Source organism: Euleptes europaea, chromosome 13 (genome assembly GCF_029931775.1).
Source record: "Euleptes europaea isolate rEulEur1 chromosome 13, rEulEur1.hap1, whole genome shotgun sequence".
In the NCBI taxonomy this organism is placed as follows: domain Eukaryota; kingdom Metazoa; phylum Chordata; class Lepidosauria; order Squamata; family Sphaerodactylidae; genus Euleptes; species Euleptes europaea.
The window spans coordinates 38971509-39114704 of NC_079324.1; the positions used below are offsets into that span (position 1 = coordinate 38971509).

Below are 143196 nucleotides of genomic sequence, written 5' to 3' on the forward strand. Positions count from 1 at the left end.
TTTATATGGATATGAATATTGTGACTAGGGAAGATGTGACAGATTGTGAGGAAAGGCTTTTGAATATGAAACAAAAACATGTGTGTGCCATGGACTTTTCAATAGCTGTTTAATAGCCTGGGGGTACTACAGAGTGTTGGAAGGGAAAGAATCCTCTCCCCTTTTCTGTTGAGGCCACATTCTTGTACAGGGTCACCGTCCATGCAGTGGATTCCACTGCACAATGGCTTGTGGTTTGCTAGCTTCGTGAGAACATTCCGGGTTCTGTTTCAGCACTTGCAATGAGAGGCACATTCCGCTGTTTGCAGAGGCTTCCTCCAGCCAACGACAGCCACTTCTGCCAGCATGTCTGCATTACTGGTTAGGGTCCTAAGATTGCCCTCCCTTCCTAAGGGTCTGTGCTTAGCATGAAAGCTTATTGCAAAGGTGCACATAGGAGGAAAAGGGTGGCAGGCTCAGGATTCTGAATCCCAAAATCACACTCAGTCATTGGCAGGAAATGCAAGCTGAGATAGGCAAAAGCCTACCCATGACCACCTGGGTCTGCAAGTTTTGAGCCTCACCTCCACCTGTGACATTCAGGCCTTGGTACATTATCAGAAACTGCACACGGAGAATGGTTCTCAATGTACAGTGAAGGGGAAGGGAGGGAAAGGGAAAGGGAAAGGGAAAGGGAAGGGAAAGGGAAAGGGAAAGGGAGGGCTAGGAGGAGAAAGGCCTTTCTCAGTGAAATGAAGTTCCATAGTCCTGAGCTGTGGGGCAGAGAACTGACCTGATATTTCAACCCAATCTGTTCTTCAAAGAAGAATCAAATAAGGAATGCAAGCAAGCCCAGTGAATACCTGCCACAGCACCTTTTCCCTTTCAGAAGCAGCACAGTGTGCTCAGAAGTGAATGTGCATGTGCACGCACACACACACACACACAAATGCATGCATTCCAAGCAGAAGGCTTGGTGTTTTCATGCAGTTTGGTTCTCTCCCCCCACCCCCAGGCAAGAGGAGACAATCCCAGCTGAGCCAACAGGCTGATCCAAAAAGTGAAAGGACTTTGCATTGGAAAGAGGAACCGGTTTAGCGGCCTTTGGGCCCCTCTTCTTCTGTGACAGCAGGTAATGCGGCTGCCTGGTTTCCTTAGCAACGGCTTATGGGGGATTAGAGGGCTCCTTCATTGGCGTGTGCTATTGTGTATGTGTGTGTTTCAGTTACTAGAGAGACTGGGCACTTCATCCTCTTGCTGTCGGTAATAGCAATGAATGGTTTTGTTGGGACTTTAGGGAAGGCCCGTGGCTCAGTGGCAGAGCACCTGCTTGGCATGCCAAAGGTCCAGGTTTCCCCTGGCATCTCCAGTGAAAGGCTTTTGGGAGGCAGGTGCTGGATGCTAACCATTCTACCTATGGTCTGCGGAGTTGGCAGGAGAACGTGATCTTTCCAGACACCTAACCAAAGTTCCAGATGTGTTGGATCTCAAGTGCCACTGATGGATACCTGTTCAGATTCTTCTTCAAAAGGAGCTCCTTACCCCTTTCTGCCTCTAGTGGTAGCCAGCTAAGAGAAAGTTCTTAGTTAACATTTTGTAATTGGTTACCAAAGATTGTTCAGACCAGGCTGAGGGTGGCAGAAGAGCTATTTCACTTGTTTGCAGAAGAGCCTCTATGAGCAACCATATCTTTAGCGGTGCCAGCGAAACCGTGTATAGTTCAAGAGGGGTGGAGTGGGGGGGACTGTTAAGATAAAAGAGTCCAGGAACAGGTCAGGCCAAGTGGTCCCTGCATTGGTACAGGTCAGTGCTTCTGGGGCCACTCCACTGAAAAAAACTGGCCAGTGGCACCAACAATGGGAAACGGCTCATCAGTGGCCTCTTCCAGCATGGCTGCCAACCGGCAACACCCATCACTAGCACTGAGCTCAATGGCCCCTGTAGCCCTGACAGAGCTGCTCTGGCTTGGCTTGCCTTTGTTCTTAGCTGCCAGGGCAAGTGACCCACTGGGAAATTACCCTGCAAGTTAAATGGCCAGTCAGGACCTGGAGGAACATCCTCACGATTTCTTGCCATATGGCAGAAGATAATGGGTCACACGTAAGTAGGTTGCCAATCTCCAGGTGGTGGCTGGAGATCTCCTGGGATTTCAACTGCTCTCCAGGTGACAGAGATCAGTTCCTCTGGAGAAAATGGCTGCTTTGGAAGGTGGACTCTATGGCATTACACCCAGCTGAAGTCTCTCCCATCCCCAAAACCCACCATCCCCAGAGTCCACCACCAAATTGTCCAGGAATTTCCCAACCTGGTGCCAGCAACTCTACAAGAGTTGCTTCCCAGGTTCCTGTGTACAAGAATTTTCCTGCTGGGACAGACCAAGGAGGGTACACCTTGTCCTACATTTTGTTTTCAACAGAGGCAAGTGGGATGCCACCAGGAAACCCACAAGCCACACTGATCTCAGAGACAGCGTCATGCAGCTGCTTGGAGTACTGAAATGTGTTGGTCTAGGCCTCCTAGCCATTATGGACTCTGTTCCAGCTCCTCTTGAACTTAAGAACATAAGAAAAGTCATGCTGGATCAGACCAAGGTCCATCAAGTCCAGCAGTCTGTTCACACAGTGGCCAACCAGGTGCCTCTAGGAAGCCCCCAAACAAGACGACTGCAGCAGCATCCTGCCTGTGTTTCTTAGCACCTAGGCATGCTCCTCTGATCCTGGAGAGAATAGGTATGCATCATGACTACTATCCATTTTGACTAGTAGCCATGAATAGCCCTCTCCTCCATGAACATGTCCACTCCCCTCTTAAAGCCTTCCAAGTTGGCAGCCATCACCCCATCCTGGGGCAGGGAGTTCCACAATTTAACTATGCATTAAATTTAACTTGCTCTCCCAACCATAACTATCTGTACTATAAACAATATACTCTCTGTATCCACTGCTTCTGGAATTGTATGCCCCAGATTCCCTATGTCTCAGTCATCTCTGGATTGTGCACTGCTGCACCCCAAGCTCCAGTCTGCTTGTTCAGTCCACACCAGTGTTCTGAATCCCAGAAGAACTCCCCTTCCATTCTACGGCCCCGGCAGAGGCCACTTCCCTTCCCCACCCCCTCCTTTAAAGGAGAACAGCAGGCAGGCAGCCAAAGCACCAATATGCTGTTTATTGTCTATTACTTAAACATTAATCTTGTTAAAGCACCTGGGAAGGGAGGCTACAGCGCAGGGCTGCTGCCCCATGGCTGGTGTTGTTCCATATAAAGGCTGCTTTCTCCTCTCCCCCCACTTTCCAGAGACCTTTATTGCCCCAATTAAAAAGCCCCAGTGGATAATCGTTAACTTTAGCTGCCTGGTCCCTGCTGGAGCCTCAGGAGATGGCGCCAGCTGGGAAGCCCCAGGAATCAGAGATGGGCAAACGGCACATAGAGGCTCCCATTAAAGACAGAATGGGTTTTGCAGTACAGCCAATGCTGCCCAAAGTCAACATCTGAGGCTCCTTCACCTGTCAAACTTAGCCCTGGTTGGCCAGAACAAACCTCTACTCCCCACAACAGAAGAAGAGAACTGCCCTCCTCATTTGGAGGACAGGCTGCTCTGGTGCTCTGCAACTAGGATTGCCTTCCTCCAGGTATTAGCTGGAGATCTCCTGCTATTACAGCTGATCTCCAGCCAACAGAGAGCAGTTCGCCTGGAGAAAATGGCCACTTTGGCAATTGGACTCTATGGCATTGAAGTCTCTCCCCTCCCCAAACCCTGCTCTCCTCAGGCTTTGCCCAAAACCTTCTGCCGATGACGAAGAGGGACCTGGCAATTCTATCTGCAACATACCCACAGTGGCCATCTCCATACCAGGAGGCCAGGAATAGCCATGCTTGTTTACTTCACAAGGGCTCTTTCCCAGCAAGAGAAGCAAGTGCTGCATCAAGAAGGAGGCAACATTTTTACCTTTACAGACTTCAGAGGTGCATGGGGGTGAGGGGGAGACATCAGAGGTATGCCTGCTGTTCTGGCTCCTGACCTCTGCATGTTCATCTGAAGTCCTATGGAAGCAGGACAAAGGGGAAACAGCCACAACTGCAGAGGCATCATCCCCCTTCAAGGTCATGGAGGATACACACAACCAATGGGGAAAGTCAAGGCAGTGCCCTTTCTGCCCCTCTGCCCAACAACCTCTCTCCAGGTCACCCAGAGGCAATCTACGCTGGGCCAGGTAAATTGGGCAAGTCACTTAGGCCACAGTGACCAGGCAAGCATACGGTTTGGGGAAAAGCTCTGCCAACATTATTGCTGCTCACACTGGGCTCCATCTGGAGGCAGATGCGGACCTTCAAGATACAGGACAGTGGCCAATGAGAACGCAGGAGAAGGCACTCCAGGGAACAAGAAGATCCGTGGGCTCCTGTGGGTGACCAGCACACTGAAGCTTGGCAGGGCCTTTGGTTTGTTGACCTGGCTGTCACGGCATGAGTCTCTTCCCCCTCCTATCCCCCATCTTGGTCTCCTGCCCCTTTCTTGAAGCTTCAACAGATATATGGATAGAACTCCAGGAAGTTGCACAAGTTTTTTAAATGTTCATTTTTAGTTTCTGTTCTTTTTAGAAAACTTGTTTTGGTTTCATTAAATTTGTTAGTAAAGAGAATAGATTGGAACTCCATCCTTCCCACTTCCAACTGCCTTTGAAGAAGGAAGGAGGGGAGGAACTGGTACCCCTTCACCGTTTCTGGAACCAAATCCAGCTGAGAATCCTCTTCCCAAGGGACATTTTGTATATCGTTTTAATGGTCATTTGTCTTCAGTTCTGCTCCACACCAGCTGCTTGGGGAGCCAATTTTTGATTGACACTATTTATTGATTGTAAGTATTAATTTTAGTTATGTGTTTCATTTTCATTGGTTTCAGTGAGAAACACGTGTCCAGCAATCCCTTTCCCCGCCATCCAATAAGAAGAAAGTTCTCAGAGATTGTACTTTTCAACCAAGTGATCATGCTAAATTTCAGACGGATAGAAAAGAGTGTACGCCCCATTTCATGGACAGTTATGATTCTCTCTTGCAGACCAGGCACAGAGAAGCATTTGACAACCCAAGAAGGCAGGCTGTGGACACAAACAACACATGAAGCAATAAATGATAAACTGCTACCAGACACCAAGGTTAGCAGGAACCTAGGGCCAGCTCCCTACTAGGAGAGTAGGGGTCAGATAAGGGTGGGACGTAACTGAGAGAGCGAGCACCATGCCTTTCTGCCCACTCTGATTTTCAGGTGTGAATTTTGACTTGAGAGGGGGGGATCCTTATCCACCCTTACCTTGCTCCACCCATTCATGAGCAAAGTGGTGGTGGCCTATTTTTAAACAAAAATAAAGTGTTGGTTACATATCTGTTGAGTCTGTTTCCCTCTCTTTCTGACCTCTATGAATTGCATCTTAGCCAGACAGCCAGGTAGCAGAATAACTGGACAGGTAACTTTCCCAGACATTACTAACTGAGTCCCCCTCTGTCAAAGGATGAAAGGGCCATCTTGGCCATCTTCTGGTCACTGGGGGTGTGGGGGGGAGGTAGTTGTGAATTTCCTGCATTGTGCAGGGGGTTGGACTTGATGACCCTGGTGGTCCCTTCCAACTCTATGATTCTATGATTCTATGAAATTTGGATTAGGTAAAGGTCCCCTGTGCAAGCACCGGGTCATTCTTGACCCATGGGGTTACGTCACATCCCGATGTTCACTAGCCAGAGTTTGTTTGCGGGGTGGTTTGCCAGTGCCTTCCCCAGTCATCTTCCTTTTACCCCCAGCAATCTGGGTACTCATTTTACCGACCTCGGAAGGATGGAAGGCTGAGTCAACCTTGAGCCGACTACCTGAAACCAACTTCCGTCGGGATTGAACTCAGGTCGTGAGCAGAGATTGGACTGCAGTACTGCAGTTTACCACTCTGCGCCACGGTATTAGGTATAGTAACTCTTTTCAGTTTGGATTTTGATTCATTAATGTATGGATCCTAGGAATGCCAGGCCACTGGCTGGCAAACCCCAAAACTTTAGGGGTGGGGTGATGGGCAGAGATGACGTCTAGCATTGTGTGACATCACATCTGCTTGAGAACCCAGGTGTGATGTAAATGTGTTGCAGAGGGCCAGAGCATCACCCAACGTGCTTAAGTCACAACCAGGTTTGGTGGCAGATGTAATGTCACGCATCACCAGACATCATCTCTGTCTATCGCTCTCACCCTAAAGCTCCCGGGGCTGGTGGCCTGGCACCCCCAATGAGGCCTCCAGCTGGGGACAAACATTAGCTCAGTGGCCAAACATCTGTTTGGTACAAAGTTTCTGTTGTGTATGTATATAATTGGGGAGTTATCAAGGGAGGCGGAGGAGCTTGAGTTCTGTCGAAGGATCCTAAACCCTGCTCACCCTATTGGTCAAGCAAACGGATCCTATTGGCCCTAAGCCAGCATGTCCCATTGGTCACCGAGAGGGTATTTCCCCCCTATCACAGATCAGGGGGGGAATGGCCGGAGGCGGCCAGGGGGGCATATAAGCAGGGCACGTTCAGTGTGTAGTTAGTTAGTTCTGTGCTGAAATCAAATAAAACTGTGTTGTTGAACTCCGTCTCTGATCTCGTGAATCCTTCCCACGCGGACTTAACAGTTTCAATCCCTGGCATTAGTAGTGGACGTATCCCAGGCCGCAGGTGTTGAGAGTAAGCTTTGTGTACCTGAGACCCTGGTGAGCTAATGCTACTCAGAATAGACTGTGCTGGTCTGCATGGACAAACGTGACTTGATAATAAAGCAATTTCGTATGTTCATCGTATGAATCCTCCTTTTTCTTCCTCCTGGCCTCCTGTTCAGGTACAGCCCAAACGCCTATGTCAGCCTGAACTTTAGAGTTGCAACTTGATCTGTAGCAGACAGACAGACAGTCTCTGGAAAAATAACCCCATCAGTAATAATGAAGGCCTGCCCTATAAATGATAAGGGACCCAAGGTTGAGAAGGGAAGATTGGCTCCTTGACAAAGAGGGGAGCATGAAATCCTGTATGTCTGCTCTAGGCAAATGTGCCTCGGTGCCTTGGAAGAGAGCCATGCTTTCCTCTAGCTCGGAGCTGAATCTCTCCGGTTCTTTGTTTTGCAAAAGGGTGTGGGCTTGATATTTATGGCCTGATAAATGAGATTTGACTGAGGAAAGAGAAAAAAAGGTGGAGAGGTATGATATGCTGGTCTATGATTATGGGTGGCACGCAGGTTGTCCCTGTCTGCTAATATTTCCTGAAGTATTTGCAAAGGGGGACCCATTTATAGGAATTTGCCTTGGCCCAGGATAATCCACCAGTAGATCTCATCAGTGTGGCTAGCAATGAAGCCACCCAGCTATCTGAGGTGGCAGACAGAATGAACTTGCTCAGAAATCTCTTGCTATCCAGCACATTTGGAAATACCCTAAGCTTCCGCCACAGAGCTCGAGTGGCGCAAATGGTTCTCCTCTCCTCCATCTTCCTCACAACATCCTACCTCACAAGTGGTTTAAGCCTGAGAGGCAGCAACTGATCCAAGATCATTCAGTGTACATCACAGTTTACATGGGAATTTGAACCTTTGTCTTCCCAATCTTAGTCCAGTACTCTTAATAAGGTTGCCAACCTCCAGGTAATAGTAGAAGATCTCCTGCTATTACAACTGATCTCCAGCCGACAGAGGTCAGTTCACCTGGAGAAAATGGCCGCTTTGGACATTGGACTCTATGGCATTGAAGTCACTCCCCTCCCAAACCCTGCCCTCCTCAGGCTCCGCCCCCAAATCTCCCATCAATGGTGAAGAGGGACCTGGCAACCCTAACTCTTAACCACGACACTGTCCTGGCTTTCCTGTATGATGGAGCTAGTGTACCATAGCTGATAAGCAGCTGAGCTGTGAACCAGGATTTCCATCTTTAAATGGGGGCTGGAACGGGGAGTTCTGGGTAGCAAGGAGAAGCCCCACAGTGAGAGGGGTCAGGGGAGAGCAAGGCTCTTTGGAGTTGCTACGTGCTTCAGTCCCACAAGTCTCGTCATGTCCCAGACACCACCCAAACCTGTTCTTTCTGCTTTCACACAGCATTTTGGTTTCTGGAACAAAAACAGAACAGTTTAAAAAAAGAGACCCAAAACTCAGGCATTGAATTGCCCATTAATCATCCCGGGCTGACATGAGAGATGGCCTGGGGGCCGTCAGAAAAGCCACTGCTCGGGCGAGAGGGTGCTGGAACTAAACCTGCCAGGAAGTTGTTCAGAAGAAGGAGGTGAAGCGAGGGAAGGAGACAGGAGGGGCCCCAGAGAGTGGTGAAAAAAGAAAGACCCCCCCCCCTCAGAAGCCAAATGGTCTGGGACTGTGATGTGAGCAAGAACTGGAAGAAACTGTGGGCCTCCAATTAGCATGCAGTTTTGTTCTTTGGTTTTCATATGTATTTATTTATTGAAGCATTTATATCCTGCCTTTCCTTGTGGTTCAAGGCAGCTCACAACAACCGTTAAAACAGAAAATAAAATAGCAATTGTTGCCTTGTTTGGGGGCTCTTTGTGGAGAGAAGGACAAGGTGAGAGAATGAGCCACTCAGTTCCCCTCATGTCATCCTGGTTTTCTGTACCATCTCTAGAGCACTGGAAGTGAGGTACACAATGAAATTGCCCTGAGGAGAACACAGGAGATACCTCTTACCGAAGGTTAGGGTCAGACTGACTTCTGTATTTAAGATATGGCAAACAGGAACTTCAGGACGTATGTGTATGGACAGAGTCGTTCAGTTTCTTTCTGGGCTTTCTTCTGAAGTTTGCATGTTGACTTGTATGGCTCCTCTGCTTGGCTGTCTTAACTGCCTAGGTTGGTCAGATGAGGGCTGTCTTCCTGGTTCACAACTAGAGGGCTGGATTAGATGCCCTCTAGACCCTTCTAACCAAAATCTTGCAATTTCCAGCTAAAAACAAAACATCTGGCAGCATGTGAGACCTGCAACTGAGAATTCCCCAGAAGATTAAAACTTTTAGTGTATTTGAAATGTGCTCTGCAGACACAGGTGGGTTGCTAACCCCTGCTTGGGAAATTCCTGGAGATTTGGGGGAGGAACATAAGAACATAAAAAAAAGCCATGCTGGAACAGACCAAGGCCAATCAAGTCCAGCAGTCTGTACGCACAGTGGCCAACCAGGGAAGCATGATGGGGAAAGAATCTGCAGAGTTACACAACAAATGAGACACCTAGGTATGATGTCTCTAACTCACACTGGGTGACTCATGCCTTTTTCACTCTGGGTTCACTGGGCATGCAACCTTTGCTAACCCTGGCACGGCTTTAACATGCTTCCTCTGACTGGTAGCTAGGGTTGGCAACTGCCAGGTACTAGCTGGAGATCTCCTGCTATTACAATTGATCTCCAGCTGATATAGTTCACCTGGAGAAAATGGCCACTTTGGCAATCGGACTCTACGGCATTGAAGTCCCTCCCCTCCCCAAACCCTGCCCTCCTCAGGCTCCGCCCCAAAAATCTCCCTCTGGTGGCAACCCTACTGGTAGCTGTTCAAGAGAAGGGGAGTTCTTTCTTCCTTGGTTGCAGCTGGGCTTTGCCAAGCTACTTTTCACAAATTGGCCCCGGTGGTAGTTTCGATTTTTAGGCACAATCCAAGGAGCTCCCTGAATTCTACAATTAACAAACCAGCAGGGACTCCACCCCATAAGACTAAACCAACACACATAAATATTGGGGGGAGGGGGAGGGAGAGACTGTTCCATTGTATGGCATACAATAAATACACCATGGCAGCCTTCTTCTATTCTTCCTCTTGTTCCATAGCATGCATGACTCATAAACACCTTGTAAGTTCTTCTGTCCAGGCCAGAAGTTCAGCCCTCTGTTAAGGTGGGAAATCTGAAGGCCAGGCAAGTACTGAGCAGGGAAGCAGGAACGGCTAGCCTGAGAACAGCTTGGTCCCTTCACTCAAGCTAATGACTGCTCAACTTAGGATCGCCAGGTCCCTTCCCTCCTCCAGCAGGAGGCTCTTCTTGTAAAGTGTGTGTTCGCGCGTGCACCAACGCGCATGCATCACTTCCGGTTTAGAACCGGAAGTGCCGCATCGCAAAAGGCCTTTAGCTCTTAGTTTGAGTGGTAAAGCAGCCCTTTTCCACTCAAACTAGGAGGTAAAAGGCCCCTCATGAGGTGGAACGTCCGGTTTGAAACCGGAAGTGACACACGCAGTATGCACGAGCGCGTGCATGTCTGCCCACCGACCCTAAGGTGGTCGGCGGGCAGAGGGGATAATTGCCGGGGGTTTGCCCGCCACCAGCGGGCACCTGTCAACCCTAGCTCAACTGGAGGAGTCAACCCAGAGGCTGAAGGTCAAAGACGGCAAGACTGAAGTCACATTTGCCTTAACACTCTCAATAATAGCTATAGGAGGAGGGGAGAGGGGCTTAACCCTTCCACCTCAAACGTTAATCAAAAAGTATGCTATGCTAGCCCTTGAAAGGAGAAAGGGCATACTTAAATGCTTTTAGTATGACTTCAAGGCTTTATAGGGCCAGGTGGAAACCTATTGGTTCCTCTGAGTCACCTGACAACCTCTGACCTAGAAGTTGCAGTACCACCCTCTGACCAGCTGCATTGGTGGCACCAAAGCATACCAGAGCCAGCAAGCACCTCCTTCCTCTGGTGAGCTGCCCCAGTGGCACAGAGTGGGCAATGTCTGGGTCTGGTTTCCAGAGTCCCTGCTCTTCGAGCCCTGGCACCCCACGCTCTGGCTCAGTGAACCTCTCTTACCTTGAGGAGAGATCAAACTGGTTGTTGAGTCAGCACAGCCAGGGGCTTGGAGAATGGGTGTGGCTTTCTTGGGGCAAGTGTCTTCCTGCAGAAAGTTCTTGCCCTTGTGTACCCTGGCGAAACGTTCAGTCACCCTGAGTGATGAAACAAGTTGCCCCCACGCTCAGTGGCCTCTGTGAGTTCACCAGCAACAGGAGAAGAGAGAAAGAAGCAGCAGCAGCACTACGGCAGAGAGGGATCTTCTCCATGCATTTTAAGGAAATAATTGTGAGCATTGCTCATGTGTCGGATTCATAGGGTTGCCAACCTCCAGGTACTAGCTGGAGATCTCCTTCTATTACAACTGATCTCCAGCCGATAGAGATCCATTCACCTGGAGAAAATGGCCGCTTTGGAAATTGGACTCTATGGCATTGAAGTCCCTCCCCTCCCCAAACCCCGCCCTCCTCCAGCCCACAAAACCTCCTGCCAGTGCCAAAGAGGGACTTGGCAACCCTAAGGATTCAGTACTTTAACACTGTGTTTTTCTAAACATCGTCAATTTAACTACATTCACCGTTATCAGTAATCTCTTTCTCCAGATATTAGCAAGTGCCTTCAGCTGAGGTGACTTTATTTTACAATTGTTTCAGTTTCTGATGACGTTACAGTATTTGGACACTAAAGCAGACCATAAGATAAGAACAGGCCTGGATGTATGGGGGGGGGAGATTGGGGGGGGAGATTGGGGGGGGAGAAACCTTCTGAAAAACGAATTACTCATCTCAGTGGATTGAGTCACCTTACTGTGTGGGATTTCAAAACCGCATCTGTTAAGAAAATTCCTTAGAACCAACATCCCTCTGGATGAGCCTTTTCATGAAAAACAGCAGGCTACTCTCTTGAGTAACATGGCATGTTCTCTGGAAGCTCACGGATATTAGTTACGGAAACACCTGAGATCAGGAAGCATCACTATTAGGCAAAATGACACCGCAGCGGAGACAGGTCAGCCACTGGCTGACGCCTTAATGTTGTGTGGGCTGGATAAAGTAGGCTGTCCTTTAGCCTGGAAACAGCAGGGTGTTGAGCCATGGACAGGATTTCAAGTATATAGGGTTGCCAGCTCCGGACTGGGAAATACCTGGATATTTTGGAGATGGAGCCTGAGGAGGGGGGGGTTGGGGAGGGGAGGGACTTCAATGGGGTATAAAACCATACAGTCCACCTTCCAAAGTGGCCATTTTCTCCAGGTGGACTGATTTCTGTTGTCCGGGAATCAGTTGTAATAGCAGGAGCTCTCCAGCCACCACCTGGAGGTTGGCAACCCTAATCTGAGGGTATCCTAAGAGAGGATTAAGGCTGGAATCTTCTCTGCAGAGTGAGCAGAAAGCCATCAGGAAAAGCCGAGACAGCAGTACACAAAGCCCCATGCCGTGTGCGATTCAGAACAGGCCACAACAGTACCCCGCCTTTGGACAACATTTGCAAGAAATGCAAAAACAAAACAAAAAAGGTCGACTCTTTTGCAAGAGATTGGAAGGAAGAACATCGAGTTCCCCAAGAGGAACAAAGGGTGTGGGTTGCATATCAACAGAGAGGAGACACAAACTGCAGGACGTCATCCTCAGCTAGCACAGGAATCTGCACCGGGGGCAGTTTAAGCTCAGCTAATCCTCAAGGAGGGCATCAGTGAAGAAGCTTCTGCAGGTTGGCAGGAAATCATTGGGCACATGGCTGCAATTCAGAAAGCCACCTGAGAAGACTTGGGGTTACACAACAAACAGGAAATCTCCCTTCCCTGACAATTTAGCGTCGGTCTCGGGATTCATTTTAACCTTAGCTGCGACCCCCTTATTCTGAATTTTAATTCTGAAATCCACACATCATTGGCTGATGTGCTTTTGCTGCTATAGAAATCATTTGCAAGTGGACTTTCTTGTGTGAATCAGAGAATCCAATAGTGAACTGTTGCTACAGCAAAACAATAGCACAATATCCAACAAGATGTGGATGTAGAATTGCTGTCTGCTGCAATTTAGGGCTCCTCTGCTCCATTTCCAGGTTCTTTCATTCTGAGGTTGGCAGATGCTTTGTGCTCGCCAGTCATGAAAGCTGGCCAGAGAACAGCTGGTCTAGCCTTGATCTTTTACAACCATCTCCCTTACAATTGTGTAGCATGTAGCTTTGGGTCAGGCAGTGCAGAATCTGGTGCTAGGGCATCTATGTGCGCTGCACAGACAATTGGACGACAGGGCACTGCATTCCTTATAACTTGCCCACACTAGCTTGGAAAAGTCCTGGAGATTTGGAGGTGGAGCTTGAAGAAGTTAGAGCTCAACACAGATGTGATGTCACTCCTGTTTCTCCTCTAAGGTATATCACGAAGTCAGCTCTCCACAGTTGCCATTTCCTTCAGGGGAACTGTACTCTGTAGTTTGGAGATCAGTTGTAAGTCCAGGAGAACTCTAGGCTTTACTTTAAGGTTGAAAACTCTACCTATGTCTGTCTCCCCCACCCCATGCCCAATTGCTGGTCCCTCCTGCAAATCCTTCCCACTGTTGGCAGTCCACCTGAGAGGTGCTGCAGCAGCTGCCACCTGTTCAGACTTCTCCAGATTTTGAGCACCTGCTGGGCACAGTCTGAACCCTACAATTACACCCCTTTTGCATACTACAAATGAATTCTAAAGGAGGGATTAAAGAGCACTTGCTTTTAGATAAAAATCTTTACCCACTGCCAGGATGCAAAGTGCAAGAGGCACTGCCACTCTGATTGCTTGGGCCCGATTGGCCAATGCCCTTTCTCAGTCACAGGGCTTGTTCTTGCAGGCTGTGCCTTCAAACCACCCTTCTCCCCTATACACACAGAAAACCCTGCATGCTGGGTCCTGATCAGCACTGCATCAGGGTTGCCAACCTCCAGGTACTAGCTGGAGATCTGCTATTACAGCTGATATCCAAGTGATAGAGATCAGTTCACCAGGAGAAAATGGCCGCTTTGGCAATTGACTATGGGACTGAAGTCCCTCCCCATCCCAAATCCCGCCCTCCCTAGGCTCTGCCCCAAAAACCTCCCGCCGGTGGCAGAGAGGGACCTGGCAACCCTACACTGCATTGGTTGTAGGTATCCTGGTAGAGACACTCAGCACCCTAAAGGATCCTTTAGACCCGAGGCTAAGGCGATTTTGTTGATACTTTTTATTTCAGAGGAAGAGAATGTAGATTATACATTAATGTAGGTCATTCAGTCATGAAGAGGATCCTTCCAAGACTCTGACCCTTTGCTTGTCCCTCAGGACAATACACTTCCAGGCATTTGACTTGCATTCCTATCCCCAGTGCTTTTGGTCTGCTGCCCAGCTGTTCTAAGTGCAGATTTGTGTAGGGGAGGGGTAGCACGGAATTCTCCTTGCCCTTCACGTAACTGAGGCCAAATAAGATAATGCAGAGTTTGCACTCAGCACTCCCCTGCCTGCTGCCAAGGGGGGTGGGGGGAATAGCAAGTGTTCTCCCAAGAAGCTTGTCTCCGACAAAACCTGCGCCACTTGCCGCCTCTCTGTTGTCTGTCTATTTTTAACATGTCTCGTTCCAGGAGCTCCGTGCCCTTTTCCTCAGGGCCTTGGATGGAAGCCTTGAATCTGCAACAAGCTTCACGGTGCCCTCTGGTAATGGGTTGGTCTCGGTTGACATACCTCTCCTGGCAGCAGACACTAAACTCTTGGCAAACCCATTCAGGGAGGCAGCTGCAGGCGAACATTTGAAAACATGGAGTAGGAAGCATGAATGAAAGGGACGAGGGTGGAACGCAGAGGCCAGAAAGCAGTCTCCCTTCAAGCAGCCTGGGAAGACTGCGCTGCCCAGGGATCACAGCCATGCAAACATTTTCCGTTTGGTTGGCCAACCCCTGCTAGACTTTTCTCCATGTGCTCCTGTAAGCTTGTCTGAGGCATTTAGCAGGATCACGTGCCGCATTGTTTGGATAGGACAGGGCAATCCTACAGCTCTGCTACATCAGCAGCCCACTAACACTGACATAACCCTAATGCTATGCTAGTGTAACCTCTTGATAGCAGTAGTGTGTCTTTGGGATCTGCCAGTGCAAAGGGAGCATGCTCTGGCTAACTAGAGTATCACATCACATTGCTAGTGCAACCCGTTGCCTTCCTTGGCTTGAGATTGCCAGGGCCACTCTAGACGCTTCACCACCCCTCCTTGTGTGCTTCTTTAATCTTCCCTCTTCTTTCTTCCTGCCGTTCCTTCTGGCTTTTTAACTTTTCTGTTTCCTCTCTCCTCTTTCCTGTTTTCTCCTCTGTTGTTTATTGCACAGTCTCACCTCTTCAAAAGAAACTGGTGGTAGAGTGTGCTAGTAAGAACACTGATGGCTTACTGTTTCATTTCTAAAATTAACTTAGTCTCGCAATAGATCTGGTTGCAGTTCCTGTACAAAAGAACACAACTCAACCAAGTTCACTGTTTGGGAGACTGTTATGGTGTGGCAGTGGATGGGAAATAGGCATTTGGTGTCTGTCCATGTGCATTAACCTCCAAACACCCTAAAATACAGCCCCTGCCTCATTTGGAGGGTTTAAGTTCCAGTAATTTCAAGGGAGGGGAACCTGAAGAACTGCGATGTGAATGTTTCCGTGTTAGCACGTTTGGATTAGCAGAGTCAAAAAAACAGAAAATGGGATACGAATGGAGAGGGGAAGGGAATGAAAACTTTATGTTTCACAGAAGGTTCTGAAATTTCCCCATTAATGTGATTTTGATTGTGCAACAATCCTTGAGAACAGCTGTCAGTCAGAGGGTGGCAACAGAATGAAAATATTTACCATAGTAATGGATGAAGAAATTCAGCCAACGTGTTTCTGCAGGCTGTGAGGATACCAGTTCCAACCTCTCCTTACATTGCCTTTACTGGTATCATGGACCACATTGTCAATTTAAAACTAACTGTTGTGTGTGCCCTCTCCTCTCTCTCTCTCTCTCTCTCTCTCTCTCTCACACACACACACACACACACAAACATGCAGTATACATCTTTAAATAAAAGTAGACATATTTGCTCTGCAGAATTATCTGTTTCCCTAAGTATGTCTGATTGTTTCACCTACATCTACCAGGATTTCATTCTGTTTAGCCTGATACCTCCAACTGATTTCTTTTGTTCACAATTGACTTCAACAGCTGCGTATCTCCCCCACCCCTGTTACTTCTTTGCCCTGCCTGTGGCAACAGACCAAGGTGGGAATCATTAGCGAGGCCCCCTCATTTCCAAATTGCTGTCACCCTTCCCCCAATCCTCAAGTTCTTTGGGTCTCAATAAACATGAGTATTCAGTCATAGAATCCAGGAGCATGCTTTGAAGAGACACAAAATCACAAAAATCACAAAATCACAAAATCACATAAGGTTGGAAGAGACCACAAGGGCCATCGTATCCAACCCCCTGCCATGCAGGATCCCACAATCAAAGTGCTCCCAACAGATGGCCATCCAACCTCTCCTTAAAGACCTCCAAAGACGGGGACTCCACCACCCTCCGAGGCAGCACATTCCACCATCGAACAGCCCTCACTGCCAGAAGGTTCTTCCTAATGTTTAGGTGGAATCACTTTTCTCTTAGTTTGAATCCATTACTCCATGTCCTAGTCTCTGAAGCAACAGAGAACAAGCTTGTTCCCTCATTAACATGGCATCCCTTCAACTATTTAAACATAGCTATCATGTCACCCCTCAACTTTCTCTTCTCCAGACTAAACAAACCCAGCTCTTTAAGTCTCTCCTCATAGGGCATGGATTCCAGACCTTTGACCATTCTGGTTGCCCTCCTCATGCAACATTTTGGCTTCTTCTCTGGAGGCTTCCTGTGCTCTCTAAAGTGCCATGCACATGGATGACATTAAACAAATAAAACAGTGACCATGAGCTATGTAGAGATGTTACCCTTCCCATTTTACATACTCTGCTTTTGTGCACCTTAAGAGGCAGATGTGAAAACTGCTGTTAGAATTTCATGCATCAGTAAGATAACGATGCAATTCATTCATGTGGGAAATGGCACCACTGGCATGTGTGTGCTTTGTGAGATGCAACCTCAGTGCATACCCCATCCAACAGTGAAACTTAGAGGTGCTCAAACCTTCCTACAAGGGTAGTAAAAAGCCAACTGAAGAACATTCTTCATGAGGTCTAGCAGTGTACCTTGCCAAGAAATTTTGAAACACTAACTTTTTAAAGTTGAAACAAGAGTTTGCACACATTAAAAATTTGACAAAAATCTTCAGAACTCCCTGAATTCTGAACATGTTTTAAAAAGAAGAATCTGTCCTTTTTTTTTTAATGAATTATAAGAACATTTTGTGGGGTTTTTTCAGAAGTAAACTCATTTTGTGGATTCCTTTTTGAGGAAACAATGTTGGTATTAACTTGCCAAATTTGATACTGCTACAGCTTGGAGCTCTTCCTCCCACCTTCCATATCCCCAGGTCCATTTTTTTCCATATCTGCAAATGTTGGGGGGGGGGGGTCAAATCTAGATTTGAAAATTTACAAGCAAGTTAGGAGAATTTCATTGAAAAAATATTTTCAACATTTGTATAAAACCTTTCAGCAACATTTTCAAGGCAGTTTGCATAACAAAAGAGGAATTCAACATGCATCAAAACTCTTTTTAAAAGCACCAAACCATAATAATGGAAAACATCCCAGCAGCAAAGAAAATTGCAGCTCCTAGATCTCGGCAGAATACAAATGCTTTCAAAAGGAGACAAAACCAGAGTTCTTGGGGGACAGCAATTCACCTTTCTGAGGTTACTATCAAAAAGCCAGTTCTTGACCAAGCCATTTTGAATGGATAATAAACCTCTTACAGTACCATTCTCATCCTGCTAAGTCTTAGAAGGCTGTAACTTGCTTAGGCTAAACATTGTGAAAACTGGAAGGTAGCAACTGCATCAGAATCAGAAACCCAGAAGTTCAGGATCTAAACCTTTGCCACAGTGATGCTAAAATTAACAATGGCCGTTTATGCACATAAGGTTTTGCCTTGGATTTGCCGCTCTCTAGATGCACATTTCCCCCATCCAAATTCTCAAAACTCTGCATGGGGCTTATTTTTGAGTTTTAAGAATTTGGATGGGGGGAATGTGCATCTATTGAGCGGCAAATCCAAGGCAAAACCTCCCGTACATAAATGGCTAATGTAGTTTTTAAAAGCTCAGCAATAAAATGAGATTTTGGACACCTAAGGTACTTAATGGGAACTCTTGAGAGCATGAGAGGAACCTGTCTGAATCAGACTAAGAAAGGTGCCTTTAATTCAGCCTCCTGTTTCCAACAGTGGCCAGCCAAATGCCTTCTCGCATCCACAAGTGGGGCTGGAAGGCAACAGTTCTTGTTTGGCATGTAGGGATATGCTGCATCTGAATATGGGGTTTCCATTTAATTATCTTGACTAAGATCAGGAATTGGCTGAGCTCCGCTTTACAGCCACCAGAGGCAGGGCCTTCTCTGGTGCCAAGACTTTGGAATGTTCTCCCCACAAAAATTCACCGGATATCAAATCTGTACTCTTTCAAAAACCAGAAGATTTTTTTCCTTTACCTAACTTTGTAATTATTTGCCCTTCCATGCTGTTCTTTTCTCTCATTTCTGCAATGGTTTTAAGCTGGCAACTGGGGAGAGGGGTGTTTTCTGGTCAGTACCGCCTTTCATAGCTTTTGTGCTGATCTTTTTTGGGCTGATGGCTTTGGGAAGTTTTTCTTACTTTTAATTGAAGGTTATAAGCCTCCTTATTAATGATTTTCAAGAGAGCAGGGGATAAATATCACAAATCAATTAAGTTAATATGGAAGAGCATCTGTTAAAAGGATCAAGTACATGTGGAAGACCTCAACCTGAGACCCTGGGGAACAGCTACCAGTCAGAGTAGACAATATTGACCTTGATAGACCAAAGGTCTGACTAGGGTTGCCAACCTCCAGGTACTAGATGGAGCTCTCCTGCTATTACAACTAATCTCCAACCAACAGAGATCAGTTTGCCTGAGGAAATTGGCGCTTTGGTAATTGGACTCTATGGCATTGAAGTCCCTCCCCTCCCCAAACCCTGCCTTCCTCAGGCTCTGCCCTCAAAACCTCCTGCCGGTGGCGAAGAGGGACCTGGCAACCCTAGGTCTGACTCAGTAAAAGGGAGCTCCCTATATTCAGTCAATCCATGCACAGGCACAACACGAATCAATATGCATTACATTATATTGACATTTCATTTTTTATTTTGAAAATACATAATCAAAACGTACACATGCTCTCCTCATTCTGCACATGCTAAAATGTACAGATTTTTTTTTTAAATTCAGGACATACTAGAAAATGGTTTGAGATCCAGTTCCCAGATCAGAGAAATGAGGATATTATCACACCAGTTAGCAAGTAATCACTACATTAGTCTGTACGGGAAACCGGTGCATGGAGTAATTGGTGCTCTGCCAGGTTTAAAGGCACCGTTGGAGGGCATGAGAACCTGCCATCAATGGCTCTCCATTCTATGCTATTCGTTTTTTTCCACTGATGTCAGCATTCCAGCAGTACAGACAAGATTGCATGGAGGGGGAGGGGGAGGAGGGAGTTAATCCAGGTAGCAATTAGACTCGTGGTTATGGGCGATGCTACCTGCCAGCAACTGCAGATTCTTCCAAAGAAAAACAGACTTATTTCAGCACTCTTATTCTGGGGGCCCAGCTTGCCACAGATCCTTTCTGCTCTGTTGAAAACCCACACACCCTTTGACATCAGCAAAGCGACAGTCGGTTATGGCTATCCAGAGGTGAGAGAATAGCTCTCTGCATATGCTCAGCAGTGCCCTGATCTTAATATCACTTTATGTCCCCCAGTGGTTGCTGAGCTCTGGTGCTCAATATGGTTGCTGGGGCATAGCCCTAGTGCAGACGAAGTCCTGCACCGGTGTGGGGAGGGACCACAGCTCAGTGAGAGGCACCTAGTTTGCATTAAGCTGATCCCAGGTTTCACCCCTAGCATGCCCAGCTAAAGGAACATGAGTAGCTGACACACAGGAAGAGAGAGAGACCTTTCATTTGCTGCGACCCTGGAGAGCTGGGTGAGAAAGGTGAACTTTCTCACCATCCGGCAGTTTCATGTATTGGGGTACTGGATAAATATTCTAGCTGCTAAGGCAGCCAACATTTTTCTCCTGCTTGATCCTATGACTTTAATAGCAATTTGATATGTAGAAGTTAAGCTACATTACCTGTGTTCCAGAGAACCGTCTGACTGTTTTATTTCTTTGCATCAAGACTGCTGATGAAGTAACAGGAAACTGGGCAAGGGAAAAAAGAGAGAACAATACTACTAATTACTGTGATAACTGAGCCCTGTCTTGCCTACCTGGCTGCCAAATTATGTTTAAAGCTGATTTCACCAAGGTAACCACTCAAAATAAAAGGTTTCCATGAATCATGGCAGGAATGTTGGTGAATATTCCTTGACAATGCAACTACAGAGCTTGCATGGAGACCAGAGATAGCCCGTTTTTATCCTTTTATATATTTTGGAGTAGAAGATGAGTGGACAATGCATAAAAACAGCTATTCTGCACATTCATCTGTGGAAAATGTGCAGCAACATCAATGGTGTGTATTTGTAATCCTGACAAAATGGAGGTGCTACTGGTGGAGGGAAGGTTTGACACAGGAATTGGGATATCTCCTGTTCTGGATGGGGCAAGTTCATAGCTTGAGTGTGCTGCTGGACCCGCCTCTCCATATCATTTCTTTTTTGCACAATGCCAAAACAAAAGCAAACAAACAAACAAAAAACACACCCAAAACTGTGGGCAAGACAGTGCATGTTATAGCGGAGACCATCCCAGCAGACAAAAGAGGAGAGAACCAGCTTCGCGCAAGGGAAGATCAGTTATTATGACAACTGGGTGAATTAATTCTCCAACAGGTTTGGAGCAGAGGAAGACAGTGGGAGGGGGCAGCTGAAAGGCCAGAGGGCAAGCAGCCACCACTCGCACCTCCAGACTTCCCTGCCAGATATCAGCAGAACTACAAAACCCACCTAATCTGGTGGGAAATTCAGCAACATCTCATGACCAAAGATATTAACAAAAAAAGGCCCATACTTTAATCATCATAGCAAATTGTTATTAGTTAAGTCATACTTTTTATTATTTGAGAGAGTTAATGTATTAAGTATGACGCATACAAGACATGACTCACTTCTGTGATCAATGGTGTGACTAAATCCCTGCTTTAGCCTCCCTTTCCAACAAAGGGACAAACCACGTTACATATAGATATGTATAATGCAGTGCATATATATATATTTTTTTAAGTAAACCGTGTTAAGAGGTTGTGTTCTTGGTGGGGGTTAACCCTTTCTCTACTAGTTGTTTTTTCCACCCAAAATTCCCACAACCAAGATTTTGGGACCTGTATTTTTTTCTTAGGGGGGGATAGAAGGGGGATTTTGATTAGGAAAGTGGCCAGCCAGTGACTGATTAAGCACCCTCTCCAAATAAAGAACATAAGAATTGCCTGGCTGGATCAGACAACCCCATGCAGTAGCAACACAACTCCTCAGAGCAGATACATACTCTCTGTTGAGTGGGGTTGTCATCTGCGGGTCTGAAACCTATATGGAAGTAACACTAACAGCCCATTCCTGAAACCCACAGTGGCCGGTGATGGCTACCACGGAGGGTAAAAGTGTTTTACATTTAGAAAAAAAAACCAAAATGGAGGGGGACCCAAAAATGGGGGGAAAGGGCCCCATTGCAAACATTGATTCTGTGCCACCAAAAATGGTCGCGCAACAACACTGTTGCATTAGGGAGCGTTCCCAGCGCTAAAGGGGTTAGGAGGCTGCCTAACGGCAGCTCCGCCCCCAGGACACCAACCGGGATGCCGGCACAGGGACTTACACTGGGAGAACACTGGCATGAGACTGCACCAGCGTCTGAGGGCCACACTGCCACCACGGTCCAGGGGGCCTGGCATAATGCTGGCGTCCTTGCCAGTCTGCATGGTGCAAGTGGCACGCGGATGCCGGCGTAGGGGTCACATCAGCTCCTAAGAGCATTCAGGGCCCCCCCCTTCAGGAATGCACTGCTATTGACCTATAAGCCCCACCCTTTTTCCAGATGGAAGGGAGGCTATGGGTACTGAGTGTGGGGAAGGCACTCTGCACATGACCAGATGCACTGTCTTCTTTCTTCCAGACGCTCAGAACACAAGCACGGGTGCAATGTCTGAAGACCCATTGGATTATATCGCAAAATGAACTAAACGGTATTCTGGAACGAAAGTATTATCCATATTCTGGCAGGAGGGCACAGACCGCCCACAAAAACCAACACAGTATGCCTACACTCTCACTGCTGGTGAGAGGCACAGCCACTTCCTGCTACTCCGAGTGGGCCTTGCCCCTGATTCACTGACTTGGCACCAGGACCGCTCTGTATACATGGAGGTTCCTGCCGATATCTAAAAGGAACAGGAGGGCAGATTGTAACTGTGGAAAAGGTGACTCTGACTGTTGCAAAGGAAGCCAGAGGCCAAGCCTGCGTGGGAGGTGAGCTCTCCTTTCGGGCAGCTTTGGCACGATGGAGTTGGCACCCTTCTTGTTAGTGCAGAGGGCATTTGTGTTGGGTTTCCTGCTCCTTCCATCAGTTGGTCCTCTTTTAGTCAGAGGGAAGCATGGTGGTTCCCCACTTCGGCTTTCTTGCCCCTCATTGCTACCCAACACTACAGACTGTACCTGTCCCTCCCCTACCTGAACAGCTCCCTTCAGGGTCTTCACAGACATGACCCAGATGTTTTGATCTGGTGTCAGCAATCACATTTCTTTGTGATAATATGCAGGTGGCAAAGTTCCTGCATGGAAGGATTGGTTTACTGAGGGGAAAACCTCACAGAGGGACTGCAGTCGAGGAAGTTAAGGGCCACCAGGCAAGGCAACTGAAGGCCAGGGAGTATGAAGAGGATGGGGAATTCTTACAGGATTTACAGAGTTCCCAGCTCTGGGTTGGGAAATACCTGGAGATTTTGGGGTGGGGTCTGAGGAGGGGGGGTTTGAGGAGAGGAGGAACTTCGATGGAGAGAATGCCACAGAGTCCACCTTCCAAAGCAGCCCTTTTCTCCAGGTGAACTGATCTTTGTTGCATGGAGATCAATTATAATCTGAGACCTCCAGTTACCACCTGGAGGTTGATAGCCCTATGACACGAAGCATATTGGGGGGTGATCCAGCTGTTTGCTATGGGGGGGGGCTCTGGAGGCAGAATTGCCGAGTGCCAAAGGCAAAGGAAGGATCTCATAGCTCTCCTACGAACAGCAGAGGGGCTGTGTGCAGAGAGTGGGTGGACGTGGGCAGCATTGAATTTCACATCAGTTCCAAAATTGCCAGCCAAAAGTTTCAGGGCAGTCAAGTTCCTTCCCTCTTCCCTTCCCTCCACATGCCAGTTGTTGTCAAGACATACTGCCAAGGCAAATGTTATTACCCATGTTTTGCAGCTTCATTGCTTTTAAAGAATCGTTTCCATGAGAAACCAGCTCAGCAAACATATCTTGCAGAGGAGGCCAGAGGTGAAAGGAATAATAGGCACATTCCAACAACATGACACATACACACACACAAGCACAAAAGACGTTAACTGTTCGCATGCTGCTGCGGCAGCTGTTGAGCAATACAATTATCAGTTTGGGATGCTGCCACCTCCCTCGGTCTTTCGCCTGCCTTTGCTTGTACGTCTCAATCCTGCCTTGACTTGCCTGGGCTGGTCTTCGTAGGGCTTCTCCTCTCACTATTGAAGCCCCAGTCTGCCTCACAAAGCAGCCCTTCAATTTGATTCTTAAGAAGTGGCACCACTTCCCACCACATGAAAATAGGCAGAAGGACACATCGATGAGATTGGGAAGATTGTTCCCACAGGAGCCTCTGAAAATGGAGGGAAAGTAGAACCGCCAATTTGGTGGTCTCACTTGAAGTACTATCCATTAGATAATTCTATCTCTATTTCTATAGTTTTCTTACTTGCTCAACAGTTTTGAAGAAAAGCATGCAATTAAAAAAAAACCTCGCCAGAACCACAGTTTCTGTACCTGGAAAAATGTTATTTGTTTTATTCATATATTTATGTTTTAGACTGGTGTACTTAAAGTCTCTTCAAAGTTCAGGAGTTAAGCATGGTCATCCCTGGTGAGTACTTGGATGGGAGACCCCCAAGGAAGTCCAAGGTCGCTTCACAGAGGTAAGCAATAGCAATTCACTTCTGAATGTCTCTTGACTTGAAAACCCTACAGAGTTTGCCATAAATTCGATGTGACTCGATGGCATGTTCCACCACTACTTAAAATTTCAGGGAAACACACACACATTTTACCTTTGTATCATTAATGTTTTCTTTAAATAGCTTAATACTCCCCCCTCACACACACAAAGCATTAAATACTTCAAAGTTCTCCCTTCACATCCATCTCTGGGGCAAGATGTCTTCTCAGAGCAGCTCTGCAAATTCACATCAGTAGGGCTGTTCTATTCCCTACCCCACCCACCCCCACAGGCAAAACATTTTGCATCAGATTCAAATCCATTTATGCAACTGCCGAAGCACACCTTATTTGCATCCTCTTCAGGTGTCTCTCCAGCCCCACTGCTTCTCTCACTCACTAGCCAGTTTTCATTCAGTGGGGGTGCAGCATCAGGCCTGCCAGACAATATGGGAACACTGTGGCAGCAGGCATAATGTAAAGTAAGCCTCTTGAGAGCTAGCCTGGTGACAGGGCTGGATAGAAATCAGTGTTTAGCACCAGACCCATGTGTGTATTCCTCAACAGGGCAAATAGCAGCTGGCGGTGTGTGTGTGTGTGTGTGTGTGTGTGTGTGTGTGATTTGCACCAGGAAAATGTCATGATTAGGAGTGGGCAAAAAATTCTGTATTTTTTGGCTTTGACTCTGTTGGACCCAAAACATTTTAGTATTCCTGGTATGGTATTCGGATTCAGTGTTTTTTCGGGTTTGTGAATTTTTTGGGTCCATTATTCCCTATGGGGAAACTTTCCAGGTGTGCGGGGGGGGGGGGGTGTTTTTAAAGGCACAGGCACCAAAATTGCAGTGGAGTTGCTGGTGCCTGTCCTTTAAGTAACCCTTAAATTTCAAGTAGATTGGACCAAGGAGTCTAATTCTTTGGGTCCCTGAACAGGGTGCTTCCAGCCATCCTCTATTATTTCCTATTGTGGGGGGACGACGACTCCAAGCTGCTTCAAAGGCAAAAGCCATGCCTGCAAGCAGCAATTACTGGTCAATTATCTCCCATGGAAGAACCAACAACAAGACCTACAGAACTGTTGCAGAACCCAGTAATCCCAGCAGAACCACAAGTCAATGTGCCAAACCAAACAGAACCAAAATCAAACCAGATAATCTGTTCAGTAAAAACTCATGGTGGGGGGTGGGGGGACACTTTTGCATGCCCAGAGAACCAATTGCAATGTGCCCAGCAGAACCCAGGACAATTGTGGCAGCGAAAGCTCAATAGTTCTAATGTCAAACTGGAAGAAGAAGAAGAAGAAGAAGAAGAAGAAGAAGAAGAAGAAGAAGAAGAAGAAGAAGAAGAAGAAGAAGAGGAGGAGGAGGAGGAGGAGGAGGAGGAGGAGGAGGAGGAGGTGGTGGTTTTTATATGCTGATTTTCTCTGCCACAAGGGAGAATCAAATCCTTCCCTTTCCCTCCCCACAATAGACACACTGTGAGGTAGGTGGGGCTGAGAGAGCTCGAAGAGAGCTGTGGCTAGCCCAAGGTCACCTAGTTGGCTTCATGTGTAGAAGTGGGGAAACCAACCCGGTTCACCAGATTAGCCTCCGCTGCTCATGTGGAGGAGTGGGGAACTGAACACTGTTCTCCAGATCAGAGTCCACCGTTCCAGACCACCACTCTTAACCACTACACCATGCTGGCTGGAGACTCGCAGCAGAACAAATTCAAGCAAGGGAGGATTTTGCAAGCCCAGCAGAACAAATGGTGATGTACATAATGCCCTACAGAACCCAATGCCTCTGTGGCAGTGTATGCTCAACAGAACCAAGGAGAAACCACTGCAGAATAAAGCCAACCAGGGGATTTTGCAAGCACTGTACAACTCTGTAAAAACCATCAAGGGGACCCAAAGCAGCTCCTGCAAAGTAGGGGGAAGGAAACCTCTTGAAACTGACAAACACACTTGAAATTGACACAAGCAGCCTGGCAAGCCCAAACTCTGGCTCCCGATCTTCCCAGTAAACCCCAGGAACATTTTTTCGATATATATATAAAGAAAAAATCCTGGATATATTTGGGATGCTGAATATACCTAGAAAATACAGATAAGGTATTTTGGGGGTATATTTTCAGCCCGAGTGTATCCAAATGCACACCCCTAGTCATGCCTTGGTCTGAATTTGACCCTTTCCCCCCAATACTGAAAGAATGCCATTTTGTTTTATTTTACTTCTTTTATACCCTGCCTTTCTTCAATGGGGACTGAAAACTGCGTGCATCGTTCTCTTTTCCTCCTTTTATGGATCTGCTGCCCTCATGGCAAACTTGGCCCTCAGCCCTGGAACAACGAAAGTCCCTCAGAGCAGAGGTGTCATTTAGATGGGCACAGGGAGAGGAGCAACCTTCAGCGTCCCCCGTAATGACTTTTCCTATATGCCTCTCTTTCTTTGAACTACAGAATGGTTTCTTGCTGCAGATTCCCAATGGAAAGGGGCAGTGCCACAAGACCCTTTTTGGGTTTTATATCAGAGGCTGAATGCTGCTTCCTCCATCACCCACCCACCCCCAAATTGAAATAACACAACCAGCCCTCACACTGCATGGTGTGGTGGGCTTCTTCCTTAAGGGACTAGGCTGTAGGCAGGCCAGAGTCACATCTGTTCCACCCAGTTCAGTGGGACAAAGTCCTGCCAGCCAGCCAAATTGTCTCTCAGGGCTGTTAGGAGGATGAATCAAGCACTGGTGGGAGAACACGAAGCAGCTGAAGAGAGACAGGCAGGACAGACCACACCACAGGTTCCGCTCTTGTTTTAGAAACAGGCTGGTCGAGCTTGGAAGCTGAGTTGTCGTGGCCCGCATGGCTCATCCTAGACTTGTGGGGTGGGTCTGGCTCACATCCACCACCACCCCAGTTGCAGATTGCTTTCACCCATCAATTCTGGCTCAGGGCACAGGGCAGCTCAAATGGACCCATTCCATTGTTGTCCTCTTTTCTATTGAGAGTAGATTTTCAGGGTGAACAGACTGGTTGGCCGAGTGTGTGTGCGTAGAATGAAGAGGAAGGAACTGCAAAAAAGAGGAAGAGCAAAAATAAATATCCCTTACTTTCTGTTTAGCCAAAGGTCTGGCAGGATATCTTTCAGAGACCTGGGCAGCTCTGATGTTATGACTGGTGTGGGGCAGTCCTATGCTTGCAAACTCCCTGTGCACATGAGATGCACCACATGCTCTGCCTCCCCTTCCACAGCCTCCTTTTCTTTATGTAAGCAAGAAGGACGATTGATCCTCCAGTGCTCTGTGCTCCCCAAAAATATCCGAGGCTTTAAATGGTTGCATCTCTAAATGATGCTCATTAAGTGGTCATTTGTGCAGTCATACGAGGCCTGCACATGCACAGTGATGCTGTGATGATGGAACAGTCCATTACAATCTCTCTGTGGAAAAACACAGCAAGAGCCACAGAAAAGCTGCCATTCTATGTATATACCATAGTATAAACTGAAGGCATTCTCAACGGAGTATCTACTGCATGAGAAAATAACCCCAATATTTTGGGTAAATAGCAGCTCCCCAAGGCTGTTTCTTGCCAGGAAAATTATGCAGAGAGAAAATCTTAAACCTCCCCCTTTTTGTGAACCGCAGTTCCAGTAGGGTCCCTGCACACCTGCAAAATGAGGTTTTTTTAAAATGGCTTGGAGCTCTGAAGATAGAACTGCCCGTGCACATCTGGTTTGGCTGCTGGGATTACCATGAGGCTGGGTGGGGGGGGAATAAAATCAAGCTGAAGTGGCAATTTGACCAAAGCAGATTCACATGTGCATCACAAAGCACGGGAAAATGAAAATGGGTCTAAACTCTTAAAGGTAAAGCTCCCCTGTGCAAGCACCAGGTCACTCCTGACCCTTGGGGTGACGTCACATCCCGAAGTTTATTAGGCAGACTATGTTTACAGGGTGGTTTGCCATTGCCTTCACCAGTCATCTACACTTTACCCCCAGCAAGCTGGGTACTCATTTTACTGACCTCGAAAGGATGGAAGGCTGAGTCAACCTTGAGCTGGCTACTTGAAACCTTCCGTTGGGATCAAACTCAGGTCGTGAGCAGAGCTTGGACTGCAGTACTGCAGCTTACCACTCTGCGCCACAGGGCTCCTAAACTCCTCTTGCATAGCCAATAAATCAGTTCAGAAACAGGGCACAAACCCCTTCACAACTACTGTCTCTTTTCTTGTATATGCATGATAAGCAGCAGCAGAAGGGCTGAAAAGCACAAAGTGGCGCATGCACATCTTTACTTTGTCTCTCATGCTTTTAGCCAAGACAGCCAGGGCCAGGCACCATGATAGGGGACAAGTGGGTCAGGGTCAGCAGTAAACAGGAGTACCATCTCTTCCTGGGGGAGGGGGTGGCAAGCATTTAGCCTCCCTGGTGCCAGAACCCTCTTCCCTTGAACTCTCAATCCCTCTTGTACTGCCTAGGATTAGGTGGGAAATCAAGAGTTCATTTGAAAACAAAATGATATATCCGTCGAATTCTTCAGTACAACAAATGATCATTCAGATTGTTCAGAAATATAAAACCTCAATCATTCGAGGGGATTTTCACCAGTGTGGAAAAGTCTGAAAGTCCTAGAATGGAGGAATGGCAGACACGTCTTTCTTTCACAGGGGGCTAAACTCGGATTGCCATTGTGCAGGGTGGGGTGGAATCTTATGATTTTGCAAAGGTTGGAGAGCTCTGTGTTGGGTCAAGGATGCCTCATTCAGTCTGCTGAAGCCTTACAAGGGCAGCAGTAGAAGCAGCCCCTTGCAGAATAGGGCACAGCTGGCATTCTCTGAGGCTGGAGTAGAATAACTGACGGTTGGTTGAGTGGCATAATGGGCTTTTCAGTGTTTGCCTTTTCCAGATCTCTGTGGGAATTTCCAGCCTGCTATCAGTCTTGGCACTTGGCCCCTGTCGCCAGCACTCCAGATCCAGCTCTGCATTGCCTCTGTAAATGATTTCCCAGCTAAAAGGATCTTCTGATTTCAGCAATAAAAACAACATGCACACTTCTTATCTGCCCATAGATTTGCTCGCAAAGGTTCAGCCTTGACCTGCATCTCGAATTATCCTAGAGAGGCAATTATCCCTTCTGCAGCACCTAGTGCAGCTGCTGTTGGCATAACAGGAGGGCAACCTTTGGAGTATCACAGAGCTCTCCAACACAGAGAATGTGTAAGCAGCTCTTTGAGAGCTGGAGAGCAAATCAAAATTTGAACATGTCTCTGGAAGATCGATGTCCCTCACTGCTTCATGCTTTGTTTCACCTCATGGATGGACCTGCAAAATGCCCTTCCGAGGTGTTAGACTGGGGTCTGGGAAACCTGGGTTCAAATCCCCACACTGCCAACAAACTTGCTGGGTGATCTTGGGCCTCTCTTTGTGTCACTCTAACCTACCTCACAAGGTTGTTATGAGGATAAAATGAGGAAGGAAGAACCATGTATGCCGCTTGGAACTCCTTGGAGGAACTATGGGATAAAAATGCACTAGACAGATAAGATACATTTTTGAAATCTTTGAGAGGAAGCCTCTGCAGAGCCTTCTCATGAGTGGCTCCAGAGCCTTCTCAGGAGTGGCTCCAGAGTCTCTCCAAAGAAGCACATCTCACACCTTCATTTTACACCTTTAGCATCAAATTACAGCTTTTGAAAAACAAGGTTCTCGTTTTACCTTTGTCATTTGAAGGTTATTTTCCCTTCTGAAAATTCTGAAGTCTGAAGGCATGAAGAGGCCCATAGGACCAGCACATGCTCTGTCCATGGTCAGCTGTTAGATTTCTTGGTGGGCTACTTTGTGAATGGAGTCAGGGATCAAGGGCCAAGTCCCTGACTCCCACCCCTAGCATGGCCTGCTGGTAAGGCCAGTGCCTTCACATCAGTCAACCAACTTCTTTGCTTTGGATGTGGAAATTTTGGTCCATGAGGAATCACTCCGGGGGACTCTCTCCCCATCATGGCTACTCATTGCTGATCCAAGATGGCTTCAACAAGATGGACATGGCATGGATTATTCATGTAAACATGGGATATTATAGCACTGGGGGAGACAGTTTGATGTGAAATAGCAGAAAGTGAAAACGCAGCAGGTACAAATGACACATTTAATGATACTGATATGGTGGTGAGTTCCAGCACTTTCTGAGTGGTTATCTTATCATTTGGGGACACGGTAGAAATGATTTGCACGTGGAATAATTATTTTTGATATCTTACTACATTCATCTACAATCTTTCATAATTATAAGATTTTATTTATAATGAGTTGTTTGGCCCCCTAATAAATGTATGCCCTGACCTTGATGGCCCTGGCTGGCCCAATCTCGTCAGGTCTTGGAAGGTAAGCAGGGTCAGCTCTAGTTGGTACTTGGATGGAAGACCACCGAGGAAATCCAGGATTGCTATGCAGAGAAGAAGAAGAGTTGGTTTTTATATGCCGACTTTCTCTACCACTTAAAGAAGACTCAAACCGGCTTACAATCCCCTTCCCTTCCCCTCCCCACAACAGACACCCTGTGAGGTAGGTGGGGCTAAGAGAGCTCTAACTCTAAGAGAGGCGTGACTAGCCCAAGGTCACCCAGCTGGCTTCATGTGTAGGAGTGGGGAAACAAACCCAGTTCACCAGATTAGCCTCCGCCGCTCATGTGGAGGAGTGGGGAATCAAACCCGGTTCTCCAGATCAGACTCCATTGCAGGCAATGGCAAACCACCTCTGTTTATCTTTTGCATTGGAAACCTTATGGGGTTGCTGTAAGTAAACTGAGACATAATGCACTTTCCACCACTATTAAATGTTTCCCTGGGGCCTGCTCCGCTGCCATCTTCTCCTGTTTTGGTATGCTGCCCCATTGATGTGTCAGGTCGGATGCAATACCACAAGTACAACCGTATTCTCTCCATTCATTCTCTGAAAGGACAGGAGATCATTGGTCAGGGCACTGAGGTCCAAAGTCCTGGATCTAGCATGTGTTCTTTGTTTGGCATGTTTGGGTTGTGTTGTGCAGAAGCCTGGGGCACTTGGAGTGCTGCACAATGTCACAGAATTTGCCAGAGGGCTTTGTCTACACTATAACACTCTTGTGGGTCAGAGTTGAAGGCACTCTGGCCTGCAGGGGACCTGGAGGGTCTGTACCTTTGGGAACTGGAGCAGGGCGGAGAGCCAATGACGTTTCACAACTTTTCAAAATTCTACCAAATGAGAGTTAAAACCAGCCATTTGAATTTCAAAATCCAAACATTTCTTGATCCGATTAGTTAAATTAATAAAGTGAACATAACACTGATTGCACACCTAATGCAAAATACTTCTCAGGTAGTGTCAAATACAGACTGCTGCAGCTTGCCAAACATCAGATGCTGACAAACGTTGAGCATCGCTTGGAACTCTGCTGGTGCTGAGAATATTCGCCATCAAACTTCACAGAGGAGAATTTTCGGGACAGTTTTCCATTTCGGCTCTAGTCAACACTGCTACTGTGTTGGGTGTGTGGATCAAGAAGCCTCACTTGGACAAAAAGGAACAGAGTCATGTTTAGATCGTGCTGCCTGTCTTCGCTCACGCTCTGCTTTGGCTCACCACTTCTGCTACTTTTTGGCCATTCTCGGTTGCTCAAAATAGAATCATGCATCAGGCCAAGACAGTTCCGATCTGCAGGGACCTTGTCTTTTGTTTTGTGGTGCCTCCTCACGCAGAGACAGCCCTGCCCTGTCGTTGTGCCCAAGCTTTGGAAAAAATGTGCTTTCAATCTTTACAGCCCTAAATGGTCCCGGGCCGGAGTGCCTGAAGAGCAGCTCTTTCCATAGAAGCCAACCCACACACTTGGGTCATCAGGAGAGACCTGTTACAGGAGACAGCCAGCATGGCGTAGTGGTTAAGAGCGGTGGTTTGGAGCAGTGGACTCTGATCTGGAGAACCGGGTTTGATTCCCCACTCCTCCACATGAGCGGCAGAGGCTAATCTAGTGAACTGTATTTATTTTCCCAGTTCTACACATGAAGCCAGCTGGATGACTTTGGGCTAGTCACACTCTCTCAGCCCCACCTACCTCACAGGGTGTCTGTTGTGGGGAGGGGAAGGGAAGGTGATTTTAAGCCAGTTTGATTCTTCCTTAAGTGGTAGAGAAAGTCTGCATATAAATGCCAACTCTTCTTCTTCTACATGCCCACCAGACAAAGACTCTGTCAAAAACACAGCGCAACATTCTCAAGTGACAACCCCAGGAGGATGGAATTTGCTTTCCAGGAAGACCCAACAGGTTTCATTTCTTCCCACTTTCAGACAACTGCAGCAGAACAGAAGACATTTGAGGGAAACTTCCCCCTTGGGCTCAAACTGCATTTGTTAGCTGCTGCTACTTGATTAATTGATTAGGTTTTGTACTACTAGTTTGGCTCTATCGTGCATTTTAAAAACATCTGATGTTTTATTTTACTGCATTTTGCCTAGTGGGCCTTGAGAGTTTATATGGCAGGATAAAAAATATATAAGACAGGATTTTTTTTAAAAAAAACCTTTGGATAAAGAAACCAATAGTGCAGATTTGCTTCCTGAATCGATGAGCAGTAGAAAAGAGCAAGATACAATATGAATCAATGAGGTTCTGCTGCCTTGAGAAAATATGTGCTTAAGCATTTCTCCACAAAACTGACATTTTTAAAGAGGGGGAAGAGGATATTTTTGAAACAAGCTCTGTCTGAACCCTCCAGGTCAGTTTACCCAACGAATCCCTGAAGTATGTAGAATGTGTGTGTGTGTGAAGTGCTGTCAAGTCGCAGCCGACTTATGGCAACCCCTTTTTGGGGTTTTCATGGCAAGAGACTAACAGAGGTGGTTTGCCAGTGCCTTCCTCTGCATAGCAACCCTGGTATTCCTTGGTGGTCTCCCATCCAAATACTAACCAGGGCTGAAAGTACGGTATGTAGAATAGCATAAGGCAAATGTGGAGCAGTCCGGATGCAAATGTCCAAGGTCAATTCACTGTAATCAACGAGGGCCAGGAATGAATGAAATAAGGAATCCTGCAGCTGCTGCAGCAGATCCAGCTGCTGTTGGACCAGTGACCTCACCCTCTTCCAGGTGGCTGCCTGCTTCTGTGACCGCAGCCTGAAAGGGGCCTCACTCTCTTCTTGAACAGCAAACTCATCATTTTAGACACTGCAGAAATGACAGGGAAGATAATGAAGATCCTTTGACAGTCGGCCCTGAGCTGGCTCTTGGGCTTCTTAAGGAGTGGCAACATTATGAACTCATGAACACATGAAGCTGCCTTATACTGAATCAGACCCTTGGTCCATCAAAGTCAGTATTGTCTACTCAGACCGGCAGCAGCTCTCCAGAGTCTCAGTCAGGGGTCTTTCACATCACCTACTTGCCTAGTCCCTTTAACAGGAGATGCCAGGGATTGAACCTGGGACCTTCTGAATGCCAAGCAGATGCTTTACCACTGAGCCTCCCTTTGATAGTTTGGTGAAACATAGAATCTGGCATACTGCTGCATGGACCTGTCGTACCCTATTTCCTGCTCTCATTTAATTCTTACTCGTCACTTTAGATGCTGTTTTAGAAAGTAATGGAATTTAAAGAGACAGGGAGAAATTGTCTAGGAGCAACATGGCAATTGTGCTCTACTGAATGCCTTCTGTCTGCCAGATAAACATCTCCCACTGGAAAGCCAGTGAGGCCCAGATAAGGCAGGGTTAGTAGGCTGTGTTCAAGCGTTGCTGCTGTCCAGTCTTAATTATTATTTTGTATTCACCAAGGGAAAAAAATGAAGGTTCCTTTGGCCTAACTCACAGAAGGCAAAGACCAAAAATGATTCACTGTATTGCTGATTGGCAGTAGTGAAACTATGGGGGTTACCGCACTTTGTATTCCCAGCGATGTATTAAGAGTTTGAAAATGTTATAAAAAAACATCACTTTAAAAGGGTTTTTGGATACCACGGCTTATAAATGGTTGAAAGACTTCTTCACAGCTAAAGGGGCCAAACAAAGTGCGAACAGTATTTTTTATAACGTTTTCAAACTCTTAATACATCGGTGGGAATACACAGAAAGTGCGAACAGTATTTTTTATAACATTTTCAAACTCTTAATACATCGCTGGGAATACAAGTGCGGTAACAGCCTATGGCACATGTGCTGGGAGAGAAGAGGAAAGGCAAGTCTGGGCTCTCGAAGCTGCAAGATAGTCCAGATAACCCCGGGCCCCACGAACAATCCAACAGAGTTGTAGCTGAGCATTTATCCTGGAAGCACCCATAAAAAAAAAAAAATCGCCCAGTTTCTTTTCCTTCCCTACCTGTAACATGTCTAATGGATGCAGCCCCAGCAGCCAGACTCTATACACTGCTCATTCTATCTTGTGTTGCCTGAAGGAAGAAGCATTTGACTCCTTCATTGGCCAGAGCAGTGCTCACTTCCTCCCTGATTGGCTCAGCCGGTCTGTCACAGACATTTACCAGGTTAGAGTGCCTCCCACATCAGGACAGGTGAAGTTTCTGCAACAGATTGGGATTCTTAAGGCTACAGAGCACCTGGATTCCTAAAGATTAGCAACAGGCAGGCGTGCTTCGGAGTGCCTGAGCCTCTTGCTGCCTTGTCCCAAAGCTTGTTTTTTTTCACTTTCCTGATCTGTGTTTCACAAATTGACTGAGTGAGAGTGGAGGAAGGCAGGCGGGATGAGTAGCGGGGGGCTTGTATTAAGCACCCCAAATTCAGACGAAAGCGCAGCATTTACGCCACTCAAGCCAGTCGCAATGTCCAGGGAGTCTACAGAAGACACGGATGTCTTTGACGACATCAAACCCCCAATACGGATCCTGGACAATCAACACGATTTGGCACAGGTAAGCGACACTGGGAGTGTCCGAGGCGCCCCGGGATCCGGGACTTGCAACAGGAAGCGAGGCTGTGGGTTAGATGGCCAAAGACTTGTTCTTGGTTGAGATTTTTTTGCCAGATAGGGTGGTGTAATAAGTTACAGTCAAGGTTTGAAACGTAGGGAACCCTTTTCCTCCATAGGCGTAGTGGGAGCAATCACATTTGATTTCAGGCGGTTGAAAAGTTACTCAGATTGCATGTGATTCACGCTAAGTAAGGATTTGATCCGATGTAAAAAGTAAAAGAAAAAAGGCAACTACTCTGTGCCCATGAGTGAGTGCTTGTCCTGACTTCTTCTGGGCAGAAACAAGTCCTTTATACAGGCACCGGATAAACCGGGGAGCTTAAGTTTGGGCAGTATTTGGCTCCAGCCTTGTAAAAGTCACTTTCCAATCTGAAGTTCCTAGAAGTGGCAACATGTTCGGAGTAAAACCTGACAGAATAATGTGGGATCGAAAGGGTGCTTTCGAAAGTAGCTGCGTTGAGCATTGCTTCGGTTGTTTTGTTCACTGCTTGCTGAGAAAAGTTTGGGAAGGGCTGCTTTCTTTTCGGAGAGGAAGGTGCTTTGGCCAAGTGCCTGGAGGGTGTTTCAGAGCTGGAGGAGAGCAATTGCTCCAAAGGGCCGGGGATTACGTGCCATTCTGGCCGTCTGATCTCTTGTTTTTCAAATCACTAGAATGGAATTCTCCTTGAAATTCTCCACTCTACGGCTTGGCTTTCCCCGTGAGCAGCAGCAAGAGAGATAAAGGCTTGGATAAGGAGGCTAAAGGGAGCCAAGTGCCACATTGCCACACACATATGCACACACACACACTTTGTTTCAGCAAACAGACGCCTTTTCCACTTCCATTTCAGATGTGGAAATTGCAGCAAAGAAAACTGATAGGCAGCCTCTCTCTTTATAAGGCAAGATTGAACTCGGTGCGAGGATTGCAACATCTCGAGGCAAGGGCTGCAACTTCGGGCATGCCGTTGAGCACATGCATTCTCCTGCTAGACTCAGTGTTGTGTCATTTGGGGGGTGGAATAGGGAGACTCCCTAGTTGGTCTTGTCTTTTCCCATTGAATTACCCACTCATGTACCCTGACTTACAAAGTGGGGTGTTCTGCTGTGTGGGCGAGGAAGGGATAAAGGTCATCTCCATCTGTCCAGAAATTAAACTAAGTGCTAGTGCTTGGGTGCATCTCCATGGCTGATCATGCTTTTCCTAATCTCCTGTGACCAACAGTGGCAGCAGCTCATGCTGTAGAAGTCACAGCAAGCCATTCCTCTTGAAAGCCCCTGCCCTCATTTGTCCATATTTCTAAGCTTCTGGGTCACTGAGCACATTACAGCACCCACTATGTGATAGATGCTTGCCGTCTCTCTACCTGGTAGCTGTTGCCACATGGCTAGTTATGAATGTGCTCATCATCCTGATCAGGTAATTTTCTCAATGCCAACAACATTTTTTTTAAAATGCTGTGGTGCGAAGAAAATGGCCTGACTTATGTGGTGACCCCAGTGTACATGAATGGATCGCCATGTAGTGGCAGATGTCATGACCCTTTCCACATGGGGATACTTTCGTGTGGTTTCCTCGTTACTGCAGCTGCCAATGCAGCATGACAACAACGGGGGCTTCCACATGGCAGATTTTCCTGCACTTTTCCTGCCTCAGTCCCCGCAGCAGTCATTTCCCCCTCTATGCCACTGGGGTGGGAGTCTGAAAATTGTTTCTAAACTGATTTCCGTCTAGACATTAGGAAGAATTTTCTAACAGTTCGAGCGGTTCCTCAGTGGAACAGGCTTCCTCGGGAGGTGGTGAGCTCTCCTTCCCTGGAGGTTTTTAAGCAGAGGCTAGATGGCCATCTGTCAGCAATGCTGATTCTATGACCTTAGGCAGATCACGAGAGAAAGGGCATCTTGGGCATCTTCTGGGCATGGAGTATGGGTCACTGGGTGTGTGTGGGGGAGGTAGTTGTGAATTTCCTGCATTGTGCAGCGGGTTGGACTAGATGACCCTGGTGGTCCCTTCCAACTCTATGATTCTATGATAATTAACATACTGATACAGTGACTGTACGTGAAGAGGTTACCACATAGTGGCAGATAACACAATAAGTGATTTCAGGTGCTGTCCATATTTTGAACAAAGTATGCGCACTGTACTTTTCCCACAAGGCTTATTCATCGTGGGCTATTCCCAGAGCTGCGATCCCCTATGCCATTCCACCACACCCCGACTGGCCTTGCCAACCATCCTTGTGGGAACTATGACCACACTCAAATTGCTGAGAAGGACCACTTGCACATCCTGAGCTGCCGCTTTATGTAACTAACAGGCTGGCAGGCAGGTTACTTGGAGATAAGCCTCAAGCGTCTATAAGAGCCATGCTTGGGAGCCTGTCTGTTGCCCTCAGCATTTTTCTGGGCATTCCAGGAAAGATTCTCAAGGGAGTAATTAAAGCCAGATGAAAGAAATCTGCTTCAGGTGCCATTTCGCCAGTGATAAGATTACATTTGGGATGCAGTTTTTTATTGTACGAATGAGGGATTGGGAATTGCCTAGGATAATTTTGGCCTCAGAAGAATTAGATTCTGGCTCCAAGTTTCCACAGCTTGTTCTTTGAGATGCGTAATTCCCGTTTTGAGGCGAATTCTCTCTTTTGTTGCTCAACGTTTCAAAGTCTTTCTCCATTTTCTCTTGCTAAGGCAATGCAGCATTTAGCTAATGATTAACCCCCAAGTAGAAGCCTTCCCAGCGCCATCTTGTTGTCGGAATTTAGAAAAGACTGTAGGTCTACTTAGCATGGAGTGCTTTGGAGAAGAAAAGGCAGAGATCTATTGTGGAAGTCAACGAGCACCCACCTACTGTTGACATTTTGCATTCGATAGCCGATAACATTTTATTCCCCAGCGGAACAAATATTTGTGGATGCTCCTTACCACTTTGTGAGAATGTGTCCATCGGTATGGATAAGAAGCTGTCACTTTGGCTGTCTATGATCAGGATCAGAACCACCATTCTTTCAACCCACCAGTCTGTCGGGTGGAGACTCTTGTGGTAAACCACCTCTTGAAGTAACATGCAGTAAAATACTGTCGAGAATGGCTGTTCTTATGTAGTGCAAGAAGCTCAAAACAGAACCATGAAGGAGACACACTGATCCTTGCTGTGGGCTGGAAGATACAAGATATGTGGTTAGGTTTCCATAATCATTCCCTAGAAATAGCGGCCCCAATTACCATCTGCCCCCATTTGTTTCTTATCCCTGGGATTCCCTGGAATGTACAATCAGCAGCATCTTCCAAAGCCAAGATCTTGGCCCCTGATTAGTTTGTTCCTTTGATCTCTGAAGTGAGGAGTTTGCTTTACCTGCCAAGCAAGGCAACTTGGGAGACTGGTGGCTAGATTTGCCACTAAAAATGCATTCAGGTGTGTCTCTGGAAGAGCATGGAAACAAATTTCCTAGATCCATCTCAGTGTATATGCCTTCCAGCTTTTGAAATTCAAAAGGTTATTCTTTGTGCTTCAACAGAGTGACACCCTTCTAAGCCCATTCGCTTCAGTAGATTTAGAAGGGTGTAACTCTGCTCAGGATTGCACTGCTAGAGTTCTTCTCTGATCTTGATGTCCGCATACCTTTCCCCATCCTATGCACAAGGCCTACTTGCAAAATCTTAGCAGTCCCCAGTCAAGACATCTGGCAAAGAAACTGAGCTGTGCTTCAGACTAGCTTTGCTCCAACTGAGCAGGCTCAGCTCAGCTCTTGGACAGCTTTGCATAACCGCCACCTTTCTAGTCAGTTTTCTCTTCTTCTGTGGCTTCCTACTCAAATGCTAAAGCAAAGAGATGCCTAGTGGCATCTTCTCAACTTCCACTGGTTCCTCAAGCACCCCCCATGAGGCACATCCTTAGTTTTACTTGTGTGTGGAGCCAAGGCTGGATTAAAGTTTGTGTGTGTGTTAAGTGCCATCAAGTCGCTTCTGACTCATGGCGACCCTATGAATGAAAGTCCTCCAAAATGTCCTATCTTTGACAGAAGTTTGGGTTAAGTAAAATTGAACTGCTGCAGAAGCATGCCGTGAGTCATGTAGTCACCCCTCACTTTTCTCCCTGCCTGAGATTTTTAGAATATATTCCTTGTGAGGTTTGAACGTAAACAGCTGCTCCTTCATCACAAGCCACATTTCCATTTGCAAGAAACTAAGGAGGTGTGAACCAGTAGCAAAGTAAACAGGAGGTGCCAAAAACTGGCTGTACTTTGGAAGATTATGGGGATAGGACTGGATAGTGAACACTCTGGGGGAAAGTATGGTTCCATTGAATATTAACTGTTATGGCTTCCCCCAGAGACCTTTAGGAATCTGCAGGAGATTGCTAGATCTCTCTTTCCCTCTCTACTGTTGCCTAGGTCTGCTTTGCCCATCCCCTTTCTCCCTGCAACATGTTCACATCCTACTTGATTCCTCAAGAAATGTTGCTGGTAGATATCTTATAACTCACTGAGGACAGTGTATGAGGAGGGGAGATTTGCATACCCTAAAGTGCCAGGAAAATTGGTCTACGTGCCTAACGTTAAGTAAACAAGGGATCTGTAGCACAGTAGTGAACAAGACTCTTCCATGGAGCTTGTTGGCCTGCCAAAAGATTTTTGAAATATTAACTTTTGAATGTACATATCTCTAGCCAAAAAGCACATTTTCTTGTCTAGCTGTCAAAATGTACATTCCTGCTGTTCTACAATACAAAGTATGAATGCTTTAGAACTTCAGACCTTGTTACTGGTGAGGTCTGGCCAAGACCAATGGCCATTCGTGCCTCAGTATTAAGTTGAAATTTATTCTACAACAGTGGCAGAGTGGGAAGATGAGGTCAGCGGAAATGTACCACTGGAGGGCATGGATTTAAGTTCAGGCCCTGATCCTGCTCAGCTGCGTGTCTCCAGGTCTCAGCCAAGCCCAATTGTCTTGGGTGCTGAAAGGTCAAAGTTCTTAGTCTCTTCATAAACTGGGCAAGAGCAGGTGGTGCTGATATGATTCACACATAGCTTTACAACCTCCGTAACTCGACCCTCCCTGTCCCAGGACCTTGTAGCCTACAATATCCTGGTTGCCCTGATGAGATAGCAGAGGGAACGTCATCCAGATTCCCTGGAAGAAACTCTGTGGCCACCGTGCACACGCAGCTTCTATGGATGGCTCAACATTTTGTTAGTCACCCATCATGATGACAAAGCATAGCCTTTGCGTGGGACAAATCCCCTTCCCACTCTGGTTTCCGGCGGCCTTTGTCCCATCAGATTTCTGCGTCACTTCCCTGCTAGAATACATATAAACGTCTCCGATGGAACTGGCCTTTTCTGGGTCGGTGCCAACAAGGATGAGATAATGTACAGAGTGCTCAGGTTCCAAGAACCTTCAGGAGGAAACGAACACGTAGCAGTAGCAGGCAAGAGTGGAGGTTAACACCTTCCGTGCCATAAAAGGGAAGGCATTCCTGCTTCTCCCATTGCCTGAATACCCTAAAAGGCAAGGAGATGGATGCATCAGCCATAATGCTCATGGCAACCAGGTTGGACTTGCCAGTATGGCTTTAAAGCCCATTTTCTCTTGGCGTGTGATTAATCAATACATACATAAATTGTCCTTCGGGAAGCCATGGAGCTGATCATGAAAGATTCTAGCGTTGTTTCCCTCCATAAACTCCTTTGAAGAACTAGGGAAACTGTAGGCAGATGGAAGAGATTTGAGACTGCAGTACAGATAACCCTGAAATGATATGGGTGATCCACATCCTCTCCATTGAGATCAGAAAAGAGATTTTCCTCCTAGAAAGCTACGGGTTCTTTCCTTTAGCCATTCCCCTTCTTGGGCCTCATCCACATGGTTGTTTGTTTTCAAAATGCATGGGGCATGGGATGATCCAAACATGTTACTGAAAAGTAACACATTTGTTAACTCGCCTGGGTCGGAGGGAGGCCGTGGCTCAGGGGTAATATGCACCTGTTTTGCATGCAGAAGGTCCCAGTATAAGTCTCTGGCATCTCGAATCAGAAAGAACTCAGACAACAGGGCTGGAAAAGACCCCTTCTGCTTGCAGCAGTAGTAGACAATACTGTATAATGTGAGCAATCAAGGATCAGCAGATTCTATATTAACCCTGGTGGATTCCAGCTAAGGTTACCAACCTCCAGGTGAGGCCTGGAATCCTCCTGGAATGACAACTGATCTTCAGACTACAAAGAACAGTTTTGCTGGAGCAGATGGCTGCTTTGGAAGGTGGTGCAGATGACTTTGCCATTTAGAAAAAATAATAATCCTGGTGGTGGGCAACTAGGGCTGCCATCAGGAGGCCTCCTGCCCTAGTGGGGAACATTGTAAATTATTGAACTTGTCTGTGCAACCATGTACTGGAGAATGAATATCCTTGTTTGGAAATCATATGATATGAAATATTAATTCTACATGGTATGCTTCTTTTCTTCATCCCTATGGGAGATTATTACCACTGGCTTTGAAAGCTTGTGTTGAAACAAGTGTACTTGTTAAGACTCAAACTAAACGGGACTGAGGAAGACTTGAAATGATCGTATCCCTGTTTACCTTCTCTTCTTTTGAAGACGTCCAAGCTGGATTGACTGTGACTGTTACTCTTTTCTAGACACTCACCTTTGGATTGATTGTTACTCTCTTGTAGACACTTACCTTGGATTGATAGTTACTGTATAATATGTGATGTTTGCTTATGCTTATTACACTTTTTGAGTATTTGGCTATAGTGATTTGTTCTGTACTTATTTTCTAACCTTAGGTACTAGTACAGAGGTGTTAATCTTTGATTACTAGTGGGAAGCCTGGCAGCCCCGTCACAGGGAAAACAACACTGTGTTTGGATTACTGTTGCCAGCTCTGGCTCTGGAAATTCCTGAAGATTTCGGGGTTGTGCTTGGGAAAGGGGGAGTTTGGGGATGGAAGGGAACTCAGTAGGGATGTGATGCCATCGAGTCTTCCCTCCAAAGTTGCCATTTCCTCCAGGGAAGGTGACTTCACCTCTGTATTCTGGGGTTCAACTGTAATTCCAGGAGAATGCCTGGGCCCACCTAGAGGTTGGCCACCCTAATTTGGATCACTTTGGTTTCAGTCTGCTCTGCTGTCAGAATCCCTGGTGGTACGTCACCAGGCCTCACAGTCCTGTGTTTTCTCTGGCCGTTTATGCATGGGAAGTTTGCATTGGGTTTGCCACTATGCAGACACACAGTTTTCTGATCTGAATTCTCAGAACTCTATGCATGGGGGCTTTTTGCCCCAAATAAATTCCTGGAGTGCCTTGTGATCAATTATGCACCCCCACTGAAATATGGAGCCTCTGAATCCCTCCCCCATGACAATGCTGCCTTTGTAATTGGCTGTAGTGTATTTTAAAAAATACGTCACCACCCCCCGCCAGCCTTGCAGCGAGATTCTTTCATTTGTAATTAATTGAGTGGCCATTTTACAGCCAAAGCAGAGAAGAGTCCGGAAAAACACCCCCGTCAACTGAGTAGCTATTTAACAACCAAAGCAGAGAATTACACTCAAACTCAGACATGAGCCTGTTTGTTTGTTTGTTTGTTGTTTTGTTTGCAAGGTATATTTTAGCAATAAATTGCTAAATATATAAATAGAAATGAAGACCAGAGCAGCCAAGGGAAAAACCCAGCGCTCCCCCTGCCTCTGACATTCAGGTATCTCGGTGGTAAATTGCCCAAATGTGGGGAGCCAGGGCACACTGTGTGTCTTTCCCTCAGCTGGTCTTGTCTTAATTTCTATGTATATATTGAGCATTTTATTGCTAAAATATACTTTGCAAACAAACAAACAAAAAATGGCAGAGGTGGGCAGCTGGGGAATGGCGATACTCATGCCCCTGGAGAAATAAGCAGTCGCTTGGCTGCTTATTTCTCCATTCTCCAATGAGATGGTTTCTGGGGGTTCAGGGGGAGGTGTTGGCTGACTGGAGGAGGAGTGGGAGGGGAAAGTGAGAATAAGGGTGTGAGGAGAGAACCCCAAAGTAAAGCCTGTGAATGGAAGTGGCACTGATTTGCCTTGATTTTGGCTCAAAGCAGACTTTAAATGTGTGGCAAAACGGCATCTTGAAACTGTGTGGAAAGTGCAAGGCAGCAGCGAAGTGACTTCTGAAGGTCGGAAAAATAATGCATAATCCAAACGAAGTACTGATGCAGTCCGGCAGGGATCGCAAGGCTAAATACCCATGCATAAAAGGCCTCGTCCTCCTTTTTCTCTTCCTGTGTTTTCTCTTCCTCCTGTGTTTTCATAGAGTCATAGAGTTGGAAGAGACCACAGGGCCATCTAGTCAAACCCCCTGCACAATGCAGGAAATTTACAACTGCCTCCCCCGCCCCACCCCACACACACACTGCCAATCACCCCTACCCTGGCCCAGAAGATGGCCAAAAAATCCTCCAGGATCCCTGGCCAATCAGGCCTAGAGGAAAATTGCTTCCTGACCCCGAAGTGGTGATGGATATTACCCTGGCCATGTCACTTTTCCTTTCTTTCCCTGAGGAATGACAGTTCCGATTTTTTAGGTCACAGTCAAGAGGAAGGGGTTGTTGGGAAATGTAGTCTCTAGATCCAGTGCTACAATTACGGCTTGAACTAGGTGGTATAAGGCAGCTCCTCCATATGTTCCTCCCAGTGGAGCGCCCTTCTTGTATAATTGTGCTTCCATTATACTTCCGAGTAATTTGGTATTATATATAGTTGATAAAGGCACATACTGCCCATGCCAGTGCAAGTTATTTGTGTCACAATCTTCTCCCAATCCAAATGCTTCCTATTAGACACCACTTCATGGGAATTGCAGAACAGAAGTTGTATTCTAGATGTGATTTTCTTGAGTCTTTTCAAAATGAATGGAGCACAATGTGCCATGAACCTCCTTCTGGCGTCACCAGCCAGGAAACTGGCAAAGGTTTTGAAAAGAAAAGAAAAAAGAAAAGAAAAGGGGCTGAATCTGGCCCAGCAAACTCTCATTGCTTATTTCCTGGTACATCAGAAAAGCACACAGCAAAATGGAGAACAGTTTCCTCCTTAGCAGTCAAGTCCCCTGAGCAGGGGCTGGTTTTCTGAAAAGGAGAAGCCTTTTGCCCAATGAGACCGGATCCTGAGGAGGGTGGAGTTTGGGGAGGGGAGGGACTTCAATGCCATAGAGTCCAATTTGCCAAAGCGGCCATTTTCTCCAGGTGAACTGATCTTTATCAGCTGGAGATCAGTTGTAATAGCAGGACATTTCCAGCTAGTACCTGGAAGTTGGCAACCCTATCTAGAAGGCAGAGAACACCAATAAATAGAAACCGGCTGAGATGAAGGTCAATACCAAGACTGAATGATCAGAGAGGCAAATATTTACCTTGGTCAATATTTTACTAGAGAGAGACAATAAAGATTGACATTGAGCCAAAGGAGTATATAGCTAGCTGCATTCTGTGTAAAAACAGGGCTCTTGTGAGGAGTGTCACCCAAGATATTGATAATAATTCCAGAGGGGTGGCTTGCTTTTAATCTGCATTTTTTTCCTTCAGATCACTTGAAATTACTTTGGGTGTGTGTGTGTGTAAAAAGGGTTTGTTGTGTGTTCAGTCTTCCTGTGTCTGTATGTAGGAGCAAGAAATCCTGGTTTCTTGCATTGTATGGATTTTATTTATGTTAGACTCTTTGTTTTCGTGCCCCTCTAGCCAGGTGTACCTTGCTCCCTCCTGCTATCTACCCATGTCTTGCGGTAATCTGGATGATCAAAGGCCATGATCTTCTATTATTCGGGATAATCTGCCAGGAATGTTTAGACAGGGAGGATACTGGGTACAAGGAGTTAAAGCAGGCATGCTCTAAGCCTTGGCCCAGGAGAAAAGGCAAATCTACAGAAAAGCAAGTCAGTAAAAAAAAGGCATCTCAGCTAACCAAATTTAATTGCATCCCAGATCTACATTCTGTATAAAAGAGAAGGAAAAGGCCACACAGACCTACAGATGGTGTGCAGATCTAGGATGCTATTCCTAGAGACTAACATTATGTTGCCTATTTATAAATCAAGAAGACAAAAATGTAAGTGTCCTGCAATGTGCCCTGTACATTAGCTAAGTGTAGAAATCAATTTGGGATGCAGGCATCTTTGTAAAACAGTCCAGCTTTCAAACATCTTTGGCTTCACCTTCAATGTGTCTCTCTGCTGCCAGTTCTGTCTCATGAGGAAAGTCTGGCAAATTCCTCGGCCACAGGGTTTTGCTGTTGTCATTTTTACCCACACACCTTCACTCACTGGGGTCTTCCACACAGGTTATCTGTCCTGAGTCCAAGGCTTTTGGGAAGCAGGTTTTTCCTGCTTCCCCGTAGCATCATGGTGCATTTATGCACCTCTGTGGGTTTCCTGGGCTTTTATGCATATATGCATCTCCATGGGCGTCCCCATCTTTTCTCTGATCTTTCTCAAACCTGCTTTGCTCCAAAGGTTTGGGAACGATCACAGGAGCCAGGATGGAGTGTGGTAGGGTTGCCAACCTCCAGGTACTAGCTGGAGATATCCAGCTGATAGAGATCAGTTCACCTGGAGAAAATAGCAGCTTTGGCAATTGGACTGTAAAGCATTGAAGTCCCTCTCCTCCCCAAACCCCACCCTCCTCCGGCTCTACCCCCAAAATTTCCAGGTATTTCCCAACCTAGAGCTAGTAACCCTAGCTTGTGGATGGGTGAATGCAGATGTTCTGGCTAGGGTTGCCAGCCCCCCCACCAGCTACTTGTGGGGGATGGGGGGATGGGGGGATGGTTGCCAGATTGAGGATGGGAAACTCCTGTGGATTTAGGGTTGGAGCCTGAAGAGGACAGGGGCCTCAGTGGGGTACAACGCTGTAAAGTCCACCCTCCAAATCATCCATTTTATCCAGAGGAAGTGATTTCTGTAGTCTGGAATCAGTTGTAACTCCAGGAGATCCCCAGCCCCCCTCCCCCCAGAGGCTGGCATCCCTAGTTCTGGTCTGCATGGCAGCCGTTTTCCCAGACCCTGTCCCAGCAGCAACCATTTCTTTTTTCCCCCCCACCACCAGGAAACTTTTATTTTATAATGTTTGTGTGTGAAGTGCCATCAATCGCAGCTGATTTATGGGGACCCTGTAAGGTTTTCAAGGCAAGAGACATTCAGAGGTGATTTGCTCTTTCCTTCCTCCCCGTCACACAACCCTGGTATTCCTTGGAGGTCTCCCATCCAAATACCAGCCACGGCCAACCCTGCTTAGCTTCTGAAATCTGACAAGATCAGGCTAGCCTGGGCCATTTTAATAGGCACTAGAATACTGTTATATTGGTACACCATTGTAATAATAGGTATAGCGGGTCAGTTTTCAGTTATAAAAGTCTCCAGCTCCTTGTGGAAGGAAAAGGCACATCTTCACAAGGGACGGGGCTAGAGTCTTACTTTTTTTTAAAAAATTGAAAGCTAGGAACTCAGAGAATCTGCTGTTTCTATTGTTACAACAGTATAGCTATATACTTGGGCTTGGAGTTAATTCTTCCACTCCCACAGCTGCATATCCGAGATCAGTTCAACACGATTCATCACCTCAGGGTAAACTCTCATAGAAGCATTCAAACAGAAATGAGGCAAGGGCCCCTTGTTGATCAAGCCAAGGCACCCAATACCATGCAAATATTCAAAACGGTGAGGTGGGGGGGGGATCCTGCCCTCATCTGTTGCCAGTTTGAGAAGGGTTTTCTCTGTGTTGCAGCACAAAGTGGCAAAAGAAGCAGGGCCATCTCATAAAAGTATTCCTCAGTTGGATGCCATAAGTGGGTTGCACAAAACGATGATTTAAAAGTACAGATTTCCTTTCCCATGTTCCTACTACCACAAATATTCATTGCATGAAATTGAGCTCGTTTGATTACACTTCTGGAAACAGGAATAATTCCTTCTCTGTTAAGGATTACATTAGGGAGGGGGCCACAGATCAGTGGAAGAGAACCAACTGCTCATGTAGAAGGGGGTGGAAGGAATAGGGTTATTGGCTTCCCACTGGGAACGAGTGATCTCCCACCCCCAGATCCCATTGCCTGCTGCTACTCAATTGGGCAGCAGGAGAAAATGGCAAAATGGAGGTGGGGGGTGCAATCGGCATCCTGGTGTGATATTGCTTGTGCTGCGATTCGGAAATGATGTCCACACACCAGGTTATGCTCTAGCATTCCAGCTGTGCTAAAAGTGATATAATTGTACTGGGGGTGCCTGCCAACACCCACCCCTACAATACAGAAGAAGAAGAGTTGGTTTTCATATGCTTACTTTCTCTACCACTTAAGGAAGAATCAAACCAGCTTACAATAACCTTCTCCTCCCCACATTAGACACCCTGTGAGGTAGGTGGGGCTGAGAAAGCTCAAAGAGAGCTGTGACTGGCCCAAGGTCAGCCAGCTGGCTTTATGTGTGGGAGTGGGGAAACCAACCCAGTTCACCAGATTAGTGTCCGCTGCTCACATGGAGGAGCGGGGAATCAAACCCGGTTCTCCAGATTAGAGTCCACCGCTCCAAACCACCGCTCTTAACCACTGCACCATGCTGGAGTCCTTGCCTCCCCCATCTCCCAGCAGTTGCCTAGCTGTGCCTTGCAACCCTAGGCAGGAAAGACATTTCCTTGCCTAGCAACTTCTGATGAGCCATTGCCCATCAAATAGGCAATTCTGAGTCACGAGGACCAATGGTCTGACTTGGCATAAGGAAGCTTTGTATGTTTGTACAGTCCCACTGGATTGGACCAAGCATCAAGTCCAGCATTCTGTTTCCAACAGCTGGCAGCCAAATCCTCCTGGGATGCTTGCAAACTGGGCAAAAAGGCAAGATCATTCACTCTCCTCCCCAAAGGCACAATTGAAAGTGCGATAAAAGTAAAACAAAATTATTGAAGAGGAAGGAACTGTGCATGTTCTAAAAACAGAGGGCTTGCATAGTGAATTGGGTAGGCCTGGCTAACGTGGCCTGCGACCTCTGAAAGCTGCTCTTCCTCTGCGAAGTTTAGTGATAAGGGAAGCAAAGCGGCTTGGAAAGCCGCCATGTGTACCTCCATACCCAAGCAAGCAGGTCCTTCTGTAGCTCAGGTATGTGTGGCATTTGATTCATTCCTTAGGTAGTTCCCTGGTACTGCCTAGCGGGGTTTTGCTCTTGAGTTTAGAAATAATTGCCTGGAAAGTCACACTGTGCAGCTGGTGCAGTCGGCAGCAGGGAGATGTTCTCCAAGCCAAGGCACTTTCCTTTGCACAGGGAGATAAAAAGAAAGGGGCTGCCCAGGCCTTCTGTTGCGGAATGCATTGCCTGGGACTATTGAGAACCACTTAAAAAAAAAAAACCAGTGCATGTGGGTATTTTAAAAATGGTCATCTGATAGTAGGGTTGCCAACCCCCAGGTACTAGCTGGAGATCTCCTGCTATTACAACTGATCTCCAGCCGATAGAGATCAGTTCACCTGGAGAAAATGGCTGTTGGCAACTGGTCTCTATGGCATTGAAGTCCCTCCCCTCCCCAAACCGCGCCCTCCTCAGGCTCCGCCTCAAAAGACTCCTACTGATGGTGAAGAGGGACCAGGCAACCCTATCTGTTAGGGCCTGGTGAATTATCTGGGGCCAGGTAAAGGTAGTATCGATAACAGGAGCCCTTTGCACACACAGCCCACTCCCTTCAGGTTTTTTCTATCATCTCAGAACGGCTTTCTCCAAGTGGAATCGCCTGGGTACCTATTTATTTTAGTCATTTTATCTGAAGGCTTATGGAGCCAGATTCTTTTGCACCTGCATTCTTCAATGTTGTCACTTGCAAACTGATCTCACAGTTCATGCTCATTTGCATGGTGAGATGCTCTGTGGGGCTCTATTGAGCAGCCAGCGGGACTCTGTGCACAGTCCCCGCGAGGTGCTCCGTGATCTTCGCCAAAGCCATTCCTTTTCTCACAACCGTTCCTCTTCTGCACCTCTCCTTTAGGCACAATCTGAAATGGACAAGTACATGTCTGGGCAAGTGTCATTTGTGCCCATGGGGCCCAATAAGACGTATCGCCGGGAGAGTGCCTCGGTGGTGGATGAGTATTTCTCAACCGAAAAGCCGCTTTCCGCGCCCTACAGCGTGAATATCAATGTGATCCTTCCGGACACCACTCATCTGCGCACAGGGCTCTATCGGCCCGCCAAGGCCCTTGCCCCCTTCCCCCAGATAAAAATGGAACCTGGCACCAGCTTTGCCCAACCCTGCTCATCCGCTTCTGGCCCAACTCAGACTCTGCCAGACTTCACCAGCGTCTTCAGCATGCCCCATTCGGTGGCAGCGAACAATATCTTCGTCAAGCAAGAGATGCCCTCCGAGATCCCTCTGTCATCCAGCCTGCTCTACCAGCTGCCGTCTGGCCACAGTGGAGGGGAAATGACCACCATGGCACACTCCACGTGCCACACGACCGCCATCAACACCATCACTGGAGTTGCCATGTCCACCAGCAGCTCCTTGCTGGACACCAGACCCCTTCCCAGGCCCATGAGGCCAGGAGGGCAGGCCAAGCCCTTCCAACCCACCTCCCAAGGGCAAGGCACTTTTCACTTAGCAGGACAATTCTACCCTGTGCCAGGAGTCAGCCTGCCCCCGTCGCCTCCCAACTCACAGCCTGGCAGCCCCGAGAACCAGCCAGACCTCATCAACACCATCTCTCCTCCACCTCCCTATGAAGCTGCCTTTGGACTGAAACTGGCTCAGCCAGCCCAGATCCCATCACTTTCGAATGGCCTGGGGAGCCTTTCCCAGGGGCACGTCATCATGCAGACACCCAAATACAATCGGCGGAACAACCCAGAGTTGGAAAAAAGGAGGATCCACCACTGCGATTACCCTGGTAGGGCTCCAGAAATCTTTTTTTGTTTTGTTTGGCAGAAGAGGCTTGCCTACAGGGATGTTTCTCAGATGTAGGAGTGAAAAGTCAAACTGTCTCAGTGCCAAGCAGAGCCCTTTCAGCCCCTTACACCAGCAATCGTGAGTCGGTTCCCACCTCCAAGCAAATCACAGGAGAGGCTTAAAAATGATCCCAGGGGAAGTACGGCCTCATGAGCCACCCCCTGGCTTTCTCTTGGTAGGGTTGCCAGGTCCCTCTTTGCCACCAGTGGGAGGTTTATGGGGTGGAGCCTGAGGAGGGCAGGGTTTGGGGAGGGGAGGGACTTCAATGCCATAGAGTCCAATTGCCAACGGCCATTTTCTCCAGGTGAACTGAACTCTGTTGCCTGGAGAGCAGATTTATTAGTGGGAGGTCTCCAGTTACCACCTGGAGACTGGCAACCCTATCCAGTACCTTGCCATCCTTGACAGGTTTCTGGAGTGGGGGTGGGGGTGACGCAAATCAGGAGAAATTCTGGCTGAGCCATTTTTGCTCTCCGTTCGCATGCTTGTGCAATAAGTCCTCATACAGTAGTCCCATAGATGCAAGCACATGAACTCTGCAGAGCCCTATAGAGTCTGGCTCTTTAATGACTGGCACCATTTTAAAATGTGGCTTCACGCACATGTGTGAATCTCCCAACCACCAGTACACATAGTCCAAGCCTCTCCAAAGCACTTAAGTAACTTCCTGCTGTCTTGTCTCAGGCAGCCTCTCCCTGGTGGTGCCGCCTCCTCCTTTAATGTGTGATGCATTATAAGCTGAGCATAATGTGATGATGCAGACATTCAACCCCCTCACCACATGTACAAAGCAGCTCAAAGAATTCTAAATCACATCTTCTGCTAGATTAGGAAATGGTTCCAACTCTTGGCACATTTGCCAAGTCAGCTCTTTTTCCAAGCTATCCAGACAGCTGACCAACAGAAACCAGAAGATGGATTATTGAGGTGAAGCTCAGCTCCAGTCAAGATGGGCAAGGGGCAGGACAAGCCAAGCAAGGGGGTAACCATGGCTAGGGAAAGAAAAGAAACCTTCTTCCACTGAGGTTTTTAAGAAGAGGTTAGATGGCCATCTGTCAGCAATGCTGATTCTGTGACCTTAGGCAGATGAGAGGGAAGCATCTTGGCCATCTTCTGGTCACTAAGGGTGTGGGGGGGAGAAGTAGTTGTGAATTTCCTGCATTGTGCAGGGGGTTGGACTAGATGGCCCTGGTGGTCCCTTCCAACTCTATGATTCTATGAAAAGAAAAGGGACAGGGGTGATGCTGGGTACTTTTCCTCCCAAGGAAAACCCCTTGGCTGTTACCTCCTTCAACCTGGTGATTGTATTTACATGGCTATTTGTTTTTCACAGGTTGCACAAAAGTCTACACCAAGAGTTCACACCTGAAGGCACATCAGAGAACACATACTGGTAAGTGAATGTTCAGGACAATATCTGTTTTTCATTTCCCAAAAGTAAAATTAGATTTTTTTCCTAACTCACAGTCTTCAAAAGAAAGATCTTTGGGGAGGGATTTTGCCCAGCTCCTCCAAATCCCACCCTCATCTTCTATTTCCAAAAGTCTATTATTATCAAAAGAATAACCTTTTAGCAGTTCTGTTGTCAAATTTTTACAGCTTGTTACCTTAACCTGAAGAAAGCCAAACTGAAACAGAAAAGCCCTGGGTCAAATCCTGCTGCTCTGTGGCTTTTGAAGGGTGATGCACACTTCACCCTGGAGATCCCACCCCCAGGAATGCACCCACCCCCAAAAAAAGATTCCCATTGTGTTGGGCAGCTGCTAAGGGGTCTTGCACTGGTCCTGAAGAGCCACCAGAATGTTGCAACAGGGCCGCCAGCTGTCGTTCAGCTTTCCATTGGTGCATCACAGCCAGGGGATGGGCCCAGCAGTCTTCTGTACCCTTCTCCAGAAGGCTAGAACATAAGAATATAAGAAAAGCCCTGCTGGATCAAACCAAGGTCCATCAAGTCCAGCAGTCTGTTCCCACAGTGGCCAACCAGGTGCCTCTAGGAAGCCCCCAAACAAGACGACTGCAGCAGCACTATCCTGCCTGTGTTCCACAGCACCTAAGATAATAGGCATGCTGCTCTGATCCTGGAGAGAATAGGTATGCATCATGACTAGTATCCATTTTGACTAGTAGCCATGAATACCCCTTTCCTCCATGAACATGTCCACTCCCCTCTTAAAGCCTTCCAAGTTGGCAGCCACTACCACATCCTGGGGCAGGGAGTTCCACAATTTAACGATGTGGTGTGTGTAAAAATTCTTCCTTTTATCTGTTTTGGATCTCTCACCCTCCAGCTTCAGCAGATGACCCCGCGTTCTAGTATTACGGGAGAGGGAGAAAAACTTCTCCCTGTCCACTCTCTCCAAACCATGCATAATTTTATAGGCCTCTATCATGTCTCCCCTCAGCCGCCTTCTTTCCAAGCTAAACAGCCCTAGAGCCGTTCCTCTGCAGGGGGTCCACCTCCTTGCACCAGCAGCCTTGGGAGATTAAATATAAAACTCAGTTGGTGATGGGGACTGGAATGGCAGTTAGGCTATTGTTTCTGCCTGCCCTGCCGTGCTGCCCCGGGAGAAGGAGCCTGCACGGGGGACAATGGAGAGCGCTTTTTTTCCATCCTGGAATCCAGCTTGGCTATTGTTTGGAACCCAGTGACCCTACCTGGGACAATGGCTCTGGCTGAGTGAGGCAAACCTCGCCTTTGTCTCGGGACTGAAAATAACCTGCGAACATAGATTTTCTCAAAGCAACGTGTTCCAGAAAGGGTTGTAAAATTCTCAACAGGGTGCTCATAAATTGAGCAGAAATTCTTCCATAATGGAGCTATAAAACTGTATCTCCCCTCCCAAGGCCAAGGTTCTCTTTTTGTGCTAGTCTGATCCAGACAGCAACCGGTTTCACACCTGCCTGGCTGCGTGTGAGTGTGTGTGTGTGTGTGTGTGTCTTAGTGTGCACGGACGTGCATTTCTGCATGTGCTTTCCCGGAGGCAGGCATGTTGTTTGCACCATGTGCCAAGGAACCTCTACAGAGGGCATGCACAAGATAGGCATGTTTGGAATCTGTTATAGGATTTCCCAATATGCATTTTTAGGTTAAGGAGTTGGATTAGGGCAGTACTGGAGCAGGAGGCACTAACCCTTTCCCTCATGCTATTTAGGACAGCATGGGAAGGGACTGATTCCTATCAGGGATATAGTGCAAAGGAAAGGATTGGCCCCACCATCACCAACAACAACTCCTGTGCACCACAGCCCCTAATAAAAACTGGGGATCCTCACATTTGCTGTTTGAGATAGCTGTCAGCTCTTTCCCATTCTGTACCAAATGAGTTTTCCTTGGACTAGTTAGATTTGAGTCCAGTAGCACCTTCGAGACCAACAGGAGTTTCCAGGTGTAAACTTACAAGAGGTCAGATACAGCAGAATAGAAGTATCTGTATCTGTGAAGGGAGCTTTGACTCTTGTAAGCTTATGCCCTGAAACTCCTGTTGGTCTCGAAGGTGTTGTGTGTGTGTGTTAAGTGCCATCAAGTTGCTTCTGACTCATGGCGTCCCTATGAATCAATGTCCTCCAAAATGCCAATTCAAATCTACCTGTTCTACTGCAGACCAACATGGGCCCCCTCTGAAACTTCCTTGGTCTTGAACATTTTGAATACCAGGGTTGTTATTTTTCAAAAAACAACAATGCACTTCTAGTTCTCATGGCAGAAAGGACTGAAAATATGTGAACAGCATCTGATGAATAGTATTGCCAGGTCCCTCTCACCACTGGTGGGAGGTTTTGGGGGGTGGATCCTGAGGAGGGCGGGGTTTTGGGAGGGACTTCAATGCCATAGAGTCCAATTGCTAAAGCGGCCATTTTCTCCAGGGGAACTGATCTCTGTCGGCTGGAAAGCAGCTGTAATAGCAGGAGATCTCCAGCTAGTACCTGGAGGTTGGCAACCCTATTGATGAAAGCTGATAAAACGTTTGCTGCTCATGCAGCTCAGCCATTTTCTAAGCAGAGGCAGAGTACATTGTGATTTGGGGCACACCCTACTTTTCTCATTTTCTGCCCTTCACTCCCAAGCACGTCTGTTGCAGCACCCTTGGCTTGACTGTTTTCTTGGTCCTGCGATCCCAGGCGCTCTGCATTCTATTGTCATCCTTCTCTTGAATAGTCAGCAAAACTAGCACCCATCCTAACAGCAGAGGTTTTCACTCTCTACAGCCAATCATACTGGCCTGAATCCACCCTGGGAGAAAGCTGGATGGGAGCCAGCAAGTGTGCAGATGCTATAACAGGTTTCCTTTTGGTCTTCCCTTCTAGGCGAGAAGCCCTACAAGTGCACGTGGGATGGCTGCGACTGGCGCTTTGCCCGCTCGGATGAGCTCACCCGGCACTACCGCAAGCACACCGGAGCCAAGCCTTTCAAGTGCATTGCTTGCGGCCGCTGCTTCTCCCGCTCTGACCATCTGGCTCTGCACATGAAGAGGCACCAGAATTAAAGACTGGAGCACCGTTGTCCTGCAGCAGCGACCCTCCACTCCCATTTTGTACGTAAGAACCAACCGCACTGTGATCAAACGGCTACACATCTGGCTTTGCTTCTTGACACCGTGAGTGCTTTGAAAGAAAATCCAGCCACAGAAGGGAAGGGGTCCGGGAGTAGTTCTGGAATTCCAGAGCTCCATCTCCAGAAAATGTGCAACTTATTTTGCCCTTCAGGGGACCTTTCCTCCTGCTTCTCTGCTACATCTTTTTGCCTCCTGGGAAACAGCGACCCTAGGATGTTCGGGCCCTTGGCTGAATGTCACCTCTGCAGGCTGCAGGTTTCAAGAATCATGCAGAACTTTTACGGCCCTGACCTGTTTGAAACATCCAGTTGGTGCAAGTAACATCATGGCCACTACCACAGTCCCCTGGCTGACTGAGACACACCTCTGCTCATTTGCTCTATTCAAGTGGTGAGGGTGGATGATGGGTCAGCCTTGTTTCTGTCTCCAGACACTCCTGAAAGAGACTCCACACACTGTTCCTATCACAGCCTTGGGTTCTAACCTGTTCATGAGGACCAGTTTGGCTGGTGGAGGAAGACATTGGGCAAACTCCTTGGAAAGTGCCACAATGGTTGCTATAATACTTTGTGCCACCTCTCCCAGAATGCACTGCTAATCTGCCCTTTAATCTACCACAAGAAATTGATACTGCTCTTTTTATTTTTTCCTGTAGCCAGATGTGGATTTCCACAAATGTTAAAAGCAGCCTTGGAAACAAGTTCTGGTCATTCTTCATCCCTAGTTGGATTGTGTTGTCTTCCCCCCCCCCCCACAAAAAAAAAGTTAATGGCCTTGGAAGAACTGCTGCTGTTCATCTTGAGAAGATACCCCCCCCCCCAGACTACCAGGGAATTATTTAGACAAAGACTGAAATGGCAAATGAAGCACCAGCAAGGATGATTTTACTACAACTAAACACAACCACTCCAGTTCCGATTCATCTCCAGTGCCCTCTAGATTTAGTGATGCTGGCTATGGGGTAGCCCCTCCCATGTACAGTTGTGGAAGCAAGCTGTTTGGTTTGACCTGGACTATCTGTCAAGGACTTGTACATTGTACAGAGGGTTGGATTAGATGACCATGGAGGTAACTTCCAACTCTTATGTTTCTATGACTAGTTAACTATAACAAATGCCCCCCATGAGAACCTTAGTTCTGACTCTTGCAAAAGACAGCCATCCCAGCTATGCCCTGAAATCAGCCAACAGGGACAATTATCGCCATAGCCCAAACAAAAGAGGTTATAAGAACATGGGTAGAACATGTTTTTGCTTCTGTTGCCCCATCAGGGCAAGTAGCGCCCTCACTGTAACTCCATGGATCTGAGGAACTCTGGTACAAGTGAGGCCTAGCACGGAGGCATGTGGGTGGATACATCAAATGCAAAGTTCTCTTTTATTGCTCCTCTTTGGTGCCAGAGAGGTGGGCACAACATAAGGGTTTATGGGTCTCCTTCACTTCTAGGTCCTTAATTTGCTTTGTACAGATGTAAACGCTGGTGCAAGGCCAGAGCAATGAAAGGAGCCTGTAGATCCCAACTGTTTGCATCTGCCAAGTAGTCGCATGCAGGGATCTCCATCCCTGGTGTGACACAAAGGGGTTTTAGCAGGGGGAACAAAAAGCAAGAACTATTTGTGACATATCAATACTTAGTGCCTTAAATACTTTAGATTTAGGTCACAATCCAGCCCAGATGAAGTCTACTTGATTCATTTTTAAGTCTCGTAGCTGTCAACACATATGTTTCACTTTCCAGTTGAAATCAATGGGATTTAAGAGTAGCCATGCTGGATCAGAGCAAGGGTCCATCTAATCCAGCATCCTGTTTGCAACAGTGGCCAGTCAGATGTCACAGGGAAGCCTGCAAGGTACAATCAAAGGCATTTTGCCTCTGAATCTGGAGGTCTCATTCAGCTATCATGGTAACAACTAATGATAGACCTTCATACAGCTGTCCAACCCTCTTCAAAATCCATCTAACCAATGGTCTAGATGGATAGTGAGTTGTAGAACTCACTATCCATCTAGTGTTGTAGAACTCATGGCAGTGAGTTCTACAACACTACCCATGGTGTCGTTCCTTAAAAAGGCTTCCTTACAAGCGGTTGACTTTGGCTGAATCATGCCCTTTTTTTTGTTCCAACACCACCACCCCAAAAAAAACTTACCTAGCCAAATGGAGAGGTGCAAACCAAAGGAATCAAAGCAAAGGCTGTCCAGTTGCAGACCCTGCCATCTCTCAGTGCAGAATGCCAAGATGATTTGGTGCAAAAGTGAACAGATTATCGGAAGCATGTGCATCTGATTACTAAATGCTGGGGGGGGGGATGTTGGTTCCTGGCATGGGTGTTGTCCTTATGCCCCACTTGTAGCCATCCCTCAGGTATCTGGCTGGCCACTAGGGGGCCCAGAATGGACTAGATGGATTCTTGGCCTGATCCCACAAGAGTCTCCCTGTTTTTAAAAAATGAAATCTGTACCCTCTTCTTCCTCTTGTTGGGGGAGGGGCTCCAGCCTTAAAAGCATGAGCAGGATAACACAAGCTTTAGAGTTGGAGGGAGTTATTACCCAAAGCACGTGTTGTTCTAAAGCCCTTTTCAGGGAGGCTAGCAGGTTCTGCCAAGGAACTTTCAGGCCATCAGCAAGACTGGGGAAATGGCTGGAAACTCATCTTCTCCATACCCACCAAGGCCATGCAGAACAAAACACAGGGCTCCAATGTCTTCCCTGATTTCTTTGCATGCCCCTGAATGTGGAGGCATCTGTATATATACGAAGAATGGCTGTACAAAACTGTGTATGTGCAAATGTCACAGACTTGTGTTTTCCGTAAAAACACAATAGAACCTGGAAAAATGTGGTGGGTGGAAGGGTTGTCTTCTGGGAGTTTTTGTTTGCTTCTTTTACTAAATAAATATATTTGTTAATTTCCTAATGTTTTATAATAAAATGATGCTTTTTAAAGGGTATGATATTCATCCTTCAAAAGACTCATCCCATTCCCGAAGCTGCCTCCCCACACTCAAATAACCACACAGTAATTTGACACCGCCGGAAGCTTCCAAGCCCACTTTCTCCCTGGATGGACCAGAAGATAGAGGACTCAGTGCACATCTGAGATATCTGAATGTTTCTGAAATTCTTCCTGGTCAGCATGTCTAGAAATGGACAAAATGGTACCATATACTCAGCCAGTGTGCAGGTTTCACAGAACTCATTAGGCAGAACAGAAAATGAGTTTCTTCCTATGCTGAACAAGGAATTCTGTGAAACTCAGAAGCTGACTCCAATTTTGTTTCATCGTCAGCGAAGCACCCGCAGCTCCCTGCTAAACCCAACTGCAGGCTCTTCCTGGAACCTGGACCTAGGAAGAAAATATATCCCTTTCCCACTGTTTTGAGGAGGAAGGTTTGGAAGAATGAATATCTCCCCCTTGTCAAAACAAAAAAAAGGGATTAAAATGTCTTGGGCATATGATCCATGAAGGAGTTCAACTCCACCTGTACATAAGAGAATAAACAGCCATGTATTACCAAATGGCCCAGAAGTCAGTGTCTCTCTCTTCTAGCATTTGGGAAGGAAAGGTAGTGAGCACCCTACTCCACTCCTTCCCTCCAATGTTTGCCAGTTTTTCCTGCAATGCTGACATTCTACCCTTTGTACTGCGGGGTCAAAAAGAATGCTTATACATACATAATGAAAACACCTTTAAAGTATACATGCATATAAGCAGGCAGGGGATTTTAGTTATTCTGGGGTCCCTGCAAAACTCAAAAATTGGGCCCCAGACTCAGGCAGTGTGTGGAGGAGGAGGGTCAAGGTCAGCTGTAGGACAATAGGCTGTAGCCCAGGGGATCTGCTTTAGTAGGGAGGTTGGAAGGCCCCACCACCACCCTTCAGCAGATTGCCCTCCACCACTACCAGAGCCTCAGGAAGTATGGAGATTAGGCTTACCAGGTTCCTCTTCACCAACGGTAAAACGTAGGTTTTGGGGGCAAAGCCTGGTGGGGGGGCGGTGTTTGGGGAGGGACTTCAATTCCATAGAGTCTAACTGGCAAAGCAGCCGTTTTCTCCAGCTGAACTGATCTCTATCGGCTGGAGATCAGTTGTAATAGCAGGGGAGCTCCAGCCACCATCTGGAGGTTGGTAACCCTAATCAGCAGTGACTCAGAGCAGCAGGGACGTCAGGGCAGTGGCTGGGGCAGCTGGTTGCAGGGCAGTGGGGGCTCCTAGTGCAGAGCCCCCCACGGTGCAGGGCCCGGGGCAGCTGCCCCAAGTGCTCTGTGGCTCAGTCTGCTCCTGAATCCAAGCCCAACAGGACCGGGAGCTGACAAGGCAATTCTCAGCTCTTTTAAAGGAGCTCTCGAAAGCCCCCTATTCACCTCTCCTTCCCCAGCATTCAAGAAAACTCTAAAAGCTGAGCATAGGGAAACCCTCCCTGCCAAGTTTTGGGGTCTGCCATCATCCCTTGTCAATGGGCCAGTTTAAATTTGCAAGCATTTAAATGAGCTGCCAGATGCAAGCAATAAATCTGGACACTGTTTGATGCTGGGGGGCAGACACAGCTAATGCAAAGCAGAGGGAGCAGGGAGCGGTGTCCTGAAGTCACCATCTCCTTCAGCCCATTCCTCAGTCTTCCGACCATGTATCTGAACCGGCCGGCATTCCGTTGCCCTCTCGTCGTTCCCCTTTCCCAACGAAGCGTGCAGACTCCCTCGGAAATCCTAGCTGGAAGCGAGGTGGGTGCCCTAGAAGGGCGTGGCCAGCAGCCTGCTGAAACCCTTCTGGAGATCAGTTGAGAGGCCAGCCGCATTTCAATCCCTTGCAGCATCCTTTCTGCAACGTTTGCAGCAGCAAATCCTGGGCTGAAGTCCCAGAGGGGCCTGCCGGGGAGTTTCGGGAAGGTCACACTCAGGTTTCAAATGAACGCCTGACCCCCTGAGCCTCTGCAGGAAGGCAGAAAAACCAGAAACATCAAAGAGGGCCTGGCTGGTTGTCTGAGGACGGGGCGGGGGGGAGGGGGCTGTGCATGGAGCTGCCTATTTCAGTGAACTTTCGCCGGTGGGGCTTGTTGGAACATACAAAACACTGGGGTTAGGACAGCCCTTTTGTGTGAAGATGCAAATACAATGCAGCTGCAGAACAGAAATAAAACACAGTATCACAGAGTGGATGTCCCTCGGGGCAGAGACTGTGAGACTATAAAGAAGCTGTCTTTTACTGAGTCAGACCCTTGATCTACCCAAGTCAGTACTGACTACTTGAACGGGCAGCAGCTCTGCAAGGGACCAAGCAAAGGTCTTTCCCATAATCTAGTACCTGATCCTTTGAACTAGAGATTCCAAGGACCTTCTGCATGCAAACTAGATGCTCTGGTTCTGATCCAAAGCCCCTCCCCAACTAGTTTTTTGATCTTCCCACAGGTTGCCATTCTCTATGTCTCAATCCCGCAACCCTTCATCCCGTCAGGGTAATAGTACAGGTGCCTTCAAGAGGTGAAATGCATTCTGTATATTTGTGTGTGTGTACGCGTGCATATAAAATAGCACATTTCTCAAGCTGACCTGGAAGGTGGGCCAGGCTGAATGCAATAGTAGGAACTTGAGGACTCATTAGTTGGGGGATCCAGTAGGGTTATAGGCCTCCTTATTTGGGGGTAAGAGGGAGAGGGGACAGTGTATTCCACAGGTGTCACCAAGGCCTGTTAGCCCCAGTAATGCACAGCAGCACCATGAGGGGAGGGGCCATGGCTCAGTGGTAGAGCCTCTGTTTGGCATGCAGGTCCCAGGTTCAATCCCCAGCATCTCCAGTTAAAGGGAGTAGGCAAGGAGGTGATGTGAAAGACCTCTGTCTGAGACCACGGAGAGCTGCTGCCTGTCTGAGTAGACAATACTGACTTTGGTGGACCAACGGCCTGATAAGGCAGCTTCATGTGTTCATGTGTGACAGATGATGACTTGTCTGATCTTTCTACGAAGTTAGCCACATAACCCACCACCCTAAAGTCCTCAGGTAGTTAACTGTGTTTTGTCCATTGTAGGTCACGTTCAGCCTTTTCCTCTCCTTTGAGGCAATGGGCTTCCGTTTCAGCAAATGACCTCCTACAAAAACCAAACGGGTCATTTTTACACAATTGTATACGTATCAGCCACATTCTGCCTTTGGCTCACATTTTTGTGAGCCCAAAATCTCCCCAGCCTGCCCTCAACTTACCTTTGAGTCTTTTTGTTTCCTTCTGAATGTTGTTTTTCTTTCTTAATTTTGCACTCCTCACAACCCCCACCAAAATAAAAATTGGGAGCATTCGTTTTAAAAGGGGCCCAATAGGACTTTTGCCCCAGGCCCTGCCTCCCCCGTCCCCCCTATTCACACAACAGCAAGATACTCTTGGGCAGGGTTGTCAAACTCAATTGTTACAAGGGCCGGATATGACATAGGTGTTACTTGGTTGGGCGGGGCCATGTGCACCATAAAATTTGATGCCCAGATCATGAGAATGGGGCGGCTGCCTCAGCAGGCTCCCGGGCCAGGTAAGAGCTCTCAAGGGGCCGGGTGCAGCCCCCAGGCCTTATGTTTGACACCCCTGCTCTTGGGCTTGGTGACTCAGTTTCTTCCACTGCCCATTAACCATCATGAGGATTTCCCCCAGAAGCAAAGACTCACCTGTCATTTCAGCACCAATGTGTTTGTTTGTTACCTCGACAACCAGGTACGCAGCATTTGATGTGTGGTTAATTACCTCCTTTGATTTCAAGAAACCAAAAGGTGCAGGCTGGAAGTGCGCAGGCAGGGGTGGAGCCGGCGAGTTTGGGAGATCCACAGCTGCTTGATCAAAGCATCGGCTTCACAGCGCCATGTGGTGCCTGCCGGTGGAAGACTGATCTGGTTTGCAGCCTGCTGTCTGCCAGTCCTAGGGGCTGATTTCTTGGCACTGACAACCAAGACCATATAAGTCACCAGACTTTGGTCTGGTTTGAGGTCTGCTAGAAGCACCGGAATGTGGCTAAAGACCCAGTGACAACTCACCGTGTCGAAGTGTCTCCAGCGGAGTGGTTCCTCGCTCCCTGCCTGTAATCCCTCCCCCCCCCAAACCTCAGGCCCTTTATTCAGGACCACACCCAATCCAGCTTCATTACATCTGCAGTTCACTCCATCTCCTCTGTGGTTTTGTTCTCATCCTGACCCAAGGTGGGCCCATGACTTTAGCCCAGCCTCATCTCTGCCAAGCGGCTCCCTCTCTGCCAGAGTCTAGCAGAGGGGTGATATGATAACCATCTTCAAGTACTTGAAGGGCTGTCATATAGAGGAGGGTGCCGGGTTGTTTTCTGTTGCCCCAGAAGGTCGGACCAGAACCAACGGGTTGACATTGAATCAAAAGAGTTTCCGTCTAGACACTAGGAAGAATTTTCTAACAGAGCGGTTCCTCAGTGGAGCAGGCTTCCTCAGGAGGTGGTAAACTCTCCTTCCCTGGAGGTTTTTAAGAAGAGGTTAGACGGCCATCTGTCAGCAATGCTGATTCTATGACCTTAAGCAGATGATGAGAGGGAGGGCATCTTGGCCATCTTCTGGGCATGGATTAGGGGCCACTGGGGGTATGGGGGGAGGTAGTTGTGAATTTCCTGCATTGTGCAGGGGGTTGGGCTAGATGACCCTGGTGGTCCCATCTCTATGATTCTATGATGCTCCTCTTAAATTCAAATCACAATCCAGCCAAGGCCCACTTTCCATTCTGCCCTGGCCAGCATCAGTCCCACACAGCAAAGAGAGCTGCAGCAATGGTTCCCATGTTTTGAGCACATAGGTGAGAAAGAGGTAAAAGCCTTCTGTAGAAGCTCATTCAATAACCTTCCAATGGCAACCATTACCCATGAATGTGGTGGCTAAACAAACCCTGGAGGAACTAAACTCTGAGCACACAGTATTTCATGCCCAGCCGACAACTTGGCTCCTGTAGGTGGAACCACAAAGTCTGAGGGGGTTTATGATCCAGCTGCACTCAATTACCCTCCTGGTTTGCATTTAATCATGTCAAGGCTGTAATTAAACAGAAAAGTCAAAGCAGGTCATTTATCAGACAGCTCAATCTAGCTGGGCTCTCAACTGGCATATCTATCTATGGGGGGGGGGGAAGAGGGAGGTTTCATTTCCCCCCCCCCTTCCAATACCTGCATGCTCAGTTCTCCTGGCCAAAAGATTAAAAACCTACTCAACTTTGGGGGCACCTCACTTTTGTATTGCATTACAATTTTTATATAATTTACATCTCCCCCTGCATGTCACGAGCCCTGGACCCTGCAGTTTACAGGGGGAGGGGTGTCTTTCATAAATGTGTATATTTACACATCTGCCTAGTGAAGACCCACCTCATGCCCCTGATGAAGTGGCCTTTTAATCCATACAAATTTATGCTAGAATCAAAACTAATCAGTCTAGGGGCCACAAGAGCTGTTTATTCTACCTACAGCAGAGTAATCTGGCTACCCCTGTGAAATTACCAGTTCAACTTTGTTTACTCAAATGTGCTTTTATTCTGAGCGCTTTCTGAGATGTTCTTATATTAAGAAAAACCCTCAAGCTATGCAAGTATAAACATGCAAGATCTGAGTTAGGGCCAGCTAGAGTTCTTCTGTCTCTTTCCATCTCCCTTTGCAATGCTTATGTTGCTCTGCTCTGATTCCAGCAGCCAATTCTAGCAATAAATCTACTTTGTTCGCTTCCCCCAGCAATTCCAGTTCTCTGTATCCAGCAGCGCCCTCTTCTGGCAGAAAAGTGCATGCACACTTGCAAGGCCTGATTTCATTGGCAAGGACAAGGTTTGGAAGATTTTGGCACAGTAGAAGCCACTGGTTCAGTCCTTAACAGGAGATTAAAAACTGGGTTTAAATCAGCAGCCAAGGCACAGAAGTGTCTGAAGAAGGCAACCTGTTTGGTGGTGGACAGTGCCGTCAGGTCACGGCTGACTTTTCTAACAGTTAGAGCAGTTCCTCAGTGGAACAGGCTTTCTCAGGAGGTGGTAAGCTCACCTTCCCTGAATGTTTTTAAGCAGAGGCTAGATGGCCATCTGTCAGCAATGCTGATTCTATGAACTTGGGCAGAACATGGGGGGGCATCTTGGCCATCTTCTGGGCACTGGGTGTGTGTGGGGGAGGTAGCTGTGAGTTTCCTGCATTGTGCAGGGGGTTGGACTACTAGATGACCCTGGTGATCCCTTTCAACTCTATGATTCTATTATTCTTTGGCAACCCCGTAGGGTTTTCCAGGCAAGAGATGTTTGGAGGTGGTTTGCCATTGCCTGCTGAGAGTTCTGATAGAACTGTGACTGGCCCAAGGTCACCCAGCTGGCTTCATGTGGAGGAGTGGGGAATCGAACTCGGTTCTCCAGATTCGACTCCGCCACTCTTAACCACTATCTATTAAAACACCCTGTCCTTCTTCCAGTGCAAATCACAGAATCATAGAGTTGGAAGGGACCATAAGGGTCATCTAATCCAGCCCCCTGCACAATGCAGGAAATTCACAACTACCTCCCCTCCCCACACCCCCAGTGACCCCTACTCCACGCCAAGATGGCAAAAAAACAAAAACCTTCCAGGATCCCTGGCCAATCTGGCCTGGAGGGAATTTGCTTCCTGACCTTAAAGTGGTGATCAGCACTACCCTGGGCATGCAAGCCAAACACTGATGCAAACCTTCCTGCCCTCCCTCTCATGATCTGCCTAAAGCAGTGATGGTGAATCTATGGCACGCGTGCCAGAGGGGGCACGCAGAGCCCTCTCTGTGGGCATGCGCGCCGTCACCCCAGCACATCTAGAGAATTGCAAATCCAAGGCAAAACCTCCCGTGCGTTTTGGCCATTTGGTCCCTTGCCCGCCGGCCACGCTAAGACCCTGCAGGATCCGCTCGGGCCTGCCTCCCTTTCCCCCCGGCTTCCCAGAGCCGCCAAGCAGCTCCGGAGCAGCAAAGCCGGGGGCTGCTGCTGCCGCTGGCCGCCCTGGCCGGCACACAGTACAAGAAGTACAGCTTCTGCCGCTTCCCGGTGGCCAAGCTGCTGCCGCTGCAGCGCACTTACACGCTGGAGCAGTACGAGAGCGAGGGCTGGAAGGAGAGCGTCCGCGCCCTGGAGGCCAGCCTGTGCCTCCACCACCTGCTGCATGACAGCGAGCCGCACTGCCACCAGGAGTGCGCCGGCAAGGTGCTGGGGGAGCCCTGGCTCAGGGAGCCGGCCTTTGGAGAGCCGGGCTCCGGTGCTGTGCCGGACGAGGGACTGACTGTCGCTGAGTTGGAGCTCTTCGGGCGCATCCTGCAGTGCGCCTCCTGCATGCGGTGCTGCAAGCGCAGCCTGCCAGTCTTCCAGCTCCGCTACCCACCAGCTGAGACCCTGCACGACTTCCAGCGACGCACCCCTTACCTGTACCTGCACTAAACGCTCTATAAGGTGAGGGGCGCTCCCCCCCCAGAGACCGTCCGGCCGTGCGATCCTGTGCAGAGAAACTCCGCTAGCATGGGATGAAGTGGGGATGTTAATGTATGAGTTGTTTTTTCTAAACTAAAACCTCAGTATTCAGGTTAAATTGCAGTGTTGGCACTTTGCGATAAATAAGTGGGTTTTGGGTTGCAGTTTGGGCGCTCGGTCTCTAAAAGGTTCGCCATCACTGGCCTAAAGTCATAAAATCAGCATTGCTGACAGATGGCCACACATCCTCTTCTTAAAAACCTCCAGTGAAGGAGAGCTTACTACCTCCTGAGGAAGCCTGTTCCACTGAGGAACCGCTCTGTTAGAAAATTCTTCCTACTGTCTAGACGGAAACTCCTTTGATTTAATTTCAACCAGTTGGTTCTGGTCCGGCCTTCTGGGGCAAAAGAAAACAACTCGGCACCCTCCTCTATATGACAGCCCTTCAAATACTTGGAACATGGTTATCATATCACCTCTCAGTCTTCTCCTCTCCAGGCTAAACATACCTGGCTCCTTCAATCACTCCTCATAGGACTTAGCATTCAGCAAAAAACATCTTACCTGGGATTTTTTTTAGAAGGAAGAACATGCCATTCATTCAGTGATCTCCGAACATCCTGCACTGAAGTACCCTTGATATTAAATTAGATAAATCAGGCATCGGCACCCACCCAGCCTGCAAGCCAATGGCCATTTTACTTGGCACCCAGCCCTAGATTTCCATCCAGATGACCAAACCACTGGCAACACCGCTGGAGCTGGCAGCGCATGAGAAGGGCAACACGCACAGCTTACGAACGTCATCGCCTCCCAGATCTGCACAGCCACCAGCTGAGTCCAAGGTAAATTTGGAGATGTTGGCAGCACTGCTGGGACTGAGATCACTCCAAACTTATCTGGCTAAGTACACCCCCCCCCCAATTTTGTCTGGTGACACACCAGCGTCTTCACAGGTACATGGTGCGTTTTTTTCCTGGCACTTAAGCCAAAAAGGTTGCCTAGCCTGAGATAAAAGAACAGATATCCAGCATGAATGCCAGTCTTGGTTCTGCCATGGACATCTTGGGAAAGTCCCTTCTGCCCCCCACCCTCCAAACTCATTTCCTGCAGCTGTGAAAGGGGAACAGCAACAGTCTCCTTCACAGGTGACAAATTCCAGAGATGAAGTCCTTGAAAGTCCAGTCCTCCCCCCCCCAAAAAAAAACCCTGTCTTGTATCATTTTAAGATTATGTATAAAACAGGAAAATATGGCCCTACTGCTTAGCTTTCTCTGTACAGGTATGCATACATAAGCACTTCTTTGCCAACTGAAGATCCGCTTCATGCATCTGTCCAAGAGGGCTCCAATCCACAAAAGTTTCTGACACACTGGATAGCCTTTAAGGAGCCACAAGACTCCACTTTGTTCCTGCTTCATGGGGGGGGGGGGCTTGAAGGCAATCAGCACTTCGAGGAGTTTAATGAACCATCAACGTTATCATTCGCCAGAGAGCCTGGATCTGAGACCTGCTGCCCATCACAAAGGATAGCACTGGGAGAAACATGAGAATTGATGCCACTTGGTAAAAGCAGGACTTGCACACGTCCTGAACTTCCATGTTCATACCATGTGCAAAGACCATTTCGTGCCACCGGCAAAGAATAGCTGGGGAGAGGGACAGCAGCGCCTGGTGAAAATGCTGAGGCCAAAGTGAGGCTGAGCAGGGTTGCCGGGGGCAAGGATTTCATTCTCTGAAGACCTCCTATATTCAGCTCCTACTTAAATGACATAACTTATTCTGCTGAATAACGTCTACCTTCTCCAGGGCAGACACAGCCTTGGGCATAAGGAAGCTCCCGAAATCCCAGCAACCTGGACTACCTCCCCAACCTCCCCACCTCCCCCTGTGATCACGCCATGGCTTGCCCCAGTCCCACAGAGGTGGATGCAAAGGACCCTCCTTTTTCTCCACCTTCCTGACCCCAACCAACCCTTACTGTGAGGCCGCTGAGCAAAGCACTCCTATGGCGCACGGGAGGGGGGGCGTTTCCCCCAATCTGAACTTGGCTGATGTGCTGGGTTTGGGAAAGATGAGACAGACACACAGAGGAGCTTCTGGAAAACCATGTTCATATTTGACTCCCCTCAAGAGCAGGGAAAGAGAAAGCGAGTTCTAAAAATCCCAACATGTGTCCATCAATCAAAAGGCGCCCTCTGACCTTCAGTCCCCAAGTTCAAGTTCTGTAGCTCAAAGCTGCTGCTAGGTCCAGCCTTCTGTAGAAGGAGTAAGACACAAGTCCGTCCATGGGAAGAGGACCATGCCGGGAAAAACTCCTGGGGGTCCATCTGTCCCCCCCCCCCGGCCACATCAACGAAGGCAGAATGAAAAATCCCCCACACACACCCCACTCCTGTTGAGTCATCACAGTTCTTTGTTCCGCAAAGGTTTTCCCTTTTTGTGGTTTTCAGCCCCTCTCCTATCATCTGCCCCAGAACAAGGAGCTCTCTTTGCCAATCACCATTATGACCAAAGGGAAGAAATAATGCAGCGGGCACTGAGGGGGACTGGCTTTGCCATGTACTGATCAGATCAGATTAAGTATAGCTCACCCCTCCAACACCCACCCTCCCTGCTAAAGTTCAAACTCATTGAATTCTGAAATTTCATTGATCTCGGAATATTCTGCAACATTTGCTGACGCCAGTCTTTTCACGGCACAGTTGAGGTCACCAATTTGGGGGTGGGGGATGGAACATCTAATTGCAAACTTCGAGGGGTCAAAAATGGAAATCCCCAAAAACAACTGAATCGTGTCAAACAAATCTTGGGCATTTGAGGACTGAAAGCTGGATTCCAAGTCAGGTTTCAAATACAGACTTTGTTTCGGTGCTCCTTAAAACTTTCCCCCCCTAAAAAAACAATTAATTCCAAGTTTTGTTTCCACCCCCCATATTTTCTAGTTTCTAGGGATTCCAGGTTGGTTGGTTTTTGTTTGTGTGTGTGTGTGTGTGTATATATATACACTACCAGAAACCGCAGGTTGAAAACTCAAGATTGCAGTGAATGAAAATCCAAACAGCTTCCTGGAGAGATGGGGCTGAAGCTCAGGGGAATCCTCAAGAGTTGCCGCAGAGAAAAGAGGAGCCGGACACAGCCTTCACCTGGAACCCACAGCAGCAGCTGCCCCACGAACCAAACCATCCGTTCCAACCAGTGCAGCATCCATCAAGCCTGGCCGGCCATGCGTCTACAGTCTCCAGCCCTTGCCAACTCTGTGAACAGCATTCCCCCCCAGTCCAGGCAGCAGCTCTTTCCATGGAGTTCTGTGGGTGGCAAGGACCGGGAGGGGAAGGGGGGGGCTCTGTCCTCAGCAGATCAGGCAGGAACTCAGCCAGCTGTGGGGACCTGTTCTCCTCCTTCCATGGCCGAAGGGGGCGGGGGTAATCCCCCTCACATCATGATGTGCCTCCGGCGATGCAAAGCCAAGTGGTCGGAGCGAGAAAAGCTGCGGTCGCAGTCCGAGCAACGGAAAGGCTTGATGCCCGTGTGCTTTCGGAAGTGCCGAGTCAGCTCATCGGAGCGAGCAAACTTCCAGGTGCAGCCCTCCCAGGTGCATTTGTACGGCTTCTCTCCTGCAGGGGAGAGAGGGAGGATAATCACGGGATACCCCAGCATTCGTTTCAACAGGGAAAAACAGCCAGTGGTGCAGAGGAAAACTGATCAAGGCTAAAGACTTGGATGAGGAGAGCTGGAAAGGTCTACTTTCTTTGGCCTTCCACTGCCCCCTGCTCCTTCATGGGACCACCTCTGCAGATCATCAAGTGAACACATGCGTGGTTAACTAGCTGGAATAATTAACATCATTAAGCAAATAAGTTGCTTTGTTTGCCAAACTTGCAGAATTTCCACAAATATTGTTTTGCCATGGTCTCAAGTATCTCTGTACTCCCCTGAAGGATTCAACTCAGGTAACCAACTGGCAACTGAGGCTGAAGAATACCCTAGAATGGGGGTTTGGACTGGATGAGCTTTGGGTTTCCCTTCAGCACAGGACTGAATATATGAAGCTCCTTAAATACCAACTTGGGCCTGTGGTCCATCCAGCTTAATACTGTCTAGCTAGCAGAGGCTCTCTGTGCACACAGGCAAAGAAAGCTTTTTCACACCACCCATCACCTGTCTATCTAGGGATGCCAGGGATTGAACTAGCAGCCTTCTGAATGCAAAGCCATAGGGATGCCAGGGATTGAACTAGCAGCCTTCTGAATGCAAAGCCAATCAGCCCCAGTCCTCCACTCCTCCATTTTGGGAAGTCTTGAAATAAGCTAATATCCCTGAATACACACTTGCAAATTAGAAACAAATAAATACTGTTTTAATTTCCCCCCCTTTAAAAATCCAATCAAAGCCCATTCTTCCTGGTGACTCTCCTAAATTTATAGTAGATGGGGGGCAGGTTGTGTGGGTTCCAGACAAAGTTGCCACCTGAGCTGAGCGAGACCTACTCCCTTTTGAAGCTTCCTCTAGCAAGAATCAGGACTGGACGGCAGCCCACCCCCATCCCCCACAGTTTGCCCTCCCAGGTGCAAGTCAGGCAGACGGCTTGACTTGGCTTGGCTGGAAGCGCCGGACTGCGTCCCAGGGCCAGACAGAAGGAGTTCCTTGGCTCTTCAAAGGATATTGTTGCTGGTACCAAAGAAGAAAGGGGGCTGTGATGAGAAGCCAGATGGGCGGGTGCAGGGGAGAGGAGTTGCTAGGATACCGGAGGGCTGAGAGGATTCCAACCTGCGGGGTGGAACAGGTTGCTAGGAAACCTGTGTGGGCGGATCTGGAGGATGGAGGGGGGGTTACAAGGATGGCTGCTCAGCACTGGCAACCCGTGCTGCCACAGCAGCTGCAAATCTGAGCCGGGCAGGAGCGTGACAGCCTGACTGGAAGAGAGCCCAAGTTGTTGCTGAGAAATGGACGGTCTCTCCCCCACTGGACGTGTTCACGGCAAAGGGAGGCGGATCTCAAGAATCCAGAAGATAAAATTCCTGGCTTGCCTGGCATGGGCATCCTACAGAGCTCTCTGAGGGCAGCTTGCAGGGGGGAAGCCTGGAAGAAGACTCACATGTGGGTCTGATAGAATCAGGGCAGGATTGCTCCATGTTTGGAGCCACAGTGATAAAAACCAGCCAGAAACACACTGGACTCCAGCAGGAGTAGCCTCACACTCCCTGGTCCCCCCACCCAAGGATCTGTCATTGTTATCACAAGGGCTGGAAATCCAGCTTTGTATATCCCGTTTAGAGACAGATTATGTAAATTTTGCCACCTCGAACCCGACTCTAAACTCACATCTTACTGATTTGCCCTTTTTTCTCCGGTTTAAGAAATCGTTTCATAGATCCGATCATCATGAATCTCCCTGGCCCAGCGAATAGGACTACCCAACTCTACAGAAGCAGTTGCCGAATATTTGGCAAAAATTTTAGCTACTGATTTTAATACTGACAAGTAATAGCTGTGCCAATTGCTTGTGTTCTCTGGTGCCTATAGTGGAACTCTATTATTGTATTATATTGAACTTGATAAGTATTGTACTATTTTAACATGCCCTTTTTATGCCATTAAAGGTTTTTGGCTTTGACTTTGCTTTGTATGTGCGTGTGTGTCAAACAGCCGCCATCTAGTGGACAGTTGATGTAACTACAACACTTCATTTTTTTTATGGCAACCCAGTAGGGTTTTCAAAGCAAAAGACGTTCAGAGGTAGTTTGCCAGCGCCTTCCTCTGCACAGCAACCCTGGTATTCCTTGGTGGTCTCCCATCCAAATACTGACCAGGGCTGACCTTGCTTAGCTTCCAAGTTCTGATCAGACTGGGCTATTCTGGGCCATCCAGGTCAGGGCGCGATGCTTCACTGTTGCTACCCAAAACAAGAACAGAATCGGAGTAATACCTTTCATTACGACAAACTACGATGGCATCAAGGAGCGTGCAAGCTGGTGAATTTGAAAGCCAGCTCGCTGTCCTCTGCCATTTCGGTTGGTCCTATTACATGGATTGTGTTTTTGTTTTGTTTTTACAGCTGCCAACAGTTTCTTACTACCACCAGTAACTTATAGGGCTGAGGTGCCTTTTTGTGAAGAAAAAAAAAACTTTCACTGGTGTCAAAAAGTGCAAATACCACTCCATGCCTCCATGAAAAAAAGTGCATCAAGAAATGGGGTAAACAAAAGGGATCACCCATACAGAGGAGAATTTGGTGATCAGATTGGCTGGGATTACTCATGGAAGTCAACATACTGTCCTGACATTCATGTTGGCCATGATGCTGTTACTTTCAACATGTCATCCTGGATTGACTGGGATCACTCCAGGATGATGAAAGAAGTCTCAACCAGACAAACAAACAAACAAAAACCAAAGCAGGAGATGAAGAGCTCACTTAGAAAAGAATGTTGACTATTAAGGGTTGCTTTTTTTCAGGAAACATTTCAGCCCCTTCAAACCTCCCCCCAGCCCACTGCTCTCTTTTTGCACCCAAAACTGAAACCAGCAAGTGCACAGGGCAACTCTTTGCCTTCACTGCTTGGGCCAACTAGCAAAAGCAACATGGGAAAGGTCACATCCCAGAAAGACTGCAGAGAAGGACTGGGAGGATCTCAAGCTGGGTAGCAGGAGGAAAGGGAGGAGGCTATTCCAGCCACACACAAAAAGCAGAAAGGCAGAAGGAATCAAGCAGATGAGTTTCCCAAAACGACCAGCCAAAAGGATAATAAAGGGCTTCAATCCTGCAGCAAGCAAACAATTTGCACAGATACTCCCAGGTTCAATCCCAGGCATCTCCTGTTTTGTTTTGTTTTGAACTCAACTGGCAGAGATGGGTAGGAGCCGTGGACAATGCAAAGAGCCAGTTCTGGGCTGGATGAACTCAGCACAAGTCAGGTATTCTCAGGGGTACCTGTCATCTAAAGGAACAAGCAGCAGCTGGGGAACAATTCTAAGAGGATGAGAGATTGGCTCTGTTTCCCAAGAGCCCTTCTCCAAAAGCACTTACCTGTATGTATCCTCCTGTGTGCTTTTAAGTGTGAACTCTTTGTGTAAACTTTGTTGCAGCCCTCGAAGTCACACTGGTGGATCCGCCTCTTCTTCAGGTCAGGAGACTCTGCCAGCTGCATCCGTCCCACTGAGGGCCTAGCCAGAGATTGGAGGGGAGGCCATCAGCGCACTGCTCTAGCGCCAAAGTTCAACCCCCCATCAGAGGCCAAGCCAGTACAACTTCCCAGCCTCACCCCAGCCAGGGAAGACCCAAGTTGTAGGCATTCACAAGTCAGGTAATTGGTCCATCTAGTTGGCAGAAGCAGGTCCATGTATAAGCCGCAGCCTCTGCCTCCTCTCCCATGATCTCACCAAAGGGGATTATCAGGAATGCTTTGGGATGGGGAGATTTATGCACTCAAAATACACAGTCTTTGCGACTGCACGTAAGTTGACTGGGTAACATTCAAAATTGCAAGCAGAATGGTGGCTGGAGGGCAGGGGAGGCTACAGGAAGTAGGGAACAAGTATTTTATTTCTAAAATAAAAAAGCATGTAAAGCAAAATGCTGGCACAGTTCCTGCATCTTGGCTCCCACGGCTCCCCTTCCAGAACCTCTCTTCTAAAGGCCAATACTCACTCTCTCTGCAGGTCTGAGAAGAACGCCGGGCCGCTCTCCACGGCACTGTCTTCACTGTCGCTGTTCATATCCACGGGGCACATGGAGCTCGGGTCGACTTTCACTGTAGAGAAAAGCAGAAAGGAGCTAAGAGAAGGGGGGCAGGCACGCGCACACTGATGGCTCACGTTGGTTGACAGACCATCCGCAACAGCCCAGGCAATTCCAAACGGCACGCAGGGAGGGATGGTGCAAGTGAGACTTCAGAGTCAAACATCTCGTTCTTCTGGTCCTTCCCCATTCCCCCAACCACAACATCTCTGGCTGCACCAAGATGTCTAACTGCAGCACTACTTACTCCTGAGAGTATCTAATACTGCATACCAAGCCCTGCCAACTACGCAACTGTGAAAATCAGGTCTCCAAGATAAGGTCTCATTCCATTCATGCAGACATGCACAATTTTGGGTTAAAATTTTGGGTTTAAAAAAAGAAAGAACAGCACATGTTTAAAGGCCACTGTTCTGCCAGGGCTGCCTCTCCGCATCAGTAATACGAACCCAGAGGGAGTGGGGCAATGGAGAAGCCAGGTTCCCAGCCAGCTTGGAGCAGCAAATCGACCATGTCCAGCTAAGCGAGGCCTGGCTGATCCTGCTGGGATTCGCTTGGCTGAACAGAACAGCCGTCAGCCAGAAGATAAGGGGCTAGGACAGCAGAGCCTGTGATATGCCAGCGGGACAGGCAAAACCAGAGGGAAAGGGGCCTCACTCCACAAACACACCAGACACAGGAGAGGCTCACCAGAGCCAGCGTTCTTGCCGTCGCCACCAATGAGCGGGACAGTGATGGCAGCGGTGACACCGTCGCTGGGCATCGTCGTATACACCACAGGCAGGGACTGCACCACCACAGGGATGGTCTGAAGGTTGCCCATCTTGCTGGGGAGGTTGACGGAGGGGATGGTGTGGATGACGTGCAGGATCTGTTGCCCGCCGCTGCCCTGGGTAGAAGCCAGGATGGAGCCCGGGGAAAGCACCGCAGGGATGGCCGAGGACGATCCCAGCCCCGTGGGCGACATGGAGACCACGGGGGCCTGGACGGGAGGCATTGCCAGCATGGGCGAGGAGCGGATGGAGGAGGGCAGCGACAAGGGAGGCTGCAGCGAGGCCTTGGGCTTGTTGAGGGACAGGTCAACCGGCTCCGCCTGGGGCTGGCTGCAGTCGCTGGCCAAGAGCTCCTCCGGGGGTTCCGTCTTGATGTCGCTCAGCAGCACCGGCGGCTCGATGGAGCTCTCCTGCAGCAGCGACGAGGAGCTCATCTTGAGCAGTGCCTTGCCGTGGGCTGAGCCTGCAGCCTGCAAGAAAGGAAAGAGCCAGTGAGGGGCCTGCGACTCACGAAGGCAGTTCTCGCGACCTCCACCTGGGGGAGCTCACGAAACATGGGACACTGACAAGCGACCAGGGAAGCTGAGGCACAGAGTGGAAGAGTAGGATGTTGAGTGTTCTTCCAAATGGGACAAATAGCGCTGCCAATTTATATCAGGAGCAGAGAACGGGGAGGGAGGGAAGGGTCAACAGCCTGACCCTCACCCAACATTGGGGTCCTGATCCAAATTGCTCCCTGCCAGGGGTTGCTACTTAAAGAATTTGAAGGAGGTGGGAGACCTGATGACATCAACTCAACCTGTTTGGCCATAAATACAGAGCTTTATTGTCACATCATATGTAGATTAATCCTTGAGAAACTATGGAGGGTCAAGGAAGAATGCTGGTAACATAAATTTAAAGCTGTCCTGTCTCTTGAACACATGAACACACAAAGCTGCCTTATACTGAACCAGACCCTCGGTCCATCAAAGTCAGCATTGTCTACTTAGACCGGCAGCAGCTCTCCAGGGTCTCAGGCAGAAATCTTCCACATCACTGACTTGCCTAGTCCCTTTAACTGGAGGTGCCGGGGATTGAACCTGGGACCTTCTGCATGCCAAGCAGACGCTCTACCACTGAGCCACAGCTGAACTCTTCCCCAAACAGAGCTAAAGAAATAATAATTCTGCAAGGGAATATAACAGTCCCTGACCAAGAATTCTCACAACTGTCAAGACTAAGATGATGCACACACACACACAAACAAATATATCTTTTGTAGAGGAAGAAGGCGGCTGTGCAAGCTCACAGCACCCTGGGTGACAGCTCCCCCACCCCCATGCAGCTATCCCCCTTGGCCATACACCACACCCTGAATTTAGGACAACAGCATCCCATGCCAAGGATGCTGGTCCTCTCAGCCGATTCAAGAAAAAAGCAAGGATGCAGCCCTCCCCAAAAGAGAAGGGGGTGGGACTGTGATCGATCCTAACTGCCTCCCTTCACATTCCCCCCCAGTATTTTACAGCCAACCCCCTTGCTAAAGCGCTTGCTTCCAAAGGCCAGGCAGAGAGGCAGCCCACAGGAAACAGCAGAAGCTGGGCGGGGGGGGGGGCATCACAGGGAGGCAGCCTTGGCATTTCCAGCTGCAGAGGGAAGGCTGGCACTGAGCCTTCACACACACGCCCCCTCCCTCGAACAGGTGGAGCTTGAAGGACAAAAAGCCCATCCCCCTGGCAGCAGAAGCCTCCGGCTGTACTGGCAGGAGCCAGAAATCAAGCTGTGGTTCGCTACAGGATGCAGCAGCTCCTGTGTTAAGGGGGAAAGAGCAGGGGTGGGGGGAAGAAAGAGTGGTATGGAGTGGGCAGAGAGAAGCTTTTCTCCCTTTCTCATACCAGAATGTGGGGTCATCTGCTCAAGCTGGAGGGTGAGAGATTCAAAACAGATAGAAGGAGGTATTTCTTCACACAACGAATACTTAAATTGTGGGACCCCCCCTGCCCCAGGATGTGGTGATGGCTGCCAACTTGGAAGGCTTTAAGAGGGGAGTGGACCTATTCACGGAGGAGAGGGCTATTCATGGCTACTAGTCAAAATGGATACTGGTCATGACGCACACCTATTATCTCCAGGATCAGAGGAGCATGCCTGTTATATTAGGTGCTGAGGAACAAGGGCAGGATAATGCTGCTGCAGTCATCTTTTTTGTGGGCTTCCTAGAGGCACCTGGTTGGCCACTGTGTGAACAGACTGCTGGACCTCGGTCTGCTCCAACATGGCGTTTCTTATGTTCTTAAGAATCTGAACCATCCATTAGCTTTTGTCTACCACCCAGGCCCCACAATGCATTTGCCTTTTTGCATCACTATTCAGCACATGGTAAGGCACAGCTTGTTCCAGCCCCAGGAGACCTCCTGCAGGGCATTTGGGGCTGGAGCAGCACAGAGAGACTCAACTGATCCAGCTAGTAGAAGCAAAGTTCTGTCCAGAGGGGTGGAAGACACAGGACCAAGAGGTCAAAGGGCAGCTGAAAAGACCGGCTGACCTAGCATCACACAGACTCCCCTCTTTGAGCCCTCCAGCTTCCCACTGATCCTCACAGACCCCCTCGCTCTCCCCACTCTAAAATGTGCCTCTCCAGTAGTGGGCAGTGAACAAGCACCTCCCCTCTGGGTATGCTGCATCCTGATGGGGGGGGGCAGAAATGACAACAAGAAAGGTGGGGGAGCTGCTGGCTCTTCCACTCTTTCCTCTGAGGCACAACCTCAGAGCCCAAGAGATACAATAGACTGTAAGATCCTTGGGGCAGGGAGCTTGATTTTCTTGCCAAAGTTCTGTGGGGCCCTAACACACTCCTGGCAACTTTAGGTTTAGCTGCAGAAGGAAACTGGGATGCCCCTGATTTCCCTTCAGACTCACAAAGCCAGAAGTGATGCAAGGAAGATGCTTGCAGATCCCGAACAGAGGATTTTAGGCAGACAAGATTTCCTTGCTGAAGAGGCGACAAAGAGAAAGCCGGGAGAGGCAGCATCATGCTGAAGAACTTGCCCGTTACTGGGCCAGCACTGCTGGCTACAAAACAAGGGGCTGGTGCAAAGGATGCACGTGGAGCCTCGCCCCATCTCTGGGCTCTGGGATGGCCCACCCACCACCTCCCCAGCAGATACCAGGACCAAAATTCCCTGGAGCTCTTAGGGTCCCTCTGCAGCCCACACGCGCCTTGCCCTCCTTGGCATGGCCACTCACTGCACCCCTCCCTACCTTGGATAAACGCAGTTGGAGACCTGGATTATTATTTTTAAAAGCCACGCCTAATCCTAAAGCAGAGGCGTTTCCATGCATTTGAACAGCCAGCTGTGTTTGGAGGGACAGGAAACCGAAGGAGGGGGAACAACCAGAATTTCATCTCTGTCCCTCCCAAGCATCCCTTTCCCCCCAGAAAAGGGGGGTAGGGAAAGGCTGAACAAAAGACCCCCCCTCCTCCCCCATAGTGCACGAAGGCACTCACTGTGTGTTGCTATGGAAACAGCAGGGAGCCCCACTTTGGGCTCCACCCAGTGTAAAAGGGGGATGGTGGAGCCCACACCCACTCCCCCAGCTGTGGGGAGGGGGTGTTATTTCTGGAAGGCCAAAGGTCGACTAGATGGACCATCCTCTCCTTCACCACCTCTTTCCCTTTGAGATTACAGTGGTGCAGGGAGAAGGATGAGACCGCTCTTCTTCCTGGCCAAGCATGTGGGGAGAAAGGCAGCTTCTCCCCCCCTCTGGCCGAGCGGTTGCACAGAGAGGGGCATCCCGGGATCTCTTGCAGTACTGCAGAGGCTCTGAGACTGTCCCCCTTGGTTTGCACCTCAGTGCCCCCCTCTCCTGCCTGTTGCCGGCTCATGTAACCAACCTTGGGCTGCTTACGCCTTCACAGCAGACCAGACCTGGGTTTCCCTGGTTGCTTCATTGTGAGCCCTTCCCTTCCAGTAACAACTCTAAGAGAGCCAGACCGGTGTAATGGCTAAGAGCGGTGGTTTGGAGCGGTGGACTCTAATCTGGAGAACCGGGTTTGATTCCCCACTCCTCCACAGGAGCGGCGGAGGCTAATCTGGTGAACTGGATTGGTTTCCCTGCTCCTACACACGAAGCCAGCTGGGTGACCTTGGGCTAGTCACACTCTCTCAGCCTCACCTACCTCACAGGGTGTCTGTTGTGGGGAAGGGAAATGAAGGTGATTGTAAGCCAGTTTGATTCTGCCTTAAGTGGTAGAGAAAGTTGGCGTATAAAAACCAACTCTTCTTCTTCTACGGGATGACAAGCAGTTAACAGAAATGGAAGCCACAGGGACTACCCTCCTCTCTTGCTTCTCCTGACTCCACCTCCAATGGATTGCACAGCAAGATCTCAGTTCAGAAGCAGCTTACACCAGCATGCTCCATAGCTGGAACAAGAAACTGTGGCCTGGGTTTGTCATCTGCCGTCGCAGGGCACAGCCCAGTCAAAAAACTCTTGGGAGGGGAGAGATTGTTATTTGGTCAAGCTTGCTGCACCTTTCCATTTTCAAAATCTATTCGAGGCGGCTTACATGTATGAAGATCAGAAAACTCTAATAAAATAATACTACATAAGGGGGGGAGAGTCAAAACAAACAAATAAATCACACAACACAATACAACACAAGCCTTTATTGGCATATAAAACAGATAAATCTAAATGGCAGAGGCAAACTTGATTGAGCGGTCAGGTAAAAAGGACAATCTTAAACCACCACGTAAATGATAAAGACGGCACCAGGCAGATCCCTCTTGGAAGACAATGCCAGAGCCAGGGCACTACCACCAAGGAGGCCCTTTCACTGATGGCCACCTAAGCTCAGAAGGCAGGGGTGTCCAAAGAAGCCCCTCCCAAAAAGATCTCTGTTCCAGGCAGCTTCATATGGAAGAAGCCAGTCCCAGTTTTGGCTTCACAGGCCAAAAACAGCATTTTGAATTGTGCTGGAAACAGCCTGGCAACTAGAGAAGCCCTGCAGAAAGCAAGCTGGACAAAACGCGGATGAAGCGGGAATTCCTGTTCTCCAGCAAGGGCACCCAGTTCCACAAGGCACAACTTTGCCATTCAGGAACCAAGTAACCAACCCGGGACGTGCCCTGACACGTGACGAGGCTGGAGGCGAGGCTAAAGAAAGAGAACACGGGCTCGTCTGGAAGGCAAACACCTTCAACGTATTCTGAGAACAGTGAAAGACATCCAGCTCCAGGAAAAGAGACAGGAGGATCGGCGCTTTGCTATCACTACAGTACCCCTTGGCACCCCTGACTGAGAGCAAGTGAGGGGAAGGGGGTGGTGGTAAAAGGTACCATTTCCTACCATGTGATCGGTGCAAGTGATTCCCAAATACAAACCTCGCCACCAAGGGGTGACTGTTATTCCAGAGACAGCTTGGTGTAGTGGTTAAGAGCAGTGGTTTGGAGTGGTAGACTCTGATCTGGAGAACCGGATCCACATGAGCGGCAGAGGCTAATCTGGTGAACTGGATTTGTTTCCCCACTCCTACACAAGAAGCCAGCTGGGAGACCTTGGGCTAGTCACAGCTCACTCAGCCCCATGTACCTCACAGAGTGTCTGTTGTGGGGAGGGGAAGGGAAGGTGATTGTAAGCCGGTTTGATTCTTCCTTAAGTGGTAGAGAAAGTCGGCATATAAAAACCAACTCTTCTTCTTCTTAATTAATAATAATAATAATAATAATAATAATAATAAATAAAGGTGGACCTCCTGCACGAAGCAACAGATTTGTCATCTCAGATCTTAGCCTGTATTTTGCAGCTGTGGACACAGCCAGAAGGGCTGAGTTTGAACCAGAAGGTTAGTGTGTGGGGGGGAGGGGGTTGTAAAAAGGGTCACTTCCCCCTCCCGGTCCACTGCACTGCAGGGAGAGGGAGGCAGACAAGGTGTCTCCAAGCTGAGAGGGAGGCTGAAGCCACAGGAAGTGGACTCAGAGACTGCTGCTCACAGGAGCCTGTGGGTTTGCAGAAGGCAAAAAGGCTGCCCAGGGAGTGGCCACCTCAAAGGCCCCGCCCCGCCCAGGTGTTTTTGCTACAGGAGCTGCCCCCCTCTGGGTGCTCAAACAGAAGGGCATGCTGAGAAAGGGGCCAGCATCACACCCACCAAGGAGGAGGAGGAAGAAGAGTTGGTTTTTATATGCCGACTTTCTCCACCACTTAAGGGAGACTCAAACCTGCTTACAATCACCTTCCCTTCCCCTCCCCACAACAGACACCCCGTGAGGTAGGTGGGGCTGAGAGAGCTCTAACAGAGTTGTGACCTGCCCACGGTCACCCAGCTGGCTTCGTGTGTAGGAGTGGGGAAACAAAGCCAGTTCACCAGATTTGCCTCTGCGGAGCGGGGAATCAAACCTGGTTCTCCAGATTAGAGTCCACCGCTCCAAACCACCGCTCTTAACCACCACACCACGCTGGCTCCCCCCTTTGGCTAGGATAAGGCTGCTGTTCAGAGACTGGCCTAGAGGTGTCCTGGCCCAGTATCAAGACATGTGTGCATGTTGATCCCCTGCCCCAGTGCACAGATGCCCAGGATCAGTGGCAGCACCAGCTGGCCCGTCAGGGCCTGGCCCGGTGCCCAGGAGATCAGTGCCAAGCTGCGCTGCGGGGACAGAAGTCTACAGCCACATGGTGTGTTGTGAGAGTGCACCCTTTAAATGTTTGCAAAGCTCAAAAAATTAGGCAAGCGCCCCCCCCCCACACACACACACAGACAGGGTCGGTTCCTGGGATCAGGGAGGACCCTGGCAACCCCCACCCTCCCGCCTTCCCTAACAGAGCCTCTGCTACATGGGCGGTTCCAAGACACTCCCAGCTCTTCCAGCACAAAACACACCCCTCCGGCCTTTGGCAAGCCCAGGAGGCTCCCCTCCCCCAGCTGGGCCGGCCTCACCCTCATCTAGCCACCCCCTCCCCTCCCACCCCTCCCCTGAGCCCTGGCTGCTTGCCTGCCTGGCCACCTCCCTCCCCGTCAGGAGCCAGGACAATAGAGCTCCAGTTCCCACCACCCTGCCCGAGCCTGTCCTCTGACCAGAGGGTGAGAATTAAAGCAACCTCGGCTCCAGGAACTCGGTACTCCCTTCCGGACCCACACCAGACACCCCTCCCCTGCCACGTTCCCCGCCTCTGCCGGCAGGGCCCCTCCCTTCCATCTGCTTCACACCTCAGCCCCAAGGGATGCAAAACTGCCTTTGATCCCCTGTTCCAGTTTGGGGGGGGGTTGCCCTTCCTTCCCTCCAGGGCACCAACAGCTCCCTTCTGCTCCCCAGTTTAACTGTGCCAAGGTTGCTTGAACAGAGAGCTCCGTCCTGCTGGCCAGAGGGCAAATTGACCTCTCTGGGTGAGCAAAGCTGGAACTGGAAGGAGCTTGAGGCTGGGGCAGAGCTGGAGGTGGAGCGCCAGCGTGGAGCTCAGCACAAAAGCTTCCTATTCACCTAAGGAGCTCAAAAGGAAAATGCCACAGACTGCAGGGAGGGAGAGAGAGATCAGCTTCACCATGGCATTTCTGGCAACCAGGCTGAAAGCAAATAATCACCACGCCGCTTTTTAAAAACTCTGCCAAATGCCAGAATCTGCAGCAGAAAGAGGGCTGGAAGAGACATAATGCGAAAGATCCCTGATCACATCCCCCTATTTTCTGTAGCAGGGGAGGGGTGGTTTTTCTTAATTTTAATTCATTTATACTCTGCTTTTCTCCTTAATCGGGGACCCAAAGCAGCTTACACCTTTGTTCTCCCCTCCTCCATTTGATCCTCACAACAACCCTGCGAGGTAGGTTAGGCTGTGAGCGTGTGACTGGCTCAAGGTCACCCAGCAAGCTTTCATGGCAGGGTGGGGATTTGAGGCTAAGTCTCCCACATCCTAGTCTGACACTGTAACCGCTGTACCATCAGTGGCCTGTGAGCTAAGCCTTAAGATCTGGCTACAACTAGCCCTGTTGCCTTAAGATTGAGGGATTCCAACGTCCTTTCCAATTCAAAGTGCCAGTTACCATTCTTGTTAGGGCTTTTGATGGCATGGGTCAAACACGACCAAGAACTGGACAAATGCTCAGTGCTGCCTTAAGGGAGCACCTTTACCTCACTAAACCTTCCTGGTCCCTTGGAGTTTTGGAGGCAGTGAACTCTACGCCACGTAGCTTCTATTCACAGGTTAATAATCTATCAACGGGCAGAGCCAGGGAGATGGATGAATAGACACACACACGCCCCTTTAGAGCCTCTGGGTTTGTTTTTAATGCACGGTCCAGCACAACTTAAATCTCCTTGAAAAAGCATCTGATGCATTTTGTAGTGAACAATTGCAAACGCCAATCCTTTTACAGGGCTCCTCCATGTTCTTCTGCAGTCCCCACCTTCCCCAGCCCTCCCCGCAACACCTGCTGCTTCCTCCACCCTCTAAGCTCCAGCCAACCTGGAGGGGAAGGAAAGGTGGGGAGGGGAAGGAAAGGTGAGGAGGTGGGGAGGGGAAGAAAAGGTGATTGTAGCCAACACCCTCCCCGCCCATCTCTGCATCCTCCGAGCATTTGCTGAGAGAGAGAGCGAAAAGAAAGGGGAGAAGGCCCATGATCTGAACTCTCTCCAGCGTGATGTAGTAGTTAAGAGCAGTGTAGTCTGATCTGGAAAACCAGGTTTGATTCTCCACTCTTCCACATGAGAGGCAGAGGCTAATCTGGTGAACTGGAATTGTTTCCCCACTCCTACACCCAAAGCCAGCTGGGTGACCTTGGGCCAGTTACTTTCTCTCAGCCTCACCTACCTCCCAGGGTGTCTGTTGTGGGGAGGGGAAGGAAAGGTGATTGTAAGCTGGTTTGAGTCTTCCTTAAGTGATGGAGAAAGTCGGCATATAAAAACCAACTCTTCTTCTTCCTCCCTGGATCACCGAGCGGTCACACAGCAGGCGAGAGCCGGTAGTAGTGTAGTGATGGGAGTGTTGGACTAGGAAGTGGGAGACCTGGATTCGGATCCTCACTCTGCCATGGAAGCTCACTGGGTGACCTTGGGCCAGTCCCACACTTTCAGCTTAACCTACCTCACAGGGTTGTTGTGAGGATAAAACGGAGAAGAGGAAAATGGCGTAAGCCGCTTTGAGTCCCCACTGGGGTATTAATGAAGCAAATAAATAGATCTCAATCCATTTGTGACTCCAACACACCCACTATCTCCAAACTAAAAACTGAGACAGAACTAGTAAGCACAATATCTAGAGAAAGACCCTCTGGGGGAGGGACCTGATCTGTGCCAATCTACAGTCCCGTTCTTGGCAAGATACCACTCGAAGCCGTTCACTGTTCAAAGCACAGTCTGGATTTCCGAACAAGAAATTGTGACTTCCCGGCGCCAGACCAGCCCCAGATAACAGTGCATTCACTGTACAATCCCCAAACAGGGGCAGCGCAGTGACTGACCTCCCCTCAGGCTGATATCCACCACCACTGCTACAGGGCTTCCTACTGGTTGGATCCTTAAGCAAAAGGGAAAGGACAAGTCTATTTAGAGACTACTTTCACACATGTCAAATAATGCACTTCCAATCCACTTTCAATGCACTCTGAAGCTGGATTTTACTGTATGAAATGGCAAAATCCACTTGCAAACAATCATTAAAGTGCACTGAAAGTGGACTGAAAGTGCATTATTTGGCACGTGTGAAAGTACAAAGATTTTCTCACCGCTGCCACCACTAAGCCATACAGTGCCCGATGGGGAGCTTGGCCAAGGAATAGGGGCACTCGACGCTGTTCTCCCAAGACACCCACTCAACCTGGTCTCTCACTAGGGCCAAAAGTCCCAGCTGCCTTGCAAAGGGCAGTCGGCTTCCCTAGTTCTTACCTCCTCCCAGCACCCAAGGGCCAGAGGTCATGGAAACCCAGCAAAGGGCTAAACTCCAACACAGGAAATGCCTTGAGCAGCCTCTGCTCGCATGGGGCTGAATGCCAAAAAGAGGCGGCTTTGTTGTGGAGTCATGTGGGAGGCAGAGAAAGGGGCATCGCTCCAAAATGCAGCTCCTCCTCCTCCTCCATCTGTGTGCTTTGTGGGGGGGCAGGGCGGGGAGGACTAAGCAAAGCCAACGATCACCTGGAACTCCAAACATGGGAAAGGGGTGCATGAAAACCAGTTCCGAGCTACAGTTTTGGTTGCCGGCTGCATGAGCCAGCACCGTCTCCGTGGCAGAACTGCTGGGTCCTACAGCCAAGGCTGCCCCTTATCCTTCCTGGGAGAATGGGTCTCACTGCACCCGGGGGCAGCTGTACGACCCCTCGCTGGTCAAGGCGGTGCCATCGGGGACTGAGCTCTTCCTCTTGTAAGCACAGCCCCACAAGCAAGTGCTGCATCATTCAAACCCCAGAAACCTAAACTAACTCAGAGCGAGCGGATAGAGCGGAGAGGAGTCTGCAGAAGGGCGGAGACTGTCCACACACCTCACCCGTGGTGGGGCGTTAACTCCAGACGCCCCAGCCATGACGCCAACTATTTAAATGCCATCAGTTTTTTAACTGTTTCCGTGCTGGTCAAAACACAGCGAGCAGCTGAAGAAGTGAGCTGACTCACGCAAGCTCACGCTGGAATGATTGTTGTGAGTCTTTTAAGATGCTGACTTCAAAACACACCTTGTTCTGCCCATGCACACCACAGGGAAGGCTTGATTTCAGAAGGAGAAACTGCATCTTTTTACCCACTGTACATTGTGTAGTGGTTAAGAACAGCGGACTCTAATCTGGAGAACCGGATTCGATTCCCCACTCCTCCCCATGAAGCCTTCTGGGAGACCTTGGGCCAGTCACAGTTCTCTCAGAACTCACTCAGCCCACACAGAGGCAGGCAATGGCAAACCTGCCTTTGTCTCCTGCCTATAAATCCGTATGAGGTTGCCATAAGTCAGCTGTGACTTGGTGGCAAAATCTCACACACACTGATGCCTTGGATAAGGGGGCAAAACCTACTTAGAGCCTCCTGGACCCTGGCATGCAAGCACCTCTCGCGCTTCTGGCACCAAAGGTAAAGCGTGGTATTACGAACACATGAAGCTGCCTTATACTGAACCAGACCCTCGGTCCATCAAAGTCAGCATTGTCTACTCTGACCAGCAGCGGCTCTGCAGGGTCTCAGGCGGAGGTCTTTCACATCACCGACTTGCCTAGTCCCTTTCACTGGAGATGCCGGGGATTGAACCTGGGACCTTCTGCACGCCAAGCAGAGGCCCTACCACTGAGCCACAGCCCCTCCCCTATATAACAGCCCCAGCACCTATCTCTGAGACTACAACTCACCGGGAGAAACATTACCAGGGCCCGGGGCTTACAGATCACCACGACCCCCACACGTCCAAAAAACTGAAAAGGCACTAACGGAAGGAAACGTAGCCAACTGGCTAGAAAGCCAGCAGTTAAAAGCGGAGTCCAAAGTCAGGTGCTGGCTGACGGCCCCACTTTGTTATAGCAGCGTCGACTTTCATCCCAGCCCCACCCCGCGGCACTCCCTGCCCCGCCCTTGCAGCGCAGCTCGGCGGCGGCTAAAAGGTCACCGAGAGGCGCCGAGCGCACGAGGAAGAGAGCCAGCCTCCCGGCCGCCGACTGCCTGGCAAGGACCTCCCCGGAGCCCGGCCGGGGCCAGCTCCGGCCGAGGGGCTCCGGCCCCCGCCTTTCTACAGTGGCCAAAAGCACCGCGCGTGGGCTGCTCGGGCCGGCCCCGACGGCTGGCACCCAGCCACGAACATTCAGAGATACGCTGCCCGACGCGGATGCTCTATTGCACGACGGCTGTTGGGCGGGGATTAGTAGGCAATGCTTCACTGCCGGCACGGGGGGAGAGACCAGGCCCTGCAGGCCACATTTAACGGAGCTCCCGATGCCAACGGAGGTCCGAAGTGTCCCGCGCTGTCCAGCAGCTCAGGATGCTTCGACCCCACTTTAGGAAAAGGGGCAGTGGCCAGGCTGACCCCCAGCAGAGGCGGCGGTTCCATATGAACCGGGCAGGGAAGCAAGAACCGGACAACCTCGTGCCGCCTGCCGGTATCGAGGGGAGCCCAACGCGCTGGTGGGCCGCCTCCAAGCGCGACCCCTCCCCCGATCCTAAAAGGCCGCCCTGCTTGAGAGCGGCATCCCCCGGCCCGCAGCGCTCTGCACACGCTCAAGGGAGCCTTCCCTGAGCCGCCCCCACCCCGGGACGCTCCCCATCTCAGCCCTCGGGGCGCCTGTGCGGGGACCTTCTCCGGCCGAGCCAGCAGCTCCACTCACCGCCCAGGCCCCGGGCGCGGCGCTCCTCTTTTCCGCGGGGAGGATCATCCCGAGCCGGGCTGGGAGAAGGCGCGGAGGAGACGGGCAGCGGCGAGCGCCGGCGGTCCGAGCGCGGCAGGAGCGAGCGAGCGAGCGAGCAGCCTCCGCCGGCGGTCCGATGCGCGCTCGCGCCGCTGCCGCCGGCTGGGTGTGTCCGACGGGCAGCCCCACCCAGGCGAGGAGGCGGGCGTTGCCCGGGGCCGCGCCCTCGCTGGTGGGCGGCGGCGGCGCAGCGGGGAAAGTGGGTCAGCGGCGCGCGCCACGAGGGCCAGGAGAGGCGTCCCGCTCGGGCAGGCGCGCCGTGGCGACGGTGGCGCCGCTTCCACGGCCTTTCCGAGGAGCCCGGGAAGGGAAGAGGAGGGCGTGGTGGCGCCTTTGCGTTGCAGTCAATCGCCAAGCCCCCCCCCCCAACCCCGTTCGCCAGTCCTGGGGAGGAAAATGCCATAGGTACCTGCAGCATGTCCTGTATGCAGTCCAGAGGCGCACCGTTTATATTTACTTTGAAGGATAATTTCACCACCCCCTGCACCGGCATGATGTTCTGGGGGCGCTCTTGGGCCAGGCACGCTCGCACGCTGAGCTACCTCGCAAGGTTGTTGTGAGGACAGAGCAGGGAAGAAGGCTATCCTCAGCTCCTTGAAAGAATAGCGGGATAAACACGCAGGTTGGCAGTGGGCATACGCGTGAACGCATACACGAAGCTGCCTTATACTGAATCAGACCCTTGGTCCATCAAAGTCAGTACTGTCTGCTCCGACCGGCAGCGGCTCTCCAGGGTCTCAGGCAGGGGTCTTTTGCATCACCTTCCTGCCTAGTCCCTTTAACTGGAGATGCCGGGGATTGAACCTGGCGCCTTCTGCATACCCAGCAGATGCTCTACCACTGAGCCACAGCCCTCTCCCCAGTAGTGCAAACCACTGTTCTGAATGATGCTTTTTATACAGTTGGGTAGGGGGCACCAGAGATGAGTTTACAGAACCAAGGGGTTGTGGCTCAGAAAAGTTTGGGAAACACTGGTTTAAGCCATTCATGCATGAGCCAACAACTGCTCAAAGCACCTTACAGTTAATATTAATAAATGAACATTCATAAAAGAGAATTATATATGGTAGACAGTAGTTTACTTTTCATGAACAATGCAGTGCTGATCAGGAACTAAAAGGACTGGGCGGGAGGGGCATATATGTAACTACCTCATTTGGGGGGGGGGAATACGTTAAACTGACTCTAGGTGAAAGGTGGGTATTGTCTCCTCTACAACAGCATTCCCAAGTGCATCACTTTAGTTTTCCCATGGGAAGGAAGTAAAGAGGTACAGTCAGGAACATAGAAAACAGAAGTAAAGAGTAACAGCACAGGTCACACGTTTATTTCTTATTTTCTTATGTTTTATTTTCTTTGTTTGTACTCCACCTTTCTCCACAATGTGGACCCAAAGCAGCTTATGTCATTCTCCATTTTATCCTCACAACAACCCTGTGAGGTAGGCTAGACTGAAAATACATGACTGACCTAAGGTCACCCAGCATGCTTCCATAACATAGTGAGGATTTGAACCTGGGTCTCCCACATCCTAGCCCACCACTCTAATCACTTCAATGTGTTTCAAGCAGGAGCCTCAGAAACTAGTTCTGATATTTATTTTTCCAGCTCCCTTACCCACTTCAATATGAAATAGTAATCCTGTTGCATGCACAACTGCACACACCCCTTTTGCTGGGGCTTCAGGGTTGGGCAGATTCTCATTTGAACCGGCACTGAGATCTGTCTTAACAGAAGGTGAGACCAGGCCGAGCACTGGGTGCAAGATCACCCCAAAGAAGCCTTTGCGTTCCCTTCCAGGGATTTTGTCTGAGCCAGACCAACCACAGGGCCTGCTGCAATTCAGCCCCACCCTGAAAGACTGGGCCTGTGGCCACCGGTTTAACCTGGCCTACTTCAGGAAGTCTGGACTTTCAGAACAGCAGGTGGACAAAGACACGCCCCTGCTTATTGCTACCCTAGCAAAGCAAGTGAGGGGCTGGAGAAAACCTGTGGCCTTTTGCTACATTCTCGGCCCCCAGAAGTGTAGATACTGGTGGGCGAAATACCTGGAGGAACTACAAGGCAGCGTGACCGGATGGAAGGGCTCAAAGCTAAGGAGGAGGAGTAAAGATGCTGACTTCCGAGCCAACTGGTGTTTGGAAAAGAGGAGATCTGGGGAGCACAAATTAGCTCTGCAGAGCAGAACCAGCCTTTTTTTTAGCAGGACAGTAGCTGAAATGAAGAGGAGACACAAATCCATTTCTTGGCAAGCCGCGGCTCACAACCGTCCCTACCTACCACACTCCAAACCTCACACGCCCCACCATGTTAGGGAACAGCCCCCTCCCCTCCCCACCGTCTGCGCATGCAGGAAGAGATCCTTCACCCACGCCCAACTTGATCAACGTCATTCCATGACTGAAGCACAGCCCTGTAACCATGCACATGTGCAGCAATTTGTAATAAGCTTGGCCTAAAGCGAAGCAGATGTGCAGGGGACCAACCCCACCCTCTGGGGCAGCTGCGGGGGGGGGTTCTCCTGTGGGCTGGGGCCTGGGCAGTGGGTGAGGCAGGAATGAAAAGCCTCTCTGGCAAGCCTCCACCCTCCCCGTTCCTAGCCTGAACAAACAAAACCTTGCAGAGGCCCAGCTTGGGGAGGGGGGGTGAGGAAAGGTGGGGTGAGAGAGCGGCCTGTGTTTGGGCCCTGTTATTTATGGGCAGCACAGATTGAGAGGGGTGGCCCTAGAGCTGCATGACAGCTTGCCTATTCAGAAGGAGCTACGGAACTGGGCACAGCCAACTTGGCCAGGCTCTCCAAGAAGGCAGGATTCATCGCTCCAGGACTGGCACAGGAATCTTCTTAATTTCCCCATTTAGTAACTGGGCCTGGCCCAGTCCAGCTTCTATGGCTCGTCCAAGATCAGAGGAGAAATGCATCTTTGCTGCGTGTTTGGGTGCTGTGGCAGGAGAGACAGGGACTCTTGTGTCCACTGATCCACCGGCCAGAAGGGCTGGACTGCAAACATCACGTAAATAGCCCTCTGCCACCTCTGGACTACTGCCAGACCCAGTCATGTGGGCACCGGAGAGGGCAGTCACAGGCTGAGGCGCAGAGGGAGTGGTGGGGAGGGGTGCAGATCTTCAAATGCAACATTTGCTACTACCAGGAAGATGGGGAGGGGTAAGGATCCGAATTCACTGGAAAAAGAAGTGAGGCCTTCCTGTAGTTCTTCCCAAGATGCTTGAGTTTAGCAAATAAGGTTTCACCCTCAGCTACAAGCTGACACATATGGCATCCTCAGCAATGTTTCTCTTCATCTCATTTCCAGCACAACCCAGTGTAACATGGGGGGGGGGTGCTAACAGGAGCCTTCCAGAGGCCTGACAGTTCTGTTTTCCTTAAGAGGCAATGTTCAGGTTTTTGGGCCCCCACAGAAGCTGCCGTAAGAAACAGACAAACTGCCAGCAGAAGTACAGCCTTGTCATCTAAGACATCCTTTTTTTTTAAGCCATCAAATCACAGCTGATGTATGGCAACTCTGTAGGGTTTTGAAGGCAAGAGTCATTCAGAGATAGTTTGCCTATTCTCTCCAGGATTAGAGGAGTATGCCAAATATATTAGGTGCTGTGAAACAGGCTGGATGGTGCTGCTGCAGTCGTCTTGTTTGTGGGCTTCCTAGAGGCACCTGGTTGGCCACTGGGCGAACAGACTGCTGGACCTGATGGGCCTTGGTCTGATCCAGCATGGCTTTTCTTGTGTTCTTATGCCATTGCCTGCCTCTGAATATCGACCCTGGACTTCCTTGGTGGTCTCCCATCGAAATACTAACCAGGGCCAAACCGGCTTACCTTCCAAGATCTGTCCAGATCAGATTAGTCTGGGCCATCCAGGTCAGAGCAAGACATCCCTACCCAGACACAATCTGGGAATCCCTGGTTAGTCTACCCCCTCCTGGAACTACCTCTTCCTCCCGACAGTCTGGGGAGAGCAAACAGAATAAATCCTGGAGAGAAGGGAGAACCCTGCGGCCTTCACATCACGCACAGGACTGGAAGATTGAAAGAATTTGTTCTACAAGGCAATTAACAGCTTTGAGCTTGCCCAGTATCTGCCCTAAAAACTTCAGCCAGATTTCTAGTCTAGCGTAAGCCACTTATTGCTCATTGGGCTGAAGCAGAACGTCCATCTTTAGCATCATAAACAGGGTCATTGCGTAAGTCCAAAGATTAGGTGCCACACCCTCATCCCCACAAACAGGTGATCAACTACATGCATGCACACGCACACTGCACCCAATAATTGGGCATCCAGATGACCTTGTGATTGCTTGTGCCTTGGATCAAATCCTGCAACCCTGGATACAACCCTGCTCTATATGTAGTCTTCTAAATGCTGCAACTGTGCTAGGGTCAACTGTCATCAACAAACCAAAAGAGGACCGGTCCAGCAGGCCTCCCCACCAGCCCAAATGGAAGTACTGAATTGCAGAGAAACAGCAAGGGTTCCCAACAGATGCTGTCTCTGAATAGCAAGAGTCCCTTGTCCCCATTCCAGGGTGGAGGTAGGTGGAGCCAGCTGTCCACTCCCAACAAAGTAATCATTGGGAAAGATCATTACCCCAATCATTGAAGATGTCTCCAACTCTTTCTTTCCCTCTTCTTCCAAACAGAGATCCTCAAATATGGGGAGAGGGGAGGTCCAGCCTAATTCTCATTCCAAGGCTGTGGCTCAGTGGTAGATCATCTGCTTGGCATGCAGAAGGTCCCAGGTTCAATCCCCGGCATCTCCAGTTACAGGGACCAGGCAAGCAGGTGATGTGAAAGACCTCAGCCTGAGATCCCGGAGAGCCGCTGCCGGTCTGAGTAGACAATTCTGACTTTGATGGACCAAGAGTCTGATTCAGGATAAGGCAGCTTCATGTGTTCATAAAGCCCATCCACTGGTTTGGTACATCATATCCCAAGTTTGGAGCTGCAGTTCACCACCCCACAACGTAACTTTTAAAGCCTCAGGAAGAGTGTTCTTGACAGAAGTTTAAATGGAAAGAAATATTCTCAAGTGGAAAGGAAAATCTAGCCATCCGTCAGTGGTAGCCCACTGTAGACAGGCGCCCACACAGAAACCTTCCTTCTGAGTTTCTGGGCGTCTATTTGGGCATGGATCCGCCCTTCCTCTTGGTGGGAAAAAGTCCAGTCGAGATGAACTTAGTGGGTAGAACAGGGCAGGGTCTGTTTCACTACTGGGGCACAGGAAAACCAAGCAGCAAAAGCATTGAGCAAAGGGCCCAAAGCCCATGGTCAGTAATCTGGAGCATCACCAGTAACGCAGCTCAGGATCAACACTGCACAGACATATGTGGCAATCCTGCCCCCCTCCCCACTCCAACACGACACTACGATGGAAGACTGCAAGAGGGCTAAACTAATCAGCACTAATCCCCCTTTCATCTACCAGGGTCTTTTCTGTGTGTAAAGCCAAGATAGCGGTACACAAAGTTGAACAAAAGTCATAGGTCTGTCTCTGGAATTCTGCCAGCTATCGCCTTGAGCAGGTGTTCAAGGAAGTCCCAACGCAGTTGTACCTCCAGCAAGAAAATGCCCATTGCTGTCTATACCAATGGGCTGCTCCAGGGCTGGAGCAACAGCAATAGGACAGCCTGCACCAAAAACTGACCAGGGTTGCGGGAATATTCAGATGGCTGCATCGTCCCACCCCATATAGCCGCTCACTCGGCATGTCAGGGAACCCGCCCTGCAACATGTGCAAGAGACCCAGCAAGTTTGCGCTGGAAGTTAATTGGCGACATGACAGCCGAGCCGTTCCATCTCTTGGAGACATAGAGAACTTGTCAGTATTAAGAGAGTCCTCCCCCCCTAGCTCCCAGTCAAGACTCATTTGAGCAACCCTGGCCAACCAATCCATGCTGGCCCTTTACAAGAATAAACACCTAAAAATTGCAGAGTGCGCATGAGTGTGTAGAGGGTGTCTGTGCCGCACTGAGATTTATACACTCTCCGTTTGCTATGCTGTCCCCTCTTCCCATTTTGCACAAAGGCTGTAAAAAATTTTTAAAAAATGCAAACTAAGAGTTCAAGTCCTAATCACGCATTCTTAAGAGGGAAACAAAGATAACCTAATACAAGGGAGCATAGAGGAAGACAAAAATGTGCATTCGGAAGAGAAAGCTAACAGATCCAGGAACAGCACAAAGCAAAATAAATCAGCTCCAGGCTACATTGGACAGGAGGTGCGCTGTAGGGAAGGAAAGGCCAAAGCAAATGGCAGCTCTCACAGTTGCAGCAGAGGGAACTAGTAGGCCAAATGTGTTCTCTCTCTCAAACACACACATACACGAGTATATACCCAGACCCCTCCACCCATGATTAGCAAGCAATCCCTGCTCCTGTAAAGCACCCTCCTCCAGCCCTTTTCTTAGTCCCAGTCAAGCCCAATCAGCACAGTAGCAGCCTCCTCCTCCAGTGGGGTGGAGAGAGAGAGAGAGAGAGACAAGGGGAAAACTGTGAATGAGACCAAAGCACATTTGAGCAGGAGGTGGTTGGTTAGTGCTACAATGAGTTAACACTACACACACTGTTCTCTTTGGTGGTGGACCATTCCTCTTGGGAGAGCCAGAGTGTGGTGTAGTAGTTAGAGTACTGGACTACAATCTGTGAGACTCACATTTGAATCCCTGCTCTGCCATGGAAGCTTGCTGGTTGACCACAGTCTAGTCAATCTCTCCCAGGAGATGTACTGGCTGGATATTAGGGAAAAGATTTTTTTGACAGTGGAATCAGCTACCTAGGGGAGATCATGAGCTCCCCCTAACTGGCAGTGTTTAAGCAAAGGCTGGATAAACAATTGTCAGGGATGCTCTAGACTGATCCTGCATTGGGCAGGGGGTTGGACTAGATGGCCGGTATGGCCCCTTTCAACTCTATAATTCTATTATTCTATCCAGCTTGCTTTAAAGCAAGGAATTTGTTACCCTTTGTCAAAGGTTCCCAACTTCACTTAGAAATTTGCTTGATTACACTCTCAATAACATCCTATGGCAGGGAGTTCTACAGTCTATTTGTATGTTGTTGCATGCAATGCCTACTTCAAAGAGACCTTCAGCTCCATGGTCCCAACTCTGAGGTCTACCGACAATCTTTTGTTTTCCCAGGCAGCAGGGTTTTACCCCAAACAACTCCTTGACTACCCAAAGGGAGTTCAGCATAACCTACTTATAAGAGGTTACCCAATTGAGTCTACAGGTCATCCCTTTGAAAGTGGTGCACAGGCACCCCTCCCAGGTCTGTGAGCACTGCTCTGCACACCACAGAGAGGATCACATGACTTCTTTGCTCACATGCAACACAAACTGCTGTGATCCACAGGAAGAGACACTGGCCTCTTATGCATGGGCTGTTTTCGTCGCCGTCGCCCCCCCCCCCCCCCGACTACTTTGGGGCTTTGTTTTCATTATGCACGTTTTTGCCAACCTTTAGAAGTCGCCTCACTCTCCCCTTGCATTTCCCCCGCGTTTTCTGGATGCTATTTTAGCCCGAGTTCAAGGTCTGCCCCGATCCCAAATCTTGTCAATTTGGGGTTTTTCTCCCCACACTCATTCTCGCTTCTCCCTCCCACTTGTCTTTCCTCCTCATCCAACCCCTCCCCTCGAAGACATCTTTTCTTTTTTTGTGAGTGCAGGACTAGCGGGAGAATGCTTGAATACTATGAGGCTGCTTATTTGGTCAGTTTCACAGCAAGTGTTGGACAGTTTCAAGACCTCAGCTGGATGGAACAGTTTGTTTTTTTCAAGGAGTACAGGACTAAGGAGAGAACTCTGAAATAATCACAAAGGACCTATGCGGCTGCTTATTTGGTCAGTTTCACAGCAAGTGTGTCAGTTTCAGCCCTTGTCCGGATGGAACAGAGCTGGGCTGATTTGCCGCCCTCCCCTTATACACTCCTCTTTGCTTGTGAGTGCAGGACTAGCGATAGAACACCGGAATAATATCAAACACCCTATGCAGCTGCTTATTTCACCTCTCTTCATTTAACGTCCACTTCATACCCCCTCCCCCACGGGGGGCTACTCGGCTCAGTTAAAATGAAAGAATCCTACCACGGGGCTGGTGACCTATATTTAAAAAAACACTACAGCCAATTACAAAGTAGTATTTGCAATGGGGGGGGGCCTCATCCTCATGCAAAAGTGCCTTTTCCCACCTGTGATCTATCTATTGCTAGACCGCATGAGTGATAAAAAGGGGTGGCAAGCTGCGTAACAACAACGACATCGGTGACCACACTCCTCTTGGTTCAGATGCTCTGCATTTTCACTGGTGCATGCAGAAATTTACTCTGAATAATCCTAAGTACTCTGGGAATTTATTCAAGGGGGGGAGCCCCTGTGCAGAGTGATTTGAGAATTCGACTGCAAATACTATGCATTGAGAGAGCAGAATATCCAGAGGAAACAACCCGTGCATAAAAGGCCACTCTCTGCTCCAGAAAACTGCACACTAAACAAAGGTGCCCACTCTTGAGCACTGACCCACCCCCTTTCACAGTTCCCATCACAACTATAGCACCTACATAGCATCTGCCTCTCTCTGACAAGCTCCTGCCCTTACTCTGCTCTACCACTGTTAGGCAAAGTTGCTTGACAAATACTGTAAGTGGCTCATGGGAATTAAAGGGTGGAGGCACAGTGGGAGAAGAAGGGGAAACCTCACCAGGCATTTTGGCCTTTTGCTCTTCCACAGCGTTGCCCTGGGCCTGACTGGACAAGACAAGATGGACTAGACGAGGCAGTCTCCCAGGAGCAAAAATTTTATGAAGCCCGCATGCAGGTGTGCAACCTCACCGCCATCTAAGAAGCAGTGCCTTGGAGTAGGGCTAGATTTGTGTATGTGTGTATATTGTGTGTATGTGTGGGATGTACAGCCATCAGTCTTTTCACCTCTAGACAATGTTGGTCTTTCTTGCCATTTCAGTTTAGGCAGAATAGGATAGCCTCTAGAAGATCATTCATTTTAGCAGTAGTTAAGAAGAATATTCCACAGGTTCCTAAGCATATTGGGAAAAAATCCACTTAATAGTCTTTCTCCCTCATGCTTAGGTTTTAAGTCCTTGGGGTGACAGGTCTCCAGTGCAAACTGAAGGTTTTTGCAAGTCTGCCACACCAGCATATGTGTCCAGCACTAGTGTAGCTCAATGGTGTGCTTCCCTGCACAGAAACCTCCCTCACAGGTCCCGCAACTGCAAGACATTTCCCAGCACAGGAGCAAAATATTCCATAGACACGTCCCCCAATCATGCACTGGTTTAAGCACCTGCTAGCTCCACCAAGCAAGGGAAGCAGGGCTATCAATGAACCGCTCAACCATTAAGAAGCTGAACACAAGCATTTGAGAGTCACAGAGAACAGTTCTTCATACTTAGGTATTGGAAGCAAAATAATATACATAATGACGGAATTGCGTAATGTTTTTATTAACTCATGTGTACCTTCTTTGCACTTAATCTAGGCTAAATCAAAATAATCCACCAGTAAAGAACAAGATTAAGAAGGCAGTCTCTCCTTAAAATATCCAAATCCATGAAAGGAGTGGCTGAATTTTTTTTAATGTTTTATTCCAGTGAACAGTAGTGGTCAGAGTAACTTACCTCAGCCACCCAACTTGCTGAGCGACCGTGGGCCAGTCATTCTGTCAGCGTGGTGAGAGCCAGCGTGGTGTAGTGGTTAAGAACGGTGGTTTGGAGCGGTGGACTCTAATCTGGAGAACCGGGTCTGATTCCCCACTCCTCCACATGAGCGACGGAGGCTAATCTGGTGAACCAGGGGGGTTACTGCATTATGTATTCCAGCGATGTATTAAGAGTTTGAAAATGTTATAAGAAATACTGTTCGTACTTTGTTTGGCCCCTTTAGCTGTGAAGACGTCTTCCAACCATTTATTAGCCGCTGCATTCAAAAACCCTTTTAAAGTGATGTTTTTTATAACATTTTCAAACTCTTAATACATCGCTGGGAATACATAATGCGGTAACCCCCCAGGTTAGTTTCCCCACTCCTACACATAAAGCCAGCTGGGTGACCTCTGGTAGTCACAGAGCTCTCTCAGCCCCACCTACCTCACAGGATGTCTGTTGTGGGGAGGGGAGGGGAAGGTGGTTGTAAGCCGGTTTGATTCTTCCTTAAGTGGTAGAGAAAGTCGGCATGTAAAAACCAACTCTTCTTCCTTCTTCTTCTCTCAGCCTAACCTAGCTCACAGGATAGCTGAAGATAAAATGAAGGAGGGGAGAGCCATGTCAACCAACCTGAGATCCCTTGAGGAAGGGTAGGATAAAAATGTGACAGGCACCTCAAAGAACAACAGAGTGGGTGCTTGATAAATACCAAAGTCTAGATGCTACCACAAAGAAGACCCTGTTTCTGGCCACCAACCACTTTTACTCCTGAAGGGGGGGGGGTGTCTTGAGATCAAGGTGCTAGTAGAAGGGCAGATTCATATGGGGGCCAGCCCAGCTCCAGCTACTCTGGGCCTAGGCTGCTTTAAAAGCTAAGAACTGGTGCTCTGAATTGAGCCAGGAAACAAAACTGGTAGCCCATGAAAATCTTTAACCACTGGGTGAAATGTGATCAAGTACAGACACATCCAGTAGTGACCTGCTATATTCTGAACAGCTGAAATGTAGATGTTCTTCCCAAGGCAGTCTCAAGCAGCAACTTCTAACCTGAAGTGTAGATAACTGTGGCAAGATTAGGGTCTCTCGGGAAAGGCCTCAGTTAGTGCCTCATCACTAGGCAAACATTAGCTCCATGCTGTCAGCTGCTCTCAAAATCCAAATGTGCAATTTTAGAGAGGACCGACATGCACTGTTGACTGGACAGCCCTCTTGGTCTACACAATCCACGTAGCTAACAAGTCACTTTTGCTCCTGAGTCTGAAAGGGAAGGCCAGATCCACTGAGACCCAACTTTAAACTTTCTCTCACATAACACAGACCATTCTTTGTTATCAGTTGCCCCACGGAAACGAGAGGAGTTCCATGGCTCCAGTGTCTCTGGGCAGGGTCTCTCTGGCCAGAGTCTCCCTAACATCTCCTACAATGGTCAGAATCTGATGACATTTTGAGTGAGAGAATCCTTTCTTCAAGGAGAGCAGCATACAAAGGTCATGGAATGACACTTTCTTAAGGGAAAAAGATGCCCACTCCCCCAAAGGCAACATGAGGAGGAGGAGAAGGAGAAGGAGAAGGAGAAGGAGAAGGAGAAGGAAAAGGAAAAGGAGGTTGGTTTTTATGCGCCCACTTTCTCTACCACAAGGAAGAATCAAACTGGCTTACAATCGCCTTCCCTTCCCCTCCCCACAACAGACACCCAGTTTGAGAGCTGTGACTAGCCCAAAGTCACCCAGCTGGCTTTGTGTGTAGGAGTGGGGAAACAAATCCAGTTCACCAGATTAGCACCTGCTGCTCATGTGGAGGAGTGGGGAATCAAACCCGGTTCTCCACATTAGAGTCTACCGCTCCAAACCACCTCTCTTAACCACCTCACCACGCTGGCTGCTCCCCTGTTTGTTTCAAATAAAAAGGCTTGACCGCAAATGTCTCACTCACTGAGATTCCTTTATGGCACCTTCCTAAAGAGTTCCTAGCAATTTTCAGATGCCAGCCCAACCAAATCAGACACTTGCATCAGTATTGTCCGCTTTACTGGGCAGCGGATCTCCAGTTTCTTCTCCAAGAAAGGCCACCTGAAATCCTTCAATTGGAAATGCCAGCTTGTAAAGCAGGTGCTCTGCTGCTGATCTATGGCTTCCACCCCAAAACTAGGATTCCACCCTGTTCAGTCTTCCTCACTGCCTCAAAATGGCACGTGCTGTGTTGCAAAGCTTCCTTGATGGGAGAGCTCAAGCCCAGAATCTTTTGTCAAGAACAGGGGCAGGAATTTGCATACAGTGAAGAGTGCTTCTGAGCAAGGGCAAAGTCCCACTCCTTCTGCTGAGGAATCATAGCCAGTCCTCCCCTACTTAAGACAGGAGAACAGGACAGAAGGCAAAGGGGCTTCCCACTTGCTCTTTCAGTTTAAAAGAACACTTTACTAGGCGTTGCTCCCACGCCCTTCAACAAAATAGTCACTTCCTGCCTCCTGACATGCAGGGTTTCTGATGGTAAAATTAACCCTGTGAGAGTGGAGGGGGGTCCGCTTCCGTTGGGAACAAAACCCCACTGACCTTCCTCTGACTGTTGTCCCGGGTTATGCAGCATGGCTCTTCGAACCTGGGAGGGGGGCAGAAAGGGAGGGAGTGCTGGTTAAGCATTGGGCCAATTAGATCTGCACCAACCAAGAAGGCAACTCTCTCTCGATCCCCCTTTTGCCAGAATTCCTCCAGCTTTCCCTTCCTCTCCCATCTCCCCGCTGCTTTCTAAAAGGCACAGTAGCTCTGCTTCCAGCTCTCTGCCTTTTAACTAGGCCCAGTATTCTTGGCTCTGGCAAGCACTAGCTATGGAACAAACAGCAGGAGGTTAGCCACCCCATTCTTGTTCTTCTCTGGAGCTCACAGTTATATCGCTCTGAACAAAGAGGTTTGATTTTTTGGTTTTTGCAGCCAGCAGCCATGGGGAATTGGCTCGTGAATTTGTCACCCTGCACACCTGGCTCTCAACACATCTTGAGACAAAGAAATCCATACTTTAGTTCTGCACCAAAGAAGGCTCTTTACCTGCTTCTGCCCTGCTCTACTCCAAAGGCTTAGCTGCGCTCCTTCCACCTTATGAGATCATCCCACATCCTGTCCTTTCCCTACCTCCGGGGACATAGGTCACAGAAGGAACTGTTTCTCGCAGTCCTCTTTGGGCTACTGTTTGGAAGAACAGCAGGATCAAGAAGATCCTTTTTCAGAGGTACCTGCAAGTTGAGGAACAGATCCAGCCAGGCATGCCTCAATGGCTGGAGGAGTGGCTGGCCTCAAAGTCTGGTTTCACAGGAGACCACACTGTGGACAAAGCCAGCATAAGAACCTGACTTCCAATGCTGGTCTTCATTTTCACTGTGCCTCAGTTTCCTTGTTTGCAAGAAGTATTAATAATGCTACTCACTTGCCTGCATGGCTAGGTAGGAGGCGAGAGACCCACCTGTCAACAGAGACTCTCTTCTCCAGACTCTGCCCACGGGTAGCTGCGGTGATCGTCACTTCCTCTCCCACAGTCTCTGGGACTCCATCTGAGAAAACAGGAAAGATAAATGCTGACTGCTTTTGCTTTCAAGAAACAAGAGATCCCACACAAGAAGGAGGAAGAAGCAGCAGGGTAGGCGAGAATATCAGGCCTGCTGCACCAAGTTCTGGAGAGGCGGTTCTAGAGCCTCCCGTGTGGGACAGTCCACTTGACGCTAGGCTCGGAGGGAGATCCCAACTGCATCCAAGTGCCAAAAATGAAGAAGGTAGCAGTTTCCAGAGCATCCATGATATCTCCCATGCAATCCCATTACAGACAGAACCTCCACAAGAAAGGGCATGGCAAACCAATCTTTTAGGGGAGACGTGCGGTCAAATACATCTCTGGATCTATCCAAACTCAAAATGTTTGAACTTTGTGTTCAAAATAAATGACGGAAATCGAAGAAATGTATGCAAGTTTGCTCATTTTTACCTAAATTTGCACCATTTACATTCTTAATTCTTACAATGACAAGTGAGTTTTTCCAGCATTTGGGAAAGAGCAGTTCAGAGGCAAAAGAAGTGAGTTAAGGAGAATCTGAATTAACAACATTCAGTGGAGAGGTGCTGAGGAAAACGCTTTGCCCCCGTTTCTGACATACATGGCTCACATTGGCGAAACACACACCCCTTTAGCCTGGAAGCCTGTGAAGAGGATGGCATTTAATGTTTGAAAACAGTCTTAACGAAAATGAAGCATGTTTCTTCCAACGGATGACATCTGCCCACAAAAGCTTGCAGCTATTACTGAACACTAGACTGATGATTCAAGTCTGGGAAAAGGTGCTGAGCAACTTTGGCCTGCAAGAGATTCCACTTGCATCCACTTGCTAAGATTGCAGATATTTTTGAATGATATTAAACATGAGCATGGACTTTCACATCAGAATATTCTCTTTATTGAGAGCATGATTACTCCTGGTTTTGCTTAAGCTTTTCAAGCATTTAGGCCAGAGCTGTCTGCTCCTGAAAATGATGGTAATGGAGATATCACTAATGCTATTGAGGAACCAGAACAAAATTTATTTACCTCATTTATACTCCACCTTTCTCACCAATAGGGAACCAGAACAGCTTATGTAGTTTGCTTTATCCTCACAACCCTGTGAAGTAGGTTAGGCTGAAAACATGTGACTGGCTCAAGATCACCCAGCAAGCTTCCATGGCAGAAGAGGGATTTGAACCTGGCTCTCCAAGATACTAGTCCCATGCTCTAACTGCTTTACCATAGTGGTTCTCTGATGTCCACAATTTCCTTATCACTTGAGGTGCATATTTCGATAGCATTTCTGGCTTTGGCAGCACATATACTGAAACTGGAACAATACAGAGAAGATAAGCATGGCCCCTGTGTGTATCTAACAGCCTCATCCCAAAGCAGTTCCTGTGTCTGGATATAGTCCGAGGATATTTTCCTGATCAAAGTCACCTTTTCACAAAGGCAATATTGGCAGCCTGCCTTGGAAGAAGAGAAAAAAAATAGGATTACGACACCAAAGTGTCTCTTCTGATCAACTAAAGCATTTACACTAGGACCTACAGCCAATGTAGAACTAGACATGCAACCGTGGCTTTTCTTAAGGAACTGCAGTTACATGTGGGCGTTATTAATTACTCCCCAATTGCAATTTCCTTATAGAGAAAGTACTGTAATGTAGACATTTAATGTGCAAAATGACTCTTTATTGATCAAGCATGTATAGCGGCCCATTGTGACATTGAATAAACAGCATGCCTGTAAGGTTAGCAAAAGACACTAAAACAAAAGGTTGCTAAGTGGGTCAGAATGATGGTTTTTTTTTTAAACACCCCCTTCCCCGAACTTTATTACATATCAAAATGCAGTTTATTTTATAGAATGCGACACAAAGGCAAAATATGAAAACAGCATCTATCTTTAGAAATATCTGCTGTTCCCTTAATTTGGAGTGTTTTGCTCAGAGGTTTTAATCCCTGCTGTCTTTTTGTTTCGTAAAAGACTGGGCTTCTTCCTCCTCTTCCAAAATGAAATCTACCTCTGCAGAATCCCTGAAGCAGCAAAGATGGAGGCCAAGCTAGGCGCAGTTGATCGATGCAAGGAGGGTTGGACCCTAATGAGGCAGCGTAAGTGGGGACAAGCTCAACACTGCCCGCATTTGCTGCCTGCCGTCCTTCTCTCCATGCACTTTTCTCCCTGCTGGGCTTGTTTTCAGTTATCAGAGTCTGAGAGGGGAAGTGAAGTGGTGGACAGAGCCCAGGCATGCAAGTCAGAGAAAGGATCTCGCACTATTCACCTGCACACCACTTTTGCTCTTAAATTAGCCTTGCCAGGCCCTGTAGCTCCACCAGCGGGAGCTTTGCGGGGCTGCGGCCAAGGTGTGCAATGCGTACACCTGTTATGGCACACGCGCACACCCTGCGCAACGCGCTTACGTCACTTCCAGGTTTCCCTATGGTTTCCATAGCGTCTTAGCCGAGGTTGCCAGAGCGTCCACGTCGCTTCCGGGTAAACCCAAAAATTACGCATGCGCTGTGTGCGTGCGCGTGTGCACGCAGTGCACGCTGGCCCTCAGCTGGTCGGCGGGCAGCCTGGTGGATTGGCGGGATTTTATCCGCCGCCACCGGGCACTTGGCAACCCTATCTTAAATCCAGCCAGGTTTTCTCCATGATTGCAGCAGACAGGGCCGGTGCTACGATTAGGCAAACTAGGCAGTCGCCTAGGGTGCAGACCTCAGAGGAGCGCAGAACTGGCCTCAGGGGCACAGTTTGAAACAGATTAGTTTCTTGAAAAAAATGCAACTGACAATTTATATATTTTTTTATTTTAAGGTAAGTACCAGAACAGTGCTATGGAATATAATTAATTATAATGCCTTATGAAAAGTTTTGTGCTTTTATGTTTTCTACATCTGTTTTTGAAAATTGGTGAGCAATTGTGGGTGGGTGGGCACAAGTAGTCAGCCTTGCCTAGTGCGCAAAAATGACTGGCACCAGCCCTGGCAGCAGATCCACATTTCGACGCAAAGACCCTTAAGAAAGCCCTTCAAAAATCTAATGAAGGGCACCATTGGGACAGCAACTACAGCCATCAACATTTCAGACACAGAGAGAGAGAGAGAGAGAGAGAGAGAGAGAGAGAGAGAGATGCAAGGCAGAAGAGGTTCCCCCTTTCCTGTCAAGCAGTCAGCAACAACTTTCAACCTCTACTGCTTCAGCTCCTCCTCCTCCCTCCATCACCTGCCAGCACTCTTTTCCTCCCATGTGGAGAAGGGAGAGAAAGAAAATTCAGGAAAAAGCACAACAGCAGCAGCAAGCTGCTTGGTTCTGAGCTAATGCACAGAATCACCTGAGATTAATTTTTATTTTATTTGACTTATACCCTGCACCTTTCCTGGCCAGGCCTGGCTCAGGTTGGCTTCCAACAATAAATAAATACAATATAAACTTAAAACATATCATTTAAAAACATCTGGTCTGAGTTTACAGGATGGTGCCCTGTCATACGTAGCCCCCTCAAATAGGTGGACTATCCTGAATATCCTCAATAGGTGAGGTTGGTCCAGACGGTAAATGGGGAGACAACCAGCAGGGGAGAACTCACAGGTCCAGAGGGAGACAAAGACAGAAGGGAAGGAAAAGAAAAGGGGGGAAGGAAAGAGAAAAGGGAAGGGAAGAGAAGGGAAGGGAGAGCAGAGCAGAGCAAAGAGAAGAGAAGAGAAGCCAGCTGATCTGTATAGCTGTCGCTGTCCTCAATCATATGCCAGGGGGAACATCTATCTCTGTCTTACAGGCCCTGTGGAAGTGAACTAAGTCCCGCAGGACACAAGTCTCACTAGACAGAGAGTACCAGCAGGCTGGGGCCAGAGCCAAAAAGGCCCTGGCCCTGGTTGAGGACAGCTGGATGATTCTGGGGCCAGGGATCACCGAAAGGTTGTTTAAAGCAGGGAGCATATCCAGAAGCTACCTTTGTGCTCACATATTGTGCTCTTTCCATCACTGGGGTGGTGCTATGTAGGCAAGACACTACCGAACCTGTCCAGCGCATTTACCAAGGACAAATATTGCATTAATGACCAGGCCTGGCCTAGTATAGGATGATACAAAGGTAAAGTGTCTGAATAGGGCACAGTCTTTTCAGTGGCAGCAACAATGCAGCAGAATTTTATGCTAACAGCTTTATGCTAACAGCTATCTTTATGCTAACAGCTATTTGATTTATTAGATTGGGGGGTCTGTTTAGGGGTAGCTAGTATTTTGAACAGATCTACGGTTTTGTTGAAAACCAATTTTGTGGATCTATATGGGTTAAAAAGCGAGACAAATATTTTAAATAAAAAAATACCAGAATACTAGAGGAAACAAAGCAGGGACTGAAATCCCCCGACTCCCAATACGTACGTCTTCTGCATACAATCCAGCGCAAAGAAAGTAATTAGGCATCCTAAATGGCTAGCCAGGGAGCAGTTCGTTAAGTCAATCACGTATTAATATTTTTTAAACAATAAGAATATGTTTTAGCCCAGTACGGTTAGGGAACCATGGAGTGAAAGAATCTAAAATGGTAGCCACAGCTGCCTTCCCTAGCATAGCACTTTAACTTTATAATACAAGCATACTTCGGAGATACTGCATTCCAGTAATACTGCGTTCCACCGCAATAAAGTGAATATCACAATACAGCAAGTCACACCTTTTTTTTTTGTTTCCCAGTCCATATAAAAGTTATGTTTACACTATACTGTATGATGTCTTAAAAAACCATGTACCGTAATAATAATGAAAAAGTTTGAAATATTGCAAAAATTACCAGAAATTTGACAGAGACACAAAGTGTTGGAAAAATGGCACTGATAGACTTGCTCGAAAATGAAATATCTGCAAAGCACAATAAGCACAATAAAACAAGGTATGCCTATAACCCCCCCACCCCTGGCCCAGTCCCAAATCTTTCCCCTCTTTATCAGTGCTGTTCTAGGGAGGGAAGATTTTTCTGCACAGAGAAAATGAAGGTGGAGCCTCCTTAACAGAACAGCTGGAGAAATTGAGTAACCAGAGGCCTACTAACCAGGGGGATTCAACATTTATTAGCTGAAATTTGCAAACAAGGCAGGATGGATGAAAAGATACCTGGTTCATGGGTGAGCTGCTGCCACTACTCTGCCTCTGGGAAATCTGCAGTCCAATCCCTAGGGTTGCCAACCTCCAGGTACTAGCTGGAGATCTCCTGCTATTACAACTGCTCTCCAGCCGATAGAGATCAGTTCACCTGGAGAAAATGGCCACTTTGGCAATTGGACTCTATGGCATTGAAGTCCCTTCCCTCCACAAACCCCGCCCTCCTCAAGCTCCGCCCCAAAAACATCCCACTGGTGGAGAAGTGGGACCTGGCAACCCTATCAATCCCATATTGCCTCATCAGCATGTAGGGTTACCAGGTCCCTCTTTGCCACCGGCGGGAGATTTTTGGGGCGGAGCATTTAGAGGGTGGGGTTTGGGGAGGGGAGGGACTTCAATGCCATAGAGTCCAATCCCAAAGCAGCCATTTTCTCCAGGTGAACTGATCTCTATCAGCTGGAGATCAGTTGTAATAGCAGGAGATCTCCTGCTATTACCTGGAAGTTGGAAAAGATCCAAACAGCACTCACAAGGTAATATAATAAGGAGATAAGTTTATGAAAGTGCAGGTAAGTGCAAAAGGTGAGCATATATACATACAAGAATCAAAGAGATACACGTACAAGTTTTCTCATAAGAATTGCAAAATTAATCCAGCAAGGTATACAATACAACAAAGAGTATAAATGTCCGTTGGATCAGGTATATCACTATGTATTGCTATAATAGACTTTCCTGTGCTTCTAGGTAGCTGGACAGAAGATGTCTGAGGCAAGGGCCACAGCGAGGAGGTGCCAGGACGTGTCGTCTAGATCAGAAACGCGTTTCGCATATGGCTTCATCAGCTACAACTTCAAACGGGACCAAAAAGATTTCTACATGGGTCTCCAATACGTTTTGGAGACCCATGTAGAAATCCTTTTGGTCCCGTTTGAAATTGCGTTTATTCTATGAACTTCTTTGATACATGTAGCTGATGAAGCCATATGCGAAACGCGTTTCTGATCTAGACGACACGTCCTGGCACCTCCTCGCTGTGGCCCTTGCCTCAGACATCTTCTGTCCAGCTACCTAGAAGCACAGGAAAGTCTATTATAGACAATACATAGTTATATACCTGATCCAACGGACATTTATACTCTTTGTTGTATTGTATACCTTGCTGGATTAATTTTGCAATTCTTATGAGAAAACTTGTACGTGTATCTCTTTGATTCTTGTATGTATATATGCTCACCTTTTGCACTTACCTGCACTTTCATAAACTTATCTCCTTATTATATTACCTTGTGAGTGCTGTTTGGATCTTTTCCATTATCTGTACAGCACTGAGCCTTTATTTCCCTTAGGATTACCTGGAAGTTGGCAACCTTATCAACATGCCATCCCCTGGTTCACAGTGGGGTCTTCTACAAAGGATTGGGATTTTGTGGTTTTTCTATTGCTTGTGCAGCTGCAGATAAAGCACAGCAGCAACAGACCCGCCACATGGCAATCCCCCCCCCCCCGCATTTTCCCTGCCACAATCCCCTGGAAGTAGCCCCGCCCCTTCCCTGCAGCACCAGGGCTTTTGCAATTTTTGTTTAAAATCAGCACAAGAACATTGTTATATCGACATACCATTGTAACAATAGGTGTAATAGATTCTCTGAATTCCCAGCGTTCATTTTTTAAAAAGACTTTTCCTTACATCTTCGCAAAGGAAAGTAATAGAGACTTTTTCTTAAAATGAAATATGAGAATTCAGAGAATCAATGATATTGTAGTGATGAATTTGAAAAGAAATTAAAAGCCTCCCATGGCAAGGGGAGAAAATGGCTGCTGCGGGAACAAGGCTCAGGGAAAATGGCTGTCATTTGGGCCAGAAAATCCAAATTTATTCACCCATACAGCAGCCATCCAGACTTTACCGCAATCTCCCCCAAAACCTTGGAGCAAAGCAGGTTTGAGAAAGATCAGAAAAAAGCTGGGGGATGTACTTGAATGGATCATGATGCTATGAGGAAGTAGGAGAAAAACCCACTTCCCAAAAGCACTGAACTCAGGGCAGATAACCCTAGTAGAGGACCCCACAGTTGCAGAAACAGAGATTCATCCTAAAACCCCAGTCTGTGTACTCAAGGGAATTCTGGAAAACACTCAAAATCTGGAGATGGGATGTGGAAGTTTAACAGCCAACCATCTACAAGAAGAAACTCAAAGGCAAAATTTCAGAAGTCACAATTAAAACTAAGCCAAGGTCAATTACATTACACTCTTTAGAAGAAAAAGCAGCAGAAAGGCTTTTCCGTATGAGAGCCTTGCAAACCTTTGCCAATGCTATTTTCTTCTCCCTGAATGACAGCTCAGCATTTCAACCTCCCAGGATCCAACAAGAGCCCTAAAGCCACACAATCCCATTTCCATCGATTACTTCCCCCATACATTACTTATCTCCTGCCGACATAAAATGTGACCTTTAAAGATTCCAAAACCACAAGACTTTGTTTGAAGGAAGTTAAGGATGCCTCTCTTAAGTCTCATGTTTTAAAAGCTGGCCTCAAATTTTAAAAAGTCAGTGGGGCAACTCATGACCTTTGCCCTCACGCAGCCGGCAATTTCACCAGAGCTGAGGACTTGGCTCTTGCACAACAGACAGAAGAGCCCCCCAATATTCAGGGCGGCTCACAGTGTATTCTTGGAGAAATGCAACTGGTTTGGAGAGGGTGCATTTTTTAGAAATGCTTGCAAACGGCAAGGAATTAATTGGCTACAGTCTGGTAATCAGACTGTTGGGCAGGAACTGCCCCACCCAGGGGACGGACGCCGAGCCCCACCAAGGCCCACAGCAAGTCCCTTCCCTCTCCTTGGCAAGAGCCACAGCCCCACGCTCACGGAAGAGAGGGCGGCACCCACACGCCATCCTCCCAACCATGGGAAGCCTGCTGCGCAACTCCCCCCCCCCCCTTGGCCTCAACTCTGCTCTCCGGCACAGCTGCGAGCAGTAGATACCCGGAGCCTTTTTTGCTGTTTTAATGAGGGCTGCAGAGAGGGAGCACACCCAGGCTCTTTCACGTCCACACCTCCTGCAGGAATTTCCTCCCGGGCCCAACGCAGCCTCACCCTCCTCTGCCAGCAAGCAAAGATGCTGTCAGGCACAGATGCTATTTCAAGGCAGGGAGCAGGGGAGGGGCCAGAGGCAGTCAGCCTGCTTGCTCGGTTGCCTAGGCAACTGCATACACCCAACCGAGCTGGTACTAGGCCGGATCCCAGCTGAGCCGGGGTCAGTTGCTAGAGCACTAGCAAAGCCAGTTTCCACCAGCAGAAGGAAAGCTTCCTTCGCCTTCCTGGCAGGCAGACAACACATTCAGAGGCAACCTGTCCCAGGAAATCTTAGGCCAATCACGATTTGCACCGGGGACCACAGCCATGCTTTTAGGAAGCAACCAAGCCTTTGAATCAGCAAGGCCTCAGCAGGGATTGACCCTGCTAGACAGCTGTCTCATTCATCCCTTCTTGCTCTCAAGGTTTCAGATAGGAAGGGGAAGGAAGAGGGGGGGGGAGAAGAGAGAGAGAGAGCAGCTCAGTGGCCTTGCACAGTGGTCCAGGCATCACCCTAAAGACAGAAATAACTAGTCTCATTGATAAAGAGGGGAGAGGAGTTGGCACTTGAACAGACCGCTGCGGCCCGCATAAAAGAGGCCATCAGTCAAGCCAGGCTGTCCAAGAAGCTCCCCCAGCACACACACACACACACACACTTGCTTTCTCCCTCCCCTAACTTCCAAGCTTCCCCCCCACACCCACCCCCGCGCCTCTCTGGCTGCCGGCCCATCCAACAGGGACATGGCACGATAGCCAGCCCAGCCATGGCCACCCCCTCTGTTTAGCCAGCTGGGACCCACAGCCCCAGCAGGAGATACACAAGGGGCAGGAAAGGGGGTCACATGTGGGGAAGGAGCCGGCAAACTGCTTCTCCTCCTTACAAGACACACAATTGCATGAAGCAAGCTGAGGTTCAAAGATTCAAGGTGGCAAAAAGTTTTTGGGGTGTGTGTGGGGGGGAATCATGAAAAGTGAGTAGGGAAAACAGGCATGAAGGTTTCTAGACAGAATATGAGTTGCAGAAGGAACCTGGGGGGGGGGGGAAAGCAGGGGAGCGTGGAGTCAGCTGTGTGCACAACACACACACACACACAACAGGGAGGGGATATTGCACAGAGCTCAGCTCCATCCGCAACTTCTAAAACGGACTCAGAGGAGGCGTTTTGACATCTTACAGAATGAGGATGTTTTCAGGGAGGGAGCAGCATGAGTTAGTGAGGGCCCTAGAGGAATTTGAGTAAGGCAGGGAAGGTCACTGTGCCAAGCCAGACCCTGAAGGGAGAGGGCTTTGGGTCCCACTGTTGCTGTCCCTCACCCCACAACCACTTTAATCTCTTTCTGGCTGGCCAAGCAGTCGTTTTGCATTTGCGGGGAGTCCTTACACAAGCTGCAGAACATGTGGGGGGGGGGGAGTACACAGCAGCACAACACCACAGTTCTGGCCTTGGCCCTCTTGCTCTGTGCTTGCTCCCTTGCCTCAGTGGGACCTCCATATTTTCCAGGCGGGGTGGCATTTCCCAGCGCTCCTCTCTCCCTTTTACACTTGGCTCTCATTTTGCCGGCACCAAAGCACTGTGGGGGCAGGGCAAGGGGAGGGAGTTACATTTGCTAGGCAACTGCAGGACACGTTCCCTAACAAAGCGGCTGCAGAATGCATCCTACACTTGCGTAGCAGCAAAGCAATGGCGCTTCCCCCCAGGATTGGGTAGCAATTTGAGGTGGAACGTTCAGCAGAAATAATGCTGATTATCAGGACCAGAACTAAAAGGCATCCTGCGTAGTAAGCAGCCATGCCTTGAAGACGTGGGGGGCGCAGGGGGGCAGTAGTCCAGAAACCTAGGACACAGAGCTGGTAGAAAGGCTTCCAGCAGTTCCTTTAAATGTTATGCTGCTACCCAACATAGGTTTTTTTTTTAAGCTGCATTTTCAAATTATCAAACTTGATAATTTCCAAATCGTTTATTATTAGACAAGGGAATTTTATTTTAATTTTTTGCACTGACTGCATGAGTCTGGCTTTCATATGCTGCTGCTTCAGTGATGCTATCCCACCTCCACGCTCTCATGCCTCCAAAAAATCTCTCTGGATAGACTGGAAAATCCCCCACCCCCTTTTTTGTAAACCAGGTTGCAGGAGAGGGTGTGGGTGGCAAAGCAGTTGAGCGTAACCAGTCGCTTCTACGCCGCCCCACCCAATCAACCCACACCCACCTCCAGCCACAACCTCCACCAAGGCACCAGTCCTTCCCAGCAGATTAGAACAGAGATGCTGACGTCTCCTGAAGGCTCTGCCATTTTGCCCTGCAACCCAAATGCTGTTGCTGCTTGTCACACACCGGCTGAGAGTAATGCAGAGAAAGGGCTAATTTTGAGAGTGCATATCTTGCATGCCAAAGGTCCAAGGTTCAGTTCCTGAAATCTCAGGTGGCAGGGAAGATCTTTCTGAGACCGCGGAGAGCTGCTGCCAGCCAAAGAAGAAGTTGGTTTTTATACCCGGCATTTCCCTACCCAGAGAGGTCTCAAAGCAGCTTACAATCACCTCTCCCCCCCCCACAACAGGCACCTTATGAGGTAGGTGAGGCTGAGAGAGTTCTGAGAGAACTGTGACTAGCCAAGGTCACCCAACAGGCTGCATGTGGAGAAGTGGGGAATCAAACCTGATTCTCCAGCTTAGAGTCTGCCGCTCATGTGGAGGAGCAGGGAATCAAACCCAGTTCTCCAGATTAGAGTCCACTGATCTTAACCACCACACCACGCTGGATCAAAGCAGATTGATCAGTGGTCAGAAATAAAGCATCATCATAAGACCGCATAGGCAAGATACCAGTCTCACCCTGTATTTTCCACCCCATTCCCCATCTTGGCCCAAAAGGACTCCCTCTTAGAGAAGCCATAAACAGCTGCCTAGAGAGGGAGAATCCGGAAGGAGTTTGCAGGCTGTCCTCAGATGGACAGCTGCCCTCAAGAGGGCAATGGATATTGAATCTAGGAGCCATTTGCTCCCAGAAAAAAGGTAACAGTCATAAGAGCCAGTCTGCCCCTCACCCCCCACAAACCTCATGATGCCATTCACCCATTTAAGTATATTGACATCGCAGAGGAAGAGTGTGGTCACCGCAAGCCTAAATGGCAAGCCGGGGTCCCAAATGCAGGTTATTAATATCAAAGTGAAGCAGGATCTTGTGCTGTGTCACTGCATAGGGGGCATAGCCTAACTGCTCTGTACCTTCCCTTCTCTTTTCTGCTACTATGCAGGAACAAGAGGAAATTTAGGAAGAACGTTCCCAACCTGCACACTACAGAGGTAGACTGGTGATGTCAACTAAAGGACAGAAGATTTCATGTGTAGTACTAAATGGAAGATGCTGTGCCAACAGAAGAACGGCATGAGTGTATGGACCAGGCACACATAGAAACCCTTTAGCCCTGCTCAGTGCAATCCCATGGTCTTTCTGGCCATTAGAATACAGTCCACCCAATTCAAAACCATCACCTATTTCCCCACCATCAGGCTGCAACACCAAGAGCACTCATCTCCAGAGGTATTTTGGTACTCTCCCCAGAAGCTGAACAGGTGACCCAGCTAGACAGGTGACCCAGAACAAGTGAGCAAGTGTGGTGTAATGGTTAAGAGTGGTGGTTTGGAGTGGTGGACTCTAATCTGGAGAACCGGGTTTGATTCCCCTCTCCTCCACATGAACGGCGGACACTAATCTGGTGAACCAGGTTGGTTTCCCCGCTCCTTCACATGAAGCCAGTTGGGTGACCTTGGGCTAGTCACAACTCTCTCAGCCCCACCTACCTCACAAGGTGTCTGCTGTGGGGAGAAGAAGGGAAGGTGATTGTAAGCTGGTTTGATTCTTCCTTAAGTGGTAGAGAAAGTCAACATATAAAGCCCAACTCTTCTTCTTCTACTGCTGCTGGTGAAAGTGGCATTTGCTCTTGCTGCTGTGCTGCAAGGTGCCCAAAACAATCAGCTGGTCAGTGGATCCCGCCAGTGCAGATGCCCAGGACCATTTGGCAAGAGCCACTTCAGCCATCTCATGGAGGAAAAAGCAGGAGCCCCATGGCGCAGAGTGGTAAGCTGCAGTACTGCAGACAAAAGCTCTGCTCACGACCTGAGTTCAATCCCAATGGAAGTCAGTTTCAGGTAGCCGGCTCAAGGTTGACTCAGCCTTCCATCCTTCTGAGGTTGGTAAAATGAGGACCCAGCTTGCTGGGGGTAAAGTGTAGATGACTGGGGAAGGCAATGGCAAACCACCCCATAAACATAGGGATGTGACATCACCCCATGGGTCAGGAATGACCTGGTGCTTGCACAGGGACTACCTTTACCTTTATGCCTTTGCTAAGGGAGCCCAAAGACGTTCAATTCCACAGGGCTGGGCAAGCTACAGATAGCCCCATTTCTGGCCGCCTAGGAAGGGTGAGAAGGGGAGTCTTGTGCCCATGTTTTTTTACAGGAACAGATGCTGAAAAGGGAAGTGACATGCCCCACCAGGTAGTAGCAGAGTTTTCTCTCAGTTCTTCAACGCTCATGCTGCTCCCTGTCAGGCCAACAATCTTGCTCTGTTTCCACACCTACTCCCCAACTGGTCGTGAGGAGGGAAACGAGAGCCCAAGCGCCAAAGAGCAATCCAGGCAGGAGTGGAGCATGGAGTGTGGCACCACCTACCTCCCTGCAACCTCTCCATAACCCTGCACCCAGGTCCCTGCCAAGAGTGGAAAAACACGGAGATGTACTCCACCCAGCCTGCTGCTGATCCAGGCTGGGCGTGCTACCCAGGGCTGCCTAGGCATGCCAGGCCTTGCACTAAAGGGCTGAAACGGTGTGTGGCTCGTGGCTGGCTGTGAGGACAGAGCCTCCCAGCTGGCAATGCAATCTATGGAGAAAGGAGGGAGGAAACTGCACAAACTCTACGCGGGAAGAAGATGGCAACATCAGGAAGACCGATCCTTTCGGCCGGTTTAGTTGACACCCTAATCTCGAAAACACAGGATGCAACTAGGTGGCACTGATCTCAACAGTTCATCCACCCTGAACGCTGAGATCTTAAAGACCTTGCTTAGCTCTGCAAAATAATTGACCTCTCTGTCATCGCTCCCCATGTATTTATGGGTAGGGCTGCCTGCTGCTTCTCCCAGTACCATTTCCAAAAGCCTGGTATCTGTTTATAAAGAAACACCTGTTGCACTTTTAGTTAGCTCTTCTCTTTCTTGGACATCATCCCCACAGCAATGGATTTGAACCACTATGCAGAAGATCAAGGCAAGAGAAGCAATCACTTCTCACTTTTTGATGCAGAAAGGAGCACAAGAATCCAAAGCAGGCTGTGCCCACAGGGAACAGTTTCTCTGCCTGCAGTTATTATTATTATACCGTAAATGTCTGTGGAACCAGTTATTATCCATGGTCAATAAAGCCTTATTAATAAGAGTCAAAGTTGCTGGAACAGGGAGGGGGTCTGGCTTAGAGGTAGAAGCTCTGCTTTGCATCCAGAAGGTCCCAGGTTCAACCTCTGGCATCTCCAGGTAAAAAGGTCAGGTAGTAAGTGATGCAAAGGACCTCCACCTGAGACCCTGGACAGCCAATGCCAGTGGGAGTAGACAACACTGACCTGCATGGACCAATTGTCTGGTTCAGTATAAGGCAGCTTCACATGAACTTCCAGCTCTGCGCTGGCCCACAACAGATGAGCAAAAAAGACAAGCTGGTAAAGGCTGCACGTGGAGACGGCATCATACAAATTACAGGCCCATTTAAGTAATCCCACTGCTCAACCACAGGAATTGCTTTGCTGGATCATACCCAGGCCCAGCTTATCCAGCATTCTGCTTCCAACAGATTCCTCTGAGAAACTCACAAGTAGGCCATGAAGGCAAGGGCCATCCCTGATATACTGCTTCTGTTCCATTAGAAACAAGCCCTGGGCAGGGAGTGGCAGATTTAGGCAAGGCATTGGTGGGAAATCAGTAGGGCAGAGGTGTGTTTACTGTATTACAGATATAAGGGAGGATACTACTTTCTTCACTGTGGGGTAGCAAATTTGTACCAGGCACACTAGCTAGATGTGAGAATGCCGCTTCTCTCACAGCAATACCAGCAAAGTCTCCACTACAGGTGATCCCATTCCTTTCCTTGTGTATGTGTATAATAAGGACAAGACCAGAGGGGCAGGAAGGCTGCCAGGTCTTCCTCAGGCAGAAGCACAGCCTGACTGCCCCATGACAACATCCTTCGGCCGCAAGCCTTTTCCCAGCAAGCTGGCTGGAGTCCCGTCCACTCCCTAACGTCTTCCTGGGTGGCCCAAACACTTCAGCATCCTCCCCTCACAGCTGAGCATCTCCTAGCTAGACTGCTGCAAACCCCACCCACTCCCACCCCGGACAGCCAGACAGGATCAGCTACCAGGCACCAAGTTGTCCCTAAATAAGGCAGCCGGAATGAGTAGAACGCGAGCTCTGCCCCCTGCAGATTGTACTGCAAAAGCAGTAAGGTGGAGCTGCCGCTGGAAAGTTATCACTCCTATTAGTCCAAAAACATGGCTTCCCAGTTATTGTCTTGTGCTAACCCACTGGGATCATGTTACATCAGTCTCGATCCAGCTTCATTATCACTGTTATTTATATGTATGTGAGGCTTTAAGGAGTACAGGGTCTCTGCTCCAAGGAGTTTACAGAATAAAAACTGCTTTAAGGACAGACAGCAAAGGAGGAGAAAGAGGTGGAGATAAAACAGGGGGGGGGGGAATGAGCCTAAATGGTTACCAGTTCACTTCAGGACCCCATCCAGTTTGCTTGTGGAGCGGTGGACTCTGATCTGGAGAACAGGGTTTGATCCCCCACTCCTCCACATGAGTGGCGGAGGCTAATCTGGTGAACTGGATTTGTTTCCCCACTCCTACACACGAAGCCAGATGGATGACCTTGGGCAAGTCACTCTCTCTCAGCCCCACCTACCTCACAGGGTGTCTGTTGTTGGGAAGGGAAGGTGATTGTAAGCCGGTTTGAGTCTCCCTTAAGTGGTAGAGAAAGTCGGCATATAAAAACCAACTCTTCTTCTTGTTTTCACCCTTAGAGCCTGAAACAGTTCAGCCCCACAGCACCTGAAGGACTGACTGGCTTCTCTAGCATCAGCCTACCCAGACACTAAGGCCTTCTTAATGAAGCCCAACAATGTGCACCACTAGACTCAGATGCACAGCTGCTGGCAATGTAGCACACGGCCTCTTTGGTAGCGGCACAAAAATGGTAAAAGATTGTGCAAAGATTGTGACACACACACCCCAGAAACATCTAGCACCTTCTTCACAGTTTTTGGGATGGCAGTCCATCCATAAGGGCATTCACAGAAGCCCAGGCAGCAGAATTTAGAAATGGCCAGTGTGCATTTTTATGCACTTATGTTTTTAAAAATAGAGTTTTCAATTGCTGTTCAACTATCCAGTTTGGCATATTTTTATTGGATTGTAAGTCACTTCGGGGAGTGCCAAAAAACAGGGGGAAACGTTTTAATAATAAAGCAACATGAGGAAGGGAAGACAGACGAGTTCTTAACTGAAACCTCTCTGCTTTCCAAAGCAGGCACCGGGGAGATGAATTGGTTTCAGCCCCAAAGGGACAAGATGTTAAAGAGGCGGATGCCAGGTCACCAGGCAGTCAGCAGCCTCCTCCCATCAGGGATGTTTGCAAAGAAAGAGCATGTTAAATTTGGCACACTACAGAGGATGCTCTGCTTTGCCTTTTAAGAATATATGCTCCTATTCAGGTCTCTTCCTTCTTTGCTTCTCTCTTCTTCTCCATCCCACGATAAATCAGCACAGCTAAAGGAGTGCTCTTATCAGCATCCCTACCTCAGCATTGGGGGAGAACAGTTCAGCACCAGGGGACAGGTGCCCCTTCTCCTAGATCCACCATAAGCCAGTGTCGTGTAGTGGTTAGAGTCAGACCAGGAACTGAGAAGACCCAGGTTCGAATCCTCACTCTGCCATGGAAGCTCGCTGGATCTGGGTGACCTTGGGCCAGTCACACAGCCTAACCTACCCCACAAGGTTGTGGTGAGGGTAAAATGGAAGACAGGAGAATGGTGTGAACTACTTTGGGTCCCCATTGGGGCGAAAAGTGGGGTATAAATGAAGTAAATACATAAAATAAGCTGTGCTGCGACGAGTTTGTACCTTCCAAGTACCCCATGGTAACTGATGCGCTCAGTTTACATTCTTGCTCTGTTGATCCTCAAAGCAAAAAAATCAAGGTCCTTCCAAGACTATAGGACAGAGGTCCCCAGTGTGGTGCCCATGACACATGAAGCTGCCTTATACTGAATCAGACCCTTGGTCCATCACAGTCAGTATTGTCTACTCAGACCAGCAGCAACTCTCCAGGGTCTCAGGCGGAGGTCTTTCACATCACCTAACTTGTCTAGTCCCTTTAACTGGAGATACCGGGGATTGAACCTGGGACCTTCTGCATGCCAAGCAGAAGCTCTACCACTGAGCCACGGCCCCTCCCCGAATGACACCCACCAGTACGTCCCTTGGTGCCTGCTTTATGGGTGGGGCCATTGCCAGGCAGAGCTTTTTATTGACTGCCCTTATTCAAATGAACAGGCTTTTAACAGATGCCATCCAGAGGACTGGTAAGCAGTTGGGCTTTCCTTAGTCAGTGTTGGTTCCATTCACCCTTTGGGCTTTACTTCCTCGCAGGGAGTGCATGATGGGGATATTTTATTTGGCTCTGCCTCCTGCACCAGTCGTTTGGAGTTTGGCTCCACTTCCTGTGGCAGCCACTTTGGGGGGTGGTGCTTGCCCCCTGCTGTCAAAAATCCAAAGATGCCCACAAATATGCAAAGGCTGGGGATCCCTGCTGTAGGAAGATGTTGTTGTTCAGGGTCCTTTTGTAGACAGGCACGTTCCCTGACTAAAGAGATATTCCATGCTCATGGCAAGCATTTTTTTTGGGGGGGGGGGGGAGACACCAGAATGTAAAGTAGCCACTCAGCAAAAGATGCTCAGAAGTGGTCCAGGTGGCTTCCCATATCCCAGGTGCCAGTACTATGCAGTTATCTCCATGCCTGGCACACAGTTCTCAGAACAGACTGCACAATGACCAATTAGAATAAATTACAGGCCTTGACAGGCTGCAATGTAACAGGGCACCCAGCTGCCAGGGAGCTGCTGTAAGCCACACTGAGGCTGTGCTCAGCAAGGGAGCCAGTAAGTACCAAGCTACCCCTCCTGCAATGCAGAGAACACAATTGCTGAAGCTGGAGAGGGACATGATTGTTGGTGTGGCAGACAGAAATCGTAAAGGCTCAGCACCTAACTCTCCAATGTGCCTCATAGAATCATAGAGTTGAAAGGGACCACCAGGGTCATCTAGTCCAACCCCCTGCACAATGCAAGAAATTAACAACTACCTCCCCCCTCCACATCCCCAGTGACCCTAACCCTCCCCCCGCAATGCAGGATCCCCCAATCAAAGCACTCCCGACAGATGGCCATCCAGCCTCTGCATAAAGACCTCCAAAGATGGGGACTCCACCACCCTCCGAGGCAGTGCATTCCACCATCGAACAGCCCTCACCGTCAGAAAGTTCTTCCTAATGTTCAGGTGGAATCTCTTTTCTATTAGTTTAAATCCATTACTCTGTGTCCTAGTCTCTGTAGCAACAGAGAACAAGCTAGTTCCCTCATCAACATGACATCCCTTCAAATATTTAAACATGGCTATCATGTCTCCCCTCTTCTCTTCTCCAAACTAAACAAACCCAACTCCCTAAGTCTTTCCTCATAGGGCATGGATTCCAGACCTCTGACCATTCTGGTAGCCCTCCTTTGGACATGCTCCTTTGGACACGCCTCTTTCAAGGGGTCAAGTGGCTGTACCCCCCTCTTTTTGCCGTCAAGTCACAGCTGCCTTATGGCAACCCCCCACCCAAGTAGGCTTTTCAAGAGATGTCCAGAGGCGAATTGCCATTGCCTGCCACCCTGGTATTCCTTGGAGGTCTCTCATCTGAATACAAGCCCAGGTTCACCCTGTTTAGCTTCTGAGATCTGAAGGGATCAGGCTAGCCTGGGGCTATTCATAGGGTTGCCAACCTCCAGGTACTAGCTGGAGTTCTCCTGCTATTACAACTGATCTCCAGTTGATAGAGATCAGTTCAACTGGAGAAAATGGCCGCTTTGGCAACTGGACTCTATGGCATTGAAATCCCTCCTCAAACCCTGCCCTCCTCAGGCTTTACTCCAAAAATCTCCCACCAGTAGCAAAGAGGGATCTGGCAACCCTAGCTATCCAAGTCAGGGTTGTCCTTATATACTTGATAGCAAAAAAAAAAAAAAAAAAAAAAGATTTATTTGGCTCTCACAGGGCTGGTATGAAGAGAAACAATGCTCAGTTCTTCATACAGCTACAGCTGTGCTAGTGAATCACAAGATTGAAGGGGTTGTGTGTCAAAAGAGACATGCAGCTAGATAGGTAAGCTGCAATGAAAAGGATCTGCAGAGCTAGTGAGGGCCAGGAGGGGGGTCCTAACATTCACAGGAGTCATGTCTATGCACATACAAAAAGTGCACCTTCATTGCTGAGCCCTCACCACACCATTTCAAGTGCTTGACTGTGACAATCACGGTGTGGATATTGTCAGATAAGACTTACATGACATTTACATACTCTGATTAAGCAGAACAAAGTAGAAATGGGCGAGCAGCAGGTATATTCACCTCCCTTTGGTTCATATGGCAGGTACACAGCATAACCCACGTGGCCCGCTCTGGCACTGCCCACCCGCCTGAAATATTAATGGCTGAAAGTGATCTCCTGGTGAGGTCAGAGTTCCTTGGGAGAGAGGCAGGTTTTGCTTTGTAGCAGCAGCTGCAACTAAGGCACATGGGCGCACACCTGGAAGGAGAGAAGAAAGTCAGCCTTGCATCAGTACTATCTGAGGGCAGCGATGGAAGACAGCCTTAGAAAGATAACTGCATGGGGTAAAATGGCACAGACAGAGCAAGGGCCAGTGCAGCAGGGTAGCCAGATAAGAGCAAACATTCGAAGAGACGCCTCAACCTGTTATCTGCTGAAGAAGAGCAGATGGAAGCTGAAACCAGCCAGGAAGCTCTGGCAATTCAGCAATGAGGGAAAGAGAATGGTGCTCTGCCTGTGCTCAGAGACCCCCAGAAGACATCACAGTCTCCTCCCCAAGCCTAACAACAGTTACAAAAAGCAAACAGTTGGGCCACAAACTAGCAGACAGAATGGGCTGTTTTTGTTCGTAGGAAGAGAGCATTCGAGCTGGTTTTTCTACTGCTGCTGCACTGGTGATCATGAATGAAGCTGGAGGACCAGGGTGATCCCAACTGTGGAGAAGCCCTGCAAAACAGAAGCAGTCGTGTGTGGGAAAAGGTGCTAGGAAGGTCCTGATGGCGCTGCCCACTCAAGGCAGACAAAACAGACACACTTTAAAGATCTCGTTACAAATGTTCCAGGGCAGTTGAGTTCTGGCACCGAATGAGCTCTGGAGCCGAGCCCACACTCAGCAGCCTTCGGCCCCCTTTCTGTGTATGCAGAGGTCATCTGGGTTGTGGAAAGGCGGTGGCCAGAAGGAATCTTCAGAGCCTGTAGCCAGCACAGCACTCCAGGCAAGTTTCTAGGACTAACTCACCAGTTTCACCAACAGGAAATTGGGCCGAGGTGTTGACAACTGGGGCATCTGTGAACACATGAACACATGAAGCTGCCTTATACTGAATCAGACCCTTGGTCCCATCGAAGTCAGTATTGTCTATTCAGACCAGCAGCGGCTCTCCAGGGTCTCAGGCAGGGGTCTTTCACATAATCTACTAGCCTAGTCCCTTTAACTGGAGATGCTGGGGATTGAACCTGGGACCTTCTGCATGCCAAGCAGATGCTCTACCACTGAGCCACGGCCCCTCCCTATAAGAACTAGTCCATCATACTATGTAATGCTGGTCACTGGGGGTTGCCTGTCTCTGACTCCCCACCCTCTTCCAGTAGGCAAAGTAACAAATGAATGAAGCCTACCAGCCATGGAGGGGGTGTCATAAAGCCTCCCCCTGCACAGAACCTCTTCTGTACCTTGGCACACAGCTAGCAAATCATATGTGCACGATCATCCTGTGGGCATGGGTTTAGGCAGGTGGCCCAACTCTGGATACATTCTCTCTATTGGACCGGCACATTTGAAAGTAGAAAAAAAAACCTTCCGAGCAATGAGCCACCCCTTTACAAGAACACCTCTAAGCTGCACAGCTTAACAGGTTTTAAACCTGGGAAAACTGCTGAGAAACGAAGGTCCCTCTGTGGGCCCCTCGTACTTCCTGCCAAGCAGAGCATCTCTGCATCTAAGTCAGCTTCTGCACAGTGCAGCCCAACGACACCGTGCTCGGGAACCTCCCACAATCTCCCCCACATATTCACACACCCTCCCTGCTCACAGCTGTGACCTTCCAAGCATGTCACCCGCTTTGCCTCCTTGCTCCACAGGGAAGCCAGCCTACTCTTAAAGACGCAGGAGAACATTTCTTTGCAGGAACTGGCCTGGCTGAGGAGCCTGGCTTGAGTTTCCTCAGGTGAGGAATGACATATTAGAAGTAGGCAGTTTGTGGCTGAGGAATCGTGAAATCGCCTGCCGCCAACACACACACACCCCACAAGAGGGGGGGGGGAAGTGCTACTCAATCTTTCTGCACCGGAAGAATGAGGTGACTGGACAGCTCAGGAAGGCAAGATCTCACCTGCAAATCCTAAACTGGATACAATGTGAAGGGACACTATAGGTAGGGTTGCCAACCTCCAGGTACTAACTGGAGATCTCCTGCTATTACATCTGATCTCCAGCCGATAGAGATCAGTTCACCTGGAGAAAATGGCCACTTTGGCAATTGGACTCAATGGCATTGAAGTCCCTCCCCTCCCCAAACCCCGCCCTCCTCAGGCTTCGCCCCAAAAAACTCCCGCCGGTGGCAAAGAGGGACCTGGCAACCCTAACTATAGGCCACACTGACCAATAACTACTTCATGTCAAAGGAGCCAATGGTGAAAGCAAACACATGAATGTAGTACTCAGTTGGGGTCTGGGTTTTTTTAAATACTACAAATAGGAATTTCTGTTCCCTGCCCCCACAAAATCCTCCCCACTCTTTGACACTTCTCTGTCACAGGTCTGTGCATGTTTTACCATTACAATATTCCCTCTCCTACATATTATATGTTACAAACTTCAAATGTCCCAATTCTTTAGTATTTTTAAGATTTGGGAAGCAAGGGGCAATGGGCTCAGAAAAAACCCAAACAAACAAAAAGACACCTTTAGCAGAGAATAAAAGGTTTCCAGTCCAGAATGCCCAGAAATTTAGCACACTTGCAAAGTGATGTTCTCAAGTAGGTCAGCCGGTCCTCTGCCAGTAAAAAACGGGCACTGTACTTAGGAAAGCCTCAGCACGGAGCAGATGCTGGCACAAACCTGCCCATGCTCGCAATGAAGCCCCCAGTCCTGTATTCCTAAATGGGTACAGATGAGAGGGCTCAAGAACTGGGGCACACCTTGAAAAGAAGCGCTCTGATTTGGCCACGGAAACCCCTCCTCTGGCAGCCTGCCTTGCCCTTTAAGCGGAGACACTGCTTTTTGCCCAAGAGCCGCAGCAAGGACACACTCCCTATCCAAACAGGGTTGCACCACAGGGTCAGCGACGGGGCAGGCCAGTCAGTGCGCCTTCTAGCCTCAAATCCTTATCAGTACAACTTGTTAGCTGGGGTGTCAGATTCTCTTGTTGGTTGGGACAGGGAGTTCAACAGAGAGGAGGAAGCTTCAGAAATTAACCAGGGGGAGAAAATGGGGCTGAGACAAAGGCAGGGGTGTGGGGGAAGAGAGAAATTAGCGATAATTAATTTGATAGCAGCGGGGGAGGCAACAGCAGACTCAACATGGATGAGCTCTAGAGAAACCGAAGTGGCTGCTGTAACTCTGGGACACGGAAGAACCAATCAGACATTTGGAATGCAGTATCTGGTAAGGATGCCAGTGATGAAGGGTACAGTTTAATGACCTGCCCCAGTATTACCCCTTTATAATGTCAGAGTATAAGGCATGATCCTGGCCACGCAATGCAAGCAATTCAGCAGTTGGGCTATGACGAAGAAGCAGATGTCCATTAGGATGGTTTATGATACCTTACATGCACCCAAAGGTTCCGGAGTGCTTAGAACTTGCTCACATGAATGTGCACAATACATAGCCTGCTCTATAGAGAGAACTTTTTTCCCCAAAAAGCAGCTTGTTTGCATCCTCCATGTTGAGAGCCCCCACCCCTCCTAGCAGTTCAATAGACACCAAGGGCATGTGCTGTAGGTGCTAATGCAAACTTGGGGCCACCTAGGGTTGCCAGGCCCCTCTTTGCCACCGGCGGGAGGTTTTTGGGGCGGAGCCTGAGGAGGGTGGGGTTTGGGGAAGGACTTCAGTGCCATAGAGTCCAATTGCCAAAGTGGCCATTTTCTCCAGGTGAACTGATCTCTATCAGCTGGAGATCAGTTGTAATAGCAGATCTCCAGCTAGTACCTGGAGGTTGGCACCCCTAGGGCCAAACATCTTCCACGAAAAGGTAAAAAGTGTAATTTGAGACTAAAGCAGCAAGATGTTGAAGACTCAAGGAAATTGCTGATGGCTTGCAACAGCAGGCTTGGGCATCAGAACACGGATCAAGGGAGAAGCTACCTTGCAGCTCTGAGAAGTCTGAGAAGCCAAGCAGTGAGTGGTGATGCTGGGGGAAAGAAGCTGAGTCAGCCCAAAAATTCCCTCTCCTCTGCCTCAGAGGCTGGCAGGGCAAAAGCCAGCTGCAGCTCCACAAGGCTACTTGAGCTTGGAGGGGGGCCAAGCCAAGGGAGTGGATTTTGCTTGCCTGTCCTGATCTCTCTGACCTGCCCAATGCTGGGAGGGGCACAGGGTGCCTTGCACAACCCTGGCCTGGCTGGAACCCACTGCGGTTACCAGGCACCATCAGCACCACTCTGTCAAGCCAAAAAGGCAGTCAGCCCATTCCCTAGTAGAAGGGCTACATAGAGAAAGGTCTCTAGAAACAAGGCTGGAGGGGTGTTGGAGGTGGAGAGATGCATGCAAATTTGCATGCCTCCAAAAGAGGAAATCTGGGCCTGAAAGCCAGCTTTGGGGAGGGGAGCACAGTGAAGCACAGGGCAGGAGGAATCTACAAACTACAACAGCAGTGCAAGGAGGAAAGGCTGGCTCAGCCCCACAGCAGGCCATGCTGGGTCACTCCCTGCTCTGCCCATCAGCAAGAAGCTTAGTGGGGGCCAGGAGGGAAAACCTGGCCATACGGCGCTCTAAGTAGGCCAGCCTCGGCCCTCTGCGAATTCTCAACACCTCCACAATCGCGTGACAGGCAATAGCTCGGGCCAAGTGCAAAGTCTCTCTTTGGATCAACTTGGAATTTGCCCTCCTTTCCATTTGTTCTTTTGCAACGAGGTCAGGAGAGGAGCAAGAGTAGGGTTGCCAGGTCCCTCTTCTCCTCCGGGGGGAGGCTTTTTCATGTAAGCGCATGTGCGCACATGCGTGCACGCCAACACACACGCATCACTTCCGGTTTAGAACCGGAAGTGCCGCCTCGCAAGGGGCCTTATACCTCTTAGTTTGAGTTGTAAAGCGGCCCTTTACCACTCAAACTAAGAGGTATAAGGTCCCTCGCGAGGCAGAACTTCCGATTCTAAACCGGAAGTGACGCACGCGGTATGCATGTGCATGTTTACCCACCAACCCTCAGGTGGTCGGCAGGCAGAGGGGTCAATTGCCGGGGGTTTGCCCACCAGTAGCGGGCACCTGGCAACCCTAAGCAAGTGGCAGAAAGCAGGGCGGAAGCAGCCTTCACCTTCAACCCCCTCCCAATTTTCCCCACGGGAAGGCCGGTGGAGTTAGGCGTACACCACATTCAATGCTGACTTCAGCCCTGGAAAAACCAATTGTGGTACTCAAGAGTATGTAGAAAGGTACCTAGTGAAACCAATTGTCCAACAGCAATTTAGCAGGGTTTTAGAGAGTTGTGCAAGGAGGGGGTGACCAAAACAGATAATTGATCATGTGTTCAATTTGCTGTTATGCAGCATGGGGAGGGGCCGTGGCTCAGTGGTAGAGCATCTGCTTGGCATGCAGAAGGTCCCAGGTTCAATCCCCAATTCCCCGGCATCTCCAGTTAAAGGGACTAGGCAAGTAGGTGATGTGAAATAATTCAGCCTGAGACCTTGGAGAGCTGCTGCCAGTCTGAGGAGACAATACTGCCTTTATGGACCAAGGGTCTGATTCAGTATAAGGCAGTGTCATGTGTTCATGTCTATAATTCCACTCAAGAAGCTGGAAGGAAACCAGGCTCACCCCACAGTTAAGGGACATGCTGCGACTCTGCTGTGAGTTACTTCGATCGTTGCCCTTTCACTTTTTAGCCATATAAAGGTACTGCCTACCTGTTTTGGAGTTTTCCCCTAAAAGATAATGAGATCTACCCGCCTGGGCCCCCAAGGTGCCTGGGACAAAGGCAGGCATATAAAATAAACTAGGAATTTGCCTCCGTTTATGTCCACTTGGAAGTTCTTCTCCCTGAAATGCAGAGACCGGAACGGCTCCTCCTGCCACGGGCTTTCATTCCTCTTTTGGTTTCAGAGACATAGGAAAGAAGTGGTACGCAGCAGAGCCACGAGCCAGGCAGCAACAGGGAGGTCCCAGCCTGGATGCCAGGAATGTCAACAAAGCCCTGCAAGTCCTCCTGTCAGGGAGCACTCGCTGCATTCCACAATCCCCGTGGAATCTTTCCAGAAGGTCCCAGACACTCTAGAAGAACATGGCCTTAGAGGGCTCCACATGCACAACAGACCCTTCCCTGTAACATCATCGCCATCCCTCAGGGCAGAAGAGGCCAGTCCTCTGCGGACGCAGTAACCAGCCGAGCTGCTAGATAATTACAGTGCTACTCAGGGCAGAGCGAGCTCTGTGGGGTGGAACCGGCCTACGTGATAAGATCCGGGAATCTTAAGGGCCAGCAACCAGGCCCAACCCACTCACAAACTAGCCTGTTTACACGCAGCACACGATACAAACAACCCAACTCAAAACTTCATGCATGCACGCAGCTCTTGGAGTAACTTCTGCATCAGTGATCATTTTGACGCTTGCGCCACTTGTTTAAACAAACTTTGTGTTTTTTGGTTTGTTTTTCTGCAGAGTTGGCATCTTTGGCAAAGGGCAGCAAGGTGGCAAGACCAGAGCTGAAAAAGATCTAAGTAAGTGAAGAGCAGCCCTGAACAACAAAATGGGTCTGGAGGCCCCGAGTTCAGAGACTGGTAGCAAAAGCAGCAGTCCCTCCCAAACAAGCAGAGCCTTTGGCCGGCCCCTCTGAGTGTTGCGTAGATGGGTCATCCCTGTTTAAGAAGAAATCCACGCTCTGCCCAGCCTGAACTCGGTTCCCTGTGGTTTCCTGCACACACAAGATGTAGCCCTCAACTCCCTGCAGACACAGAAGAGAAATTTTTAACCCAGTGTAGCTATGACAACAGCAGCCTCGGGGCTTAATGCATGGAAATGCCCCAAACCCTGTCGAAACAAGGAGAAAAAGGACATTCAGTATGAAAATAAAATGAGAGCAGAGCTGAACCCTCTCCCTTTCTGCGGCAGACCTCCAAGCACCCCCTCATCCCATGCACTTCTCTCCAGGAGCACCCCAGGATCAAAGCCTCAGGTAGAACAAAAGAGTCAAAAGAGAGTAGGGTTGCCAACCTCTAGGAATTAGCTGGAGATCTCCTGCTATTACAACTGATCTCCAGCCGATAGAGATCAGTTCACCTGGAGAAAATGGCCTCTTTGGCAATTGGACTCTATGGTGTTGAAGTCCCTCCCCTTCCCAAACCCCGCCCTCAGGTTCCACCCTAAAAACCTCCCACCGGTGGCAAAGAGGGACCTGGCAACCCTAGAAGCAAGTGGAGTGGGTTAGACCAACAGAGAGAGCGAGGGAGAAGGAATGACTGACACAAAGGCACCCAAGCAGGCTTCCAAAAAGAGATAATGACTAAGCTGGCCAGAGTCACCTCCCTCCTTCTGTGTGTCTCCCCCATCAACAATCACTCTTCTTCATATCTGGGACACCAGAATAAAGCATGCCTGAGTTTGCAAGGAGCCTGAAACAGCCACAGTGAAGTTGCACTGACAAACCAGCCCTCCAGCTAATGACACACATCCCTGCGCTCCCGTGATTCAAAAAGGGGGAAAGGAGTCCTAGTCCAGTAGCTCAACAGTACAAGTACACAATGCCTGGCCCTGGTACGGTTGCCACCCAAATGGCAACGTTAAATGTGACACCGGCAATACCAGTCAAACTACATCACAACCAGGACCTTTTAAACTTAAGTGGGGTACATACTGTGAAAATCAAGACATTAATTGGGAAAAATGCCTTTCCCCAAAGACAGTTAAAGGCAAGTTTGGCAACAGACAATTTAAAAATCTCCAAAAATTCAGGATAGGGCAACATTTATGACCTGAATGTTTCCTTCCCAAGGCCAAGAAAGGATTTAAAGTCTGCAAGCACTTGCCAAGGCTCAAGGCAGCTGGGAGACTCCAGGAGAGGACTGCAACCCAGAGGTTTAGGAAGCCACCGAGCCAGCTGGCTAGCAAGGAAGGCACCTTCCTTAGGAAGCATGCCTACCTGCACAGGTCAGGCACTGCAATGCCAGTGAATGCCCACTTGCCTCATCCTTGTAGGAAAGCAAAGGCAAGGACTGGGATCACCCAGCTGTTCCCTTGTGCTCTCAAGGGAGCTCTCAAAATCACACTTCAAAAATGGTCCCATTTGGAAAACCAAGAGAAGTTTTAAAAAAAAAATCAGATGCTAAACAGCTTAGAAGAGGCCCATGGCGCAGAGTGGTAAGCTGCAGTACTGCAGTCAAAAGCTCTGCTCACGACCTGAGTTCAATCCCGGCGGAAATCGGTTTCAGGTAGCCGGTTCAAGGTTGACTCAGCCTTCCATCCTTCCGAGGTCGGTAAAATTAGTACCCAGCTTGCTGGGGGTAAAGGGAAGATGACTGGGGAAGGCACTGGCAAACCACCCCGTAAACAAAGTGTGTCTAGTAAACGTCGGGATGTGAGGACACCCCATGGGTCAGGAATGACTCAGTGCTTGCACAGGGGACCTTTACCTTTACCTAAACAGCTTAGTCTAAATATTAACATAATTCCAGCACTTCACCTCCCCTTGTAAAGAATATGGATATGGTCCCACAAGATGTACATACTCACAGACACCAAATTGCAATTAATTGGCACTAGAGACAATTAAAATGGTATTTTCCATTTTTACAGCACCTGAGAGTTCACAATGCTTTGCATATGATTGTCTCAGTAATTCCCTCCAACCACCAACAAAGCAAGCCAGTATTTCTTCCACCTCCCGCAGGCATTAATTGTCCCCTGCAATGGCTAGGGTTGCCAGGTCCCTCTTTGCCACCAGTGGGAGGTTTTGGGGGTGGAGCCTGAGGAGGGCGGGGTGAGGGGAGGAACTTCAATGCCATAGAGTCCAATTGGCAAAGCGGCCATTTTCTGCAGGTGAACTGATCTCTATCGGCTGGAGATCAGTTGTAATAGCAGGAGATCTCCAGCGAGTACCTGGAGGTTGGCAACCCTAGCAATGGCCCACTACCAATCTTCTGGTTTTGGATTGCGTGGGGAACAACAGGGAACATTTGAAGCAAATGGCAGAGATTTTACAGGGAAAGGGTTAAACATCCTCCTTCCCACCTCCGATTCTTCTCTCCCCTACATTACAAGCCCATGGCCAAAGTGAGGTTACAAGGGGCGGGGGAGAAGGGTCCTCGGTTCATTCCTCAGTCCTAGTCCATTTACACCACACTAGCAAGAGACAATGAAACTGAAGGTCTTTGCTGAATCGTCAACACACAAACTCTTCAAACAAGGAACATAAGGATTTATTCTGCATAGTAGAGCCAGCATGGTGTAGTGGTTAAGAGTGGCGGACTTTAATCTGGTGGACTGGGATGGTTTCCCCACTCCTCCACATGAAGCCCACTGGGTGACCTTGGGCTAGTCACAGTTCTCTCAGAATTCTCTCAGCCCCACCTACCTCACAAGGAGTCTGTTGTGGGGAGGGAAGGTGATTGTAAGTCGCTTTGAGACTCCTTACAGGAAGAGAAAAGCGGGGTATAAAAACCAACTCTTTTTCTTCTTCTTCTAAACCAAGGGCTCCTTTCTTGTTAACCCCCCGCAGCTGCCTTTTAGAACTTTTGAAAAGGGCAAAACTGTGCTATGTGTCCATGCAGCCTGGTCTATAAGGGACAACAAGAGAAGTCAGGGCCCCAGGCGCAAGGCATTGCTGGTTCCCATCACAAACCACAGTCCATGATTTACAGAAATTATCCGAGATGAAGCTAGAGCCCCACTCAGCAGTTCCACTGGGAAAGCCACAAACATGGTACCAGTACAAGCGCCCCTTCAGTCTAGTGCAGCAATATTCTTGTTGAGCTTGCAGGCTCTTTTGGAATTTTGAGAATGGGTGTTGGGGCTCAGCAAAAAAAAAAAATGCTGGGAGGCTGCAAGCCAAGCATTTTCTCTGCAAAGGAGGCACCTGTTTCGGAAAGGGTGCTCCCCGCAGACACAAAGGTGATGCCTCCTGGGCTTCTCTGACACACCTCCTTCTCCAGAGAGATAGAGGAAAGCAAAGTTGGGTCTTTGCTTTGTGTAAGAAATGCTTTGTAAAAAAAAAAAAAAAAAAAAACCAGGCACCAGGAAACTCATCAGCAGGCACCGTCATGCCCATGGGCACCACGTAGAGGATCCCCGGTCTAACAGCAGGGCATCCCATCCATGTAGGGTTGCCAGCTCCAGGTTGGGAAAAACCTGGAGATTTTGGAGGTGGAGCCTAAGGAGGGGAGGGTTTGGGAAGGGGAGGGACTTGAATGGAGTATAATGCCATAGAGTCCACCTTCCAAAGCGGCCATTTTCTCCAGATAAACTGATCTCTGTTGCCTGGAGATCAGTTGTAACAGCGGGAGATCTCCATCCACCACCAGGAGGCTGGCAGCCCTACATCCATGGCATAACCTAGAATCCCAGTTAATGGCTTCTGGACCATGCTGTCAGCCAACTGCACCAACCATGACTTTGCTCTTAATGCCTATTCCAAGAGAAAGTAGCCTGCCCTTTTCCCAAGGGACGAAACAATCAAAGCTACAGCGCATCTCAAAGCTACCTGTCTATTCTGTAACGACAATTCAGACCAATTTCTACGACAGAATGTAAGAAACACATCTTCACAGTTCAGCAGCACTTCAGAGAGGTGAAATCTGTCCCTCGGTCGTTAGAGGGATTTATAGGTCTCTTCTTGGCCCTGAACTGACTAACCAGCAACATCAGGAGCTCCCCAAGATCTCTCAGGCAAACAGCCAAGCACCAATCCATGGCACAGCTGCCAGCTAACAGTCCAGCTGCTTGAGATCCCTTTCACCGGAGATACCGGGGACTGAAACCAAGAACTTCTGCATGCAAACTGTGTGCTGCTCCCTAAGAAAATTGCTGGACACAGAGAGAAGCTGCCTACAGGTCTATGGAGTATGCATTCATCCAGGTAAACATGAAAAGGAGTCTACACGGATTGAAAAACAACCCCCCCAAAAAGATACATAAATTAGCCTCTTCCTTGGAGCAGTAGGCAACTCCCCCCTACCCCGTAACTAGCAATGGGGCAGTCTTGACCCTTCTCCTATTTTCCTGTTACTAAGAAACCCCAGAAAGATTCACTCAGAGTTTGTCTATGATAGCCACTGCGTAACATCTGGAAAGTCACTGAGCCCAGAAACCTGAGACTGTTACAGCCAGTGCTGAAACTTGGGTGGGGGGAGGGGAAGGTAGGGGATCTCGTAAGGAAATTAGCCTTTAAAAGAAAAAGCAAGCAAGCAAGAGGGGACAAACAAAAGGAAGGGCGTGTCCCCCTCCTACTCTTGCATTCAAACACTTGGGCTAATGGTTAGATTTCAGATCCCTACATTCAGGTCTTAAGGCTCACTAGCCTTTTGGCAAAGGTAGCTTTTGGACAAGACACAGCGAAGAAGAAGAAAGAAGAGTTGGTTTTTATATGCCAACTTTCTCTACCACTTAAGGGAAGAATCAAACCGGCTTACAATCACCTTCCCCTTCCCACAACAGACACCCTGTGAGGTAGATGGGGCTAAGAGAGTGTGACTAGCCCAAGGTCACCCAGCTGGCTTCATGTGTAGGAGTGGGGAAACAAATCCAGTTCACCAGATTAGCCTCCTCCACTCATGTGGAGGAGTGGGGAATCAAACCCGGTTCTCCAGGTCAGACTCCACCGCTCCAAACCACCGCTGTTAATCACTTCACCACACTGGCTAAGCAAAAGGCATGCACACTGAAGAGCTAACCAGACTCCTCCATGAACACACAGGTCTCCAAATCTGCCCGCAGGGCACCAGAACACTACGGTAAGAGCCAGTCAACTTCTGGAACTAGCAGGGCCCCAGGGTTTACTGGGCCCCTTGTTTCCCGACAGCTGTCCTACTGCTTTTTCACAATGAGAAACCACGGCATCAGAGCAGAGAAGCTACAGCGGCCAGTGGGGTCACGGCTGAGCTCTCCATACTGACAGCCCCCTGAGGTGGTACATACAGAAGGGAGAGAAGCAGATAAACAACGCAAACCCAAGCCAGGGGATACGATCCCAGTCACTCCCACACAGACTCCAGTACAGAAGCTGCAGTCTCAGCCACCAAAGAGGCTCGTTTACAGCATCCTAAGTCAGGGTGAGCTCCGGTTTTTGGAAGCAAAAAAGCTCTTTACTGGTAACTGCTACTCAGGCTTGCTTCCCTTATCTGGCCCACCCTTCGCCACACCACCAAGGGTGAATTCTAAGCCAGGGCCAAGCACATTCCAGCATTTCTGCACTGTATGGCTGCAGCACGCTATTTAGCCAGGATTTCCCAGGGCCACCCTCAGACATTCAGCGCTAAAAAAGAAGGGAACACGCTATCTAAAAAAGAAACCAAGGCAGAGGAAGCAGCTTCAGCCAGCCTGGGAAAGGGCCTACATTCCACCACAGGTTCCACGTATACGATGGATGTATGCCCTCTCTCGAGAGGGAAGACAGCATGACATAACCGCTCTTGTAAGATCTCAGATGCTAAGCAGGGTTGGTACTTGGAAGGGAGACCAACAAGGAAGACTCTGCAGAGGAAGGCAATGGCAAACCACCTCTGCTTTTTGCGTGTCTTGAAAATCCCTTGCCTCGGTCACCATAAGTCTGCTGTGACTTGACAGCACTTTCCACACAGATCTTCTCTCTCTCATATCCATATATCCATTACGCACAGAGGCTGTTTTTTTGCCCATCTGGCTGGAGAACAATCATAGCCTGCCCGAGCCACAAAGTGTCTGCAACAAGAGCACGTCTGGGCATGCACAGAATGCCCTGTGAGTTCTGGCACTCCTCGCCACAGGGCAGGACGGAAGTCTTTCCCTGCAACACTTGGCTTTTGCCAAAGGAGGAACCCAGCAAGGCACCCAAAGTCCCAAGCAAACACGAGGGGGTGCATTTTGTGGTTTTGATCTGTTTACCTACAGATGTGGGGGGGGGGGAGAGAGAGAAGGCTCCCAAGCGTCTTTGCAAGCTTGCAAATAACTCTCCCTAGCTGCCAAAGATAGCTCACCATGGGTCTGCCACTAGCAGTAGAAAAGAGCAAGAGTCCAGTAGCACTTTAAACACTAAAGGTATGAGCTTTCGTGAGCCACAGCTCACTTCTTCAGATACAGCTAGAATATGATTCCATCCATCCTTAAGTAGAGAGAGTGAATTAGACCCGCAATGTAAATGTCAACAGGCCACCCATAAATGGCCATCATGCGCGCCTATCACCGCCAAATTGGGCCTTTTAGAGCCCCGGACGGCTCAGATGCCCTTCTTCCCGCTGAGATGTACCTGCCCAGGTGGACAAAGCAGGCGAGGGGAGGAGGAGGCAACACGTGTCCGTTTAAGAGGATCAGGAGCGAGACGCTGGATCCCCGCCCCACCCCCCGGAGGACGGGCGAGCCCGGCTTGGCTCCTCGGAGCGCCGCCTCCTTCCTTGACACCTGTGCCGCCCGCCCGCCCGCCCCAGCTGTCAGCTCCGCTGCGGCCGCCTCCTCCCGAGCCGGGCAGGCCCCGCGGGGGGGGGTGAGAGGGGCGGGCGTGTCAGGAAGCGGCTCGGCCCCGCCGCCACAAACTTGGGGCGCTTCCTCGGGAGGGAGGCGGCCAAGATGGGGAGGCGGCTGGCCAAGCAGCCAGCCTGCCCAGCAGCCCTCGGCCGGAGCAGGGAGAGCGCAGCCCGCCCGCCCGCCCGCCCGCCCTCCCGTCGGTGCCAGGCGCGCCGGGCGGCCGCTTCCCGGACTGGCGCCTCCTCCTGCCGCCCAGCCCTTTCTCCACCCAGCCAAGGGACTCACTTTCTCGCCGCGCTCCTCCTGCGCGGCTCCGGCGGGCGGGCGGGCGGGCGGGCGGGCGGGGACGAGGGAGTGGGTGGGTAGGTGGGGTCGGCGGCGGCCGAGCGGGGGACGGGGACGCGCCGGGCTGCTCCGGCCTCCCCGCTCGGGCTGCAGGGGAACTGGCTCGCTCGCCCGGCTCGCCCGCGCCTCGGCTCGGCGCTGCCTCCCCACCCACCCAGCCGCCTGGCCCTGACCCCACCCAGCGGCTCCACCCAGCCGCTGCCGCACGGGCTGTCAATCACCCGACCCTTGGAAAGCTGCAATGGCCACCAAGCCCCAGGCGCCGGCCGGCCGGCCGGCTGGCGGGCGGGCGGGCTTCAGCTGCGGGGAGGGGGCCGCCCCCTCCCGCGCCGGGGCCATTGTGGGGCGGCCCCCCCCCCAGGACTGGCCCCTTCCCCGGTTGGGCGCCGGTGGGGGGTGGGGAAGGCTGCAGCCCCGCGCCCCTCCCTGCCTGGCTCCGCCTTGGCGCGCTCGGCACAAGGCTGCTGCTGGAGCCCCGCCCCTGCCCGACTTGGTCGCGAGTCAACGCCGTCCAGTTTGGACGGTATGGGGGCTGCGATTAGACGAGCACTTCGCTTTGAAGCAAGTCCTGTTGGGTGCAGAGGGATGGACGCCCGGAGAAGTGGGCGCTTCCTCCGTTTTGCATCGGGGCGGAGGAGAGTTCGGCAGACCCCCGTTTCCCGCCCTGCCTAAGTCCAAACGTGGGCTGCAGAGTCACCAAGGCAGCCGTGCGGTTCCCAGATGCGTGTCCCCAGGTGCTCGGGTGACTGTTGCCCACGCTTCGTGGGCTTGCAGCCGGAAGTATTGGCCCGGCGCTGGGGACGACTCAGCGATCGGATTTGCCAGGTAAAGCGATGCCTTTACAAAACTCCTTGGGCAACAAGTGTTCACAAGTGACGGAAGGCAAGGCTGCAAGGGTGTTTCTTGGAGTTGTTCCTGGGAGATGCCAGTGGGTGGGGACCTATCACGTGTGAATGCTGTGACTTACACAGACCTGGAAAATGTACAAACGGATGGAAGCTCTGGTTGTCACAGTCTGTCACCTAATGACAGTAGTCAATTAATTTGTGGGCTTTAGTTGATTACATCTGCATACACTTTCAGACAAATAAATAGTCCTGAAGGGGGGGAATGCATTTTAAGGCACACTTGCACATCACACTGGAACAGGCATTCCTGTGTGCAGAATTTTTTACCGTGTTTTCTGCTACCTGTGAACTTTGTAAAAATACTTGTTTGTTTGTTTTAATTTGCTGCCTCATTGAATCAGGGGCATCTTTTTAGTCAAAAGTAATCAATTGCAGCCCAAATTGCTTGTGTGTGTGTAAAGTGTCGTCAAGTCGCAGCCGACTTATGGCGACCCCTTTTCGGGTTTTCATGGCAAGAGACTAGCAGAGGTGGTTTGCCAGTGCCTTCCTCTGCACAGCAACCCTGGTATTCCTTGGTGGTCTCCCATCCAAATACTAACCAGGGCTGACCCTGCTTAGCTTCTGAGATCTGACGAGATCAGGCTAGCCTGGGCCATCCAGGTCAGGGCCCAAATTGCTTATGTGGCCTAAAAAGTGGCCTAAAACGATGATTGGCCTGCCAGTTGCTATTAGCTGTCAGAGCTGAATGGAACCTCCATGTTCAAGGGCAGTATCTCTCAGACTACTAAGTGATGGGGACAAACAAGAGAAGGTGGTCCCTTTCCTGCCTTACTTGTGGGCTTCTCAGGAGCATGAACACACATCATGCTGCCTTATGCTAAGAAAGACCACTGATCCATCTAGGTTGGAACTATCTCTTCCAACTAGCAGCAGTGCCCCCTGTCTCAGACACAGAAAGGTGTTTCCCAGCATTGACTACTTGAGAGTCATTTCACCTGGGATTTCCCACATGCAAATGATAATGTCATCCTAAACTGGAGTACAGGAGCCCCGTGGCGCAGAGTGGTAAGCTGCAGTATTGCAGTCCAAGCTCTGCTCATGACCTGAGTTTGAGCCCAACGGAAGTCAGTTTCAGATAGCCGGATCAAGGTTGACTCAGCCTTCCACCCTTCCGAGGTTGGTAAAATGAGGACCCAGCTTGCTGGGGGTAAAGTGTAGACGACTGGGGAAGGCACTGGCAAACCACCCCGCACACAAAGTCTGCCTAGTAAACGTCGGGATGTGACGTCACGGGATGTGACATCAGTGCTTGCACATGGGACCTTGACCTTTTTACACTGGGGTACGGTCCTACTCATGGCTCTGTTCATTGGGACTCACTCCCACACACTGGTCCATAGGACTGCACTGTGATGAACCCAGAGCACTGAACCAATATGAACACATGAAGCTGACTTATACTGAATCACATCCTTGGTCCATCAAAGTCAGTATTGTCTACTTGGACCGGCAGCAGCTCTCCAGGGTCTCAGGCTGAGGTCTTTCACATCACCTACTTGCCTAATCCCTTTAACTGGAGATGCTGGGGATTGAACCTGGGACCTTCTGCATGCCAAGCAGATGCTCTGCCACTGAGCCATGGCCCCTCCCCTGAAGCTATATTTGTGTGTGGGGTTTGGATATGCGACTTTTGTGGTTGTACAGCAAATAACCCCATGCATGCTGTCCTGTGCTTTGGGAGTGAGCAAGAGGCAGGTTGAAGAGTTTAGAATGCAGAGAGGAGAAGCACTTGAATGCGGGCATGGCAAAGTGAGCAGCTGGTGAGGGGGCATAGGGTACCAAGGAGACAATCCAGGCAGCTGAGCAGCAGCCGGGCGGAAACTGGCCACGGGTGCAAGAGCTAGTGGCAGCCATGTTCCCTGCCTACTGGCAGGACAAAGGGGGTTACTAGAGTATTAGAAGGTTCGCCCAGTGGTTACCTGCCTTGCTACTGTGTCTGCCTTTCTACCCCACCCTTGGAAAGCACCTGCTATGCCCGTGTCATCCAGTACCACTGTTTCTGCAATCCAGCCCACTTCTCCATGGCAACCCCAGCAAGTCATGCTGGAAGAAGCAGCTCCTGGCTTTCCCATGGAAACAAGCCCTCCCTCCCCCCCCCCCCCCCATTACTGTGTGTACCACAGGCAAGCAGGAAGAGATGCTTTAAAAATGGAAGAGCTGCGGGTACTGCAGAGGGGCAAAAGAACCTGGTGCATCATGGGCCATCCAAGTCTGACATTGCGAGTGCCAACCAGAAAAGGGCGGTGTCATCAAACTCCATCTCAGTTGTCCAAGTTTATTGCCACGGGGTCCTGCCTGTGAGAATGTAATCCCACACCAGAAGTACCCACAACAAAGGCCAACCCAACCATTTGCCCAAAGACTCCAAGAAAGGTGACCCAGAGGGTGAGGCAAGAACTCCAGGGTTATAGTGGTCTCTAACTTCTGGATGCAAGAGCCAGAAGTGGCTTGTAGTGGCTGCATCTTCTGGATTAAGGCTGTAGTGTTTATTCAGCAATGTCAAAGAGCAATTAAAAATCTTAATGCAATAGTAATAGATATTATGTATGTAAATGAGAAACTGCTTGATAACACCACAACAATTTTGCTTCCTATCAACATTTCCCTTCCTGCCCACTGGTCCACAAACATGTATTCGAGTCACCATGAGGCACACTAGTACATCCTTTGTACTAGGAGTGGGAGCCAGCGTGGTGTAGTGGTTAAGAGCGGTGGTTTGGAGTGGTGGACTCTGATCTGGAGAACCGGGTTTGATTCCCCACTCCTCCACATGAGCTGCGGAGGCTAATCTGGTGAACTGGATTTATTTCCGCGCTCCTACACATGAAGCCGGCTGGGTGACCTTGGGCTAGTCACACTCTCTCAGCCCCACTGACTTCACAGGGTGTCTGTTGTGGGGAGGGGAAGGGAAGGTGATTGTAAGCCAGTTTGATTCTCCCTTAAGTGACAGAGAAAGTCGGCATGTAAAAACCAACTCCTCTTCTTCTTTGTGGCTGCTGATCATGCTCCCCCAAGTGTTCCAAGGGTGGGGCTGTTTTGTTTTTGTCTTTTAATAGCTCCAGTGACCAGAAGGACCTGCATCTCCACGAGAAAGGGGAGAAGTCAAAATTTCATACTTTGCTGTTAGGGTGTTTCCAGAATTTCACCTTCCATTGCAAGGGCCACAAATCTACAAGGGAGAGTAACTGGCTGAACCAGCAGCCGTCCCCTGATTCCTCCTTGCTCAGCTGCTCTTCTAAGGAAGCCTGCAAGAAGAATCAGTTCTCCAAGGTGTTTCATCTCTGCCTGAACTTGGTATTGATTTACAGCTGCTTTTTTGCAGGGTCAGCATGACAACAAATATAGTGAGAGGCCGGATTGGAGAAGAGAGACCCCCACTAGGGCAAGGTTTGCTATTGGCCAGGCAGACGCACCAAGTGAGAGTCACTATCACTCCATTTTAGCTCAGGGGTCACAAGCTTGCTCTCAATCCTGAGGGTCAACTTCCTGACACCAGAATCACTTTAAATCTGCATATCTAGCTCAGCATTATGCATAGGATGCTTGCAAGACAAGACCTTAAGATCATGGCCTGAAACATTTCCCCCTTTTTTTAAGCTTCCAGCCTGATGAAGAGTTCTGAATAACTTGAAAACTTGCACATTTTGGGGGCTGTTGGTCCTAATAAAATATATGGCTTTTGTGTTGGGGTTTTGCTTTGGACCCAAGCAGCTACCTGCAACCTCTTCCTTTCTGGATTGACTTTACCTTAACTCCATACTGCTGCAAAGACTTCTGAGGCCATCTTGTACTAGATATGACAGACTGAAATTAATCAAAGCAAGCTAATCTGATGATTTTTGGTGCTGAGAGTTGGTATTTATTTTCTCCCTTCTCCAAGTCCTCAATTCTGAGTGAAGCTTAAACATAGGCAAATTATGAAGTAAATAATATTAATAGCTTGCTGGCACTATCCTGCTGCTAGTGGTGGTGGTAGTGTCTTTGTTCTGCTGGATTGGATGGGATTTCAAGTATTTAATGGCACAGGACACTTAATTTATGATAAAAAAGACCTGTGAAAACTGGATTTAGATCTGCACTAGCTCAGAACCAGAGATGTATTTGCTTGTTTCATTTATTGTTCCCCAATGGGGAACATTGTTCCCCAATGGGGACTCAAAGCAGCTTACATCTTTCTCCTCTCCTCCATTTTATCCTCACAACAACCCTGGGAGGTAGGGTTCAGCTGAGTGTGTGTAACTGGCCCAAGGTCACCCAGCAAGCTTCCATAGCAGAACAAGGATTTGAACCTTGGTCTCCCAGATCCTAATGTGACACTCTAGTCACCACACCACTGTGCCAGCAAGCCAGATCTTGGAAAATTAGGTTAGGGTGCTATCTGTTAACGCCCATTCCAGCAATGCAGCAGGGAGAAGACAGAGTAGTAATACCCTCTGTGCCTTTGAGTATGCCTTGTGTTGTAAGAGGTTCCTTGTTGCCTCCTGCCTGCCTTTCTAGGCTGGAGAATGGTGTCTAATCTTTCAAAGACATCTATGATATTATGCATGGAAGACCTTGGTGGTGGTGGTAAGCGCCCTCAAGTCACGGCTGACTTATGGCAACCCTGTAGGGTTTTCAAGGCAAGAGACATTGGGAGATGGTTTGACACTGCCTGCCTCCACATGGGCTGAGAGAGTTCTGAGAGAACTGTGTGTGGCCCAAGGTCACCAAGTGACTTTGTGTAGAGGAGTGGGGCATCGAACCCGGTTTTCCAGATTAGAGTCCGCCGCCGCTCTTAACCATGTCATTCCTTTGGACTATGTGCCCACTTCAGCCAGGAACTGGGATGAATGGTTTGCATCTTTGAAATAAGAAAACAGACCTGTGTTGTAAGGGCCGACACAGCTTCTGACCACATTACACTTCAGCACAGTAGTTGTATTCAGATCTTGCTACCGTACTTGTTTCAGGCAACAAAGCCAATCCATAAAAGTGAACCCTGTGGATGGGCCAGCATTAGCTTGACATTTGAAATAAACATGACTTAAACATGGCACGGCATGTCCATAAACATGACTTTTTATAGCGACAGCTGGACTAAGTTGTATTTGATACTCTTTGTAATTTGCAGTGGGCTTTGACCTCTTCGTTGCTAACTCCAATATTGCCTGATATTTTGCAGGGTGGGTTGGGTGATTCAGGGCGTGCCATCTGGCCTTCACTCCTGCACAAAGCCAGAAAGGGATCCTGTGGTCCACCACACCCTGCTCCACTCCACCCAAGTAGCGTGCTGCGGAGCTTGCTTTGCACCAGTCCAGACTTAAGGCTGGGCAGGGAGGGGCAAGGGAGGGGCTGACAGGAATCTTCACGTGGTTTGTTGCTATAAATACTTCCCACTAAGGAGCAGATAACGCAAGAATTGCCAACAGCTGCCAGAATGCAAGGAGGGTCATGGAAGGCAGAAATCATAGATCCAGTGTGTGCCACCAAGCTCTTCGCTGCTGTGAGAAGGATGAGTCGCAACCTATTGCTTGCAAATGCCAGCCAGGCCTGTAGCCATTTGAGTGAGAACTCTGCTATCTGACAAAGATTAATCTTTCAAGCAAATACAGATAGATGCAGGGAAGCTGCAGAAGGGTGAGCAGCATTCACAAGGTGGGGGATTTAGACAGCTAAGCATGCCAACTATGAAAGGTGCTTGAGCTCAGATCTCCGGGAAGCCATGGGAGATACCTGTCAAGAGAGGAGGCATGTTGCATATGCTCAGAGGCATCCCCTGCAGGGGAAATCAGAACCAACAAATGCATGATGTAGAACGTTTCATTTCAGAAGCTTGATATTACATAACAGCCCCCGCACAAACACCATTTAGGTCTTCAAAGTGTCTTACAAGCACATCTGAACAAAAGTTGTTTTCTGTCTCTGCAGGAGCCAGCTTCCACCCTAAAGGTAAACCCTCATAAAGTTGCCAACCTCCAGGTGTGGCCTGGAAATCTCCCAGAATTGCAACTGATCTCCAGATGACAGTGATCAATTCCCCTGAAGAATATGACTGCTTTGGAGATGTAGAAGTGATGTCCACATGTAGGGCCACAGCAGGATGGCAAGAGACCTTGTGGTGGCAAAGAGCAAGCCCCCCACCAATCCTATGAGCACACCAGATAACAGCCAGATCCTAGGTCAAGCTGCTCCTGCCACACAGGTCTCCCCCCACCCAATACTTGGTAGAATCACATAATTTTCTCTTAATTTTTAGTTTTTATTTTAAGTTCAGTAACAAACCTATGGGCCAAGTTCACATATAACTACTAAAAGCACTCTTCAGCCTCTCTGTTGCTTTGCATGAAAAGCAAAATGACGGGTGACCATTGCAACAATACAGGGATAGAATTTACAATTTGGAGACATTCCCCTTTTTGATGTGTTGAGGAACTGAGAATGTGTGGACTTGCCCTAAGATCACATGGTCTTAGCTAGTTCTAAACCAAAGTTTAGACACTGCTGTATTGTTTCAGTTGCTCTTAATGTTAAAGTTGTTTTAAACCATTCCTCATTCTGCTAATCTTTATCGGCAGGCCCAGAAAAAATTGCAAGAAAGCTGGTGTACAACTGTGTTGTAATCTTCCTTTGTTTTCCAGGCACACATGACCTCCCTTATTTAATTCTGTTTTTCCTTCTGTTGTTTTCAAGAAAAAACCACACACACTTCCAGATGAAAAAAATTGGGTTTCCCCTCTAAGTGGGATTAAAGTATAAAGGATTATGTACAGCTTCCCTATGGGATCTGCCCTGCCAAATTTCTGACAGAGAGAAGAAGGAGTTGGTTTTTATATGCCAACTTTCTCTACCACTTGATGGAAAATCAGTCCGGCTTACAATCACCTTCCCCTCCCCACAACAGGTACCCTGTGAGATAGGTGGGGCTGAGAGAGCTTTTTGAGAGCTGTGACTAGCCCAAGGTCACCCAGCTGGCTTCATGTGTAGGAGTGTGGAAACCAACCTGGTTCACCAGATTAGAGTCTGCCACTCATGTGGAGAAGTGGGGAATCAAACCTGGTTCTCCAGATTAGAGTCCACCGCTCCAAACCACCGCTCTTTACCACTACACCATGCTGGGTATCCCTGTTTTATAGGCAACTCTTGCTTCCCAAACTAACACCAGCAGGCACTGCCACCTTTATGGTAAAGGAATTAGCGGAGGGTGGGCAGAGCTTGAAGAGCTACAGCCAACCCCTCAGACTGGCCTGCTCTGTGACACACATTTTTTTCCGGGGGGGTGGGGGGATCCATGTGTATTTATGGAAACATCCACCTATCAGAGAAAGTGTGCCTATATTTTAATGAGCCCAGAATGTTTTAATGCAATCTGAAGATTTCAGCATTTTTCTCTGCCCAGCTTTGATAACAGAAGTAAATCTGGCTGGGAGGAAAATGCTGAAGGAAACGAAACATTGTGAGACGAGGAAGGGAGGGGAGGGGAGAGGTTCAGTTCCTCTCGGCTAGCAAACTTCGCTTTGTTTAAAAATATACACCATCCCCAGTACTGTGTACACATAGATGGGAAGACGCTTGAATAAAGACGTGTGAATCCTGTTCCTTCTCATCACATTTCGTTTAATTCAGGGGTCGGCAAACTCATTAGTCAAAAGAGCCAAATATCAACAGTACAACAATTGAGATTTCTTTTGAGAGCCAAATTTCTTAAACTATATAGGTAGGTACATTGTTTATTAACTTAATAAACTTTAATTAAAGTTTTAAGTCTTAATTAAACTATAGGTACACTGAATAAAACTTGATATCATACTTAATAGTGATCTTATTTATTGATAAAAATTAAATTGTAAGTCCCTGCCATTTCCCCCTCCCCGTCTGGAGTCCTCATCTGGAGGCCTGGTCTACCGCCATAAAAGCCTATTGGTAGACCTGGCCTCCGGCTGAGCCCCATTGGGAGGCCAGGTCTACCCATTGGCTTTCTTGGCAGTAGACCTGGCCTCCAGAGGCCCATAGAAGCCATTGGTAGACCTGGCCTCTGAAGGGGGACTTTTTCCCCTCCTCGGAGTCCAGGTCTACCGCCAAGAAAGCCAGTGGGTAGACATGGCCTCCCAATGGGACTCAGCCGGAGGCCAGGTCTACCAAAGGAAGCCCGCCCGGCCCAACAGCTGATAGGCGGGGGGGGCAGGAACCACCGAGCTGCCCGCCCAGCAATCATGCAGCTAGAGAGGAGAGGAAGCTTTAGCCTCCCAACCATTGAGGGCAAGGGAAAGAAGGACCTGGCCATTCTCCATGGCGGGGGGGGGGGAGAGACAGTGCGCCCGCTCACCTGCTGTCTCGCTCTCACTCACTCTCAGGCACGCTGGCTCCGCAGCCCGGCTGCCGGCGCGAGTGGTCACGAGAGCAGGGGCTCCGAACCAAGTTCGGAGAGCCGCACTCAACGGGCCAAAGAGCCGCATGCGGCTCGGGAGCCGCAGTTTGCAGACCCCTGGTTTAATTAATGGGCGATGCAATCCTAAACAGAATGACACCTTTCTAAATCAATTGAAATCAATGGCCTTACAAGGGCGTACCTCGGTTTGGGATGGCAATGTAAACTGCCTGTCTCTTCCCCTACTAGGGACAATGGCAGTTTTTATCAGGGAAATGGTGTGAGGTGTCAGATTAACCCTTGCCCCCAGCCCCAGGACTTCTATCCAAACCACACAACCCTACAGCTGTTTTTTCAGAGCAATGGAGACATCAAGAGATCTCACATCTTAATCACAGATCTCTTGCAGCTTGTTTGGTTTATGGCCACTTGCAGGGGTGGGAGGGAAAGAGACCCGTGGCGCAGAGTGGTAAGCTGCAGTACTGCAGTCCAAGCTCTGCGCATAACCTGAGTTTGATCCCTACGGAAGTCGGTTTCAGGTAGTCGGCTCAAGGTTGACTCAGCCTTCCATCCTTCCGAGGTCAGTAAAATGAGTACCCAGCTTGCTGGGGGTGAAGTGTAGATGACTGGGGAAGGAACTGGCAAACCACCCCGTAAACATAGTCTGCCTAGTAAACGTCAGGATGTGACATCACCCCTTGGGTCAGGAATGACCTGGTGCTTCCACAGGGGACCCAAGTCTCCAGAACTACCTGTAGTAGTCACAGGACTGTAAGCAAAATGTTTGCTTCTGCATACTTCAGAGGCAGTGCTGCCCATCACCAGGGACTTGGGGGGGGGGTAAATGTTTGCCACCGCTGCCACCACCCCCAGACTTGCAAAATCTGCAAGCAACTCATTTACCTCTGTGCCTAGCTGGGGTAGCACCAGAAGACAAATTCACTCAAGCAGACAGGAGCCACTTCTGATGTGGAATCAAAGTCCACAGCAAGCCAGTGGGGCAGCAGCGTGGTTGAGGGGGAAAGCTTTGGGAAGAGACACCTATGAGCATACTCCTCTTCCACAGAAGATCTATGTAACTCTCTAGATTGTAGGAATGTAGTAGGAATTTTATTTTGTTTTTATTTTGCTTGTATGCTGCTGTGAACAGCATTGGGTGGAAAGGGGGTTGATAAGTAGACTAAAGTTTAGTTTCCCCTTTTGTGGGGGGGGAGAACGGGAGGGGGGAAATCAGCTAGCTCAAGCCCCTGAAAGGTTACAGCAGGGGTGTGAAACATAAGGACCCGGGGGCCTGATCTGGCCCCTTGAGAGCTCTTATCCGGCCTGCAAGCCAGCCGAGCCAGCCACCCCCACATACACACACTCTCGATCTGGGCTGGTGAGGCATGGCCCAGCCCAACCAAGTGACATTTATGCCATATCAGGCCCTTGTAAGAAATGAGTTAGACACCCCTGGCTTAGAGAATCCTGGAGGGGGGAATTGGGGGGGGCAGATTTTTGGTTTGCATTTTGACTGCCAGATGTCCCATCCTAATAGCTGACTTGTTGGCAGTTATAATCCTCAGAGGAGGGGGCTGAAGGCATGACCCTCAGTGGCCATTCTAGCCTCACTGGCCCGAACGGCAAGGGGAAGGTCAGCCCTCAGAGCAGCAATGGAAAGGGATGGTGTCCCTTTGGAGAGCATGTTGGATGCTTCTTTGGGGGGGGGATTAATCTCTCTAGAATATGTCCTACAGAACCCACACAGACTGTCAGTGTTCAAGATGGGCTGGGCCAGGCCTAGGCCACAGCTTTAGGTGTTAAACCAAAATCCTGCAGCTCCCAGGCTTTGCTCTTGCAAACTCTCCCTGCCTTCTCTTTGCGTTGTCTTCTGTGAGTAAGAGCATCAGGCAGCTGTAGGTGTGGAATTAACCTCAAAGGCCATCTAGTGCAGCCTCCACCCTTGGGCAGGGTCATCTCTGCAGCAACCCGCATTGTGCCCTTCCCCAGCTTAAATGGGACTTGCTTGTGTGCCCAGAAAACAGAGGTCAAGAGTTTAAATGCCTGAGGTACCTATTCAATACAAGGCAGAGGTTAGGAAAATGGTGCAGAGGGCTCAAGCGAGTGAATCAAGCTGCATGCTGGAGGGGAAGAAACCCAATGATAGGGCTAACCTGGGCGGAAGGAGCCCTCTCCTCACCCCAAATGTGACGACAGGCACAGTGCAGAGCGTGGAGGGAACCCTCTTTTAGGAGACTCAAG

The 143196-nt window shown here is 49.1% G+C and overlaps 2 protein-coding genes and 1 non-coding gene across 3 annotated transcripts; 2 read left to right on the plus strand and 1 right to left on the minus strand.

Moving 5' to 3' along the window:
• The first annotated feature begins 34737 nt into the window (after positions 1–34737).
• On the plus strand, positions 34738–54423 carry LOC130486284 (Krueppel-like factor 5). The gene is made up of 4 exons (XM_056859537.1): positions 34738–34913; positions 48952–49849; positions 51242–51301; positions 54214–54423. Exons 1-4 carry the CDS (start codon positions 34746–34748, stop codon positions 54390–54392), a joined length of 1305 nt encoding a protein of 434 aa, XP_056715515.1. The 5' UTR covers positions 34738–34745; the 3' UTR covers positions 54393–54423.
• Positions 54424–68260: 13837 nt separating this feature from the next.
• Positions 68261–85728, minus strand: KLF8 (KLF transcription factor 8). The gene is made up of 5 exons (XM_056859470.1): positions 85673–85728; positions 73328–73880; positions 72548–72650; positions 71927–72063; positions 68261–68513 (listed from the first exon to the last, which is right to left on the minus strand). The coding sequence occupies exons 1-5, from the start codon at positions 85718–85720 to the stop codon at positions 68332–68334; spliced, it is 1023 nt and encodes a 340-aa protein (XP_056715448.1). The 5' UTR covers positions 85721–85728; the 3' UTR covers positions 68261–68331.
• Positions 85729–100243: 14515 nt separating this feature from the next.
• LOC130486636 (U6 spliceosomal RNA) lies at positions 100244–100346 on the plus strand. Its single transcript, XR_008933756.1, has one exon. It is a non-coding gene; the product is annotated as a U6 spliceosomal RNA (small nuclear RNA).
• Positions 100347–143196: the final 42850 nt, after the last annotated feature.

Excerpts from the sequence above, each read along its gene's own strand:
- KLF8 (XM_056859470.1), bottom strand. The coding sequence starts at position 85,720 with ATGATCCTCCCCGCGGAAAAGAGGAGCGCCGCGCCCGGGGCCTGGGCG. Across the intron at positions 72,064-72,547 it reads TTCTCAGACCTGCAGAGAGA|GCCCTCAGTGGGACGGATGC; the intron begins GTGAGTATTGGC and ends ATCTCTGGCTAG. Across the intron at positions 68,514-71,926 it reads ACACAGGAGGATACATACAG|GAGAGAAGCCGTACAAATGC; the intron begins GTAAGTGCTTTT and ends TCTCCCCTGCAG.
- LOC130486284 (XM_056859537.1), top strand. The coding sequence starts at position 34,746 with ATGAGTAGCGGGGGGCTTGTATTAAGCACCCCAAATTCAGACGAAAGC. Across the intron at positions 34,914-48,951 it reads ATCAACACGATTTGGCACAG|GCACAATCTGAAATGGACAA; the intron begins GTAAGCGACACT and ends CCTCTCCTTTAG. Across the intron at positions 51,302-54,213 it reads ACATCAGAGAACACATACTG|GCGAGAAGCCCTACAAGTGC; the intron begins GTAAGTGAATGT and ends CTTCCCTTCTAG.